Source organism: Arvicanthis niloticus, chromosome 26, assembly GCF_011762505.2.
Source record: "Arvicanthis niloticus isolate mArvNil1 chromosome 26, mArvNil1.pat.X, whole genome shotgun sequence".
In the NCBI taxonomy this organism is placed as follows: Eukaryota; Metazoa; Chordata; class Mammalia; order Rodentia; family Muridae; genus Arvicanthis; species Arvicanthis niloticus.
Window position 1 is genome coordinate 19,474,811 of NC_133434.1, and position 144,179 is coordinate 19,618,989.

Below are 144,179 nucleotides of genomic sequence, written 5' to 3' on the forward strand. Positions count from 1 at the left end.
GTAATATGGGACTGATACTCATACATTCCTAAGGCCATTTAACCCCAACTCTGAGACTGCTGCTCTCCATGAGCTGAGGTGTTCAGTGTGTGAGCTAGCAGTCCGCCTTGCTCTAACAGGTGATGCAACACCTATGGCCCCCCGAAGACTACATTCTAGAGTTGTAGTCCATGTTGTATACATAGCCACATATACACTTCATCCTGGCCCACTGATACCCCTACAATTCAGCCTCAGCTGTGGTTATGTCCATGTCTTTTTAGAGACACCTACAGATTCCTTAAGGATGGGTTAACAGCTGAGATCAGGGCAAGCATAAGCTGTTGTATGCTGTCTCCTACCTAACTGCCATCACTCAAAAATATCCAAGGTATTTACTCTTAGGGGAAACTTTTAAAAAATCCTTAAATATTCCATAAACACCCATTTATCTGGTGACTTCTGAAGACAGAAATATACTCTGCTCATACAAGTTTTACAAAAGCCAAGGTTTTGGTTTTCTGTCTTTAAGTGAGGTCTTTGACTTCTCTGTCTCCTAAATAGGCTTTTCTTGGGGACTTTAGGCCCATGGACTTGAAGGTGACTTTCAGGAGCATAATAAAGACAAAATAAGACAGGTTTTGTAGGTAGCAGAGTCCTGGATATGCCTAGACATTTAGTCTCAGTATATAACAAGATGTGCTGAGTGATAGTGACTTTTTTTCTTGGTACCTATTATATGCCACATGTGTTAATTAGTAAACAATCTTTATGATAGCTCCTTGAGACAGGCAATATTATTCTCAGGTTACAGGTCAAGAAACTGAGGCTTGTAAAAGTAAGTTACTTGTTGAGGGTCACACAGGTGATAAGCAATATAGCAAGCTTTCCAAACTAGGTCTGTCTGGTCCTAACCCTGTACCACACTGTATATTAATGCAAAGGAATCTTGCATGGCACTGGATTTTCCTTCCCCTTTCAATTAAAATAGGTCCACCCTAGACGGAGGTGGGCTGAGTTCATCAAGGCTAACTCTACACTGACGCAAAAGTCATTGCAAATTTGAGTCTCAGAAAGAGATACTTACTGGAGAGAGCTCAGTCAGTAAAGCTCTTGCCATGCTAGAATGAGTACTGAGTTTGGTCCCCAGAACTGGCATGGTGTCATGTGCATATAATCCCAGTCCTAGGAAAGTTGAAACAAGACAGATCCCTGGTGATACCCTGGCTTGTCAGCCTAGTTGAATCAGTAAGTTCTAGGCCAGTGAGAGACTCTACCTCAAGAATAAAACAGAACAAGTAAGGTAGATGACATGTAGGTTGACATGTGTATCTACACACACACACACACACACACACACACACACACATCCATGTGTCCTGTGTCCTTTACAGATGTGCACACACAAGAAAAAAATTAAAAGACATTAATTAACCCTTGAGACCGAGTAGAAATTCTGAATCTAGATGATGTTTATCTTATAATGAGTCCTTGGGGCTGTTCTTCTGATAGGCTGACCAGCCAAGGATAGAGAGCAGTTGGTGAAACACCTTGAGGGATCACAGACGGTCTGTCACATTGAGCGTCTTGTCAGAGACTCATATTCTCACACTCATGGTATGGCCTGAGCCGCTGACACCAGGTCATTCTCCACACTGAAGAGAGAACCGCCCGCCTTGCCTCTGCCTTCCTCTTCTTTATATGCCTCTAGAGACAGCTTGCTGCTCATTCAAGCATTAACGAGCCAGGTAGAGGCAGAAGTCAGAATGCCTCAGTTCTGAAGCAGCTGCAGCTTCATTCCAGCCCACAATTGATTTGCGTGTGTGATGATTTCATTAAAGTCTGCATATACTACCTGAGTGGACTGCAAGTTCCCAAGGGCAGGGACCTAGTCTGATCTGCTCAACAAGTGTTTGCTAGATAATGGTCTACTAGATGTCTCTTGGTCTTGACCCTGAATTGGAGATGTGGTGTATCTGAGATGGGAACCCTTTCTGCTCTGGTGACCCTAGTTTCTATAAAAGGCAAGCAGATGCAGCTGGTTTCTCAGGTGGACCTATCCGCTGTCATTTCAGTAGAAAAATACCCAAAATAAAACCTTGCCAGGAATCGAGTCTCTCGGTTCTTGTCACTCCTCATGTGAGTAGACTTTTGGCAAATTTCTTGTGGAGGACTCTCTGACCTCGAAAACACCATTTTCTTTTTTGGAGAATTGGCCATCAAGAGAGACAGGATCACATGGTCCAAGCCAGTACTCCAATTGAAGGAAGGATAGTTAGGATTGGCCCAGGGACCTTTAGATGGCTGACCTTCAATGCCACATAGAGAAAAAATGAGACTTATAGAGGCAAGAGGAAGGTATGTGGTGAAGCAAAAATGGGCTGTGTTGGAGTCAAAGGTCTTAAATTTGGTCGGTGACACCACTACTGACAGCTGCAGTCCTTGGTAAGTTCACTGAATATCTCTTAAGTATCCCCTTCTTCATTCCTAAAAGAAGGGACAGAGAGTAGACTATATCCTTTGTCTGTTTCAGAAGCTGTAGTGCAGTCCTCCTCCCCCATGATATCATTTATGTCAGAGGCTCTGAGAACCATAATCACAGAACTTCATGAAAATGTAGGTGAAGATTTCAGAGTTTCTGGGAGTTATGATTATGACCTGGAAACACATGGGCTATCACCACCCATTAATTCAGCATTAAACTGGTGTACATATACACAGAAGAGGTCTCTGCAGCAGCTTCCTGTACCCTGCTACTCCACAGTAGATTGGAAAGAGGGTAGACAAATGGCATGTATGGTGCAGTTGGGAAAGGAATCTTGGGCAGTGGGGTTTGTGTGTTAAGGAATTTTGCCACACAGAAAGCTCCTACACCACCGGCCTGTGGCTAGCTTTGCTTGAGGCCGTGGTGTAGGATATCTATAATTCAAGGCTTCCACGAAGAAACACCCTAGGCAGAAGTTTGGTAAGTCAAAGTGAGTCATGCATAAGTGAGTTTTATAGAGAGGAATGCTTGTTGGGATGACCCTGGCTGTTGATTCTCTGATCTCTATGGTTTTCATGAGACAGCATCATGCTTAAACAACCTTGATCTTAGGTTTGGGGTTCTAAGACTTCAGTCACCCTCACACAGCATCAGATCTGGCCCTGGCTACTTACTGCCTCCAGTCTTGTTTCTAGGGGTCCTCTTGCCATGTCCAAATTTGAGGACTTTCTTGGTGACTGTAGCCCTCCTTGAGCTTTTCCCAGTGGGGTCACCAGTGGCTGATGTTGAACACTGCAGGGCTGTTGAGGGATGAACATGATTTGTTAATGGTCTTGTGGAGGAGGGAGAAAACCACTGGTGCTTTCCTCTTGTCTGACTAAACCATTTTCTACCACCATTTTGGGACCTCTTAATAGAGACATCTCAGGTTACTCACCAGGACTTTGCTGTCTCCTCTCTGCCACTCTAGCAGCCTCACAAGCAATATCGTTCTATAATCCAAGTATAGTCCATTTTCTCAGATCTTCTGAGCAGCTTTTGTACAGACATGTTCCCTCCCCTTGCCCCTTTCCCATATCTATTTCTTCTTTGCCTTGAGTATTATCTAGATTGCTAGACTGTACAGATGGTATGTTTATTGTTCTCATTTGGGGTGTCTCCTGGTTCAAGCATTAGTGATAGAAAACACACATTCACATATACCCAGGATCTTTTTTTCAGCTTACATTAGGAGGAAGAGGAGGAGGAGGAGGAGGAGGAGGAGGAGGAGGAGGAGGAGGAGGAGGAGGAGGAGGAGGAGGAGAAAAGAAGAAGAAGAAGAAGAAGAAGAAGAAGAAGAAGAAGAAGAAGAAGAAGAAGAAGAAGAAGAAGAAGAAGAAGAAGAAGAAGAATTATTATAAATGGGTGGGAAAGACTTTCCATAGTATGTCAAGTCTTTCTGGCCAAAGAACAAAGTCTTCCTGTTTGAAAAAACATTGCCATTGTCCATAAATGAAAAGAATAAATTTAAAAACTCTGACTGAGAACTTCACCCTAAGAGCACCTGCAGTAGTGTTTCCATAAAGAATGTGAACAAGCCTGTGGCTTCCCTGAACTCATGTTTCCCAGAAGATCTCAGCCATCTCAGGCCAGCAACATAAACAAGATTCTTCACATTAAAATGTCAGCAACTTTTCAGATTTTGTTTTCAGTAGAAGCTAGGACAAGTTTGTTAGCCCCGGGCTTGAAGTCCTATTGTTTGACTATTTGTTTTGGTTTTGCTACAAGTAAAGAGAGTATTAGCGGTCTTTCTCCTTAATGAGTTCTATTTTCTTTTTGATAATGTTGAACACCAGCAGTGAAAGAAAATATTCCACAGCGGTAATCTGGAGTGATTCCGAAGGTGTCTTAAACGGCAGCATGTCATGTGACCTTCTCATCTAGGTGGTTTTTATCTTTCAAAATAGCCCATATGGCTGAGCTGTGAGGCTGTGAGGCTCTACTAGTCATGAATTGAAGCTTGAGCAGTCTGTTGAGTTGGGATGGAAGGGCTTCTATACATGTGAGGACTCTTGTTCTCTCGTTCCCTGGTGATACAAATGCATGCTTAACTATATATTACATATATTTTAGGACAGAGCTCTTATTTGTAGTCTAGTCTGTTTCTAGGCCTGATGACCCATGGGAAATTTCAAGAGAACAATGGCTGAAGCAAGAGTCTTCTCTCAGAAAACATCTAATAGACATAGGTCCTTTTAAAGCTAAACTGAAAGACAAGTTACAGTTGCCTAGGGCCAGCCACTGGCTTCGTACCTGAAGTACATGTAGCATGTGTGTTGTGGTTTGCATGGGGTTAAAATAGGTACTATGATCTTGCATATTTCCTTAGTGAGATTTATTGTACTTTATTGAGGAACCCAGAGTGTCAGGCTTCTTTAACTCAGTAGAAACCTGTATCTCTCTGGCTGGTGGACAGTAAACATAGATGCCAATGTGCACACAGGGGCTGTGGGATGTGTGACCTGTTGGCTTCAACTTGTTGCACTGTTCACCTTCAGGTGGGTGGCAGCCTCAGGCCTCTTCTTTTTGTGATGTACGGCATTTCTGAGTGTGTGGTTGGGGAACTGAAATGCCCTCTGCTGACTGTTTTAACTCCAGATCGTTCACTGCTCACTTTGGAAAAGGAGAGCTCTCCCTGTAATCAAATGTATGTCTTTTACTATCAACTAAGCTTTTTAAAAATAATTTTGTAATTATATTTATGTACAGAAAACTCAAGTGTATATTTAACCCAGTTTAGTGGCGAGTTCTTTAGGCTTTGCCTTCTCCAGCTTGGCAACTCAAGCCACAGACTTAGGACCCAGGACGTTGCCTCCCCAGTGGCGGCGGATCTTGTCATATCTGTCATTATAATTGGTCCTAATAGCTTCCACCAGCTTAGCCAGAGCATCCTTGTCTTCTGAGTTAACCTGTGTGAAGGCAGCAGTGGTGCATGTCTTCCTGTGGACCAGGCGCCCCAGCCTGGCCTTTCCCTTGATGATGCAGTAGGTTTTTTTCCTTGAATACTATAGGCAACTGATGTCCAATAGTAAAGAAAAGCGGTAGGGTGAACTTCTGTCCAAAGAGATTTCCAGAGGTTCATGTTTAGGTAGAGTGATTTTTCACTGTAATGAATTCTTCATGCCCACAGAAGCTACAAGGGTCTTCAGACCACAAGAGGAATGGTCAGAAAGTTTCAAGCCTTTGCCAGTGTGCTGTCCAGAGCTGCTGTTTGATTAGGGAATTATTAAATTCTCTAGTTATCAGCACTCCAGACTTTCTTCTTTGCCAATAGAGTATTATTTCAAGTTTCTATTTTATTTTCTTCATATGCTATTTTTTAGAATTGCTATCTTAAATTAGCTTAATATCTTGTTTAAAAAGTCACATGATATTTCAGTGCAGTCACTGGACACTTAGACCAGTTCAAGAATTCAGCAGCCCTAAGCCAAGGTAATGTGAGTTTGGACATACTTTTTTCCTTCTTTTAAATTTCCATAGTGCTGGTGCAGGTCATAGTTGAGGTCACGGTGTTTACTGACTCTTGCTTTCCATAGATTAGTGTGAAAGGTCCCAACTTCAAGTTGTCAACTTGAAAATACTCTTGTCTACTGAGCTTCTGAGGGAGATGTCTTGGTGCTTTGGAATCTGATATTTTACCAGCACTCTGAAGAGGCATGATCAAAAGTGTCCCCACTCCTGCCTGCTCAGGTAGCGTTAGTTCCAAGGCTCCTTGTCAGCTGGCTGTGGAGACAGAGCTGTGGAAGTTTCGCAGCCCCACTAGATGAGAACTTTGCTTCATGTGCTCTCTTAGGCCAGGGCACATCTGTTAACTCTGTGGGTTCCAGAGTCGACCAGACATTGAACAGTGATTACCCTGTGTTTATAGCATCTCCCCAAAACCTTCTTGGTTCATAGATTTTAAAACAACAGAGGACAGGGAACCTTTATTTCACAAGATCTGGAAGTGCCAGCAAGTCATGGTGTGTGGTGTGTGTCCAGTTCCAGAGGGTGAGTGGGGCCTGGAAGCCTCTAGGCCCTTCCAGGAACTGAACATGGAAATCAGAAGTGCATGAGCTTCATTTCTGTCTCTGACCTTAGCTGAGATATATGTGTATTGTTCCCCAACTGAATTCAGAGGGTGACCATGGTACTTAGACCTTCTCTCTCCTCTGACTCATGCCTCATTATGTTTCTGAAACTAGAGTATCTCAGGCTAGGCTTTGAGGCAGGAAACCTAAGAGGAGATAGGCAGAGGAAATGTCTGTGAAGAAAGCTGATGTGGTCCTGATGATTCTGAGAAAGGGATGCAAAATGAAGTGGAGACAGAGATGCTCTTATTGTCTCTCATGTCAGTCTATATACATTGTGTCTGTGGACAGCACCAGACATCATTCTTGCACAGATAGACATCATTTTTGCACATATAGACATCAGTCTTGCACACATAGACATCATTCTTGCACATATAGACATCAATCAGTCTTCCACACATAGACATCATGCTTGCACACATAGATGAGTCATGCAAACAGCTCTTGTGCAGGGCTGACACACTCAGAAAGATGATTAGGGGCTAGAAACATGCTACTGAGAAGTTTAAAACATACCTCCTTTTCACAGATAAGGAACCTGAGGTTTAGAGTCATATAAATCTGGGAATTCTCTACTAATAAGCGACAGGTCATATTTGAATTCGGGTATTTCTGGCTTTTATGTCTGTTGTCATTGCTGCTTTGAGCAAAGATAAAGATAGTCTCAGGGCACAGTTACTATGTTGGCTCTTTCTCATATACACTCTTATGCCAATCTAGACTGCTCATTTGTTATATTCATCTTATTGGTGGGGATTTTATTGCTTATGTTCTCTGGAATACTCACAATCCACGTGAGTAGGGGCCACATCCACATGTGTCCAGAAACATTTTGGAAGAATGAGTATGGGAGAGAGATTTCCCTTTATGACAGTGGATACTAACATGAGGATCATCGCCCACTGGGATGCTCTAGAGTGGCTCTAGTGTTAAGTCTGGAATGAAGTATCAGAGTTCTAACCCCAGCCATCTCCAGAAACACTGCAAGTACTTTTATACAGACAGACTCCTTGGCTTAAGTGGATCCTCCAAATCATACTCCATGGGAACAAGACCCTGGGTATCTGTATTTTGCATCAATTTCTAGTTGGTTCTGTGCCATGGTCAGGGAAGAGACCATAGCATATATAGAATCCTAGATTGAGGTGGTAGGTCCTGACTCTCTGTCTACCTCTGGGGCTCATTCACCCTCCACTTGCTGGCCATGCATGGCTTCTTTGCTTTCTGACTTTCAAGATCAGACCATGCTGGTGCTGAGAGCCTAGGAATCCTTCAGGAGGTCTTGAGCAGACTGAGGCACAGTGGTTATCGATATCAGCTGGGTGTTTACTGAACAAAGTTCAGTCAAGGCAAGCCTGTGGATCCGGGTTGAACAGATACCCTGGCTTCCTGGCCTTTGATATAAAGCCTGGGTACCTGGGTTCTTATCAGTGAAGGATAATGGGCTCCTTGTGTGAGTACCAGAGACCATTGCTTCTTGATCTCCTATGACCTAGATCTTGGTCTACCTGCCATGGGCCTTTCCATCTGAGTGGGTAGGTTCTCTGATCTCCCAGACAATGACAAGCCCTATGCCCTGACTTGGATTTAATTGATTTTTTTTTTAATTTCTTGAGAAAAGGGAAAGGAAACATTGTCCCAGCCACCACAAGGTGGATACTCCAGTTGTAGGACACATGAGTCAACGTTGGATATTTGTCTCATGTACTGAAGATAACCAAGGATCTGGCAGCCACGTTTTCTCCCCTCAGTCCATTAACTCTAAAGATCCAGGAGAAGTGAGAAGAAGACAAAAGGAAGGACATTTGAAGGCACTACTCACTTGATTAGTTAATGAACAGCCATGACTAAGCTTATAGAGAGACTAGACACGTCTGCCACTCAAGGGGGTAGAAACAACACAGTATCTTGAAAGTTTTATAATCTAGTTGGAAGCATTTTAAATTCACCTCACCAAGGATCACTAATCATTACCTAGCAGGCTGTAGATTTATTGAATTTGTGGGGCAGAGGGTGTAGCTCAGTGGTAGAACATTTGTTTAGCATGTCTGATGCTCTGGGTTATATCCACAGTACCAACAAAACAAGGAGTCAAGAAAACAAATTACACCAACACTCATCTGATAAGAAACTACAGATTATGAGGCTCAGAGAAATTTGATGACTTCATAGGATGCCATAGCTAGATTGTGACCGAGAGGGAATTAGAATCCAGTTATACCTGACTCCAGAGTTCTCGGGCTGACTGGCATCCTTTACTGCCACTTATGTGAAAGTTAGTCAGATCTAGGTGGGTTGGAGAGGTGGATGTAGGAATTCCATGGCAAGAGTAAAAAAGTTTTCCCAGATCAGAATTCTGACTATGAGGAATATCAACGAAGGAAGAGAGGTGAAACATGAAAGGGCGTGGAGAAGACTGTAACCAGGCCTTCTTGCTAGAGCTAGTTTATATAGCATCAGAAAAATGGGGTTCTGATACCTTTGGGAAGCCCTGTCACTTTTAGGCAAAGGGGAAAGGGCTTAATTATTTGAATATAGTAGGGACCCAGAAAGGTTGGGGACAGAAGGAGTCTTGGGAGAAATACTCTAGGAAGCCTCACAGAGATTCAAGTTCAAGTAAACTTAGAGAATTGAACAGTAGAGAAAGTGGATGTTTTGTGGTTGGGAGTATCTGAGAAGTGCCACAGGTTCAAGTGACATTCTCCCCTTTACAGCCACAGCTCCAGAGCAAGCTCCTGCCCCTCCACGGCCATACCAGGGTGTTCGAGTCAAGGAGCCAGTGAAGGAGCTACTGAGAAGAAAGCGTGGCCATACCAGCGTTGGGGCTGCTGGCCCACCAACTGCGGTGAGGAGCTGCTGTGGGTGGTGTGACTGTAGTGTGTGTGTGTATGTATGTGTGTATGCAGTTGGGCTTGTCAGGGTGGCCAGAATGATAAGGCAATAGTGTCCTTCCCTGACTCATGCACCATCTGTGGGGCATGAAGGCAGCAGATTACATGGAGAAGGTGGACCTGGATGCAATAAACTGATGGTTTGTTGGGTGATCAGGGGAATAGAGGGGCTTCTTGCTTTTATCCATAGGAAATGTCTATTGGGAGGAAAAGTCTTCAGGGAGCCAATGGTATACACTCTAGAGTGAGTTGGGAGGTCATAAAGTTTCTCTAATTGTATAGCCTTCTTGCTAAACCAAAACACAAATCCCTCAAAAATGCAGGTGGTGATGGTTGGGGTGTGGGATGGGAGGTTCTTCCCCCCATGGTTCTCCTATCCTGGGACCCCAAGAGTCCATGAAAGGGCTTGCTGCAGATAGATAAACACCCATTTTGGTCTTCTTGTCCCCATTCTAGGTGGTACTGCCCCACCAGCCCCTGGCCACCTACAGCACAGTGGGTAAGAGCTCTCCTACATAGCCTTGGTGTCTTTGGGGAACCCCCTCAGGGGGAGCCTGCACTTCTGTAATTTCCTTTTTCCTACAGGTCCTTCCTGCCTTGACATGGAGGTTTCTACTTCCACAGTGACAGAGGAGGGAACATTATGTGCTGGCTGGCTTTCTCAACCTGCCCCGGCCACTCTTCAGCCTTTGGCTCCATGGACTCCCTACACGGAATATGTGTCCCATGAAGCCGTCAGCTGTCCCTACTCCGCTGACATGTATGTGCAGCCTGTGTGCCCCAGCTACACAGTGGTGGGACCCTCCTCAGTGTTGACCTATGCTTCTCCACCACTCATCACTAATGTCACGGTATGTCACAAGAAAGTAGAGCTCTAGCCACCAATGCCGTGAGCATCCTCTCAGAAGACTCTTGGTTTTCTTGTCTACTGATTTCCATGGGTACTGGGTTAACTAAGTTCACTGCATCTTTCAGGGTGACTTGTTCCTATTCCTATTGGCTGAAACTATCTATCCTCCACAAAGACACTGTATGCTTGTGTTGTCACATCCTTTACTTCTGTGGGTTGGGAAGATCTGTTGCTTCTACCTCAAACCATCCCAGTTACTCTGGAAGCAGTGGGTCTCAGTGAGTGGAGTTTTTAGCAGATGAAGTATTTGGGGAGATCTGTGTGCTGTCTGGGTTCCTGTCAGTGCAGATAACCTAGGGAATAGTTGTATACTTAGCTATGGGAACTACTATAACACTTCCAGGCTGAGCAAAAGTTGATACTACTCATGAAGAAAACTACTTTTGGGTCAGACCCACCTGTAGGGTATTTTTTAAGTTTCTTGCTGAAACATCAAGTTACCTGTGTTTACCACTCCTTCCCTTTTTCTTAATAGCCCTGTGCTTAGTACTTTGACCTCTCTGAACCCAGAGTCCTCATCTATAAAATGGGGGAGACTAACAAGATGTTTATTATTGGGATTAGATGAGCTGGGACTGTGTTTAGCATAGAGGCAGCACTCCTTAAATGTTAGTTATTAGCCTCATGGCCATAGTATGACAGCAGTGTCAACAAATGACTGCTTTCAAGTGTCAGGTAGGCTAGGAAGCCCTCCTTGACGAGTAGAGAAAAGGAACCACCCATATGCTGGGTGGCTATGTCTCCAGAAGAATGGGAATCCCTGAAGTGCTTGTGGGAAGGATAGGGCAGGAAGCAGTGGTGACCAGTATCACTCTGAGGCTATGGGAAGTACAGCTGGAACCTCCCTAGTGGTCTTAGAACCCACCTTGGTGGTGGAGCTTGCCTTAGATCCCCATGTTCCCTCTATCTTTAAGGTCCAGGGCCACTCCAGTGCCTTTGTTCTCTGCTTCAGAGCACTTTCCTGGCAAAGCCTCCCTTGCTGTGCCCATCTGGATACCCAACAAACTGATTGAGGGTGGATCTTGATGCCAGTGAGTAGGAAGGGGTTAATTGAACACCTTCCCTAGGCAACTCCTTTCCGTAGCAGGTGACCTGGGTGGAGGATACGATGGTCCACAGCCTTCTCACCACTGAAGCTTCAGTTCATTATTTATCCTCTTCTATCATCTGTACCTTACACTTTGAAAGCTTCTGTGTATCAAACAAACTGTATTTATTAGGAAATGATTTGTTTTGTCACTTTGTAAATTAACTCATCAAAGCTGGTTTGAGCTACTGGCTCAGCACTGCTGAGCAGAAGAGATAAGACCTACAATTCTATCCCTTGGCAAGGAACCAGCAGTTGCTGTTGACCTGTTTAGGTAGAGGAGCCAAGAGTGAATGATTTCCATGTGGACCTTTGAAATAATGGAAGTAAGGTTCTCCCAGGTCCTGTGTGCCTTGAGGAGGCCAAGCTGAGGAGCAGGGGCTCACCCTGAAAGAGAAGAAACCATTTGTACAGTGGGATATACAGACCAGCCTGCATGTTGAGAGTCTCCAGCCCCATTGTTCAAATATAGAAACTTCAGAAAGCCTTGCTTCTCAAACTGTAGTCCCCATACCAGCCATGTTAGCATCCTCAGAGGTCTGACTGAGATTGCAGAATCGAACACCTTACTCCAAACCTCTGAAATCAGGATCCATGTTGCGGCAAACTCTCCAGGAGGCTGATGAAAATTCTTTCCCAAATGACTCTAGAAGTTTTCTCTTAAGATGCAGTGACAGCTTGGGAGATGACAGAGGAGAGTGGGGATAGAAAGAGGGGTTTGTATGTCTTTCCTCTGCCCATGCAGAGAACTTCCTCACCAATTGACTTGCTGTGGAAAGATAATAAGAACATAGGTCCTGCCTCGCTGGCTTGAGGTTTGTTCGAGTAGCTAATATTTGAATGTGATCTATGGTCTGTAGAGCACTTGGGAGAATAGTCCCCTGTCTCAGGGAGCAGCTCAGAGACAGGGGGAGGGGTTGAGGAGGGACAGGTACCAGGCAAAAGCAGGAAGAGGCCACAACTGCAGATACAACAGTGCGCCAGCGCCACAGGAATGCTGGGCTTCCTGTACTGGTCGGTACTAGAAGGACAAGAGCTAAGGGAACCGTGTTAACCCACAGGGACCTAAAGATGTCAAAGCTGCTTGGGAATTGTTTTGCTTAGTGTTCCGTTGCTGTGAAGAGACACCATGAGTGTGGCAACTCTTATAAAAGGAACCGTTTAATTGGGGCTGGCTCACAGTGTCAGAGGTTTAACTCGTTATCATCGTGGTGGGAAGTATGGTGGCGTGCAGCTGACATGGCGCTGAAGGAGCTGAGAGTCTCTACATTGTGATGCATAGGCAGCAGAAGGAGACTGTGTTCCGCACTTGAGCACAGGAGACCTCAAAACCTGTTCCAACAGTGACACACTTTCTCTAACAAGGTCATACTTACTCCAGCAAGGCCACACCTCCTAATAGTGCGTACCCTGTGGGCCAAACATTCAAGCATATGAGTCTATGGGTGTTATACCTATTCAAATCTCCACATTCTACTCTCTGGCCTGCATAGGTTTGTAGCCATAATACAATACAAAGTGCATTTAGTATATCTTTGGAAATCCTCATAATCTATCACAGTCTCAACAATTTCTAAAAGTTCAGTTCAAAATGTCTTCTGAGATTCATGCAATCTCTTAACTGTAATCCCCTATAGAAATAAAAGATGAATAAAAAACCCCAGATCACATACTTCCAACATATAATAGCACAGGATATATGCTACCATTGCAAAAGGGAAGACAGGGAAGAAATACTAGGCTAAAGTAAGACTGAAAACCAGCTGGACAAACTCCAAATTCTGCATCTCCATGTCTGACATCAAAGCACTCTCCAGATCTCCAGCGCCTTTCGGCTTTTTTGACTGCAACACACTTCTTTCTCTTGGACTGGTTTCACTCTCTGTTTGCAGCTTTCCTCAGCAGGTTTCTCACAGCTGTGGCATCTCTAACATCTTGAGGTCTCTAAGGCAACCCAGGCTTCACCTTCATAGCTTCACACATGGCCTTTCTAGGCTTCCACGCAGGACATCCCTGCCACACACCTGTCCTTAGCAACTTTCCTTAGTCTTGGATGGAGATTCCATAACCCCCCCCCCCCCTTTTTTTCTTAACTCCAAAGCCAGAATCACAAGGCCAAAGCTGCCAAGTTCTGCTGCTTGCTGGGGTTGGAACATGAGCCCCTTGTTAAACTACATCTTCACCAGCTTTCTGTTTCCAATGATTCTTTACTGACTAACCTTGGCTGTCATGGAAGTCACACTGTAAAACTCAGAGATGTGCACATCTCTGTCTCCTGAGTTCTGGGATTAAAGGCATGTACCACCATCACACCTGGGCCTAAACTGTTCCTTAATTTCTTTTTCACAATGTGGAAGTTTAGCTGGGTGGGATCTTGCCAAGGTCAGCACTCCCTCAATTCCATTTAGTATTTTTAATCTGTTTATTTTCATGAACACAGGACTTAGCTCCATTCCACTTCCTGGTGCTCCCTTTCTCCTTGAACCATACATTTTGTATTTTTTTTTTCTTTCTTAGCTTGATTCTTTTCATCAAAACACTCTTCATGAGAGTGAACCACACAGAGTCTGTACTATACTGTTTTGAGGTTTCCTTTTCCAATGCAGTTAATCTAAACTCTCTTCACTTTAGCCTCAGGCAGACTTCAGACAAGGGCAAAAAGCAGCCACATTCCTCACTAAAATATCACAAGAAGGGTTTCTAAGCAACATGTTAAAATTATTCTCCTCTGTCAGGCTTTCTCCTCTTGTCAGGCTTTCTCTTCTAGGAGACTGAGCAGGAAGTGGTAGAGCCCCATTTAGTGTAACACCAGTAAGGGCAGGTGGGGCCCAATGGGAGGTCATGATGGGGCAAGGATGCAGATGGGCACCCCAGTTCTGCTAACCATTGTTCCTGTGTTTTCCGTCACAGCCAAGAAGCACTGCTACACCCGCGGTGGGGCCCCAGCTGGAGGGCCCAGAGCACCAGGCGCCCCTCACCTACTTCCCGTGGCCTCAGCCCCTTTCCACACTGCCCACCTCCAGTCTGCAGTATCAACCTCCAGCCCCAACTCTGTCTGGGCCCCAGTTTGTCCAGCTCCCCATCTCTATCCCAGAGCCAGTCCTACAGGACATGGATGACCCCAGAAGGGCCATCAGCTCCCTGACCATTGACAAGCTGCTTCTGGAGGAAGAGGAGAGCAACGCCTACGAGCTCAACCACACCCTCTCCGTGGAGGGCTTTTAGGGCTGGCGTTCATCTGACAGCTCTTTCACCCAAAACTGAGATTTAAAAAGAGCTCAATAGAGCCCAGACTTCTGTTTGAAGTAGCTATTTCATAGGTTCTTTTTCTTCCCAAAGCGAAACTGTATTCCTCTTCTCCCTTCTTTCTTCCCTCTGCTTCCTTCCTTCCCCCAACTCCCGTCTCACTTCTTTATTTCTCCTTCCAGTTTTCTTCCTCTGGAGCAGCAAATGATAGTGATATTATGAACAACGCTTTATGCTGAATGTCACCAAGTCTGCAGTTCAGAGTTTTCCCTTAGTGTCACATCATTAGGGAAGCGCCATTCTCTAGCGGGCCTCTGCTTCCTGGTAGCTAGCAATAGCTTTGTAGATCTACTCTGTCTGTGACTACTTACCGGTTCTGCCATTCTGAAGTGCACTCCAGTTTTGTTTTGTGTGCTGTTCTCAGCCTTGGCCAGATGTACTATCTAAGTGGACGTTTCTGGTCTGGTTAGAGGGGGATGGGACAGGACCATCAGGGTGGGTAGGGACAGTCAGTGAGTGATGGGAGACAGGGCTGAGGAGGAGCAGGACACAAAAGTGTGTCTGTATTTAGAGAGGGAGTGAGGAGGGGAAGGCTGAGGAGTGACCTAACAATCAGCTTTAAAAAATATATTATTTTAATTCAGTTTAGCTGTTCTTCTTGACAGCGATTAGGAGGAAAGCTGGATATGGTAAAAAGGATGAAGGACGAGTCTGCCTGTTTCTGCCCCTCTTCAGGCCCTCTAACCTGATGCCAGCACTTAAAATACTTTTGTCAGCATATTGTCATAGCAACAGGAAAAGAAACAGGTGAAGCCTATCATTGAGGAGGCTCGGACTTAGTCCTTCCTCGTGGGCTTTTACTTCCCGTTGTGACTCACCCAGGGCCGTCTTGACGCGTTGCCATGGATTCTTCCGCCCACTCACGGTCTATCTCTAGGGTCCTGGAGTCCTGGTCAGCAGGCCCGCTAGCTTTCATTTTCATTTTTATTGCTTTTTTTTTTTTTCCTGGAGAAGCGTAACATTTGCTGTTGCTGTCTCGGGGTGCTCTGCTCCTGAAGTGATGTGTCCTTGGGAACTGGCCCACTGTTTGCTAATGATGCCATCATTCCATACACACAAGCTTTGGTCTGTAGAATCCGTGTAGGAGTACTAGATGTTCTAGAAAATGACGGCTTCTTTGCTTTCCTACCTCTTTGTTTGCATTTTCAATGAAAACTTAGAGAGAGCTGCCTGTCCTTCCCCACCCCTCTGCTTTGTGTTTGATTCAGACATCTCATTATCTATAAAATCCTGGTATAAAATCCTGGTGTGCTTGTCTTGAATTTGTTATTCCTCTGTAATATTTAGATTAAATGTTAGCTCTGAATGATAGGTTTATACTTCTATTGGTGGTTACCAGGAACAAGAAAGGGAAGCCGAAGACTATTTAATTAAGACCTTGTTGCACTTAAAAAACACTATTTAAGATTTTCCAGCTACTTGGGAGTTTGAGCTGATGCAGGAGGAGTGGCGATCACAGAGGAGCTAATGCTGGGAAAACAAACAAAACAGCAAAGAAAGTAGTGTGAGTGTTTGCTAGGATTGAATTGGTGTCTTTTTCTCTTCTTATCTTGAGACCTCAAGTCTTGGCTGCAGGTGTCCACCCAGATATCCTCCGGGGTTTTTCTACTCATTTGCAACATTTTCAATAAAGATTTGTAGATGACTTTTCTGCGCCCAAGTGTTTTATTTCTTAACTATTAATCCCTCTCATCTCTCAGTAGAGAGTCTTTAGAGGAAGAAGTTTGTAGGAGTTCTGATCTTGCAAACTGATCTGTTGCTCAAGGAGGGAAAAGCTGTCCCCACTGTGTCTGCCAGGCAGTTTTCACAGTGGATTATATATTGGCTGGTGGGTTTGTTCTCCAGGGCTGTGGGGGCCTGGAGGGTGGGAGGAGATCTTGTCGGCCTGCTGTTCTTCCAGTTATCTGTGCTGCGTGAGTAACTCCTCTTGATGCTTGGTGTCTGGGCTTCTGCCACAGGCCTTCTTGTTGAAGCTGTCAGTCAGGACCCTGGACATGTAGCACAAAGAGACCTGAGAAGGCAGTCACGTCCCCCACCCCGACTCCATCCTTCAGCAAGTAACACTTTCTGAGGGATGGCTTTGAAAAAAATTATATTTATTCATTTAATTAGTTTCTGAGTTTGCTTTCTTAGCTGTCCGTCTTTATGGAGTCATTGTTGTAAATCTTCCACGTTATTCTGCTGTATAACTATTTCCATATACCAGAATCACTTGAGCAATTGGCACCATTATTTCTGCACATTTATGCACAACTTAAGTGGGGGGGGGGGAGGCATGGAACAGTAGGGATCTGGTGGGAAGAGAGATGTATTGGTATTTTACAGGATTCTCATCTGAAGCTATGCACCTTATTGTGAAAGGAGCCAGGAGCAGACAAGGGTATGGTCAGACAAGGGTGTGGTTAGACAAAGTGGACCAAGCAGACAAGGGTGTGGTCAGACAAAGTGGACCGTGGAGAGAGAATCACAGTTACAACAGATTGACCCCAATTCTTTTGAATGTCAGGCTATACTGACCTTTAAGTGGAATTTTGAAGTTAAGTTCTCTCTCTCTCTCTCTCTCTCTCTCTCTCTCTCTCTCTCTCTCTCTCTCCTTCCCTCCCTCCCCCTTCCCTCCCCATGTATGTATGTATGCGCAGGTGCTTGTGAAGGCCAAAGGTCAATGTCACGTGTCTTCCTTAATTTCTTTCCACTTTATAATTATGTGACAGATTCTCAGGGAAGCTGGTCTTCACGGAATCAGCCAGAGTAGCTGGCCAGAAAGTTTCAGCAATCCAAGTGTCTCTGCTTCTTCAGTGCTAGGATTATAGGTGCACGAAGCTTGACTTGACTTTTTCCGAGGGTTCTGGAATCTGATCTGGAGTTCTCAGCCTTGCACAGTAAGCGTTGGCTGACAGTCATCTCCTCAGCCTCTATTACCAAACATTAGGTTTTTGACACCAGAAAATATAGCTACCTTTTTAAAAAATTGTTTACTTAATCTGCAAGAACCTCAGAGAATCCCTGTTGAACTGGGGTTAATTTCAGAGGTTTTCTGTCAGCTGTTCCTAAAAGCTGATGTGGATACTTGTTAATTGATTGTTATGGCAGCTTTCTTAGTGGAATAAAGACACAGAATACTGCCCAAATGTTCCAAATGTTTTCTCTGCATGTTTGGAGAGAACCATCCATTAGCTGGTGTCCTTAAACCTGTTTGTCAGTTCTTCAACTCTGGGTACTATGGGAGAGGTTTTATTCATTCATTCAACCCATTAAAATTTATCATAATTTAACCATTTATCATTATATGTACTGATGGTATACATAGTGTTGTTATGAAGTAGGTTTCAACTTCATTTGATTTTGGTACTTTGAATGTATGCTATAACTGAAAATGATGTCATAGGATGATATTTATATTCAAATAAAAACAGTGTACCATTGGCTATGCTAGGAAATTAAGGAAAACCATCACGAAATCCCTTCCTTCAGTTCCATGCAAATGCTTTATTTTGAAATTGATGGGTGAGTTTCCAGTTTTGCTAGTGCCCATTTGTCTTGAAGACTTGAAGACTTTACATCCAAACATCTTTTTTCAGTATGTGTGTACTTGTGTGCAGTGTGTATATGTTTGTGACTGGGAATGGCACAAGTCTTTTGAAACCTCAAAGCTCAGCCCCAGTGACACACCTCCTCCACCATGGCCACACCTCCTAATCCTTCCTAAACAATCCCACCAGTTGAGGGCCAAGTACTCCAATTTATGAGCCTACAGGAGGTGGTGGGGGGAATTCCCATCCAAACTACTGCAGCTTCCTCTTTTATCCCCTTTAAACTTAAAAATAGATGTTCTCCTGGGCTATGGTGGCACATGTCTTTTATCTATACTTGGGAGGCAGAGGCAGGCAGATCTCTGAGTTCGAGGCCAGCCTGGTCTACAGAGTGAGTTCCAGGACAGCCAAGGCTACAAAGAAAAAACCTTGTTTTGTAAAAGCAACACACACACACACACACTTTTCATACAATGTGTTGTGATCACAATTTCCCCTCACTAAGCTCCTTCCAAATTTTCCCCACCTCCTACCCACCCAATTCCACACCCATTCTTTATGTATAAGACCTGCACAGGTCTAAGTTTTTTATTTTTATTTTTTTTTGAATAACAGAAAATTGGTATTCAGTAAACCTCAATAATGAAGCTGTATGCTCTGGGAGACTTTGTATGACTGGTCCCATTTTGTGATTGATGATTGATCTACTTAGATTTTCTATTTATTTCTTTCCACACATTTGAGAGTTTCTTTTAAGTTGTCTAATGTATTTGCATACCCTTTCCTAGATGATGAGCTACCGTGTCAGTGACGGCAGAAATAGGGAGAGTCCGTCTTCTCCAGGGACCATCTCCCCAGGTGTTTATCTAAGACACAGTAGTCAGCTCTAGAGAGCAACACTAAATGGCCTTAGTGTCTCAGAAGACTGTGTGTGTGTGTGTGTGTGTGTGCGTGTGTGTGTGTGTGTGTGTGTGTGTAATAATAATAATTAAAGAAGAGGCCATGAATTCTGAGAAGAAGCGAAGAGGCAGGCATGGAAGGAATTGGAGGGAGGACAGAAAGGGGGAAAATGATAAAAATCCAGAGAATTTAAAATTCTCTAAAAAATATAAATGAGAAGAATGGGGGCACATGGCAATCTGTAATGATAGTTTACATATCATTACAGAACTCTGTGGTGTGAGTTCTATGCCTCCTTGTCCATTTGTGATTTTGAGTTTTCTTTATCCTTTTTCTCTGGTATCAGAGTTTGTTGATTTTGTCTTTCTGAAGCACAAGTCTTTAGTTCGTTCATCTGGGTTTTTTTTTTAAGTTTGTTTAACTTATTTTCACTGTGGCATTTATTATTTCTTTTACACTAGTAATTTGAGGTTTAACTTATTCTTAATTTTCTTGTTGCTCATGATGCAGAGAAGATGATCATTCATCTGAAGACACAAGTGACCTGAGCTTCACTCCCAGGCTAAAGAGAAAGGGTTTCTGGGTAGCTCACAAAGCTCTGGAGACCTTGTTAGGGATAGGAAGTGAGGAATCACTGAGCTCATTCCAGGAGAATACTGTTGTGACGTCACATACACATAAAGAGACTAGCAAATCATCCTCACTGTGCTATGTATGTTGTGCTTTTGCCTGGACTTAGAGGGAAGATGGGTAAGATGATCTATTGTTGGCTGCCTACCCCATGTTTCCATAGCCCTTCTCATGTAAGCCTCAAGAATCTGCTGTTTCTAGATTCATTCCCTGGAGGAGCCTGTCTCTGTTGCTCACCTGGGATTCTAAGTCCTAGGTGGATAAGCTATGCGTCCACCTGGGGCTCACTTCTTTCAGCTGACCCAGGAGCTCCGTTATAAAAATAGCAATTGAGTTTTTATGTTTTACGTTTTCTTTCATTGAAAATGGTTTTTCTTCATGTAATATGCTCTTATTACAGTTTTCCTTCCCCCAACTCTTCTGAGGTCCTCCACACATCTGAATACACACACTTTCTGTCTCTTATTAGAAAACAGACATCTAAATAATAATGGTAAAACAACAAACAAACAGAAGCAAAGGTCATAGAAAAAGCATAAGAAACACATATAGATACAGTGACACACACATTCACACACACAGGAGTCTCGTAAAAACACAAAAGTGGAAGCCGTAGTATTTATGCAAAGGACTCTAAAGCAAAAAACAAAAACAAAAGGCCCTGACAAAACATGAGACAGAGAACCTCCGAAGATGGCACTGAGTTTGTTTGTGTTGGTTCCCTCTTCTATGTAGTCCCCTGAGCCCCAAGGGGAAGTGTTTGATTAAGATATCCTATTTAAGACTGAGTATCCATGGTCTTTCATTCTGCACATTGTCCAGCTGTGAGTCTCTGTATCTGTTCCTATCTACTGTAGTAGAAAGCTTTTCTTATGATGGTTGAGCAAGAGTACAGCAGAATATAGTTAGGAGTCATTTTATGGCCATATTCCTTTAGCATAACAGTAGGATCTGGTTTTCCTCTAGTTCCCTGCCCTATCTGGTCTCAGGTACTTGGCCACCAGATAGTGTTGGGAATGAGTTTTATCTCATGGACTGGGCTTTAAATCCAATCAGATATTGGTTGGTTACTCCCACAAGTTTTGTATATTGCACAGTAAGGTCAGCATTGTGATCACAGGGTTTGTAACTGGGTCTATATTTTGCCTTTGTCCTGTGGTAGCATGCAGAATACCTTTCATTACCATGAACACTAGTCCATAGGTGTGAATGCTGGGGTATGCCATGTGAAATTGTGTTTCTGTCCTTCCTCACCTACTTAAGGCATTCTCTGATTGGATTTAATGAAAAATCTGATGGCTAGTTAGCTGGACAGGAAGTGGAAGGTGGGACTTCCTGAGGAAAAGAAAGAAACTCTGGGAAAAAGGAAGAGGGAGGGCCTGGTCACCAGTAGACATGATGGGAGATGGATGCGATCACAGGCCTGGAAGAAATAGCTAGCCACGTGGTTGGATGGGGCTGGGTAGTCGGGTTAACTTAGATGAGCTAGTTGAGAATCTGCCCAGCTAAGGCACAAGGCTTTGAAACATTAAAAGGTTTCTGTGTGGTTATTTGCGAAAGAGCTGGTTAAGGAATGATTTCCATTATATTAATTCCCTAGTGCTAATATATACAGAACATAATAACCATTTAATTTACATGTAAAGGCTCTAGATGGGCACCAGCTTGGCTTTTTTGTGTTCAACCAGTTGTGTAGGTATCTTCAGCAACAGGGCCTTACCGTCAGTTTGTGGAGAGTGACCAACAACCTTTATGATATAGGGGTTCTCATGATACCCCTTTGGCCAACAATTTGACTGGATGTAACCCATCCCCAGAACTGAAGGTTTCATTTAGTGATGAGAGATGTCTACTTGGGGCTCTGTCTCCCCCATTATTTGGTGATTTCATTTAGAACACCTTTATATATGTTTATATTTAGGAAGATTCTACTGTATTGGGATTTTATAAGACTCTTCAAATTGCCCTTAGTTTTAGCTGCCTCTCTCTGTCCCTTCCTTACCCCTCTTTCTTTCACATCTTCATTTGATCCTCCTGTTTCTGTACCCCAACCATCTATTTCCCCTCCCCAGGCAGATTCCTTCCTTCCTACTGTTCCTTTACTTTAGACCTATCCTCTATCATTATATAAATTGTAACTTGCTTATTGGAGATTTAACATCCGCATACAAGCAAATACACACCATATTTGTCTTTCTGGGGCTGGGTTACTTCACTCAGGATGATTTTTCCTAGCTCTATTCGTTTACCTGTGAATTCCATGATTTCATTTTTTTAACAGATGAGTAATACTCTATTGTGTAAATGTACCACATTTTCTTTATCTATTTGTCCATTGATGGACACTTAGTTTGTTTCTAATTTCTGGCTATTTCAGAATAGCAATGAACATGGTTGAACAAGTGTCGTCTCTAGAGTAGGATGAAGCATCCTTTGGGTATATGCTCAAAAATGGTACAGCTGGACCTTGAGGTAGATCTATTCCCAGTGTCCTGAGGAACTGCCACACTGCTTTCCGTAGAGGCTGTACAAGCTGGCACTCCTACCAGCAATGGATGAATGTTCTCCTTACTCTGTATCCTCTCCAGCATGAACTGTCATTTGTTTTATTGATCTTGGCTATTTAGATCAGTGTAAGATAAAATCTCAAAGTAGTTTTGATTTGCATTTTCCTGATGACTAAGGATGTTGAACATTTACTTAAGCATTTCTCAAGCCATTTGAGTTTCCTCTTTGAAAACTCTCTATTTAGATCCATATGCGTTCTTTAATTAGGTTACTTAGATATTAGCCCTCTCTGTGTAGTTGCTAAAAATATTTCCCCATTTTAGAGCCTGCTGTTTTGTCTGAATGATGGCTCCTTTTGCCTTCAGTTTCACAAAGTTTGATTTATTAATTGTTGTTGTTAGCGCTTGTGTTGTTGGTTTTCTGTTCAGAAAGTGTGAATGAATTCAAGACTGGTTTTTACTTTCTATTCTATTAGATTCAGTGCATCTTGTCTTATGTTGAGGTCTTTGATATAACTGGAGCTGAGTTTTGTGCAGGGTGGTTTTTTTTTTTTTTTTTTTTTTTCTTTTTTTTTCGAGACAGGGTTTCTCTGTGTAGTCCTGGCTGTCCTAGAACTCACTCTGTAGACCAGGCTGGCCTCGAACTCAGAAAGCCTCCTGCCTCTGCCTCCCAAGTGCTGGGATTAAAGGCGTGCACCACCAACACCCGGCTGTGCAGGGTGTTAAGTATGGATCTATTTGGATTCTTCTACAGGCAGCCATTCTAGTTTGAACAATACTATTTGTTGAAGATGCTATCTTTTTTTCCCCCAGTATTTTTGTCTTAGTTTAGGTTTTACTGCTATGAACAGACACTATGACCAAGGCAACTCTTATAAAAACATCATTTAATTGGGGCTGGTTTACAGGTTCAGAGATTCAGTCCATTATCATCAATGTGGGAGTATGACGGTGTCTAGGCAGGGCATGATGAAAGCAGAGCTGAGAGTTCTACATCTTCATCTGAAGGCTGCTAGCAGAATACTAACTTCTAGGCAGCTAGGACTAGGATATTAAAGCCCACTCCCACAGTGAAACACCTACTCCAACAAGGACACGCCTACTCCAAAAAGGCCAAACCTTCTAATAGTGCCACTCCCTGGGCTGAGCATATACAAACCGTAACAGTGTGTTTCTGGCTACTTTATTAAAAATTATGTCCATAGGTGTGTGGACTTATGACTGGGACTTCAATTTAATTCCATTGACCAAAATGTTTTGGGGCCAATATCATGGTACTTCTATTACTATGATACTACTACTGCTACTACTGCTACAACTACTAAATAGTAGTACTGTAATGCAGTTTGAGATTCGGGTGGTGGTACCTCTAGAATCTTCTTTTACTGGTCAGGACTGTTTGAGCTATTTTGGATTTTTTATGCTTCTACACTAAGCTGAAAATTGTTCTTTCAATTTCTGTGAAGTATTATGTTGGAATTCTGCTGGGGATTGCATTGAATCTGTAGATTGCTTTTGGTAGGTGTATTAGTCAGAGTTCTCTAGAGTTACAGAACGCATGGAATGTCTCTATATATTAAGGGAATTTATTGTAATGACTTTCAGTCTGTAATCTGACTAACCCAACAATGGGAAGCTGTGAATGGGAAATCCAAGAATCTAGTAGTTCAACTTGTACTAACTGCAAGGCTAGTTGTTTCGGCTGGTGTTCTGTATAAGCTGGAATCCTGAAGTAGGTTCCAACAGATGTGCTTGCAAGTAAGTCCAAGCAGGGAAGAAGAGTGAGTCTTCCTTCTTCCAATGTCCTTATGTAAGCCTCCAGCAGATGTGGCTCAGATTAAAAGTGTGTACTGCTATACCTGGATCTGGAACTTACTTTGTCCTAGGCTGACCTTCAACCCAGAGATCTGCTTGCCTCAGTCTCCTGGGATTAAAGGCATGTACTACCTTACCCAGGCCTAAGCTTTTCATGGCCACTATTTCTCAAGATCTCCATGTCAAGATCCGGGCCAGAAACCTCTGTCTTCCAGCTTCAAGATCTGAATCACAGGTGTGCCTTCCATTTCTGGATTGTAGTTCATTCCAGATGGAGACAAGCTGACAACCAGGAATAGCCATCACAGAAGGATAGCCATTTTCACTATACCAATACATCTTCTGATATCTTATTTAATTTCTTTCTTCAAAGACTTGAAGTTTTTGCTGTACAAGTCTTTCACTTGATTGGTTAGAGCAACCCCAAGATATTCTACATTATTTGATTTGAGGCTATTGTGAAAGGTGCAGTTTCCCTGATGCCTTTCTCAGCCTTTCATTGGTATATAGGAAGGGTGCTGATTTTTGTGAATTAGCAATTGGGTTTTTATTTGTCTAAATCTTATCTCCTACTCTTAAATGTTCTGTGCCTATCAGAAAGGGGATTTAGCCAGGGAACTGAATAGTAGTTTTTGTTTATTTTCTGTTTTCTCATTCAGATGCTGAGTTTTATGATGCCTAGACATGAACTTGTGATTTTATTAAACATTCCCATTTTTGTTACCTTATTTTTTCCTAACAAAACTGTACGGTCCCTTTGGTTGTCACTGAACTCAACCTTTCAATTTTTACTTCAATTACTTGATGTTTTAAAATAACTTCCCACCCCTGGAAGGCCTTTGACATAGCCTTGCTCCGTGATGATTTATCTCCAATGTCCAGTTCAAAGACCATCTTCCCAAAAAAATCTTCAACCATTTGGCCAGTCAGAGTAAATGACCTGAAAAAGGCCCTTGGAAGTGGTCACTCTGTTTCTAGAGAGCCCTAAGAATGAACTATGTAGAATTCACTGACCCCTTCAGAACATAGGGTAGACATTGGTTCCTAAACCCTGCAGGGCAGGGACAACCAGCTAATCTCTCAACTCCCCCTGTATGTCAGCTTTTGTTTTGTAGATGGATAGAAAAAAAATAAATAGTTCGGCAGTCTCCAACTTGCCTCGATTGGTAGTTTCTGAAGAATCTGGAAACAAATAATTTGCATACTGTGGACCTACCTCCTGGAAGGCACAGTTCCTGAGATCCCAATGCAAACCAACTCCAGCTGAGGTACATCCTGGGAATATTTTAAGAGAATACCTTTTTCTATCTTCCACAAAGGCCCCCAAAGTCCTTACAGTTCTATCTGCCATGAATCTCATCTTGGAGGTGACTCTTATTTTTTCTTAGCAGATGGGATTAGGGATACAGTCAGGAGTTGAGTGATCTATAAAAGGCTAAGTTTTCAGTCTCACTTCATCTATTGCTTCTTTTGAGGTTTCTGACAGCATAAATATACAAAGTCATCTTCCGTGATTCCAGAAAGCATCTTATTATTTAAGATAAGGGGTCCACTTAAGTCACAGGATAGCACGCACCCAAAGGACACACGAGAGACCGTCTTGCTGTAAAGCACATGAGGTGGTTTATTAAATCAGAGCTCTGGGCCAGCCCATATCCCCATATCTCACATAGGGGATAGAGGGACTGACCTCGTGGCTCAGGGGCATAGCGCTTATATATGGGCGGGGTAGGGAAAAATCGAACTTTCGCGCGGGTGCACAGGATTGGTTGTTTTACCTTTTTTGAACACTAGTAGGCCGTACCATGGGGCAGGGTGTAGTTCTTCCCTTGGCCAGTCAGTTTCTGGGATGTTCTTAACAGGCCTTTGTACTGTAACTCCCCCCTCCTCTGTAACTAATTAGATGGACCCAAACCTGCTGGCAGGTAGTTTTCTGCCCAAGGTCTAAGGCGAAAAATTTACACATATTTCATAAGATGGCCTTTATAATTTTTCACTCTACATAAACATTCAACAGATATGAACTATTTCACCCTGATGCATCCTCAAAACCCTATCTCTGGTGGCTAACTGGCCATGACCATGAGCTACATGGTCATAGAGATAGCAAGTCAAACCTTGTTTTATACCATTTGGTGGACACGATATTTTTTTCTCTTTTATCTACAATAAAAGCCTTCCCTTTAACCATACCATGAAGTGGTCACCTCACCAGTTCCTGTAACATACCCTATTCACAAACATCTGATGTCAAAACCCATGCATAACATCCTTATGGTCAACTCTCACCATCTATAAAACATATCCTGAAGGGATTACCTTAAAAATGGATTAGATGATACATGCAAAACATGGAGTCTGGGCACCAATGTCTTTCACAACTAGTGGCTGTAATGACAATGATGAAAACAGAACAACAACAACACACCAAAACACTAAAACCATGTTCCTTGAGTGAGTTATCTGTGGAGCATGTGGAATCTGATGAGTAAGCAGAAGATCGTCTATAATGGTCTTGGTATATGTGGTTCCTTCCTAAGCTCTGGCACTCTCTCAGGGGTGTCTGTATGTCTGTCCATATGAAATCTCCATGACCTCATATCTGTTAGCTGTTGCAGTGTGGAGAGGAAAGCTGTTGAGCCAGAGGTCCTACCAGAAGAATCTTAGAGACCATCCAGACAGAAGGCTTAGTGGGGTGCATTTGTGTCTCTGATTGTTTTTCCTCTCTACAGAAACCTTGTGTTTTGTACAGTCTAATATCTACAATAGCCACATGGTAATTTTGAATGAGTGAGTTTATTAAATATAAAGTAAGCCAAGGTAAAAAAAAAAAAGATAAATAGGTAGAGAGATAAGTAGATAGATAGATAGATAGATAGATAGGTACATAGATTAAGTGCTGCTCTAAAGATCCAGCAGAAATTGACAGATGAAGCTGTAGACTGACAGTCAGCTAGAGTTCTTGATAGAGAGAAGGGTCCTTGGCAAAGCAGTTTTCCCCTGAGTGAGAATTCCAACTAAAAGAATAGCTAATCACAGAAAGCTAAGCACAGACTTGGAGGGTTACAAACCCGCAGCAAATACTAACTGGGGAAACTCTGTGAAGACAGCCGGGTGGAGTTCCCAGCTAAGAGTCTCTAAGAGAGCAGGTGTCCCCTTGGATGAGGAGGCTTCCAAATAAAGCACAAATAGCCTCTTGGATGAGGCTTCCAAATAAAGCACAAATAGCAGCAGACAGAACTTACATCACCAAATTGGGTGCTCACAATATGAGACAGAAACTGACTAGAGAAGTTGAAAAGGTTGTCTGAGGTTTCTAATTAAGCCTTTTCTCCTTATGGATGACTTCCATGACTGAACTTCTGACCTCTCTTTCTCTACACAGGCATTGTTATAGCAGGGGAGAAATAGTGTTGCCCTCTGTCGGAAGTGGTTTACCCTCTAGCTGTTCTCAAGGGCACAGTGTCTTTATTCTTGTGGTAATTTGTTATTCTCCTCCCTGTCAGAGTTAGCAGTAGGCAGCCCATCCCAAGACAAGGGTCCTTAGAGAACACTGTGACGCAAGCATACTTGGGTCTGAAATGGGGAAGGAACCAACCTCACTTCTATCTAAATCCAGCTTCTCACTGAACTCAATCAGTCCATGAAAACTTATCAGTCATGGTGGTTTGAATGACAATGGCTCCTATAAGTCCCAGGAGGGACACTACTAGGAGATCTGATCTTGTTGGAGAATCCTCTCCCAGCATCCTCAACCAACATTTCATTGTAAATCATGGGACTCTACAATTCTTTCCCTCATCCATGACTGATTATTGACAGAACAGTCTTCTACAGGCCCAGTCGCAGTAACTGCGACCATTGTGAATTCATGATTGCAATGCCTATGTTGTGCCCAGAGGATGACACATCTCAGCCCCTCTCCTTGTCTTCCAGCTTTTACATTCCTCTCATAGTCTTCTCTGCATTGTTCCCTGCGCCTCAGAGGGTGTGGTAAGGATGCCTTATTTAGGGCTGAACTCTCTTCTGTCACTTATCATGGCATCTTGGGCAACTATGAATCTCTACATTCACTGCAAATAGAGACTTCTCTAACTAAGGCTGAGAGTAGCTTTTGTTTATGGGTAGAAGAAGACATTAAGATGGCAATTCAATTCTTTTCAGTTTAGCAAAACAGCAGTAAGAAGTTTCATGTTGGGCCTTTGACCTGTCCAGACATAGATTATTAACTGGTTTACAGTACAGGCATGGATTCTATCCTGTGGAACAGTTCTTAGTCCAACCAGAGTATTTGGTTGTCCCCATAACAGCTGTACAAGTGTTGCTCAGGTGGACACATCTTGCCTAGCCTGCTGGTTTCATAGTTCATAAGGTTCACAGCTAGCTAAGACCATTGATGCTTCTTGACCCCCTAGAAACCTTCATAGTCCCTCCCAGCACTTTAAAGAATTGGGGTAAAAGTCTACAGATCAGTTACAACTTGTTTTCTCAGAGATGTGAGATGTCTTCAGCTATAGGGTCATATTCTCTTGTTTGGGTGTGTAATGAGGAAGACTGATTAGACTGTATTGTTTTAGGGACCTTCCTGACCACAATTCTTATAGAAGGCATCCCATATCTGGCATACCTGGCACTGGGAGTTTTGTTTAGTGACCCATTGCTTCTAAGAGTAGCATTATTTAATCATACAGACTATGCCACTTCAATATCTCTCTTACATACTTTAACTGGGTTATAAGATAGTAAATTTCCATATGACTTTTCACACAACCTTCATTTTGGTTAACCCACATTCCTTTGTCTCTTCAGTCCCCTGCCTCCTATTTAATCTTTTTACCCCCAATATTATCCGTGTCTGGTTACCTAGGACAGTAGTCATCCCTTCCTCATCTTCAGGGAGAAGATAACATTTTAAACTTGTTTCTTTGGTGGAAATGAAGATGGACTGGAATCTTGAATAAGGACCTACTGTGTTTCCTGGAAGAAAACATGAAGAGGTTGGAGTCAAGGATGACACAGAAGAACCTGTAAGGCATGTTGCTTTTTGGTGTTGAAACATCACTTTAGGCTGATTCTTTCCTTGAGGACTCTTGGTTGTCCTTGCACTAGTGGTGCACCTCTGGTCCAGGAGGCATGTAATATTTGGAAGATTCAGACACCAAGGAGCCTTCCCAAACCCTCTTCCCAACCTACAAGTTAACCTGCTGGTAAGAGTTAATGAGTAATGAATTGGGTTCTACAGGTGATACTATCTTTTCACCATATACCTCAGATGTTTGAAGGAGACTTGTTTGGGCACCTAAAATTTTATAAAGCTGATTTTGTTGAGTGTGGATTTAGATCTTAAAGGGACCCAAAGGATGCTTATCTATGACAGCATCGATGGTTGTCATATAGGGATAAATTTTACTTATGTAGCTCTTTGGGGACTGGGTTTTCCATTGACTCTAGATGATTCCTGAAGAGCTATTGTCAATATTTAATCAGGATACACAGGATTCCACTCTCAAAGCCACACTTAGGACTTGAGTTTGCAGGCTCTTGTTGGGAGCCAAGGAAAGTCCCTGGCAAGAGCCTTAAGGGCAAGTTACATCTCTGTTTTTCTCAGAGTCAGTTATGGGGTTTCAGATGAATGTGTTGGGCTATACAGTATTCCAGGTCCCTGTATCTTTAATAGAATGTTGGAAATTTATATCTGTGCTTGGATAAGAGGGAGAATAGCTGGAAAGTTTAGTCCTTACTTTCCAACTTGACCTTTCTAGTCCTTCTTATTGTTCCCATTGTTCTGTCTACCTACTCTACCCAGCTAGTGCTCCGAGTCAAGCAAGTGAAGGCCTCACAGAAATTTGCCCCTGTCTTCCTCCAAATGATTCTTTCTAGGGATCTGCTCTCCCTGGGAGTGGATCTCCTGATTTCAGAGCTAAGAAGATTCTGCTAAACTAGGGCAGAACTAGATGGTCTGCACTGAAACCTGGCTTTCTGATGCATGTGTCCTCGGATCTCAAAATCCAAGTATATAGCCCTATTTCCTACCTAAATTGCCTGGCAAATATCCTCTGATTGTCCATATCTTCTCTCATGGTATGAATGTATGAGCATGGGTATGTCAGTGTATGTGTGAGGTGTGTGTGTGTGTGTGTGTGTGTGTGTGTGTGTGTGTAGACACATTGTGCATTTGTTTTGTGGTATGAGGATAATCTCTCATTATCCCTCTAGTAGAACTCTTGGAGCTGTGATGATACTCCACGATCCCCAACAGCTTTCTGCCATGCTGGATCTCAAAGCACACTTCCTTGAGGGACTTAAGGAATCAGTGATGCCAATAGTTATTGATCTATGTGTTCTGAGCAAAGGGTTTAGGGCTTTATCCATCATTTCGTATTTTCAGGAGTTTTATTATTTGAGTAACTTAATTTGATGGTTGAAGGTCAAGAGACATACATAAGCCCTACAACAATCATTTAAGGTCAGAAGCCATTCAGTGACCAGGTTGGGATGAGAACCAAGAGTGACCTGAGTCTGCACTGCTTCCTCGGCTACCGTGTGCTACCACTTTTCAAGTGGAAAGAACTAAAAGAACATCATTTAAAAATATTTTGGATTATTTTTATTATTTATTATTTTTATGTATGTGAGTCTTCGGTCTACATGTACCACTGTGCACCAATACATGCAGTGCCCATGGGAACAAAAAGGGGTTTCAGATCCCCTGGAACTGAAATGACAGACAGTTGTGAGCTCCAATGTGGATGCTGGGAATCTGACCTGGGTCCTCTGGGAAAACAGCCAGTGCTCTTAACCACTGACGTCTCTCCATCTCCAACGACTTTATTTTATATTCACTACAACCACAAAAGGAATGCATAAATACACAATTCTTTTAAAAAGATGGTACTCAGAAAAGGCTGCAATGCCCCTGAGGAACAATCCCTATTTCCTGCTGCTTTTCCCCACCCTGTGAGTAACTGAGTTTGTTGGTTTGTATCTAATTTCTTTCCCTCCACTTTAACACACACATACCTATGTGCCTCACATAGCCTCTCCTGCTGTTCTGTGATAAATGGAACCACACATGTGGATGCTATTTTGACATTACTTTCCTGTCACAATCCATCCTGACCCTCTTCTCATGCCTCTACGCTGTCTCTTTCATTGCTTTATGTTACAGCCCCACATTTCACACCAGGAATGTGCTCTGGTTCCCTGTTTCTGGTCAATCCATGTTGTAATCCATGATCATTATGCTTCAGTGAAGATCCTTGGACAAAGTTCCTTGTGTACTCAGATGAACATTTTTGAAGGAAAGCGGAATTGCTGTGTGATAGAACACGCAAATGAAAAAATTTAATAGACACTGACAATGCTTCTCCAAACTGGTTTTAAAAGCTGATAACACTTAAAGGATTGTTATACCATGTTTGAGGGAAATCAGGGTCTCTCGATAGAGGTAAGTGAGCTTCCTGTCCTGGAGGTGGCCATACTGAAGTCTGAGCTTCTGCTTAGCTCAGTGAGAGGCGATTAATTAAGCTCCTGCTTTCTGCTCCCCAGAGTCACTTCTTGAGTGTGATACAGGTCCTGAGACCACCTTCTCCCAAGACTTCTTGGGATCTACAAGCTTCAGGAAGGAGGCAGAGCAGCCAGACAGCAGCCAGTCCTGAGCTTGGGGGCTAGGGCTTAGCAGCCCTGACAGAGCCAAGTCAGGCTCCTTTCCCGAAGCCTGGGTAGAAGAAACCAGCCTGAGCCAAGAACCAGACCACAGGCACAGTCTTCAGGGAAAGCACCCACAATCACAGAGGTGGAGTCCTGTACATTTCAGCTGCATCTCCCAGGAACGAGTCTGGACTGGCTTCCATGTTATTTTTTTTTTTTCCTTTTTGGCTTTCAAGTTATAATAGAGGAATTTCAGAATTAATAAAACCCTCTAGCAAGTATGCAAATGGTTTTAATTTGAGGTGTAACAGACAGGTGGAATTAATACTCTAAAGTGAGCACTTTCTTCCTTTACAACTAAGAGCTCAAAATCGAGGTTATTATTTTTTTTCCTATAGAAATGGAGCCTTTTGCATCTGGTGGTCATTGTTGGCTGTTGGAGAAGGAAGTATTCAAGGAGAAAATCTTAATAAGAAACTTTTGTTTGTTTTGCTTTTGAATCTCACACCAGTTCCTGTGTGTGTCTGTTAGGAATGAACTAGGCTGTGGCTCAGAGGGGAGTTGGGTCAGTCCTAGGCAATAGAAGAAGACAGCCCCAGCCCTGTCCCCCCAGAGCTTATTTTGGTGTTTCCTTGTCTATTTATTTTCTTCTGTTCTGAGGGCACACTCTGTTCTGCCAGGGGAATGGGCCCTGACCACGTAACTGGCATGAAGATATTGAATGGTTAAAATAAAGAGTTTCAGAGTTGGACAGTTGTAGGTTTAGAGCCTGGTTTACTTTCCTCATATGCTGTACCTTTGAGTACTTCATTTAACTACGTAAGACTCAATTACCTGCAGAGTAAACATAAGCAGAGCCTGTTCCATTTTGTCCGGATATAAAACACAATGATGTAGCACACTACCATTTAAGACTCTACTGAAGAATGTTGAACAGCGTTGCTACTACACTGGGGAGTTCCAACCCACCAAGACAGGGGGTTCATATTAGAGTCCACACGCTGTGTCTGTGGAGGGGGGAAGTTATATGGAGCTAAGTGAAAGCCCAACCACGGTTGTTAGCTCAGTGAATTCTAGAAGTAAGTAGAACTATCTTTGATTGGAAAGTGATACTTTAAATAGAACCAAGCTGAGTCTTCAAGAAAATGCTAACTGGGTGAGGCAGGGGATCAGGAAAATGGAAACTCTTGGAAGAAAGAGTACTGTCTTTTAGTTTATCCAGGACAGGACCCTCAATTCTTCACATCCCTAGGAGGTGGACAATTTTGTTTTCATTTCATCCAGAGAAGGGTGCCAAGGTTCAGAAGCTTGAAGCAAGTCACTCAAGATCACACAGGTAAAGATGGTTAGGGTTCGCATTTGAAACTCTACCATCGAGGGCAGGGCTGAGCCGACCTTGAAAGAAGGGTGAGCTTTGAGAGGTAACAGGGATGTGCTTCGGAGTCTGCTGTTTCCTTTTTTCCATTAATTTATTTATTCACTTCACATCCTGACTGCAACCTTCCACTCTTCCCAGTGCCTCCCTCATGCAGCCCTTCCTCTATCCTCCTTCTCCTTGTCCTCTGAGAAGGGGGAGCCCTCCTCTCTATACCAACCCATTCTGGTACATTAAGTCACTGCAAGACTAGGCACATCCTTTCCCACTGAGACCAAACAAGGCAGCCCAGTTAGGAGAGCAGGAAACAGGCAGGCAACGGAGTTAGGGACAGTCCTTGCTTCAGTTGTTGGGGAACCTGCATGAAGACCAAGCTGCATGTCTGCTACATGTATGTGTGTGTTGGGGTGTGTGTGTGTGCTATGTCCAGTCTATGTATGCTCTTTGGTTGGTGGTTTAGTCTGTGGGAGCACTCAAGGGTTCAGGCTAGTTGAGTCTGTTGTTCTTTCTGTAGGGAACCTACCTATCCCCTCTGGGCCCCTCAACCTTTCCCCTAACTGACACCCTGAGCTCCCTAATGTTTGGCTGTGGGTCTCTGCATCTATTTGTTCAGCTGCTTGGTGGAGCCTCTCCGAGGACAGTTATGCTAGGCTCCTGTCTGCAACATACCGGAGTATTATTAATAGCATCAGGGATTGGTTCTTGCTTATGGGATAAGTATCAAGTTGGGCCAGCCATTGGTTGGCCATTCTCTCAGCCTCTGCTCTATCTTTCTTTCTGCACTTCTTGTAGACAGGAGGAATTTTGGTTCAAAGGTTTTGTGGGTGGATTGGTGTCCTTAACCCTCTATTTCAAGTCCTACTTGGCTACAGGAGGTGGCCACTTCAGGCTTCATATACCTCACTGCTAGGAGTCTCAGCTACAATTACCCATAGATTCTCTGGAGCCTCCCCCCATCCCAGGTCTCTGGCACATTCTAGAGATGTTTCCTCATGAGCCTCCTATTTTCATTCACTCTCCTGCCCTTTCTCCACAGCTCTCCCCACACCTGATCCTCTTTCCCGTTTCCCTTCCCATCCCCTCTCCTACACAGTTCCCTCCACCAACCTCAGATGACTCAAGATCCTTCCTTGGCCCTTCTTATTACTTAGCTTCTTTGGGTTTACGAATTATAGCATGGGTATCCTCTGCTTTATAGTGAATATCCACTTATAAGTGAGTACATTTGGGGGGGAGGGTTGGGTTATCTCATTCAGAATGCTATTTTCTAGTTCCACCCATTTGCCTGCAATTTTAAAATTTAATTTTGTCTTTATTTTTAGTAGCTGAGTAGTATACCATTGTGTAAAGAAACCACATTTTCTTTATCCATTTTTTGGTTGAGGGGCATCTGTTTGGTTTTTTTTCCAGTTTCTGGCTATTACAAATAAAGCTATTATGAACATAGTTGAACAAATGTCCTTGTGGTATGATAGAACGTTTTTGAGGGGTATATGCCCAGGATTGGTATAGCTGAGTCTTGAGGTAGAACTATATTTTGAGGTACAACCAATTTTCTGAGAAAGCACCAAATTAATATCCAAAGTAGTGGTTGTACAGATTTGCTATCCCACCGGCAATGGAGGCATGTTCGCCCCGCTCCACATCTGTGCCAGCATGTGCTGTTGCTTGAGGTTTTTTTTTTTTTTTTTTTTATCTTAGCCATTCTAATGGGTATAAGGTGGAATCTCAGAGTTGTTTTGATTTGTATTTCAGCAACAAGAAACCAAATAAGCCAATTTAAAAGTGGGATGCAGAGGTAAACAGAGAATTCTCAACAGAGGAATCTCTAATGTCCAAGAAACACTTAAAGAAATGTTCAACATCCTTAGTCATCGGGGCACCAGGAATTTGCCTTCTTATCAGGCTGGGCTCATTCCAGAGCGAAGTGGCCACCTGGGGCTCTCCATCAGGGAGGGTGAGCATTTGCATTGCTGTCTACCCAGGACATTTCGCATGTTTGAGAGCCTTACCTGGTTCAAAGTGGGTTGGTGTGTGATGTGCTACTGAGGACTGAGGGCATCCTGGGCCAAGTACTAGTTTTGTAGAAGAATAATTAGGTTTGAATCCTATCCTGGCATTGCTTAAGCCCATCACTTTGGCCAGGTCAACTTACTTCTTTAGGTTGCCATTTTTCTTTATTGTAAAACGAAAATGGTTAAAAGAAAAACTCTTCGTTTCACCTTGAATATTAGCTGTTAACAAAAGCCTGAGCTGTGTTAATGGGAGCTTGATAAAAAATCCTTAAATACTTTTAAAAGTTAGGGGTTATAGCTTCATGGAAGGGCAATCGCTTAGCATGTACAAAGCCCTCATATATATATATATTGCTTATATATATATATAAGCATTACTATACTTAATGGCAGTAACTGTTTATAGTAGTTTGAATAAGAATAGCCCCTATAGACTCAAGTATGTGGACACTGGTTCCTGCTTAATGGTGCTGTTTGGGGCAATTTAGGAGGTACAGCCTCATTAGGGGAAAGATTTGGTTCAAATCTATCACATGCTTGGGAACCATGTATCAGAACCATGTCTCATGGTGGTAGTCATGGGCCTGTTTCTCACATATTGTGTTCAGGGGGCTCATAGAATAGCCAAACTATAGCTGTCAATCATAGTAGCTTGTTGTCTATATGAACTTCACTCCTCATGCTTCTTATGTGGGAAGAGCTGAGTTCCTTCATGTTTCTTTCTCTGTTACAGCTCAAGAGGCTGGTCTTCTAGGCTAGAAGGACTGGCCCTCCTTACCTTCTCTTTCTCTGGGCATTTGTAGTATCCCTAAGATGTTGGTGATGTTATATATATTATGAAGAGGAACTTGCTCAAGACCACTCATCTGAGTCTAAGAATGAAGTGTCTTCCCAGGATCAAGCTAGGTCCTATTGGGGGTCCTTTGGAAGATGCCTGGACCAGATATCTGGCTTGAGACAGACACTGAACTTTTCTTCTGGGTCATCAGTGACTGTGCTTTCCACAACTTAAATTTGTGGGCTCTGCTGATACCCAGCTGGATATTTGCATAGTGTATCTCTGAGAACAATCTCAGGTCCAAACTTCACATTTTATGAGAAGTTGGCTGGTTGCATGAGGCACTGCTGGCTGATTGCCAAGGATCTGATTGGGCAGATAGGCTATTTTAAGATATAAAAATTCTCTAGGCAGCTATTGTCAAAATAGCTTTAAGATGGACTGCCATGTGTTTTCATGGAGACCTTTTAGGAGAGGAGGGTCTGACTCTATTCAGAGTCACTAGAGAAGCATAAGGCTTTAATTTTCATAATTTCTACCTTGAATCCATTGTATTCTCAAACAGTGGCTGACAGGCCTCAGTTCTGAAGCCCACCTCTAGAAATAACTCAGAGTTGTAGGGTGGGGCATGGTGGTGGGAGGTATTGGTTAATCTGGGCTGTTTTCTGAGATGCTGAAATCTGGGTGATCGCTGAGAGGCGGCAGACCTGTGGATCAAATAGGAGCTATTTTCTATTGGAAAATGAGAGGGAATTTCACAGAAGACAGAACCACTATACGTTTGCTGTATATAGCTCTAGCAGGCTTTCTTTACTTGGTCTTGTCTTGAGTAGCAGGAACAGACGGCTGGCTACTGCCTGCTATTAGTCCCAATGAGGAAGACATGGAGGGTTAGGGACTCCATAGTCATGTGCACTGGACCAGGAACCCCATCTGATGGATTGTGAAGTTGAGATATTTGTTGGACCTTGCTTAGCTCTAAACTTGAAAGATGGATGCATGGCTTAGGTCTAGCGATGCTTTGATTGACAGCTTAGGGGGCGGGGTCTCAAATTCACAAATAAGAGCTGATGCATTCCTCACTTCAGTCCCCTTGTAGGATTCTGCTACTTCTCCAGCTTCATGGACTGTCCGTAGAAGGAAGAAGAGACAAAAGTTCTATGTGGGTGTGTTTGGTCTACTCTAACATAACACCCCAAGCTGGGCAATTTGTACAAAATAGAAATGTATTAATTTCTCAAGATCGAGAAGTTTAAGATCAAAGAAGTGGTGGGCTGCTGTGTCCCAAGGTGGCTCTGTGACCCTGAGTCCCTGGACATGGCAGAAAACAGAAGGACATGCAGAAGGATGTCTTCCAAGGCCATTTTCAGAGAACCCAATCCCATCACTTCATGGCCTCATCGCCTCTTAAAGGCCTTAACATCTTTATGTCACATTGGCAACAACTAGATGTTTGAAGAGATACAGCTAAGCTACAGCATACTCAATTCTGCCATTTCCACAGACACACTGCCGATGCCTATCTCTGGAGAGTCTTTTCCTGTTTCCTGGGCAGTAGGGATCATTCATTAGCATTGTCCTGGGTTTTCCCCTTTTAGTTATTTTCATTGATGTATTCATGATCCTTACCCCTGGCTTCCTGATTTCTCTCTTTCTCATGCACCAATGTTTCCATTTTCTTTTTATCTATTGACTTGGGTCCTTACCCCTAAGAGTCTTGTGTCCTTAACAGTGCTTTGAGCCTCCTGAACCATGTCTGAGCTCACTTCAGCCCAACACCTGTGGTGACTTTCCTGAAACACTTGTCAGCCAGGTTTGACCTTTCTGGACGCTATTGAAAAGATGAGGCAAGCTCACTCCCCTGCCCATGAACCATTCTGAGATCTGCTCTGAGCTGGTTGTTGCTTGGACAGTTCAGGGAGCTCATGAGAGCCTTGTCTCTCAGGATCAGCTGGTTTCTGTTCTTAGCCCCATGATGTCAACCACAGTTGCTTGTTTTGGCTGCACAGGTTTTTTTTTGTTTGTTTGTTTTTTTTTTTTTTTCCTCAGAGAAAAGAAATGGTTTAGGGTACCAAGTAGACTAGTCTCGGATTTCCCTTTCTCAGTATTTCTTTATTCCTTTGGTGACAACAAGAATCTGTAGTAGCTGGAAAAACTAAATTCATCACAGAGCTCTGAGCTGCTGACTGAGCCTCTCTGAAGAGCAACAGAAGATCGGAGGGTGGCACAATTCTGCAACCCTAGTACCAGGAGGTTAAAACAGAAGGATCTGCTGGCCTGGACTTCACAGTAAGATCCTGTTACAAAGCAAGAAAAGCAAATAAAACCAAACAACAAAACAGGCAAAGCATTAATTCTCTAACAGTGTCCCTGAGACACTAAAGTTGAAATCTTGATTTTTTTCATTACTATATATTATGGTCATAATGCAGAGTTGTAAGAGAGTAGAAAAAAATCTTCATGGAAACTTCCATTTGAAACCTTAAGGTTGTATAGTTTTGCCTTTGCGGTGTGGCTTCACACCAGGTATAGTGTCTATAGAGTGACCATTCTCTGGAGACTATAGGAGGCAATGAAGTGCCCTCCTTATGCTCACCTATGTACAAGCCAATGGAGGCTTAGGCAGGCTAGTTTACTCAAGTATATATCTTGAGAGGATTCAAACCTGAGAGTAACTTGTGTGTTTTTGTTTTCTGACCCTTAATTTGTTTTCTACCTCCAAAAGGAAGCCGTAGTCCTGAAGTTTTAGGATGCTTTCAGGAGTCAGAGACTGGATGAAGGCATTCCAACTTCAAGTGAACTCAAAGATGAAAAACAAGCCTCATTTTCCCCATTAGGGCTGTGTTAGATTAGGTTAGACATTCGGAAGCATATCATTTTCTTCTGGGTCCTGTGACTGTAATGTGAGTTGTGAAGCCACATGGATGAGCATGTTTGCTGAGAAACAGCATCAGGACCAATCAGCAGCTTGTGGGATGCAGGGCTACTAAGTTAGAATCTCTACCTGAACAAGATCCCAAATGGAGCCCTGTGCACATGGACACATGAGAGGACTCCATGTCTGAGGATAGAACCTACACATTTGGGTTTTTTTTCAAAGAAGAAATAACTGAAAGGAAAGAGAACTCATTCAGAGTTAACTACTTCTCTACAGGAGTGTAACTTGTCTGTATTAAAACAAATCATCTACTCATGAAGTGACTGATGACAATTCCCACAAATATTTTTTATCTTATTTGATGTTCACAACAAACCCAGGAGGTAAATACTATTCTTTATCTTCATCTCTCACAAAGGAGAGAATGGCATAGACATTAAACAAATTCTTCAAGGTTGATACTACAAGGGAAAAAAACCATTTTTTTGAACAGAAAAACTTCTCTGAAACCAAATCCTTGGGCACACTTAGTTGTCGTGCCTGTGGAACACCACCCAATTTCAAGCCAATGCTGAGCAACTTTCCAAATTACTCCACATGATAAGGGCAACAAAGTATGTAGATATCTGTTTGCACACTAGAGAGGAAAGCAAGATAATGACTTCTTATTAAATACTTAGACTTGATAGCTCTCTGCTTCTGTTCTAATTTTTCCATATTTCAGTGTTTTATCTTTTCTGACTTGGTAGAATTTCACACTGGAATTCGAGCACAAACCTCTAAGAGGGGTGAAATGAGTCCTGACCACCTTTCCACCTGCGGAGAAGCCAGCACAGAATTTTGTATGTGGTAGCAACACAATAAATGTCCTCTGAAGATAAAACAGCCTGGAAACGTCAAGCCCTTTCCAGGAATGCCCCTTTCAATTTTTCCTCAGGATTTTCAGGCTGATAGGTCAGGGGCTGGTGAGATGACTCATTTGCTAAAGATTTGCTTTGTTAGCAGAAGGACCTGAGTTCAATCCTCAGAACCCATGTTAAAAACAAACAGAGAGACAGACAGACAGACAAACAAAACAAACAATAAAAACTAGGCATATAGAGAACACTTGTAATTTCAATAATGAGGAGGCAGAGACAGGTAGATTACCATGGTTTACCAGCTTAGGATACTTACTGAGTTCCAGGCCGATGAGAGACCTTGTCTTAAAAATCAAATAAGCACAAAGGAGGACAGAACATGAGGAATGGTACCTGAAGTTGTGCTCTGGCTCACACACACACACACACACACACACACACACACACACACACACACACACAAGCACTCCACACATATACACACACCAGCACACACACATACACACCACACATATACATACATACCCCCCCCACACACACACACATCAAAGGCTTCATTTGAATTAGGACTCTACAGGTCCCTCACAGAGTCTATGATACTGTCTTACCAGTTTTCTTGGGCTCTTTGTTTTTACACCACAGTTTACTACAGAGATTTCCACTTCAGCATTTGGCGGTCAGACTGAATGATTCTTATTCTGCTGAAGTCCTGAGCAGGGTAAAGAATGGGCCAGTTGTTTGTGTTACTGCTGGAGAATTCCATTCCTGAAAAGCTACCTTTCTTAGGGGAGGAAAGGCTAGACTATGGTGTGCAACAGGTTCACGTTGGCATTGTGGTCATGTAATTTGTTGACTTGGGCCTTTTATTCTCTCTGAATCTGGTTTCTCATCTGGAAATGGGATAACAACGCCTGCCTTATTGCTTGCGTTCTGGTTGCTTTCTGCTGCTGTGATAAAGACCATGACGAAAAGGGACTTGGGGAGGAAAGGGTTTACTTCACTTTGCAGACTGCAGTCTATCAAGTCAGAGCAGAAAAGCAAGGCAGGAACCTGAAGGCAGGAAGTGAAGCAGAGATCACAGAGAGACACTTCTCCCTAGCTTGCTGGTCATGGCTTGCTCAGTTTGCTTTCTTATATAACCCAGGACCACCTGCTCAGGGAAGGCAGTGTATTACAGGGCCCTTCCACATCCATCACTTGCCTATCTGATGAAGGCATTTTTCTCAGTTGAAGTCTCTTCTTCCCAGATGACCAGAGCTTGTGTCAAGTTGACCAAAAAAACTAAACAGCACAGCTAGATATAGGGAACAAATAAGATGGAGGCTGGTTGCAGTCTAACAGGATCTGACACAGCAGACAAAACAGCTGGGGGGTTGCAGAGCACATCAGCAGAGGTGAATGGCAGAAGTAATGAAGACTTTTCTTAGACTTCATGCCATTGACAATACTCTTATCCATCCAAATAAAGAAAGTTTTGTGCTTCAACATCTTGGAGAATTTGGGAAAAATTTGGGTGTTTGGGGATGTGGAAAGGAGTTGGATTTCTGGAATGATACCAGATGTGCTCACCTCATGATCAGTATAATAAGCAACCAAGTAACCAACCAAACCAAACCAAAACATCTCCCCCAGCAAGGATTACATAGGTGTTCCCAGGGTAAAGCCCATGTTTTAAATGTTGAGCTTTCAATGTATTGGTCTGTGTGCTTTCAGTTTCTAAATTATGACCCATAAAGGTTAGGGCGCTCGCCCCATGTCACAAAGTAAATGATTAGAGTCAAACTCAAGTTGACCTGGCACTAGAGTCTGAGTCTGGACTATATTGCCTTATGTGGAAGTAGAGCTAGCTTTGGGACGCCGAAGTCCCTGCTCTCTTTTACTTGGACCAAGAAGGGCAGAAATGAATCCTCCGTGGTCTTCAGTGGGGGTGAGAGCAGATGCTGTAGTGCAGGCATTTATGGCTGTTACATTACCAGGCTCACTTAGTCTTCCACACATGGCTTCCTCCAGTTAATCATTGAGCTCCTGTCCCTCAGCCAAGACCCTGGGGGTAGCAACAATCGCTGCCCATCAAGCAAGATGGTGGTCCTCCCTTGTTCCTTCTGGAGGGGAAATGAAGGTTTGGAGAATAGCATCCAAATCCACAGAAGCCTTAAGTCTTCTGTTTACCTTTTTATGGATGCAGGAACACGGTAGCCTTTGAGCTTAGCCGCCAAGGAATGCTTAAAACTCTCCCGAAAGAAGTTTTTAAAAAGCCGTCTTGAGATTCTATCTGTCTGTGCCTAGTTCTGGCTAGTAAATTCGGTGGCACAAGGGACAAAGTGCTCCTAAGAGTCTGGCTCCTTACACTGACATTGGAAACTGGCATGTGAGCCAAAATCGGGTTCTGAGAGCAGAATGGGAAGAGAACCTGATGAGCTGGGAGCTCAGAGTTCCAATCTGCCACAGCCATTTCCTGTGGGGACCCCTTCTCTGCATCCCATCTATTGCAGCTCTCCCAAACCCAGACTTCGGTGCAGTTCAGAGAAATGTCTTGGCTGCATTTTTAGATTTCAGTCGAAGGCTGGTATGCAAAAGGATAGACCAAGACAGGTTTGGGAGGGAGCCATCCTACCCTTCCTTGGGTTATTTCCCATGTACTGTCTCATGGTGTAAGGAGCAGGAAGCTAGTGGACATGTAAGAAACTCATGTGGCTTACTCAGTGCAAGAGAGTGCTGACTCTGGGTGCCTCAAAGTCAGTGAGCTCTCTTAGTTGCCTGGACAAAGGCAGTCTCTTAGCTGCCTGGACAAAGGCTGTAAGTGGGAACAGAAGGAGTGTTCTTGGGAAAGCCAGGTGGGAGGTCACACTGACAAGCCTTCCTGTATTCCCAGTCTCTGGAAGTTTCTTTGGAACATAGAGCAAGCAGAAGAATGTCTACGGCACTTCAGACCCACAGTCCCTCTCCTATAACAATAGCACAGGAAGATCGTGCTTACTATTTGCTAAGGCCCATGTGTTTCATGACTCTTTAAGTCTGTCATAAGGGTGGGGATGCAGCTCAGCTGCCACAGTGACTGTCCAGGATACACAGAGCTCTGGCTTCACTTGTTACAACTGCACTCCCAGCTCCTAGTAGATGGAGGCAAGAAGATCAGAAGTTCAAAATTGTCTTTGGCTACAAAGAGAGACTGAAGTCAGTCCATGATGTACAACACACTGTTGTACCCCCAATAAAGTAAAAAAAAATGAGGTTAAAATGATGTTAAAAGTTTTGTTTGTTCCAGAGACTGACGCAAACTGGGCACACACTCCTTGAGCACATCTCCTTGTGCCTCCTCACCAGGGACTCAGCTTTTTATTGACCTATAACCCACAGAGGATTAGAGGTGAGTTTGTGTACAGGAACTTAGGTAGCCATCTGCCTTCACTGGTGAAAAGTGCTTGTCCTCTTGGGATAAGTCATTCTACCTCTTGACTCAATTTCTTCATCTGTGAAATAAGGCCAGGCTTGACTGAACTTCAAGTCCTCTGCCCCGTGAATTAAAATCTTCAGATAACTTTAAAATAGAAACAAAAACTAGTGGCATCTTATTCAGCCATGAAAAAAAAAATGAAATTCAGGAAAGTAAGTAGAACTAGAAAATATTTTAAATAAGGAAATCCAGGCTCAGAAGGACACATAAAGTATGTCCTCTCATTCGTAGTCCTAAGTCTCTGTGAAATGTTGGTTAGATTTCCAAGTGGGACTAAATACAGAGAGAGCCTGGAAGGCTAGAAAGAGGTTCACACGATTAGAGCTGGGTAAGATGGTAGAACAAAGTGTGTGTGTGTGTATGTGTGTGTGCGTGCGTGCGTGCGTGCGTGCGTGTGTGTGTGTGTGTGTGTGTGTGTGTGTGTGTGTCTGTGTCTGTGTCTGTGTTAGGGTCTGGGGTGGGGTGGGTCCAGGAGGCTAAAGTGTGCAACTGGGAAAATGGTTCAGGGACCTCAAAAGAGAGAAATCAGAGGCACTATTACCAAAGAGGACATGTAACAATCTGTTACTTGTAATCTAATTTAAAAATTAGAATTTGAATTGGGAATGAATAAAAATAGCAATTCTGCTTGCACATAAAAATTGGTGAGGGTGGAACAGTGTCTATAGTCCATTACATAGCTTCCTGAATTTGCTCTTGTCTTATGGTTCCATGAGATGACATGGGTCCCCAAGGCTTTTTAAAACCTCATAATTATAAAGCAAAGACTTAAAAAGGATTCCTAGTCATCACAGGATCCTACTCCAGAGTTTATACTAGATTATTTTAGGTTTCTGATTTGTTTTAATTTCTAACACTCTCTCTCTCTCTCTCTCTCTCTCTCTCTCTCTCTCTCTCTCTCTCTCTGTGTGTGTGTGTGTGTGTGTGTGAGAGAGAGAGAGAGAGAGAGAGAGAGAGAGAGAGAGAGAGAGAGAGAGTGATTCAGTGTTGTTCCTCAGGCACTGTCCACCTTGCTTGAGACAGAATTTCTAAGTATGTTCCTAGTCCTAAATATATCATCAACCAAACTGAAACAAAGCCCTTCTTGAACGTCCATGTTCAATATACAGGGACAGGATAGTTTTGAGTTTATTTATTTATTTTTTTCCCGGTGAAAACCTTCTTGAGTGACACAAACTCCAACTTCTTGCATGGTGACCACCTTCCTCTTCTATGCAGGCTTGGAGCTATTGTTTCTTAATTGATATTCTTGACCATGACTTTAACCTTCGCCACCTCTCACTGGCCATGGGTCCCTTCCTGTGGGCCCTCTATCCCAAGTCTCTGAAATCAGACATTCTTGAAACTCCACATGAGTTTCAAGAAGAGAGGGTGAGTGAGAGAGCGTTCTGTTCTCTAGTATTGACTTTATTCTCTGTTTTTTTTCTCTATCCAAAAGCAACCCCTTTACTGAAAAAAAAAATAGAGTTAACCCATAAGATATGAGAGAGGAAGGGTTCAAACATAACGTACCAATATAGGCCTGAGTTCCTGATCCAAAAGAAGAAGGTGCCTGAATTATACCTCTCACAGGGAGCCTACTTAAAGAAGACCCTAATTCCCCACAGAGATCCTTCTGGAGAGTCCTTGCACAGAATCAGTCCTTTGTACAATCAGTGAAATCCCTTAATGTAATCCATAGGGGAAATGATACTGCTTGCTTTCAAATTAACCCCTCCCCAGATTCACATCTCCCCTCATTAGGGTGATGCTAGGACTCTGATAACCCTAGCAAAACTCTTCACAAAGTACTCCTCAGCCAAACGTACACAAGGGAGAGAGGACGATCTCACTAGGAAAGCCCTGGGGAAGCTGTGTGACTCCATGGCTAATCTCCAGGTTAAGGGGCAGATAGGTGTCCCCTCCTTGCCATTAATTATTCAGGTGACAGTCATTGGAAACACACGGACACACACTCAGACACACACACATACACACACAATACACACACAGGAGAGAGAGAGAGAGAGAGAGAGAGAGAGAGAGAGAGAGAGAGAGAGAGAGAGAGAGACTATAACTTCTTATTTCTCAAGGCCCTGAAGGATGTTCTTTGCCTATATTAAGCAAGAAAAAAAACTTTGCTGTCTGGCCTAGAGAGCACAGATTCCTGTTTGCAATGAATCTGATGCTTCATTTTCATGCAAAACTGTATTCAAAATTGTTCATATTTTTAGTCCCTACATATTGCCAAAGTCTTATGGAAGCATAAGTACAGAGGTCAATACTCTGCCTTTAAACAACATGGGTCTTAAATGGTGTCCTCTGGCCACATTAAAATCTATCTCCAAGGCTTTAAGATACTTCAAGACACGGATCAAGTTCTATTCACGAGGAGGTCACCTCCTTACTGTTATATGCAAGAGAATGGATGGCAGGGTGAGGTCACTTTCCAGAGCAGTGTTGCGAGTGTTTCATATGAGGGGTTAATTGTGTAGGCTCAAGAATTTGGCAGTGATGATGAGACCGTGTTTATATTGATTTGGGTTATTCAGAATGCATTTGCTTTGACAGTTTCCTAATGTGTTTTAAACATTAATCTGTTTAGATTCATGAGTTAGTAATAAAAATGTACATGTCAATAGGCAGCTTTTCCCCGTCACTCAGTTGTCCTTGTATATTTACAGAGGGCTGCCAAGTGTTTGCCTGCAGGCTTAGACTAGCCACTAAGATGTCTTTAGGTCATTGTGTGAGGTAAGAGTTTACAAACATTTATTTATTGTTTATACATTTATTTATATTTATTTATACATTTATTATTCTATTGTTTCATCTTACCTCTCTTGGGTTTAAGAGTTGACCCATAATTTTAGTTTCCAGAAGACTTGAAAGTAAATGTGTGCCTATCCAAACTGAACTTCTCACAGATTTTAAAACCTGAGTCTCTTTAATCTTCCCCTTTGCACTCTGAAAGCACCCACTTAGTATTGGGTTCATATTGGTTAATATTCTCAGATAGTTCCAGAATAACAGATTTATCCATTCATTTAAATTTCTAACTATAACTTTATTACGTCTGTGCCATATGAGGAGCCAACAAGATACAGCTATAACTTTCTTGTGAAAGGTGATTCTACAAAGATTGTTTTGCTAGGTATGGAGCATGTGCTGAAGAAGCTTTGGGAGTTTGGACCATGTCCTCGGGTCTCCTGCGTATAAGAACTCTTATTAGAAGTATTGTGACATGGGACAAAGTTTTCATCTCCTTAACTCCAGTTTCATCATTTATAAAAATGAGACAATAGGAATCTGACGCTTGTGTGGCTGTGTGCAGATTGTGGGATGAGCTAGGAAGCACAGGTCCACAGAAAGAAGACAGAGCAAGTAAGTGATTTGCATTATGTGAATCAGCCCTTCCATTAAAAGGCCAGACATTGACTATGCAGTGTAGACAAAGGGCTAGGATAAATGTATATACTTGCAGGACATGTAGACACCTGGTCACAACCCACACTTACCCTGTCATGCTTTCTCACACTGAGGCATAGACATGTTGTCATGTGTCCAGGCACATGTTGCTGATGGGGTCTGCCAGTAGTTCTCACCTTGCTAATGCTGTTCATCATGTGGTGGTGACCCCCAACCATAAAACTATTCCATTGCTACTTCATAACAGTGATTTTTCTACTTTTATGAATCATAATATAAATATTTGATATACAAGATATCTCATCTTTGGCTCCTAAAAGGGGTCATGACCCACAGGTTGAGAACCACTGGTCTAGGCTGTCCTGTGTTGCTGGCTGTGCACCATTCCAGGGCTTCCCTGTGAGCTATGGCAGATGTGTGGGCAGAGTCCATCATCCACTTAGTAATATGGTACTTGACCTATTGGTCTGTCTTCAAATCTAAAACTTCTTAAATAGTATTTTAAAGCAAAGTGATTGTCTGTGAATATCTATTTGTAGCCCACCCACACACAGACGTGCATACACGTGAGCATGTGTGCATGCCTCCGAGAAAGAGAGAGAGAGAGAGAGAGAGAGAGAGAGAGAGAGAGAGAGAGAGAGAGAGAGAGAGAGAGATCAAGAAAATAAGTGTGCCAGAAAAACCCTTTGTTAATACTGGAAGGAAATTGATTCAGAACATACAAAACTGATGGAGAAAGAGGAGGATAATGGAGGAGGAAGAAGAGGAAGGGGTAGAGAAGAAGCAGAAACAGGAGGAGATATCTGCACCAACCACTGGATAATGTTTGTTCCTCTGCTTTCTCTTGGGGACAGCTGCTGGAGCCATACTCCATGGAGAGTATAGAGTGGCTTTGGACTGCAAAAAAAAAAAAAAAGTATTTGTTGACTTCAGGCCAGCATCAATTTAATTTCAAGTCATTAAATGTTCAATTTTATTGGTACCTCAGGAAGGCGGCAATTGTTCCAGTTCCATGGCACAGACATTCTTTGAGGCAGGCTAGAACTTGTCTTGTTTGCCCAAACCTGAGCTAAGTCCTCAGGGAAAGGAGAGACGGTGTCATTCTGAAAGCACCCATCTCTTCTCATAAGAAGAGGGCCACCAAGGACCAGTGAGTCAGCTTCTCCTTTTAGGCCCTCCTGCTACTCTGGGACGTTAGCAGTTTTTATGCTTCACACCCTTGTGTCTTTTGAACAGTTTGATCCTTCCAGAGAGGCCTGATACAGCTGACAACAGACCTTTGTGTGGGTTAAATGACTCCATACTGCACTGAACAGTATTTCACAAAAGATGGCTCAAACTTCCTGCCACATGAGGGTGAGGAACAGAGTTTGGGGTTCCTTTAAACTCAGGTTTGGGTGCTTACTGTCTGGGAGCTAACTTTTCCGAGCTCTAGACTCCTCATGTATTCTCAATGCTGTTATGAAGAGTCAATGGGACAGTGCTTGAGAAATCTGCATACAGTATACCACACAGGAAGGGATCCAAGAATTGTAGCTGTGGCACCAATATTGCACCATGTATTGAAAGATGGGACATGGGAAATGTCACCCAGATTTCACTTCTATGGGCTCCAGATGCCCTGAGCAAACAAGATTAATGGGTGCAATTTGACTTTGAACAAGTTTCTTCTCATGACTTTAAAAGACAGCTGTGTTCCTCTCTAGACCAATGGGAGGACTCAAACGCTGAAAGTCAGTTGTAAACAGTGCAGATAGTCTTATAAATCCCTGTGTAAGCACGTGTAAGACATATGTAGGATCTAAGGCAGAAGTTCAGGAAAAGAAGATAAACACGAATCTGAAACCAGCATTGGGTCTACTCTCCAGCAGATGTCAAGGGAGTGAAGTTCAGCATTTGTGGAGAAAGTTTATAGAGCAGTCTTTGGAAATGCAAAAGAGTTGTCTCAAAGGTGACACTGCTGTAGGTAAAGTGTGTGCTTTTGGTCACATTAACATTCCACTGACGGATGTTGGATATGAGACGTGAGTCATCGCATTTTTGTCTGATGCTGCTCCAAAATGCACATCCTTGGTTAACCAGAGCAGGATTTTCTGTTCTCAGCATCTCAACAATTCCTACCCCTCTATTCTGTGGGATCCAGGACTTTCATCATATTAGAATGATTTTAAATGCACAAATAAGTTATGATGAAACATTCAAGTATAGTTAGTTATTTCCTGGTTAGTTGACAATATTGAAATCAAACAATACTACTACTGGAAATGGAACAAAAATATCCCAACATGTATTATACAAAGTTATTTATTAGTTTACAAAAGAGTTTGTTCGTTATACTGTGAAGGAAGGCACTGGAAAAATCCATACAAAAAATTTTTTAACAGTGAGTGTATGAAATGAAAATGCCACAAGACCAGGTTTGAGGGCATTGTGTCCATTTCTAAGCTAGCTGCTATCAGGTGATTGAAAATGGTGAAATGTAAACCATATGTGGGGTAGTGTGTGAATGGGTTCAATGTTTTAAAGTGTCATCTAGATGCAGTAGAGAAAGAGATACACCCACGACACATTCCAGTGTGGCTTCTACTAACTATAGCAGGAATCACAGCTTGTTTCCCGCTTATAGAAATCACCAGTGGTGGCTGCCGAAGGGACAAAGTCCACACAGTCCATGCCGGAGTAGGAGAAGAACTCTGTGCTTCTGAGGGCATCCAAATGCTCTGCCTCACAGGATGTGTAGTAGCAGACGGAGGAGGGGGTGGCTGGGGAGGAGTGATTGTACTGGGGGTGAGAGGGCCAATGCTGGCAGAAGTAGCCTTCTTCTGGGAGGCTGGAGTGTAGGGAATCCAGAGAAGGAGGAGAGGTGTAGTTTTCTGGAGTGCAAGAAGGCAGCTGAGTTGGCGAGTAACTGCAGCCAAAGGAACCAGAGAGACTGAAGGAATCCGAAGGCGATCCTGGAATCTAGAGAAACGAAAACCGGGAAACACAAAGCTTGGTAACTTAGACAGGATTAAAGGAGCTAAAGGAACGAAGCAGTGTGGATTTACTTGTGCAAAGTGAGAAAATTACGGCTAAGAACGAGCCTCAAACCCTTAACCTAAGTCTTTGGAAGTAATCTCATTTGCAGACTGTGATTTCATGACACCGCATCCTGTATTTCTTTTTCTCCTTCCCAACAATAAATTGCCTTGCTCCACTGCTTTCCTTTGTTAAAACCTTGCAGGATGTTTTAAATCTCACTGGTGTCTCAGGTCACCTGCACGTCAGATCCTGCTGCATGCCACAGTATAAGCTGCAGGTGGCACCTTGGGCGTTTCTTCACACCCTTGACATGAGGAGCCAGGTAAACACACAGAGGGAGAACCAGAGTCTTCATGGGCCCAGCATCTAGAACACCCGAGAATGAGAAACTGCCCCCTTCTGTTGCCAATGTATTCCCCTGCTGTCACATCTTAAGCACCTTTACAGTGGCCAACCTTGGAAGCTGAGCAGAAGCTGTGTTTCCCCATCAAAATATGCATGCACATTCTGTAGAGTTAGTTACTTTCCTATCTTCTCTAAATTCAGTTATCTTTATATAGACTTTATGAAGACATTAAAAACAACAACAATCTTACTCGTTTTAAAGAGAACGTATTTTTGAACATTTGAGATCCATCAAGAATAGAAAATTCCAAATTCTTTCAAAGATTAGGACTATTTTGTCTCGTTTTGAGAGAAGGTCTCGTAGCCTAGGTAGCCTAGGCAGTACATCAACTCCATATTTAGCTGAGGCTGACCTTGTCCATGCCTCCCAAATGCTGGGATTAAGGTGTGTACCACAGGGCTTCTGTTTTATTAACCATCTGAGGGTTAAGTATGTTCTTTTGCCTATGGCAGCCCAAACCAGCCAGTTAGGAGAGCCAGTTCAGCAGTTCAGCCAGGCCCCATGAGAATGTTGGTGTCACATGTAAGTAGCCTCAATCCATTTCAAGGACTTAAAAATCTAAGGGCTATTGTTGAAACTATTGATTTCCAGATAAACAGATATCTTAACATTTTTTTTTTTAAAGAGTAGCACCAGGAGACCTTTTTATTGCCAGACATCCATTTACATGGGAAATGATAATATGTGTATTCAAAGGTTTATGCCCTTCACAGTGCCCACACACTGAACTTTCAAATGCTTCCCTGACTATTTCCTGGTTGATAACATTTGTATGCTTTCTCACGAGATGATGCAAACACATCTACAAAGCATCTCTACCCGACAGTAAGCAAGTATCAGGCTCCAGGAAGGATGCGGGCGAGTTACCAGGCTCTGGTTATGGCAGAAAGGGGCCTCTTGACAGCTCTCTGGGAGATAGTGGGGAGCAATTTGTGCAGAGTTGAGCAAAGGCTCCGGGAGTGTGTCTGTCTGAAGGTAGGACTCAAAGATCTGGTCGAGGCAGCTAGGACTTTCTTCACAAGAGACACAGGTGGAAAATTCTCGGGCTTGAAAATAACTGGGTGCGGAAGACGTTGGTTCAGGCTCTAAATACAGTCCTAGAAGAGAAAGAGAAATGATTTTTGAGTAAAAATTGCAAAATAGGCTTGAATAGAGTTTTCTTCTATTTATTATATCTAGGGGGAAATGGAGGTTGGGAAACTCCTTGTAAGTAAACACTTTTTGGAATTTGGACCGTGTTAGTTGTCTCAGGTTAATCCAAGTCCCAGAGAACTTAACTTAATCTGATCGGTAATGTGATAGATGACTCTCAATACAGTTATGGTGAAATAAGAGAATGCATGTGGCCCAGCCAGTATCTCAATGCCACATTCAAGGAAGAGCATAAGCCTCTGCCTTCGGGGACATAAAAACATTAATGACTAAACTCTCAGCTGCAGCTCAAGGAAACTTCTCTGATGAATTTGTTGGGGGCTTTGGGAAACCTTCTGGTACTATGCTCTTGTTGCCTTCCTAAACTTTTCATGTAGAGACTTAAATTGTTGAGAAGAGAAGAGGGTTTTGAGACATGATGTAAGCAGGGATGCACAGGCTAACATTGGAAGCTTAGAATGTAGCACATGAATTAAGAGCTCAGCACAAAGAGCAGAAGTGTCTTATCTGTGGACACGTTAAGATGAGAGTACAACGGGAAAAATACGATGGAGAACAAATGAGGATAATCTGAGAAAAGCATCACTCCCTTTCCGGTTAATATGAATATTCCCAGTGGGTGATAATCAGCCTTAAAGGTTCAAAGGGGGTAGGTTTAGAGGGAGCCCATTAAAGGTCTCAGGTTCCTTTCAAGTTAAATTAAAGTGACATTTGGTGGGAACTGCTATAAACACAGGCTTCCTTCTAGCTGCTGAGTGGCAGAGGAAGGACTGTTTATGTAATAGAGTTATTTGTTTGGGGCTGGGGAAACTTACACTTGTTTGAACAGCTTTTTGGGGAGAGAGTAGAGAGTGGGAAGGAAGCCCCTGTTGGCTACAAGCTAAGTGAACAAGAGCAAAGGCGCTGTCCTGAATGGTCTGATTACAACCCATCCTACACCAAGAAAAGACAACAAGATTCTAAAGCAAACCCTGGTTTTATGGTGAAGTTGAGTTGCTTGGAGACCAGCAACAACTGGGATAAATGTAAAGGACAGAGTCTGGTTACAGAATGGACAGTTCAGAATGAAGACAAAACTTTGTCTTTCTTTCCTTTCTGGGCTTGCATCTGGAGTCACTTTCTGATTGGTTGGATTCCAATTAAATGGTGGTGCCTCTCTTAACCCCTGAATCAGGCTCTGAAGGGCTTCTGAGATGAACTTTTGAAAGGGTTTGAGGAAAGCTGGCTGTACTGACCTGCAGGCGATGGCATGGTGGTGTCGGGAGGATGGAGACTGCTGCTTTCTGACAGCTGTCAAGGCAAGAAGAGGAACTTGAAGCAAAGGGAAGGGTTGCACTTCCCCAGTGGGGAAGCTGGGCAGGGGATTGATGGGGACAGCTGCTTCAGCTCTGCGGTAAGCCTTCTTCTAAGAACACTGGACTTTAAACACAGCCAGCATTATGTTTGAGATTTGCTTTTTTGTTTGCTAACTTAGGCATTGTTTTTTTTCCTAATCAGATTCCTTGATAAAATGTTAAGTTATTAATTTTGATAAAGGCAAATGTAAGTCTTTTTTTTTTTTGTTACAGAAATAGGACAATTCAAGAAAAGTCAGCAAGCAGCCTTTCTATTAAGAAATTTATTTTATAATGAGTGAGAGTGTTAACATTTACTTAACCCAACTATGGCTATAGTCACTACATTTTCTTCAAGTTTGTATGTACTACTGGTTTCTTTGTCCTAGGAATTAATTTCCCCTAAAGAAATAAGTAATGATTAGACATTGTTTCTAGATTTCTTAAATCTGAGAAGCTAAAATATTCACATTTATGACTTTAAAATATAAGAAAAATTAAGATAAAATATTCACATTTATGACTTTTAAAATATAAGAAAAATTCTTGAAGTATTTGGTGATTCAGAGCCTATAAACATTTTGAGTTCATAGCCAGAAAAATTCAGTTCTTTCCAAATTTCAAAAAAATTTCTATTTTCTATATAATTTGCATTTAAAATGACAGCATCTAAATACTGAAAATTCATGAGACCGAACCTCTCAAACATGTAAAGTTAAGCACCTTGCCATTTCCAGTTGAAAGGACAATTATGCTGACCGAGTCATTCAGGATTTTTTCTTCTTCTTTCAGATTTCAGGTGGTGGTTTTAAAGTTTAAAGGGACCATGGCTGTTGCTCTGGGCTAGGAAGGGGAGCTCACCACACCTCTCTGGGGTTGCAGGGGTAGACTCACTCCTGTTCTCTGAGCCACTTCGAGCACCCAGCCAGCCACTGCTCAAACAGGAGGTGTGTTAATTTTGAAAACGATCCATGCTGTAATGTCACGAACCAGGAAGCTGGAGGCCTTTACAGCTCTTTATGCAAATATTTGGCTGTAGCAGCTTGAGCTGAAGGACTTGGAAGGAGGGCTATTTTTTTTTTTAATCAGCTTCATTGTAGAGCTTGCTTTTAACCCCCTGCTTCCCCCATTGGCCTGTTTGCTTGCTTCTCTGTTATCCTGTTATCTCCCAGAGGTATGTTTACAATGTCCTATTTGATATTATCTTTCTGGCCTGTGGTTCACTTTCTGCCTTGCTCTCAGAATACAAAGAATGGCGCCTCTCTTATTTCAAACAGCACACACATCCACAATCGACAACATATAAGAACACATTAAGCCTATTAAAACAAAACAAAGGAAACCGAGAGTGGTTAAAAAGAAGAAAGGTAAATTTTATCTTTAGATAAGCACCAACTCAAGTTTCTCTTTACCCCAAGGGCAAAGAAGAGAAGTGGTGTGTGTGTGTGTGTGTGTGTGTGTGTGTGTGTGTGTGTATGAACTGATAAGGCTGAAATAAAAATTTAAAATTAACTGTACCAGTCTGACACGTATACTTTCTGCTACAACTTGAGAACTGGATATCTGCCTCAGTCTATAACTACCATTGATGATTGGTTTCTTAAAGTTTCAAACAGTTATTATTCTGACTTCATAGCAAATTAAGGCAGATTTATTCTTGCTTTACAGTAATATTTGGCACAATTAATTCTCTCTTGGATTACTGTTTCCCAGAGATGTCTTTTAACATTGGACCAAGTTGGATATAGTCTCTGTTAAACTAGAAAGGTCTGCATGGAGCAGGCATACATTATTCTCCCTGGGATGCTATCTGCCCTCCTGACTGGGTACACTGTAGCAGCATCCCAGAATCTCAAAATCCTGTTTGTTCTCAGAAAGAGAATTTACATCTGGGGCTCCTACTGAGACTCTGTGCATGACTCCTGCAAGCTGGAAGGAGTGGGACGGACGAGAGCATTCTAGGAAGCGTAGAGCATGTTCCAGCAAGCAGAGTATGCTCTTGACAAACATTGGTTTTGAAGGCCTGCCTCATTCTCAAAGGGAACTCAGAAAATGCTAAATCAGACTCCTCTCAGGAACAGAGCCTTGGTCAAGTACTGAGGTGACATCCTTCCTCTTGCCCTGTACTCTGCTATGAGCCAAGGGTGGTCACACCAACTGTTAAGAACCCAATAGCCACAGGATTGCTGTGCCTAAACAGGCTGCTCTGGGTATGGCTGAAGCCGAGTTCTGTCAAGTACCAAAGCTCCTGGTTCTAGTTTTATTAATGGTATAGCTACGAACCATTGAGGTTATTAAGCGCCTGTTTAGTATGGTTGGCTCTGCGGAAAGACGAATTTAGAAAGCCAATACTGAAAAACAAGATGATCTTGTTTCTACCTTTAGCCTGTTACTAACTTCAAGACTTTGGATCTTCCCTGTCATGGAGGAATACATATTTCTGATCTATTTATGTCATCTGATCATTACCATCAAATGAAATAACAAATATACAAAGGTGCTTTGAACAAAGAATCACTTCTTTTTTTTTTTTTGCTATTGCCTGAAATTCTGCAAATGGGACAACTAATTTCTCTAGTTGTATGTGTCAAATCAGAGCAAATATACTTGCACTTTAAATTCTGAGAGAAAGGTGTAATACACATTAGTGTAAACTGCCTATCGGTCCTTGGTTGGAAATTATTTTAGTGATTTGTTGAGCACTCACTTGTGGAGAACACCCCTAAGTTCTTATTTAACCTTTATACAACCCTACTAGCGTTCAACTGAGAGATTACGGGAACAGACAAAAAAGATTCTAGTAAGTCAATGTGGTGGTGGACATGTGCCACATTACTGAGAACTAAGCCCCAGGCCCTCTGGCTCAGAAACCTATGTCACCATCCCTCCATAGTTTCTCCCTTCCATTGCTTGAGGTGCCAACATGGGACACGAACAGGATCACATGCAGACGAGACCAGTGACAACATAGATGACTGGAATTCTGTCTGATCCTCCCTCCACTCCCGCACCTACCCACAAGCAATCACTGTCATGTGCAGAAGGCTCTTCTAATTGAACTTGTCTTTCTTGGTGGACAAGCACGCCTAGTTTACATGGCTCTGCAGCTGCCCTAAGCACTCAGGCAACACATGTGAGGTGTCAGGTGCCTTATGACCACCCAGATCAGTTCTGTAATAGTTCTGCGTATTCCAGAGACAGAGGCCTTTTCTTCTAGGGACTTCCAGTGACTGGTGATTTTTCATTAACATGACCTCAGAGCCTAAATCACAGAAAAACTAGGTGGGTTTCTGGGAGAGATTTTTTTCAATGAGTTTGTTGGGGGCTCTATCTATATACTCTCTCTTAACACTGTAAAAACATACTCAACCTGTTGGCTGCCTCTCTCCCTTGCAGGGGACCAAGAAGCTTTCCCCACTCAGCTATGAGAGAGAAGTCTCCCACAGCCCTGAGCCCCACCATGTCCCACATGTTTCTGTGGCTGCCTGTGGTGACCTGGGATGAGCTTGGGGACACATGTAAGAATCTCTGAGCAGGGCTGTGCTTGTGGGTGGCCTCCGCATCTTCCCCTACACAGGGCTGAAAGAGGCCTGTGATGGACTGGGAGGGATGGAGAAGGTGGTGCTTACGGTTGCCCCTGAGGCCGCCTGGTGCGCCCTTCTTTGCTGCAGAAGCTCTCTCACAGTCATCTTCACACGGACACCTTGATACACCTTAGGTTTTTCTGGGGAGAGGCAACAAGGTCAGTGGTCAATTCCAAAGCCTGGGTCAAAGGGATGCAGTGACGGTCCCTCTGGTAAGGCTAGGATACCCAAAGCCAAGTTTCTACATTTGCAGAACACACAAAGAGAATGAAAACAAAACAAAACAAAACAAAACAAAACAAAACAAAACAAAACAAGACACCCACAATTCTCAAACGTGAAAAAGTGAACACAGGCAGGTGCTTCAGGGTTCTAGGGGGTGCAGTTTCTGTGGGCATCTATGAAGTTATTCACCCCTAGTTGGGCCCCATCCTCAGGACAGTACAAGCTGTTCTGCTCTGGAATGTGGAAGAAGGTCAAATAAGCCTGCTATTTTGGCTACGGGAGTAAAATCTGGGGTTCCGGCTCGGCTTGTGGATCCGGGGGTGCTCTCCGTTTCACAGGTGACCTCACCGACCTCATCATAATGTTTATATTGGGAACAACCCTCTCCCCCGCCCCCACACTGTAGTCCTCTATCAGTCCAGGCATGGCTTCTGGGGAAGTACAACCTTTAATTGTGGTGCCCTTGGTCTGGAAGCCAGCCCTGAGACAAGCTTCAGGGGTCTGGGCAGTTTGTCCTGGTCCTGTGAGGGACTTACTGCACTGACCTCGGAAAAGGGGCCAACTTCGGGAAATATTCTCCTGCCGTTTCTTTCCCTTTATCAAAAATGTCTTTTCTTCCTCACCTCCTTTCTCCCTCCACTGACTCTGTCGTTCTTTTCTTCTTTTCCCACCCCCTCCCTTTCCGGTGCAGGCATTTGGAGAACTGGGCTGTGGAGCGTTCTCCTGCAAGAACTGCAGCTCTTGAGTAAGAGCATCCCGAGGCTCCCTAGGACCGCGCAGTCGCCTGGAGGCAGCCCTCCGGAAGGGGCCGCCCCTGAGCCGGCAGAGCTGGGCCGGGAGACCTGGGAGAGCCCAAGTGACCGGCAAGCTAGGCGGGGGTCGGCTGGGAGGGACCGGTGACAGCCTGGGGGTCCCCGGCAGAGCGCAGTGAGTAGGTCTGGCTGGTTGTTAGGCCAGGCTAGACCGGACAGACGCACTTTCCGAGTAGGATTTGACCTAGAAGCCCAGTGTGACTCCCACCCCAACCTTGACCCTGGAGAGAGCACCTATTAGTCTCACGGGGAGGGGCGGAGCACAGTGGCCCCTGGCTTAGGCGTTTGGCGACAGTGCCACGCCACCAGCGCCTCGCCTGGTTAGTGTAGAAACCGTGGCTGGACAGCAGGGAGACCCCTCACCCACGAGCCAGATTCTGAGAACTAGGATCCCCCAGGAAAGTTAGTGCGCTATTCTTCCCGGTCCTGGGCATCGGTTGTCTTGCTGCAGTGCCAGGACGTGCCTACTCCGCCCCAGTCTCCTTCCCTCCCATCCCCACTGGCTGGGTCGGCTCTGGGATCTGCAGGTAGCGCTGGCGCGCCTCGGGGTCCACGCGGAGCCAGCCCCAGCCCAGCTCCCTTCTGGGTGCGTCCTGCTCCAGCCCAAGGCTCACCGTGAGCCTCTAGCTCCCCCGCGCCGCCGCTTCTGGGCTCACAAGGTCGGCGCCTCCAGATTCCCAGGGCACCAAGGTGGAAAAGTGAAAGGGTAGGCAGGGGCGTGGGGGGACGCGATTGCCCGGAGCGGCGTTGTGGGTCTCTGGGCCTCTGCTCTGGGGAGCAGGCACCCAGAGGGAGCCGCCACTGCGGGCTCGCGTCCTCTCTGGATCCATGCCCGGCCCTGACTATCATTCCCTGACTTTGTGCCTCTCTGTTATACGCAGGAAAAGCAGAGGAAATACACTCGGATCCAAGTGTCCCTGGCCCTCATGACCCGACCCCTGGAGAAGCATCTGAGTTACCCGACATCCTGGTCAGCAGGAGCTGGGCCGGAGACTGGATGCTGCAGCTTCAGAGACTCAGCACCTAGGAAGGCTCCTGTGCAGGGAGAAATGCAGAGATGCGACATTTTTAAAGTTTCACAAAACACGAGGCAGCACCCAGGTCCCTGGATCAGGAGACACACAGAATTAATGTTTTATACCTTCGGGTATAGGTTTGAGTTTTTTCCCCCTCATGCCAAGTATTTAAAACCTCTAGAAACCCATGATTTGACAATCAATGATTGCGCGATACTTTCAATTTGAATATTCAAAGGCTTAACAAAATGGACTATCTTCTGCAGAAATCCTGCACACAGGCACCCCTCAGAGAGTCCAGAGAAACAGAGAGCAAGATTCCCTTGGGTCCTAACCTTTGCTTTTCTCCTATTTTAAACATTTTGTCCACCTGCCCACAGACAGAGCAGGTGTCCTCAGATATGCTCCATGTTACTGCCTCAAAGGCTGCTCAGAGGCCCCCACTGACCTAGGCTGCTCCCCGTGGACCACCTGAGCCAGGTTGGACAACCACAGTGATTCTCACTCGTCCAGTCTCCATTCTAAGGGGGAAACTTCAGGTTTTGGAGAGTGAATATGGCAGACAGAGGGCGTGGCACAGCAAAAAGCCACTTTAGGCCCAGGCTGCAGGCCGGAGGCCGAAGCTTTGTGCTTTGTATTGCTCTGGTCCTCCCTGGCCACAAGGCTTGCCTGTCTGCATCCTCCCTCCTGCTAGGCCACAGACACTGGGGTTCCAGCAAGCCTTCCTGGTACATCAGCGCTCACTTTCTTCGAAGCTGTGGACCGTCACAGCTGCCCCTGACCATCTGAGGTTCCTTTAGGCCAGGATTCCACTGCTGCCTTGTGGCAATTCTATTCCTGTATTTGGTTGTTTGTAATTCCTCGAATCCTAGCTTGCTTTTTTTTTCCTCCTCATAGAACTCCTGCTTTTTTAAGAGGAAGGGTATGTGGTGTTTTTGTTTTGTTTGTTTGTTTGTTTTTTGAAGGCTCTGAGGATCGAGGTAGGAATTTGGAGTCAAGCTGTCTTCTTGGACTCCTCACAAACAACTTGGGCCTGTGCTGATGTGTATTTCTGAAGCACTGCCTGAGTTGCTCTCTGTCCTGTGATTTGAAGGATGAAGAGACTGAAGTGATGTGGAATGTGAGGTCAAGACGTCACAGTCACAGGGAGACAGAAGGGTCCCTTTTGCAAATAACTAGGACATTTCCAGGAATGCAGAAAAGCGAAGGTTTAGGCCTGTATTCTTTAATCCCCGAGTTGTCTGAAGTGCAAAAAAACCAACCCCCCCCCAAAACAACCAAAAACCCAACTCTCCCCAAACCAAAGCAAAACAAACAAAAACCAAAAAAGCAAGCTTTAGACTCAAAAGCCTTTAGAAAAAAATATCTGAAAATGTAAAAATGTGTTAGATACAGTGTATCTAACAAACAGCCCAGCTAAAGGGTGTCTGGGGATGATGAAAGCATGCGGAGTAGGCCTGTCTGCCAGGCAGGTGGAGCCACATATCTGGGACAGGGTCAGGGCTGGGGACACTTGAGGTAGCATCCAGCGGTGGAGAGTAGGGTTGTATTTGGTCTGAGTGTTTATCAGCCACTGGAGCCTATTTCTGCAAAGCCAGGTCTGCGGACTAGACCAGAAACAGGACCATGAGATCTGAGAGAAGCCCTCTCCCTGGCACCTCATCCTCCCTCTCTCTAGTCAACATTTTTTCCTTGCTGCCTTTCTCCTTTCTGTCTTGCTTTTAAGATCTCATGGTTGTTCTTTGGTTGTTTTGTTTAAACACACCCCCTCCCTCATTTTCTGTTCCTTGTTTTTCTCCCTGTTGACACTTTTCTTCATTTCTTGTCTCTTTTTTTCTCTGAGTCTATAGGTGACTCTCTTTCCCCTCCTCTGCAGTGCTGTTTCAGTCTTTCACACTAAATATTTCTCTTCAGCTCTCCTTTCACACAGAAATGAGCAGAGATGTCCTGAGTTCCCAGTTTTCCCTTGACATTATCTAGGACATTGATGCTAGTGACTGGGTTTTCTAGAGAGAACACAGACAGGAAGACATAGGCTCTTTAGAAGCCTGGTGTCTACAGAGATAACAAAAAACAAAGAAATTGCCATTCTTTTCTCCTGGAAGTCTTTGTCTGAGCCATAGCTTACATCCTGAGGATGGTGCATTTATGTGCTGATGCAGTTCCTGAGGTTTAGAGTCTGATGATGTTGTTGACAAATACCTTCAGAAAGCTATTTCCACAGGCCCATTTTGAGAATCTTCCCTGTGCTATCCTTCAGGTCAGGTCAACATCCAGGAGTTCTGGATTCTTGTTCTTGTAACTGAAAAGCCTCAGCACAGACCTCTCAGAGCCAAAACCATGCTTGCTTCAGGAGGTAGGAGACAATGCTTTCTCAGTAGATCCCCTTGCCCCCCTCTCTGTCTCTGTCTGTCTGTCTGTCTCTGTGTAGCGTGCATGTATGCATGTGTGTGTGTGCATTCGTGTGTGCGTGCATGTGTGTGTCTGTGTGATGATAGCTAGAGCAACCAGCCATTTTTGCCTTGAGATTCCAAATGCCTGTACAACTCAGTACCCTGCTTGATTGCTTGCTCGCTCACTTGCTCATCCATCCATCCATCCATCCAGCCAGCCATTCATCCAGCCATCCAGCCATCTATCCATCCATCCATCTCAGTGTTGAGATATAGTTCAGAGCATGCTGGGTAAGCAGTCTACAACAAAATTACATCCCTAGCTCAGAAGATTGTTTAAAGTTCTCCTTTATTGTTCTTGGGTACCAGGCCTGTTTTGCATAGTAAATGACAGAACTGGTGTTCAGACTTTTGTGTCACCCCAAAGTCATTGCTGTGTTATTAGTGTGTTCAAGGGGCTTAAGACTGCAGCGTACTGATGACAGAATATTCCAGAAACATGGAGTCCTAAAGAAGCAACTGGCTAGCAGTGAGGATAAGTTGGTCATTATGCTAACTGTAGTTTGTAGTTGTCCAACCAGAACCCTCTTCTGGGAGCTTATTGCTTCTAGGATACCTCCCTGGAGGCCCAATAATCCCTCTGAGGTTGTAAAAAAAAAAAAAACGGGGGGTGGGTGGGGAGGAGTTGGGTCTGTTCTTCTGCCACAAGCTCCTTCACTTATAAGGCTACCTTGATGTTGGGTATGGGAGCCGATACTGAAATGCTGAGAGGGATATTGAAATGAGAGGGAGTGGCATCTTGACCAGTGGCTTTTTAGCTTGTAGCTCCATCATTGGCTCATAGAAAAGTCTATGTGGAGGAGATAGGTGTCACTATTTGTGAAGCAGATTTTGTCTTTAAATGAGCCACAATCCACTGAGATGTACACTGTTCCTTGAGCACCAGGTATATACCAGGCACAGTAATAAGCACCAGAAGGTCAAAGATAAGTAAGCCTTGGTTTCTGCCAGTAATGGCTCCGTTCTCCCATGTGCTCATCACTGCTTTCCTATTGTAGGCTCATTTGCATATTCATTCATTCATTCATTCACTCATTCATACATTTATTCAACTACCATATGTTAATTGCTCTGACTGGCCCAGTACTTGCTTTCTACCCAAGCCTTCTCCCCTCAAAGCCCCTGTCCGTGGTTTTTCCCATCCTTCCTAAATCAGCTTTTCAGATCTCTGCTTTTCCATGCCACAAACTTAGAATTTCTTCAGTTTGTCACTGGCCGTCATGCAGTCAGCAGCGCCTGGAGTGAGTGGAATGGGCATTGTTAATGTGTAAAGTTGAACGTTTTTAATTGAAAAAAAGTATCGATGTTCTTTTTCATGCAAATGACACTGCGCAGCCTTGTGCTTCCCCTCCCAAACAGGTTGTATTAAACGTAGACATGTGCTTATTGAAAGACCTTCAGTATAAGGAAAAGGTGTAGTTATTGCTTCTAAATTTGACTATAGCCCTAAATTTTCTTTAGTAATGCAAAATTCTTTTGTCACCTCAATGTTGGGACACTGTTACTGAATGTTGTGGGAAATATCAAGTTCCAAAATGTTGAATACATAGAAGAAACAAGCATTTATGGGTCCTCGGGAAGCAGTTCGGTCCATGTGAAAATGGCCAAGAAGATTATAAATGGAGGTTATGTAATAATGTATACATAGTCAGTTTTCCCCCATAGTATATATTCTTCGGAATTTAGACTTCCCTTTTAAAAAGGTTATGATGAGCAAACCTTTGATCATTTATTATTTATACAAGAAAAGTACCACACCATACTACTTGGAAAGTTGCTGTTTTACTTAAAACATTTTTATTGCACCGTACCGCTAACATAAAAGTGTATAGAAAATACTGTCATGCAAAGCTGTGACTATTTCACCAAGGTTGAGAAACAAAATGGCTGAGTGATTGCCCATTTGTATTACAGTGTCTAAGCACTGGAACTTCTGGATCCTTCCACTTAAGACATTTGATTGGGGGAAAAGTCTATTATTTTTCTTACTGTAGAAGAGCTGATATCTTGATATTATTTGTTAGGTCTATAGTTTTTCCTTTTGGAATATGAAAGTTTCCCCCTGTTCTTTCTTGTAATCTACTGATTATGTAATCTACATTTTGCAAACCTATATGTGGTATTGGTCTGAAGTTATTGTTAAAAGCTATTTACGTATCACATATCTAATAAAGCATGATGCCAATGTTTGAAAATAACTCTGGAAAAATTTTATTATTACTTAGATTGACCCTGGAAGATTATAGTTTTTGATTTATTGTGTTTGAAATAATCACACCAGAGATATTAAGCCCCAAATAACTAATTTGTATGTCTTCTTAGAAATATATCAAAGGACACATGGTTAGTAAGAGATACACCAGTATTTTTTTGTGCTACTTCAGAAGTTCATCAATTTGTATTCTTAAAGATATTTTAAAGTACTTAATCAGCCGTCTTAAGAATGTGCCATCAAATTTTCAATTTTTATCCATGGTCAACTTGTTTTAGGGGGCTAATAGCCACAGAGTCAGGGGCTAAATAGCCGCTCACTTTTGTGGTACTTTCAATTCAATATAAGGAAGGTTTACTGAGCATCTACAACATGCTGGCCCCGAGCCAGGTGAGTCATTCATGAGTCCCCCATGCCCTCAAATCTTTAACTACATAGTCTATAAACTCTTTGTTATATAAACTCTTATGATATATATAATCTCTTTGTCTATAGCAGTGGTTCTCAACCTTAATAATTCAACCCTTTAATACAGTTCCTCATGTTGTTCCTCAATCATAAAATTATTTTCCTAACTACTTTGTAACTGTGTTTTTGCTACTGTTGCGACTAGTGATGTAAATATGCGACATGCAGGGTACCTTATGGGTGACACCAGGGGGTCCTGACCCACACGTTGAGGTTGAGAACCATTGATTTAGCCCATAGGTGGTTGATCTTTCTAGAGTCAATGATCTGTGAATATGTTGTATAATGCAAACAGTGTATCAATGGCTTGAATAGAGAAGGTACTTTAGACAGAACCCAGCTATTGACTTTAAAGTTAATTTTGGCGAGTCACTTGGGATTCCTTATTATTTTGGTACTTTAAACATAAGTGGCTTTCTTCCTGATTATATGTTTAAATTTACATATTGAAAAAGTAGATCTTCAGATACTCTTTTGTGTGTACGCCTCTCTCTATGGAAGCACCTAACTTACTGCGGAGGTTAGCAGCTCGGTCCTCTTTGTGGACTTAGTCTTGAGGCACTTTATTAGTGTCCTGCCATTGTTTTATTTACTCAGCCGTGGAAAGTGGAAAGTCATAATGATCATTTAAAAGTACTTATTAAACAAACAAAGTAAAGATGTGGTTTCCTTCTCTCATTCTTCAGGGTTCTAATTACACCATAAGAGAATTACAAGCACTTCAACAGTATACTGTGTGTGGCCAGTGATTCACCAGGTGATTGTCTACAAGGCTGGCTTTGCACGGGAAAACTTTACATTTCACTTAATGATTTTTATTGCATGAGTTTATTTATTTGTGCATGGGATGTGTGCATACGAGGTTCATGCATGTCATGGTATACTTGTGGAAGTCACGTCTCTGCTTCCTACCACACGAGACCTGAGGATAAGGCCTGGGACAGCAGGCTTCACCTGCTAAGCCTTACTGCTGGTCCTTAAGTTTCACCTTTGACTTCTGGTGTTTTCTTAAGTAGGTTGAACTTGACATCGCTATTTTCACCCAACTTAAACCGTAAACATGCCCTGAGTCTTGGCAAGACCTCAAAGAGATGGCATTCTGAGCCGAGGCTCACAGTTTACTTTGGTTCTTCCGTGGGAGGGTATGAGTCAGAAGGCATCAGGGTTGGGGGTGGGGGTGGGGTGAGGGGGGAAGAAGGGGGAGAGGAGAGAGAGGAATGCGTTTTTTCCGTGCTCTGGTATTGTGCAACCACAGGTGTGGCTGATATCCCCATGCTGCATAGGAAGTGGTGTAGGGAGACGTGGTTAATTTCCCTGACAGAACTTTGTAGTTTGTTTCCATTTTTAAAATAAGACATTTCTAGAACAATAAAGAGGACCAAATTAGAATATATGAAAGTGACACACATTGTCAAGGTAAACACAGTCCTTAAAATCATCCACCACTTGGAATTCATCACCTCACTCTTACTCCCGACATCCCCCTCTCCTGTGGGCATGACAGCTGTAATGGGCAATCGATGGAGAATGGTCTGTGTGTATCTTCCTTGTTATAGGTTAACCTGTGGACACTGTGAACCAAGTTAGCCAGTTTAAGAAGAGTGGAGACACCTTGGTGTGCTCTGTTTCTCTCTACAGTCTGGCAGACAGGCTCTATTTATTTGTGAACCAATGTCTCTTCAGAGTATTACAAGATAAATGAACAAAGTGGGCCAAGATGACAAATACTGAACATAATAGCCAAACGAATGTTAGAATTACAATGGACAGAAACTACAGTAGTCACTACTTAGTGACTTTCCTGGTGGGTACTACACAACTATTGTTATTAAAACATTTATACAACCAATCTAGAAAACTGACTCTCATGAAGATCCCTAATCTACAGAGGGCCCTGGTTTCCTTCTTCCACTGCAGGGGCCTGATGCTCAGATCTGAGGAACAGCTGTGTCACAGAAGGGTTTTCTAGAGCTCCTGGGAACCAGAATGGAGATCTTAAGTGACAGAAGAGTCCAGAAAGAACAGCCCTCCTCTGCTGCTGTGGGTGATGCCAGCTTTCCTGGGTGAACACACACTAAGCAGAATAAAGCTTAGGCTGGCCTGTCCTTCTAGTGTCTACTCAGTGTAATATCAGGATTGCTGGGCTATGAGCTGTTTTTTCTAATGTTTTGAAGAATCTCTGCTAGCTGCCAGCACTCAATTAATCTAAGTGTTCATCAGTGGATAAACAGATAAATCTCTCTCTCTCTCTCTCTCTCTCTCTCTCTCTCTCTCTCTCTCTCTTTCTCTCTCTCTCTCTCTTTCTCTCTCTGTCTTGCTCTGCTCAGTCTTCACTCCCGTAATTTATGACAATATAGAGGAACTTCAGGGGCACACATTAAATGAAATAAACCAGGAGCCCAAAGATAGGTGTTTCATGATCTCATTTGTAGACATTGTATAGATATATAGAAGTCTATACATTGTATAGACCCTTTTAGAAATGATTAACAGAGACTAAGGTGGGGAAAGGCAGAGAGCTAGGAAAGAAGTTGGTCATTGGGTACAAACCTACAGTTGGGATAAGCAAGCTTTGGCATATGACTTCACATTCAAGTGACTGCCATTAATAATAACAGTTAATATTTCAAAAAACCTAGAAGAGATGATTTCCCCTTATTTTTATTGTGATCATTGAAGAAAGGGTTTTAATGTTTTACTACTAAGACAGGATAAATGTTTTGAAGCCATGGGTATGTCATTGCCATGATTAGATCACTGTATAATGTTTACATACTGTATTAGTTTTCTGTCAACCTGACACAGACTAGAGTCATCTGGAAGAGGGCACCTCAGCTGGGAAAATGACCTCATCAGATTGGTCTGTGGGCAAGTCCATGGGGCAAGGATTGATGTGTGAGGGCACAGTCTAATGTGGGTAGTGCCACCCCTGGCAGGAGGTTCTGAGTCTAATGTGGGTAGTGCCACCCCTGACAGGAGGTTCTGAGTCTAATGTGGGTAGTGCCACCCCTGACAGGAGGTTCTGAGTCTAATGTGGGTAGTGCCACCCCTGACAGGAGGTTCTGAGTTGTGAAAACAAAACCAAAAAGCCGAGGGAGCCATGGGGAACAGACCACAGAGCAGTGTTTCTCAATGGGTCTCTTGCCTCCAGGTTTCTGCCTGACTTTCTTCATGATGGGCTAAGCTGGAGCTTGTAAGGCCCTGCCTTCCAAGCTGCTTTTGGGCCATGATGTTTATCACAGCAGCAGAAAGCAAATTAGAACATGCATATTTAAGGATCACATTGTATCCCCACAGATTTGTATAATCATTTATGTGCATACATACATATATATGTACACACACATTCATACACACATACATACATGCATACACACACATTCATACATACACACGCATACACACATTCATACATACACACATACACACATGCATACATACACATACATACACACACACATACATACATACATGCATACACATTCATACATACATACACACATACACACATGCATACATACACATACATACACACACACATTCATACATACACACACATACATTCATACATACACACACATACACACATGCATACATACACATACACACATACATACATACACACACATACATACACACATACATACACACATACATACACACATACATACATACACACACATACATACACACATACATACACACATACATACATACACACACATACATACACACACACATTCATACATACACACATAATACATACATACATAAGTGTGCATATCTAGAGCTACCTAAAATTAGCTGTTGAAAGAAAGGAAGTCACCAGTGAGACATGGCCACATGGCAGCCACCGAAGTTCCTTTTCCTGTGCTCCTACATGGGTACTCTCCAGGGGGGAGCTCTGAGCACAAGGAAGAGGGAGGCTTTCAACTCTTAATTTCAGAAGCTAGGGGTGGTTTGTTGAGATAGAAAACCTCACCAGAAGATGAGAGAAGGAGATGTCCACTATTTGCATCTAAGTATGAATTACTACCCGGATTTGAATTTGTACACTCTACCTTCCTAGCTGAGGTAAACAATAAGACATCAGCAGAGGACATTTTGAGGACTTTCTTGAAGAATTTGGCCAAACTGGAACTTTAGAGACCTTGGTAGAAAACAGGAGTCGTGGCTTCTAGGAGACAGGAGGAACCAGAAGGGTCTGAAAGGTATGAGAAGGAAGTAAAGAAAGAGTTGTGATAGGAAATTGTGAGTGTCCCCTATGCGCCTTGGTTTCTGCATCTACAGTGTCAAGGTGTGTGCAGGTCATTTACGGTGGGTGTGGCCTGCAGGTAACCACACTACCCAGTGGACATTACTCAGATCAGCAAGGAACCCATACTGCCCAGAATTATTAGAAGCAGTTTCCTGTTTCTGATGTCAGTTTCTATTTTTTTTATATGTAGTAAGTGCTATACAGCTCTTCCCAATAAGCCACAGTGGTCTTCTTGCGTAGCTGGAAAATATTGAATATGATTGTTGGTGACTCTTGCCTGGCAATATGCACTTTCTCAACGTCCCTTTGCCTCTTGGTGTCCTGTTTGCTGCCTGCAACAAGCTAGTCCTACATTTTCTTTTAAATATATGAATTGTTTCTCTTTAATCATTGAATGCCCATTGTATTCAGACACTTTGGCAACTGTAATGTATTCCATTAGTCAGATACTGCCTAGTTTAACTGAAGCCACCATTGATCAACCTTCTGGGGGGGGGGGGGATTCTGAAATAACATTTGGACATCCGGGATAAAATTTTACCTTTACAAAGCCAATCTCCTGACCTCATACTATTTTATTGACAATATAACACTTGTACAGGTGCCATATTTTTTTTTTAAACTGGGCCTTTACAAGTCCCTGTAATAAGGGAAATGTGTATAATAGTACACACTCTAAAGTCACATGCTATATAAAATGAGTTTTGTTTTACATGCTCCAAACTGCATATACCATTTCCTCTTTCTTTTGCTAAATACACATAGTTCATAACTAATAAAAATTAGACAGGAAATCATTGTTTTATGATCTGCATAAAGTTTTTTAATGCATTACAAGAAAAATAACCAGTGCTAAAAATGATGCTTTAAAGGTAACAGAAAATTTAGAATAGAATAGGTTACCAAAGCTCTAAGGTGACCTCCTTGTAAAGGTTGTCTCATTAAGGTGTGATCCACACATATTTGATTGACATTGTAGTGTTTTGTAGGGGTCTCGCAGTGGATGAGAACGGGGATGAGTGTCATTGTCAACTAGCACTGACAGAATTGTGGCTTAAACTGAAAATCCAGTTCTGAATGAGCTAACACACCTAGAAGAATCTGTGGACACAGGGTCCAACTTCTATAAGGATGCAGAAGTCCTCTGGCCTGCTTCTCAGTAAGCTCTCCGGCATTCATAAGAGCTCCAGGCCATACTGCCATCTTCTTTTGTCCAAGGTGAAGGATCATGAAGGGAAGAGACATCTGACCCTTCCTCCGGGGAGAGGGGCCCCACCTTGGGTGGGAGGTCATTTGACACTGTCATGAAAGAACTGAAGGGGTATGGAGGTGGGGTGGGGTACCCTGGTGTGTGGTGCAGATCTTCCAATGCATGCAGCGAGTAGGACTGAGTCCCAGCAAGGGACGCCCCCCAGCCCATGTTCCTGTGCTGGGTGCTGTTTCCTGACTCCAGTTGGGAGAGGCAACTGGTACTGGGTGGCAAGGTCTGCAGGGCATCGGTGGGCATAGGGTCCGGCTGGCTGAGCCCATCTGGTACCGTCTGTTCCCAGGAGTCTCTCTAAGGAAAATGGCAAAAGCATAGGAATTATTCTTTAGTCGATACTCTGAGGATACAGAGCTGCCACTGGACCGAGACATTTGGAGAAACTTTGCATGCTTTTGCTGCTGCAGAAGCATGCCTTGCAGGCAGCTTTTCCCGCCAGGAAAATCTGGGTTAATTTCTACTTGAGGATGTTAGTCTGGGCCCTACATTCCTCTTTACAGAAGCAGCAGAAGGCAGCATTTGTTTCTGGTTTGGGTGAGTAGAAGCCCTCCAATGACATAGGCTCTAGAATGACCTGACATTGGGGCTCCCTATGGGCTCATCGGTACTTTTCTTGGGGTGGACTTTTCTTGAGTTCACTCACTGTACCACCTACCACCCTCCCGACACTGAGCTCTTCGTCTGTGAAATGGGGCACAGATTTCTTGAGTTGCTGCAAGCAGTACAAAACAAAAGTCCATGAAAGTCCTTGCCACAGAATAAGGTTAATTCCTGGTCCCACCCTTTTGGTCTAAAATTCCACCTTCAGCCGTTCATTCTATTGTGGCAGAAGGCTTTACAGTTTTCTATAAAAGGACTATTAGAAGCTTTTAGATCTTTCTGAACTTATTTCTTTGGAGGGATTAAGAGAGAACAAGGTGGGAGGGCATGCTGTGAGGAAGCCAGAGCCAAGGGACTGGTGGGGAAGTGAAGATTCCTCTTACATTGGGTGAATCTCTTTGGGGAGCTCTTTAATCCTATCTAGATGTGACTTCAACCTTGGCCCCTTAGGGCTCAGAGACCTGAAGAAGTCTTGCATTAACAGCGTGGGGGAACATTTAGCAAACAGAACAGTAACAAAATGAATGTAAAGTCTATCTTACAGGCCCCTGCTCCAAAACCCTAGACTGTTGATGTCTTGGTTTTGATGGGATCTTTGAGCTGGTCTTCCTCAGAAGTGTCCCAGCAAAGCCGGCCTGACCCAGCACCTCCAGGTGTGAGCAGAGCAGCCTCAGGAATCCCCAGGTGAGTGAGTCATCTGGCTTCGGCTTGGTTACCGTGCATGAGTGCTGGGCCAAAGGAGCTGGGAGCCCCTCCCCCTCCCCCTGCACATGAAATAGCCATACTCACAAAGACGAAATGAGTTGGGTCACTGGGGAATGGAGGTGGCAAGAGCGGTGGCAGCGTCGAGGTGCTGAACAGGGAACTCGGTGTGGGGGTCAGCGCTGGTGGGCGGTAGTCTCCGTAGGGTTCTGCCAGGTAGGACTCCAGCAGACCCGTGTGGCTCTGCCCAGCTGAGGACTCACAGGCAAAGGGCTTGGTCACGCTGGGGGTGTAGAGGTCATTTGAGAACTGTTTGCTGCTATGGAAGTCAGAATCAGACAGGAAAGATCTCCTGACACCATAGTAACCTGACATCACTGGTGATCCTGTAGCCAAATGAAAGAGAAATGAGCAAAAATTTCAAGTAGGAAGCTCAGAGCATTGTGGTTCTGCATTGGTGCCGTATGAAGAGATGGCACCCACACGTGCCCAACACCATTGTTAACAAAGAAACCACGAGTCTTGAATGGCATGCAGTATTCCTCTATTCAAGTTCACTCTGGTTTTAGAGATGACTTCATGTTAGTTGTACAATAACTTCACCCAGATAACAATTTATCATGCATCTTTTAGGTCCAGATACTTCTAGGAGGGGGCACAGAGAGATAAGTTAGAGAATCTCTTGGTATTGTATCCTAGTCAGCATTAACTGTCAACTTGACATAGCCTAGACCCAATTGCAAATAGAATCTCAAACGAGTGTCTTTATCAGGTTGGTCTGTGGGTATGGAGGTTAGAGACTGCCTTTATTATTAAGTGATGTTGGGTGTGCCCACTGTGGGAAGCACTATTCCCTGGGCAGGTATCCCTGGGCTGTTTAAGAAAGTTAGCTAAGTGTAAGCTGTGAGCGAGTCAGCAACTAACATTCATGTAAGCTTTCTGCTTCAAGTTGCCGCCCTGCCTTCCCTCAATGATGGACAATAATCTGAAAGCTGAAACAACCCCTTTCCTCCTTAAAGGGGGCTTTGGTCATGATATTTGTTGCAACAACAGAATCAAACTGGAATATTTGGAATTTACACCTTTTGATGGAACTATAAACATCTTTTCACAGCTTCTGAGCTACATCCCATAATATACAGGACTGTATCCCATAATATACAAGACTGCATCCTGTATATACAGGACTACATTCATAACATACAGCCTGGAGGCTGCTTCTAGGATTTTTACATCGGATGATATCTCTCTGGGTAAGATAATACACACCTCACTTCAAGCCAGGGACAGGTGTATTGTCTTGTGATTTTTCTGCACATAGATCTTCGCCATCATGTCTCACACCTAGCCTGAATCAGGAGATGGCTTGCCCTGAGCCAATATGATTGCAAAGAAGCCAGTTTTTGAGGAAAAAAACAACAAAAAAAACCCTCTGACACGTTTTGCTTTGATGGTTCTAATGTTATTTGCTGCCCCCTTGTGGTCAGACTGGATTCCTTCGCTCACCTCTACAGGCTTCTGACCCGCAGTTGTCTGTGGCAGTAATGGATGGTTGTTGAGAAGTCGTTTGGGGCACAGGCTCCAGGTCCGTGTAATTTATCATTTTATATATCTCATCTTAGACCTTTATAACTTGCATTTGCAGATCTTAAATTGCCTTCTCAGATCCTCACAACTCACTTAAGCTTTCATATCCTCAGACCTTTATACACCTTAAATTTCTTCCCTAAAGTGCTGAGGTGTGGAGAAGATGCCCCCTCTCCTTCCCTTCCTCCAACAACAGCGAGTCCCATTGAGTTTGGTCCTTACCCACCCCACCCAGAAGAGAAACCAAGTTCCTCAGGACCCTTCCCCTGGGTGACTTGTTCACAATGAGAACCTGAGGATCTTTCACCTAATGTAGTATTTTATATTTTGCTTTTCACTCTGTGCCCTGGTACTGCTATCTTCCCAGGGTTCTAAGATCCCTGTGCTGGTAGAGCCCTGTGCTGGTAGATCGGGTCTCATGCACCGTTTGGTCTGGAAACCCAGGAGTGGAATGCTGCACTCACATGCCATTCAAACGTATTCATTTGGGGAGACGCGCGTTCCCCGCCACGGCCTTTAGCTCATTATACTTTCATTTTTCATCCACCAATTTCCAATCGGCCTGTGAGTGAGTCAGCTTCAAGTTCCTGCCCTGACTTCCCTCACTGATGGATTCTGTGGTGACCGTTTTAATTATTAACACACTTTCCTGGGAGAGAAATCTGGGTAAATAAAAATTCATGTCATGAAGCTACATCCCACCGATTGGTGAGGGTGGTGAACAGGTAGATGATGCTTCCAGAGTGGTGCATTTACATTTCTAATTTCAAAATAAAAACCAACCATGAAGAAAAGCCCTCTGCTTTCCCAAGTGTATCCATTTCTCTATAAAAAGAGGAGGAAAATTCTAGAAGTTGGGAGAATCTGCAGGAACTCCTTTTAGTAAAAAAAAGCAGATGCAATCAAATTTGAATGGAAGTAAACAGGAGGGGAAAACACAACAGAGAGAGACATTTACATCAGCTAACTGGGATGCTTCGGAATGTCTCTTCCCATGCAACTTGCAAAGTGTTAAATCACTTTGGAGTTTTAGCTTTGGAAAGGGTAGTATGTGGTGGGGTTGGAGGTGTGTGTGTACAAGGATGCTTATTACTGTTAAGAACACCGTTTCCCATCCTCACAGGACTGTAGAATCAAGACACACCAAAGTGACACAAATACAATACACGGGACACACGTGTGACATCCAGGGGGTACTTAATAAATGAGGCCCTAACCCCTCATGATCCCTCCCCTTTTATCTACAGAGGGCACATCATCTCTTACAGTGATCCTCAGCCTTCCCAATGCTGTGGCACTTTAATACAGTTCCTCATGTTGTGGTGACCCCCAACATAAAATTATTATCCTTGCTACTTCATAATTGTAGTTTTTGCTAGTTGTTTGAATTGTAAGTATCTGATATGCAAAATATCTGACATTGTGAGCCACAGGTTGAGAACTGCAAGTGGTATTCAGTCACGATGTGAGAACTTTAGATGTTTCAACACTATGCCAGGAGCCTGATTACTATTGCCTTTGCCCAGAAGCTTCTTTCAGGCAGGAGATCAAAAAGACCCTCCTTTCAAGACCTAATCAACCAAGTTCAGGATGATTCAGTAAGATCTGCCTTCACTGATCATTTTTTTCCCCTTAAAGAAGCAAAACTGAGAACGTGATATGTTAACAAAACGTTGGAAGCTCTTGGCTGGAGACAGGACATGGTGATAGAGAGTAGTTACACAGCATGTGCACAGCCCTGGGCTCTGTGCTTCCCCACACTGGAAAACAAAGCACACATGCTCACTTGTTACTTAAAAGGGAGTAAATTGCTTGTTGAGTTAAAGGTCTCACCTGGCATCTGGATGAATGGAGGCTGAGAGGAGCTGACACTGCCCTGGAAGGCAAACAGAATGCAGGTGTTTTCATCTTTAGTTACAAGCTGGAATTTACATTTTAAAATCAGAAATATATTTTCAAACTATCCTTCTTTCCTCCCTCTTTCCTTCTGTTCCTCCCTTCCTTTCGTTTTTGGGAGTGAATGTATGCGTGTATGTTTGTGTGTATTTATGTGTTTGTACATATGTACACATTTGTATATGTGTGTATTTATATGGCTGTGTACGTGTTTATATGTGTTTGTGCATATATATGTGTATTTGTATATGTGTGTATGTTTGTGCATATATGTGTATTTGCATATGTGTGTATATGTGTCTGTACATATGTGTGTATTTGTATATGTGTGTGTATGTGTGTATATATGTGTCTGTACATCTGTGTGTGCGTTGTGGGAGGCTGCACATGCGGAGGTCAGAGGACATCTTGCAGGAGTCAGGTATGTTCTCTATATGTATCTCCAGGTATGTTGAGCTTAGCTCACCTGGCATGGAGGTGAGTCTCTCTCTACCTACTGAGCTCCAACACTGAAGTCTTATCTTAATTCCTAGTAACTGCGACTAGAACCATATTTAGACATAGGATCGTTCAAGGTGTAACTACTTCAATTAAGATGTGGTCATATTGAATTAGGATGTGCCCACACTCCCAGATGACTGATGTCCCTGTAAGAAGAGAAGAGGACTGGGAGAGATGGCTCAGTGGTTAAGTAGGCTGCTCTTCCTGAGCAAGTTCAATTCCCAGCTCTCACAGGGTGGTTCCCAACCATTTGTAACTCCAGTCCCTAGGGATCTGATGCCCTCTTCTGGCCTCTGTGGGTACTGCATGCAGGCAAAAATCTATATAAAACAAAACATAAAATGATTTTTTAAGAAGAGAAAACTCAGTGATACAGACATGGTGGTCATATAGAGACAAGAAAAACATAAATAGTTTAACCCCATGATTGGGAGTCCAGGAATCCTAGTGACCACCAGAAGAAAGGAGGAAAGGAAGGAATTCTGTGAGCTCTGAGGGACCAGGGCCTGCTCACATCTCCAGAACCAGTATTTCTACTGGTTTAAGCTATTTCCTTTGTACTTGTCTGTGCCCATAGCCACTGTGAGAGACAATGATATGGAAAGGTAAGGAATCTATGATTGGGGAGATGGCTGATGTGGGTGTTGGGGACGCACCCAGGAGGAGGTGATGTTCAGACATCAGAATGAAGGGTATCTAGATGTGCAGAGTCTTAGAACATTGCAAATGGGGGCAGGCAAGTCAGCTGTGGCAGCACGAGGGTGTAGGTCTGGGTTTCCGGAAGCCATGTAAAAACCTGGGTAGGCAACATGTGCCTGTAACCCTCGCCTTAGGGTTGGGCACTACAGACAAGTGTATCCCTGAAGCTTACTGGCCAGCCATTTTAGCTGAATTCATGAGCTTCAGGGTTAGTGGGAGAGTAATTGAGGAAAGACATTCAACAGTGATCTTTACATGCACACAGACACATGTGCACAGATCACACATGTACACAACAGCACACACAGAGTCGCACATAAAATACAAGAAATGAATATTACAAAAGCAAATGCTAGCTCCAAAATGGCCCCCAATAAAGTCTGTGGTGAAAATACCTTCCAAGCAGGTCAAGCATCTTTAAGGCCAAACTCTTAGCCGAAACTCTCCAGGTCTGCAGACTCCAAGAGCTGGAGAGGTTTCACAGACTCTCATGCAATCACCCTGCATGTTTCCAGTGCCATTCAGAGAACTCCATGCTCTGGTCTCTCTCTCTCTCTCTCTCTCTCTCTCTCTCTCTCTCTCTCTCTCTCTCTCTCTCTCTCCTCTCCTCTCTTTCTCGTCCTGGAGCTGAGTCCTTAAACTCAGCTGCAAGGGGTCTTTGCTAATCATCTCCTTCTCTCATTCAGAATAGGCTTAACTCTTATTCCACATAGAGGTTTTTGAATATTTGAAGATAATCGATTATTTTATAAATGTGTTGTTTATATGTGGGCGCACATGTGTATATGTTTGTGTGTGTGTGTGTGTGTGTGTGTGTGTGTGTTTAAAGATCAGAGGAGGTCAATCTTGCCCATCTTGATTTCTGAGATGAGACATCATTGGGAGCCATGGGGATGAGTGAGGCCAGTTGGCCAGCAAGCCCTGGGCATATTCTTGTTTCTGTCTTCCTGGCTCTGGATTTCAAGTGTGCGCCATGATTCCCAGCTTTGTATGTTGGTGCCAGGTTCTAAACTCAGGTCCTCATGTTTGTGAGCATTTTACTGACTGAGCCATTTTTTTCAAGAGCACCCCTACCAACTTCCCTCCTAGTCACATTATCGGCTACAATAGAGACTGCAGTCTGGGGCTTAGTCCTTTGTTCCACACTTTTAGGAACTGGGAATCTGAGGTCATGGCTTCATTCTTGTTTGGGTCTCTTTCTGGTTTGCAGTCTTCTCATTGGGATGTCAAGTGACACACAAAGATCATATATCTAATATATTAATTACCCCTGAGTCTCCACCTCTGAATACAACCACACTGGAGTCTAGGCTTCATCCTGGAAATCTTGAGGTCTCAATCATTCTGTCCATAGCTCTGACTTCGAATTCTGCCTTCCAGGTAAGACATCATCATGCAACCACTCAGTGGCAGCATTGTATTTAAGAATGAATATCAGAGAACCAACATGTCTGTTTGAATCCCAGATCTGCCCCCTTATTGTGAACTTTGGTTAGAACATAGCCATGAAGTGCTTAAAATAGCACCTGGCATAAATAGCTAGCAGGTGCTACGTGGCTCATGTTGCAGCAGTCCCCTCTTATCACCGAGACATACATACACTATGTTATTCCTACTTACACACGTTGATCAGGTTTAGCTTATAAATCAGGCACAGTAAGAGGTAGTTAGTAATATAAAACAAAATTAATATAATTTTCTGTAATAAAATCGCCCATATCACTTCTTCTTTGGAGTAATTATTAGTGGAACAAGGATCTCAATCTTAAGCATTGAGATCTTATGAGAGTTGGCCTGGTGACTGAGAAGTCTGTCTCTTTTTGCTGTGTTGGGTGTTTTACAAAAGTAAAGCCCATCTCATCTCAGGGTGGGACCTGGTGGAACAGCAGAGGTTTTATCAGCTCTTCAGAGTGGCTACAATATAAGACATGAATTATCCACTGACGGGAGTCTCCCCAGAATACTTCAAAACTGCTGTTGGCAATGAGCAACTCAAACTGTGAATCCATGGGGTGCAATTTTGGTTTTGAGACAAGGTTTCACTATATTGTCCAAGCTGGTCTTGAACTCAGGCCTGTGCTGCTTCATCCCTCCTGCTGGGAGTACAGATGAGTACTGATACCCCTGGCTAAGTTAAGTGGCAGGCACGAACCCTTAGATACATTGGGAGAGGTGCAGAGCAAGGCCCCTAACATCTGTTTGACCAAATCATAGATGACCTGGATCTGGCACAAGTTCCCAAGTGGCCAGGGCCCTTCTGAATGCCTGCCAGGGCCTCTTCTAGAAGGATTCTATTGCAGACCTCTGATACCTTCTGACTTTGGTCTCGGCCTCCTGGTCAGTGAGATTGAATGGTGGTGGGGTTGGTAGCTGATCAGATGCTTCTCTGGTTGGGTCTGATGTTGCCTCCCCTTCCCCATTTGTCCTCTGATTTACTGCTCTGGCCAAGCCAGGGCCAGGATGAAGTTATGAATCAAAGCTCAGTTGGATGGCTGGGTCTTTCTGACATTTGTAAGTCCCAGAGCATCATGGGCTTCTCTCCTCAGTACCAGCTCAAATGCCTCTGTACCATGCTGGGCTGCAGGCAGGCTGCTGTTCACTGTGGCTGATGAAGACCCTTCTGGCTTCTACAGTTCTTCTCTAAAGGTCCCCAACCTTCCTCTCCGCCACCACCAATCCTGAAGCTACCACTCTTTTCTTTTCCTCCCTCTGAATAGCCTTAACTATTAGCATGGAAATACCTGCGCTGTTCCTGCCCAGACCCAATTTTGATATGAGAGGCTCTGCAGTTATGACTCAAGCTAATTTTATTTATAATTTGACAAAAGAAGCCTCGTGCGTTTGTTCCTTCTATATAATTTCATCTTGTCTGCACTGTGGGAATTATACACTATTTTCATTTTTTATGGTCACCCATAAAACATTACCATGCAGACTTAACAAGACCTGCAAACAATACCTAAAACCTACAGAAAGACAAGAACCCAAGGACATTAATTCTCACTACTGTTTTGCGCTGGTCAGTTTTATTCTTTAAGTCAAGCAGCTACAATGTAGTTAATATATTACAATATATTATAATAATAATATAATACATTACAATATGTTAAGCAAATTTCTACTGTATTTACTTCTACGCTGACCTTTTATCTGGTTAGTATTTGTCCAGACTTTCTATATTAGTTCCAGCTTCCAAAAGCAACTTTCTATAAAATTCCTTAAATGTGTGTGCATTTTAAAAGTAATTCACTTTGGGTTTTATTTATCTAAAAAAAAAAAATAATTTCTTTTGACCTTGTTCTTGGAAGATCCTATTTCTGATCTTACAATCAGAACTTCTTCGAGTTTAATTTCTTAGCACTTTGAAACACAAGCCCACTGTCTTTGGCTTCCATAATTCCAGTCAGAAGTCTGCTATTACTCTTAAAGTGATTCTGTGCAACGAGCTTGTTTTTCTTTTCTTGTTGCTTTTAAAATTTATTTTTTCTGCCTTCCAGGATCTTCATTGTCAAGCTTACATTGTCAAGAAGTAAACCACGTTCCTCTTCCTTCTGCTTGGTCCAGGATGCGCTTTGTGTCTTTGTTTTTCTGGGGTTCCGTGCCTTTCATCGGTTACAACCACGCTGAACGATTGCCTCTTTAAGCTTTGCCCTCGTCCATCCTCTGAGTACTTAGATACGCCTTGGACCTTTTGTTCTTGTCCTATATATTATACAACCTTCTCGTTTTCCCACCATCCACGATTCTGTGTTTCTTTATATCTTTTAGAGTTTGGTATAGATTTCTTCAGATCTTATTGATTTACTAATTGTTTAATTGTAATTTGCTGCATAACTCACATATCAAGTTTAAAATTATTTATTTATACACATGAGTGTGTACATATGTGTATATGTGGGTGGAGGTTGATGTTGGGTATCTTCTTCAGTTACTCTCCACCTTAGTTTTTGAAACAAGGTCTCTAATTGGATCTGGAGCTCACTAACTTGGCTAAACTGTAGAACCAGCAAGTCCTGGGATCCTCCTGTCTTTGTCTTCTCCCACTCCTTGCTCTGAAGTTATACACATGAGCTGTGGTGTCTGTGGTTTGTTGTTGTTGTCATTGGTTTTTTTTTTTTTTTTGTGATGTGAAGTATCTGATGTCAGGTTTTCATGGCAAGCATTTTACTGATCGAGCCATCTCCCCAGATCCACGTTGACTTCTGTTTTTTTTTTTAATTAACATTTTATATTTTTGTTTTTATAAATCCTATTTCAAAGTTTGCTCTGTGATTTTTGTCTTAAAACATCCTGAAGGCAAGTATCATTTTTCTCATTGTATTGACTACAAAGCTGAGGCACTGAAGGAACATGCAAGTTTCTTTCTAGGGTGTGTTACTGTGGCAGGAGTGAGACTCAGTGAGGACCTCTATTTCAGGGCCCAATTCCTCACCACCACACCAAGCTGCCTTTCAAGAATTTTAATTTGAAAATAGAAATAGAAACACACCACTATTTAAAAAAATTCAACTTAAAGGAGAGTTAGGAATATTCAGAGAAATAATATAATCATGTACAAGCCCACAGTTATATGGAATTGGATACTTCTGAGATGAGATGAGATGAGATGAGATGAGATGAGAGAGAGTAATATTTTTCTTGATTTTTCCATTGACATTTCACTTAATGGGGGCCAGATTTAGATCTAGTCAGGTATCATTTACATGTACTGAAATTCTTAGATCTTAAGAATGCAATTTGTTGTGTTTTAACAAATTTCAATGAATCCTTATAACAGTACTAAAACCATGTTATAGACCACTTTTATTAAATTGGTGTGTGTCCCCTTTCTGGCCAGGAACTATTCAGATATTAAACTATTCAATATTAAATCCAATGCCAACACACACCTCTTCAATTCACCTCATAGAACAAAGAAGAGAGAGCCGTGTGGGACTGGGAGGATTTCACTAGCCAGATTTAACGATTAGACCTTACTTTTCTCCAGCCCACTCTTAGATTTCATAGGTTAGGAGAGAGTGGCCTGGGCCACACACACTTCCTTCCCCATTTGAAGGGGCCACTCACCCCCTTTATTCTTTGTTCAATACATTGTATTCACGCAGTTACTTTTTATCCTATCAATAACACCGGATTTAATATTTCAGAGTCCCCAGCTTCTGACCGTGTACGATGGTATATAATTTTTATTTTGCATACTGCAAACAACAGGATCCTGCAATACCAGGTAGCCAAATTTAGAGGTTTATATTTGAATGAAATTTGCCGATCTGCAACTTCCTGTAGCTAGCAGAGCAGCCTCACAGCTGCCCCAGAAGCCCCTCCATGAAAATGAGTTAATTGGAACTAATAGGTCTCCAAGGTAGTAAAGTGATAAGATTAGGAGTTTCCTTTGAATACATTTATTGCCATTTTTATGACCCTATAATATTTTTAGGTGCCAACATCGTTGAAGGAACACATTGGGATATATGAAGAAAGATCTCTCTCAGTGGCTTAATGTTTCTTTGGAGCTGTTAAATCCATTAAAAATAATTACAAAGTTTCTAAAGCATTTCTTTAAACTTAAAGATATTGATAGTGCTACTTCAGTAGTAATAACTATAGCCATTTGTGAGTAGGTGGCACCTCCAAGGGATTTGCAACACTTTACACATTTTTTTTTTTTTTTAGGATTATTCTAGCCATGCCAGGAGGCAGGTCAACCTAGTGATATTATATTGAACTAGCTAACATCATATTTTTATCTGAATTTAGATCCATCTTGGGGACATGATTTTCCACTAATGTTGTAATACATGTAAAGGTATGCTGATGCCAACACACATTACCTTTATTTTTTATTTTATTTTATTTATTTACTTATTTATTTTGGTTTTTTGAGACAGGGTTTCTCTGTGTAGCCCTGGCTGTCCTGGAACTCATTTTGTAGACCAGGCTGGTCTCAAACTCAGAAATCCACCTGCCTCTGCCTCCCAAGTGCTGGGATTAAAGGCGTGTGCCACCACTGCCCGGCCACACATTACCTTTAAATGGATACCCCTGTCAGGTGGGCATACTTCCTTCCCACAGGAAATAAAAAACAAGCATCACGAATTGAGTGCACTAATGTGATAAGCATGTTGCAGAATCAGGGGAAATTGGATGTATGTCATGCTTTATATGGTGCCTACACTACCTCAAACATCTTCTAATAAACCTGACTTCTTTTGCAAACTTTGAAACATATTTCACTTACAGACTGTGTATCTGAACTATCCAACTAATGACACTCTCTGACGACTAGAAATTAGGATTACAAGCATTTATAAGGTGCCAATTACTTCACACACTGCCACCTTAGAAAGTGGATATTGTCTCAGGCTTACTAAAGGAGATACCGTGCATAGGAGCAGCTATGTGCCCACAATCAACCAGGCAGTAAGAGAACCAAGCATGAGACTCCAGCCTCACAAGCATCCCTCTTTGGTAAGTTATCAAGGACATCGTATCAAGCAAGTTCTGTGTCCCGGCTCCTCAACAGAATCACGGAATTCACTGGCTGCCCTTGATATGAAAAACAATCACAGGGCTTTGCAGGTGCCAGAAGAAAAATTGCTCAGATTAGGACCCACTTGTGAAGATGAACCACCTGTGAGAAGAAAACACGGGTACAGTTTCTTAGAAGCTCCTCCCCCCAGGAAGTGGCATCAACTGATCTACTCCTGATTTTAGGGTAGCGGGTTATGGTTTGAGTTGAATGATAAAATATGGCCAAAGAGATCTGGGAGCTTCAGGACTTAGGCCTCAAGGGGATTTGAAGGTTGTTTTGTTCACTACCGTTTACTTCCTTATGAAGAAGGGAGTCTGTCTTCCAGAAGGACAAGAGACTGCATGAAGTGAAAGTGGGGTGATCCTGCCAACAGCCGGCAGCACCAGGTACCAGAGAGACAAGGGAGAGTGCTTCCAGCCATGCACTTCACCTGAGTCCCCAGCTAAATGCAACTGCATGAGTCATCCCTGGGAGACAGCAAATGAAGCTTCAGATGACACTGAAAACTGTAAGAAATGATCAATGTTTTATACTACTAAGGCCAAGTGGTTTATCAGGAAGCAGTAAGTAGCAGATACATAGCCAGGAAAATGTAGCTCAGGAGATACAATGGCTTGTTCCTACTTTCTACAGATGGGAGATTAGAAGTCAGGTTAGTGTACTCAGATTTTGAATGTGAAGGCCAAGAAGGGGCAAGGAAGCTCCCTGTGCAAGGAATCTTATGAACTGAACCCAGAGGAAGAAAAGCTTGGCCTCTCTGCAAGGAACAGAAGGCAACCTGCTCGCTAGCAGCAGGCACTACCTTTTGTTGCTTCCATACAAATATATTGTGTGCCTGTTGTGCTCTAGGACTGGTAATTCCAGACACACAAAGACGACATGGGTTTTGTAGTCAGCATATTGATTCATAGGGACAATAGTTATACAAATGTGAGTGTGATTAGAACAGTATTTAGAATAAGAGTTGAGCTGATGGAACCAGCGCTTCTTGTAGTTACTTCCTGTTAGGCATTATGAATGTGTCACTCACTCAGTGACAACTTTTATAGATGTGTTTGTGTTCTCTTCAAACTGTGTGCTAAGTGTTCTCACCAGACGATTACCACTAATTTTTCAGATGATGTTATAAAGTATTCTCTGGTCTATAGGTTGACCTGTTCGAGGTCACATGACACAGCCTGGGTTCTAATCCAGATCTGTTTAACCACAACTTGGTGTAGATCGAGAAGTGAGGACACAGATGAGAGTTGGGGTAACTGACTGTCTTGAGAGAATGGAATTTGATATGCCATCATATAGATCTGAATCTAGTCTGAAAAGATAAAGGGAAATTACCAAGCAAGTTGGAGGAGGATGTGTCACTGTGGAGAAAACCAAGGCCTGGATGTTTGCAACAGTGTGTCTGAGGTGTGGGAATGCAAACAGAAAGTGTAAAGACAGAATGATGGGGAGGAACTGGAGGAAGACACAGGAGCTGTTGTGCTGTGCTAAGGGCTTGGACTTTGTCCACCAGTGAGCAATGAATCTTCAGAGTCTCAGGGCGGTAGCCATGGTGAAAGCGCTGTTTTAAGACATGTACTCTGATGGTGAAGCCATGGCTCTGGAGTTGGTGGTAAACAAGTGTGCAGCTGCTGGAGTCCAGTGCAAACCTGATGCTGAGGGTCTGGCAGAGTGTCAGGAGACTGGCAGGTGACATTTCTGTCTGTGTCTGTTTGTCATCCTTTTAGAAGCTGTATGAGGACAGCTGATTCATGCCTCTAGGTGCTGAGAGCTGTCCTGGCCACCTGTCCTGGTCACCATACAGTTGCCAGGGTCCTTTCTCTTTTGTTCACCATTAACTACCTTCATACTTGTGTGTAGAGGGACTGCCACATCTCCCAGTTCCACACTACAAAATCAAAAGGCCCATAAGTTCTTCCGTGAGTTCCGTAAGTTCGTCTAATTTAATGGTGCACTGTGCAGGTCAATCATAATATTCAATTGAGGAAGGAATGGTGAAACATCCTTATGAGCACTTACCTTATATTTACAAAGCCTCAGTCTGTGTGTCTTTGAAATGTCTTCACCCTTGGTAACCTAGGCAACCGTAGGGCCTACATCATTGATGTAGAAGGAATGATTGATTAAAGCTTTCAAAAGCACAGAGGAGGACTGACAGCAAAAGCCATGTTAAAATTCTGGGGAAAGGAGCTTATTATAGAAACACAGATTTTCTTTGTATCGCCTGTGTAACTACATAGGATACATTTGGAAGTCAATTAACCTGTTGCAACAACCTAGAGTCTACCCAGAGGTTGCAACAAACATCTGTAAGAATGTATGTGAAACGGAGGTAGTGTGGGACACTGTGGGGAGACTTCCACAGATTTCTACTGTATAGTTTTTACACTTTCTACTTGTGTATTCTCTTTGGCAATTGCACAATAGGTTGTTTTTTTTAATTAAGGCAACTAATTAATATTAAATTAAAGTTAATATTTAAATAGATGTCATCTTTATATCTTTATGGTTAATTTCTTGTTTGACAAAAAAATATGATCCCAAATGTCTTCAATTTCTGAGCCATGAGCTATTTTATGTCCCTTGGAAAGCTCACACGATTACAGAATTCCAACTTTATTGACGGTTTCTTAAAATTTTATTTTAACAACTCTGCTGCTTGGCACAAAATTATGTCCGGGCTGTTTCTGTGAGAAAGTGATTGCTGTTGCCTTAGTTACAAAATGAACCATATTTTTATAGCCCTGGCTCTTGGTGTGCCTTTGAAATGCTGTTTGTATTTATGCAGCTAAGTTAGAGCAACGGGAGCCACTGGGAAGCATTTTGGCCAGTGAAGAGACTGCAGAACTGCAACCCCACCAGATGGACCAGCCATGGTTGTTTTGCTGTAAAACCTGATTATTATTGCAAGCTGCATGAAAGAATTCTCCAGCAGGAATGATTTTAAATTTCATGACATTTGAAAAGAAAATTCCACAGAACTAATAGAACAGCTGAGAAAATAAGTTCCCTATGAACGGCTTGCTGTTATTATTATTTAAAATTTTTTTTCTGCAATTGTGCAGGAGCAGGTGGCTGGGTGGGGATCACGGAAAACTCTGGAAGTGTGGTTCAGTTCTCCAAACAGGGCAGGACAGTGGGCTAATTAAAAGTCAGACAATAGGCGGCCTGGAAAGCCTTAGAAAATAAAGCATCCATTCAAATGGAAAGCAACTGTAGAATCTGTATCCCTAAATTCAAACAACACCATTTTGCTTTTACAAGGCATTGAGTGCTCAGAAAATGTTGGGTTTTTTTTGTTTGTTTGTTTGTTTTTTTGTGGGTTTTTTTTTTTTTTTTTTTTTTTTTTTTTTTTTTTTTTTTTTTTTTTTTTTTGCTTCTAGGCTCATGAAGGGACTTCCTTAGTGATGCTAAGAGCACCATTCCAAACAGCATGCCTTGGGAACAAGGAAAAGGTGGAGGGAAGATACTCTTCCTTAGATGTGGGTTCCCTCTATTAAGAACCTGAAAACTAATGGGGACTAAGAAATGGATTTTTCTGTGGGAAATGTAGAAAAAATAGTAAGGTAAAATGAAGTAAATGTATTAAAAATTTAAGTTTTCTCAATAGCTTTAGTAACAAAATAAACATAAGGTATTTCTCAAATTGTAAGAAGAAAATTATAGGGGAAAAAAAAAAAAAAAAAAAAAAAACCCTGCAAAATCCCCAAACAGTAGCAAAGTATTAAACACACATTAGCCATGTGATGATAGTTCATTGTGCCTTAGGCAAACAAGTTAATCTTACTGAAGCCAAAGCTATCATAGGATCCAACTATGAGGTGAGCAGCCAGTTTAATGGTTAATTTTAGGAAATCTGAGCAGCTCATGGGTGTATGCTGTCAGAGCGCGTCACTGACTGTTGTGCATTCATGCCTTCGGAGCTTGGGACACTTGGTCTGAATCTTTACAACCCCTGGTTTCAAACGGCATTTTGTACATTGCTATGTTCTTAGTTTGGAGCTGTGAATTCATGTGATCAACTCCACACTTCTAAAACGTGGAGAATCAGCTTCTGAACTTCGCTTCGCACTGCTCCTTCAGCCTTCACTGCTAGTCAGTGTAATCACTAAAGTGAGACTGCAAACCTTAGCAGCTGTGTGTGTGTGTGTGTGTGTGTTTATCTATGTGTGTGCATTTTGATTAATCTTAGAGTTTTATATTAGGAAAGGGTTCCATTTGTCTTTTGCCGTAGGGTTCCAGAGAATGAGAGCATTGGTGGTCTTCATCCTCCAGTCTCTTCCATCTTTCCATGAGAAAGTACAGTGTAAGGATGCTGGCTTCTTCTTTCTCTACTTCTATATTTGCTAATGCTGACTTTTTGGCACGGCCAATAGTGGCTGGCACACTCTTCAGGATCCAATGTGATTACACACACAAGATCCACACAAGTCTCCCAACATCCTAGACTGGAGGAGGGAGGAGCGCACAGGGTCCTATCTCTTCCCTGAGGACATCTTAACTAATGTATACAATTGATAGTTGGTAGGTGAGAAGATACGTTTTCTTTGTAATCTAACCTTTGAAAAGTCATCTAAGTGCCTGTAAGCCACCCCTCCCCTATACACCTGTAAGAAACACTAATGAGACTCATTGGGTCATCCAAAATGCAAAAGACATGAAAGAAGAAGGGGGACTAATTGGAAAGAGGAAGGAAAGAAGTGGGAGGAGAAGAGAGACAAGAGAAGAGAATAGGGTGGATATGATCAAAACATATACATGTATAAAAATGTTGGAATAAACTCACATACAATAAATTAATATATACTAGTCAAACATCAAAATACAAGTAATGTTCTTTCATGTGTGTAACCATGAGAGAAGAAGGTGTGTAGCCATGGGAGTAAGATAACATCAAGGGATGGGTCTCTAGGGGCAGTATGTCCAGTAATCTTTCCTCAAGAGAGAATTGATCCTGGGAATGAAGTTCATGTTTCTTTGTCTGCTTGAGAAAGTAGGAGCCATATTCACCCCTAAAATCAGAGTGGCAGCCATAAGAGGCTACAGGGGATAAGCATGTAGAAGAGAAAATAAGAGAGACATGGGTTGTGTGGCCCCTAGGGATTTTTAAGAGAAAGGAAGCTTATGGATTTTTAAAAGAATGGAAGGGAAGCTTCTTCAATGTCCATGTGCGACGTGAGAGGATGCTGGATCAGAAGGTCTTACACACTGCGTGGGATTGTAGAGAGACCCATGACATCTGGTGCTCTAGGGGAGCTAGGGATGATGAGTGTGCACTGTTTGTTGGCAGCAGATTCTGAAATTGAACTAGAGAAAATTGTTAAAAAGACATGAGAACTTCTGAGGGTCTAGTTTCTTTTAAAATATGTTGGAATCATAGGAGTCTTGGTCTTGGTGGGGCATTCCCTGGATAGTCTACATACCTGTTGCTATGATAGGTATGAAAATCACATGTGAATGGTGGTAGGGGCACAAGACATAACTGGAACCTATCATTATATATGGAGTCTGAAGCTTGGTATGAAGACCTGAAAATTAGTGGTGACTCTAAGCCTTGCCCCACCTTGGTATGAATATATACATTAAAGAAGGCAGTATGGTTGAGGGTGTGGCTCAATTGGTTGAATTCTAGTTTATTCTAGTCTAGCATGTTAAAAACAAAACAAAACAAAACAAAACAAAAAACCAAACTCTCCTAGGTTTGATGCCAGAACTACAAAATCCAAACAAGGGGGTGCACATCTGTAATTACAGAACTCTGGAGGTGGAGGCAGGGATAGCAGAACTTCAGTCATTTTCAACTACATAGTGAATTTGAGACTAGCCTGAGCTAGAGATCCAGTCTTAAAAACATATGCACAGTAGCAACACATCAATCAGATGAAAGGAAACCTCTGGAGTCCCATAAATCTGGTCCAAGTGTAAGTTCTGTAGCTGCCTACCCGATTCTTCATTCTCCCACATGACTTCCTTTGGAGGCTGCTGAGCTCTTGTTGGTAACTGAATAGATCTTAAAATACAGAGACAGGGACATTTGTAAAGTCTCTGTTTTATAGCTCAGCAGTAAACAACAGCTGTTATGATCAGTGTTTGAGACAGGGTCTCATGTAGCTTTCAATTCATGATACAGCTGAAGACAACCTTGAACTCCTGATTCTCCTGCCTCCATCTCTCCAGTGTTGGGATAAACAGATATGTGCCAACTATTATCATCATCATCATCATCATCATCATCATCATCATCATCATTATTATTATTATTTTATTGAGAGAAAGGATAAAAGTCAACACAATTGTACCACCCATGCCAGTCCTTGTCCAGATATTAAACTTAGTGTCAGGCTGTTTGTCAGTCGTGTGATTATTTCTTTACTTTGTGTGATTTTTCTATTTTTCCCTATTTCTTGCAAATCCAGTTTAATTTGAGGAAAGAGGATTTACTTTTTGCTTAAGGTAGGCCTTGGAGGTTAGGAATTGGAGCTTGGTGTGTGTGTGTGTGTGTGTGTGTGTGTGTGTGTGTGTGTGTGTGTGTGTTATGGGGCTTGGGTGGAACATGTTTTGAGGTCCGGGGAAATCTGTTGAATTAGGAAGAAAAACAACTCTGCCAAGCGGGGACAGAAGGATACCTGAGTTGTGGTGGACACTGACCCCCGCCCCTGTGTACCTTTCACAGGACACTCTTATATTGAGGAGCAGTAGCTTCAGGAAGTCCTGTCAGGTCAGGAAGCTGCTAACACATTCTGGTTTTTATCTTTTCCCTGCCACCTGAAGCAAAGCTTTTCATGAAATACAGTTTATGATGAATAAGTCAAATCCTTATCTGAGAGTAGCGAAAGTTTGGGTTATTTAATATTGTAGAGTGAGGCAATTGGGATATCTCAGCTGTAGCTGTTAGATTAGACTTTCAACGGTCTTGACCCACAGGAAGGAAGAGGGCGACAGACACTGGCTCAGTGTCTGTCCAATTAAGCTTGCTGCTTCTAAGAGAGGAGTGCCCTGAGCTACCCACCGGTGGCTGGAGATGAGGTGATACACATAACGGGATGCTACTCAGCTACACAAAGAAGGACAGCTGTAACAGTGGCAGCTCAGATGGACCTGGCACCATCATGTTAAACAAAACAGCCTAGGAAGTCAAGTACTATTTGTTCTCCATGACATCTGCAGCCTTTCCAGAGTCGTCTCCTAGCGTGCTTACCAGAAGCTGGGAGGGGTCAGCGGAGGCATGTGTGGTGAGAAGGGAGGGAGAAAGCATGACTAAAAGATAGAAGAGTGCATCTGAGTGAAACAGGAAAACTGAGAGTCTCTGCGCAGTAGAATCAAGCTCTGGCTGGTAACTGACTGTGTATCCTCTACAGCTAAATGAGGAAGTGGCCAGTGCTAGAAGGGTTGGCTATGCCAGACACACTGTTGATTATATATTGCACATGTATATTGAATATCATACTGCATTGCAAGTATATATAATTATCCAATTAAATAAATTAAAAATAATCCCAAGCAACAAAATAAACTTCATTTTATGAAAAAGACCCTCACATCTGCCACTTTTCTATTTCATTCACTCAGAATAAGTAATTTTTCTAACCTACAGTGTTAGTGGTTTGACATGTTTCCATTATATTAGCAATGGTAGTTATGAGGGTGTGAGGAGCTGACTCCCCGACCTGCTCTCAGAACATCTCATAATCTACTGTGTGTTCAGGTGAGGTTGGCACGTACTTCCTCTGGTGCTTATCAAGTGGTGCCATGTGTCAGCTGTTATAAAATCCATAAAAGCCATTGCATGTTGAGCACTGGGGGTGTCACATGATGTACCAGGTGCTCTGCAGACATAACATAATTTCACTCCTGTTACTGTCTATCGTAGGTATTGCTGTCCCCATGTCTATGGAACGAAACTGAGACTCAGAAAGCAGGACTATCTCCATGGATGGCGTCTGAGCCTGAGTCCATAATTCTGAAAGACAAATTCCTTCCCGGCCGTTTTGCTACACTGCCATTCATTCAGAAGGAACAGGCAGAAAGTAGCAAGATGTTAGCCAACTGGAGGAGATTTAGGACAGCAGTCATAGTATAGTGTAATAAATGTTAAAGGAGAAAATGCCAGCTCAGGGATCCAAGGGAATGTCCGAGAAAGTGTCTCAGGCAGAGTTAGACAGGAGTTTAGAAGGGCTGTCCTTTCACCCTCTCCCTCACCCCTGCACTCTGCAGGTAAAATGGTTCACCTATGTCATGTGGCAGACTGACAAGTGGACCTCTCCTTCCCCTTGACCTTTGTCCCCTCTATGTATCCTGTTGGATCACCTGAGTTGTCTTCCTTCAAACTCTAGCTGAAGGCACACACTCCTCCAGGGAGTGCTCTCCACCGACCCTGTCCATGCATGGCTCCGTTTGAACCCACACAATGTTCACTGAGGCGCTCGGAATAAAGCCATTTTGCTATTTTAATTTTCTTCTTCAAAGACAGTTTCTTCCCCCACAACAGAACTGTGTAATCTCCATGGCAAGGAATTTCTCATATGGCCTTGAATTCTCATTTGCACAGAGCTTTATATACACTAAGTACTTAATAGAAACTGCATTTATTATTTACCTATGGTATGCTGAGCCCTTGGAAAATATTAAATGTGACCTTTATGGTGACCTTGGTGCCGTTTAAGGAAAGATTAGGCAACATTAGCAAAGTGTTTGTAGATGGTAGGGTTGGCTTGTGGACTGAGGTATTGCGGTGAGCAGCCATGCTTCCTCGCCATGCTTTTTCCTGTGGAAGATGAACTTCAAATGGTTCCTGGGTGACAGTGATCTTCAACATGAGCTCAAGGATGCTACAAAGGCAGGATAAGCTACTTCTCAGAGACTCGGATTCAGATGGATTTCTTTATTCATCTATGGTGTGGTGTATGTGTGCACACACATGTACACGTGGTGTGCTTATCGGTACATGCACGTGTGGAGGCCAGAGATTGATTTCAGGCCTCTCTCCCTCTCTCTGTCTCTCTCTCTCTATGTGGCACGTGTGTTTGTATACATGTTTGCCGGTGTGTGGGCACACCTGTGTTGGAGAGAATACACCTGCATGTGGAGGTCTGAGGTTGATGGTGGGAACCATCTTTTGTGTTTCTACCTTACTCACCGAGGCAGGGTATGTTAATCAAACCCAACACCCAGGGCTCAAAACCACGGCTAGTCCTTATAGTCAGCTTGCTCTAGGGACCTTATACTTTGGCCTCTGAGTCTTGAATTAATGGGTAGCAGTTACATCTACCTGGCAGTTATGAGTTCAGAGCACAGGAACTCTGGTTGTTATGTCTGTGCAGCAAGCTCTTTATCACTGAGCCATCTCCGCAGCCCCTCAACTTTATTGTTGTTGTTGTTGTTGTTGTTAATTTGAGATAGTCTCTTTCCAAACTGGCTGTCCGGTGAGCCTCAGCAATCTGCATGTTCTCTCCTCCCCGCTGGCCCCAGCCTTGAGGTTATGACTGGACACTACCACTCCCAGATTGTACTTGGGTGGATGGGATACAAACTGAAGTCCACATGCATACGCAGAAAGCACTTTGCCCACTGAGCCATCTCCCTAGCCTCCAGAGACCTGTTTTAAATGCTGAATAGTGAGATGAGAACATGTGAAAATTAATAACCAAAATAAAGAGGCTGAAGGAAGAGGCTGCACTTTTTAAGGTTTCAGTCTTAAAAATGAAATCCTGAGCTGTAGTTCAAAGGTGGGAATATGTAGAACTGATCAAAAGGTCCGATGCCTGATACAGGGAGGTAGTTCATAAAGCTGTACAGCTGGGCACTTTTGTAATAGAAATACATTGTAATAGCTCTTGTCACACAAGAGTAAGTGTGTAGAATGACATGTGTGTGTGTGCGCGCGCGCGCGCGTGCGTGCGAGTGTGTGTATATCCATCTGTGTATATATGTTAAGATGTTTCACTATGGTAACCAGTTTACTGGCTACATGTTATCTCATAGCATCGTGTTGTAAATCTCAAATACATAAAATATAATCTACTTAGAAATGAATACTGGGCTTGGGGAGATGGCTTAATTGGTAAAGTACTTGTCCTGAAACCAGAAAGCCTTGAATCTAATCCTGCAGCCCTCATGTAAAAATCTAGGCATGGTGGTGGGAGTTTGGAATCCCACAGTTGTAAATACCCACGACACCCTGTGCAGTCAGCTTTGCACAATTGGTGAGTTCTGACCTAGTAAGGAACAGTCTCACAGAGCTCTTAAGTCACATTTGAGGTTGCCCTATAGTCTCTGCACATGTGTGTATGCACACATGCATGCATGCCCCCCACATGTGAATTCACACATATATGTATAAGATAATGTGCACACATAGAGACAAACAAATACAAATAAAACCAGATGCTGAAATGAGAGAAGTCTTAGGAGGGGGTTCAACTCTAATTGGTGACAAAGACATCAAGACTGAGAAAGGAGAATGCAATTAACTTATGGAGCCACAGTCAGGGCAGAAGAGAAGTCTCGGGGCAGTGGAAGAAACTTTTGAGATAACATAATATACAGTTCCCCACTATGTATCTCCCCTCCTACTATTTCACAGGAAATACAAATGCAAATCACAGATCTGGATGTCACAGGTTTATATTCTGTGGGAAGGGGAGTGTGCATGTGATTGGCAGAGCAAATCGACACCTGGGCAGGGCACTAAACAAACCTCCCATTGTAGAACTGTCGCAAAGGTAGTCCCCCAAACCGAGCCAGCCAGTGGACACCTGTCCTGTAGTTAGTGTTTCTCATACCTCTCTCATCAAAGAGCAAACATTTTCAACGACTCCAGACCATAAAGAGTGCTTTTCGGTGCCCATTTACCTGCTGTTCAGAGTTTCCTCCATGTTTGACCCACTGCCAGGCCTGCTTCCTCTACTCACAACGTTTTCACCCGAAAAATGATTAGGACAAATCATTAACCAAGATACAGCCGTATTCCGAATGCCCTCCCCAGAGATGTAAGCAGCAGGTTGAGGTAGAAGGACTTAGGACTGGGCAGAGAGAGAACAGAGGTATAATAACTAATATTTGAGAAACAAACACTCGGAGTTGGCATGGGAGGATCTCACCATGTGAAAGTAACTTTTGTTTTACACTTATTTTCTGCATACTTCAAAACAGCATAATCCAAATATTTCCTCCATGGAATAGTTCTTGGCATTTCCTTCAGTTAAAGGCTTTCCAAACTGGAGCCAGATATTTCTGTTTATTTTTCCTTGTGTTTATGTAAAATATTAACCCAGGCCTTCACATCTGCTTGGCTATTGTTATTGACTACAGTATTTCTGTGGGCATGCCCAGAAGGAGATCACCATATCCACCAATCCGCAGGCACGATTAACTCCCGGAGCCTGGTTCCAGGCCCTTTTTGGTCTCCCACACAGTACAAGGGACTCCTCTACTCTCCCACACTATTGAAATTCCAAACAGCGTTTCATTCTCCCCTCGTGCCAGCTGCTGTGCATTCAGTGACTCTAGATGAATCTTTATGATTGCGTAAGAAAAACTTGATTAGTGAGCTAAATAGTCTGTGAATTGTTGACTGGATTTCAAAACAGAACAGAAAAATTGTGGCAATTAGGCTTCTTGCTTTTCTTTTTTATTCTGTAGATAACAGGGTTTATTGAATTTTTGTGATGCAATTCTTAAAATGTTAAATGATTCGCTTTTATGAGTTCAACTGAAATAGTTTAGTTGCAAGAAAAATTCATCACTCAGAAATCTAATTATATAGTTTTGGTACCAGGTGTTGGCAAGTGGTAAGTGGTATCTATCTATCTATCTATCTATCTATCTATCTATCTATCTATCTATCTATCTATCTATCTATCTACCTACCTATCTCTTTACCCTGGCAGAAATTCAGGGAAATAGTGAAGACAAATTAGAGAAAACAAGACCAAACCTGAAAAAAAATATATAAAGAAAAATTCACAATTTAAAAATACACAGAGATGAACCATTCGCCAAGCCACAGCATATGGCAGGTAAAATAATTGAAGTGATTTGGTCAAAATCTTGCTTATTTACAAGATTTTTATTTTTATGATATTTTATAAAGTTTTACTGCAAAATAAAGAAGATGAAAGTTATTCTTGAGGAAATGCTTTTGTAAAGCTAGAAAAGCTCAGCCCGGGTCACCCTGGAGAGTGGTCAGAAGGAGCCAGAAAGCCACCCTGGGCATCTAACAACTGCTTCTGGAAGCATATTGGTCAATGGGACCTAATTTTTCATAATATATGCACTAGTTTCCTAGGACGACTTGTAACCTATCACTGCTAATCAGTATCTAAACTCATCTGAATGTGCTCTCCTGGTTCTGAAAGCCAGACACCCCAAGTCTACCTAGAGGCTGTCCCTGCTATTGGGGCTCAACTAGGAATTTATCCTCTGCTTCTTCCAGTCTTTGCAGCTTCTGGGGCTTCCTTGATGGTTGCCTTGTTGCTGCGGCCTTGCTGAAGGGCTTGTTTATCTTTCCTCCTGTATCTTCTCTGTATTTTCCCTTCAAAGCTATCCTTACCTCTGACTGCATTAAATGCCCACCCAGGTAAATTCCTCTCAAGTTCTTTAACCCATGTATCGGTCAACAGGTCCCAGAGGATTGGTGTGGGATCTTTGGGAGCTCAGTATTTGGTTGGGGAGATTAGTCATTGGCCTTTAGCCATATTGTCATCTGGAAATGTTTTGCCTCAAGGCCATCTGAGAGTGAAGACTCACTATGTCCTTATGGGTCTGTATGAAGTGGAGCAGGTCATATCGGCACCGCTTTTGAAATAGAATGAGAGCCTGCAAGTGAGGGTCTGTGGGCAGCAGGGTGCTCCATGGTTCCTGCTCATTGAGTTACCCTTACAGCAGGGATAGAAACAGGCCTTAAAAGTGAGTGCTGACTGATGGAAATATCTCTTTAGACAGATTTCTCAGTATTCTGAAGTAGTAAATGGATAGTAAAATCAATTCATCGAAATGCTTAAAGTCCAAATAAACTCACACTGGATGTTACACACTTAATCACTGAAGCTTAAACACCACCAAAGTGAGAAAGAAGATTCTAGTACTGAGATGATACAGTGAGAGCATGGAGGTATAAGGTCCCATGTACCACCTAGGATGGCCCTGTCAATACCACAGATGAAGGCAACATATTTTTCTGTTGCTAGTTTTCTATCTAATATTTATTCTCTCTCATACACTCCCCCTCCCCCTCCCCCTCCCCTTCCCCCTCCCCCTCCTTTCCCCCTCCCCCTTCCTTCCCCTTCTCTTTTTTTCATGTATCAAAAGTTACTGCGTTTTATTGTATTCGGAGCTTTCTTTTTAAATACAGAATTAAGACTCAGGAAATCTAATTTAAAAAATAGGAGTTACATGTCTGTGTCTGCGTGAGGACATGCCATGTGCATGAGGATGTATGTATAGACCAAGAGAGAGTGACAGGTGCCCTGGAGCTGGAGTTACAGGGAGTTGTGAGCCACCTGATCTGGGTGCTGGGAAACTAACTCTGGTCCTCCAAGCTATTTCTTCAGTATACCTAATTCTCTGTCTTGTTTTTCAACACATCTTTATCCTGTTTTCAACATAATCATCTGTAAAATATAAATGCAAATCTCAGATAATATGCCCATAAAATGAGATAACACACACAAAAACCACCTCACTCTATCTTCCCATAAATTTTATGGCTATTTTCATATTGCATATGTATACGGTCTGGTCATAAGCATTCAGTTTAGTGTTTGGCTATGTGAATGTATACTTTTTATGTGTAGGTATCTTTCTTCTTACCAGATTATTTGGTATTTAGCAGACTGTATATGTGCTCTGCATATCTGGTTCCAAGTCTCTCAGTAATTAATAGACCAACACCCATGGCTTAGTTAAATAAGAGATAAGAAGCCATGAAGCTATGTGAGGTTAGGGCACTTATTCCTCATGTAAATCACAATGTGCAAGAGAATTGTTATTCAAGGAACAAGTGTTGAAACTATCATCTCCTACTCCACCTCCATAAGCGGGGTGAGCCCAAGAATCTGTATTCTAAGATGAAGTTGAATCACATGCTTTCAATGAGTGCAGCTTTTAGACTTCATCAGAGATGTTTCTTTGTACAGTGGATGGTGGTTACCATAGAAATTAAAAACTGGCCAAAGTGCAGAGAGTATGTGTGTGGAGTATTTAGACACAAATGGGACACCTATAAGGTGCCTGTCTCTCAAAGGCTCAGGGAGCATTGCAGTAGACAGGGTGGAGAGACTGTGAGAGCCACAGGTTAAGGAGGACTATAGCAGAACCATATCCTTTGGGCATGGCGGGATTGCTACATTCAGTGGTTGTGTTTGCCTGCACAGATCTGGATCAGCTAGATTCACATCCCAGCATGGAAGGGAGAGGGGTTCACAAGCCCTACCTCTAAGAGGGGAGCTGTGGACAGTATATGGGTTCTTGGGAAGGGAGAGTCAGTTTTTTTAAGAGTGTGGCCCTGATAGATTGACCATGCTCCTGTGGTCATTGCCACACAATAGTTGAGGTGGCACAAATTGGACTCAATGGGTTATAGAAAAAAATAGGATGTAAAGTTGGGGGGTGGATGGTAGATTTGGAAAGAGTTTGGGGGGGAAGGAATTAAGGGTAAATAGGACCAGAATATATTGTATGAAAGTCTCAAAGATTTAGTAAAATATTGATATTTAATTACTGTAACTGACTAGTTGTACTTATATTATTTTATTATATAATAGTATGATAATAATAAGATATTGTTATATTGTTTTATTATTTTATCCTTTAAAAAAGTAAAACTTAAAAACTAGAGAGAAAAAAGAGAAAAATCTATGACTTGATATTTATAGGTCCTGGGCATGAAGCCCTTTTATTTTTAAAATCATACATGAGTTCACCATTTGGATATAGTCTGCCTTGTCGTCTTTCTCTACAGTGCACCTTTTTACAGAAGCCCGATGCTCTGTCTTATTTGTATGTATGTATTTATGATACCAAGAAGTGTGAATTCTGTCCTCACTTACACGGACAGCACAGACACAAGGTCCGTTTCCCTACCTTAGTGTGCTTATGTGTGCCTCTTGTCTACCTAATTGCATGTTTCCATGGGACTTTTTTTTTTTTAATCGGGCTTTAAGATTCAGTTGTTCTCTTGTCTGAAGTTGTGGCTAAGCATCCCTGCCATTTGTACACTGCAGTTGCTCATTTTGAGTAGATTTGGAAACACCCCCACCCCCACTCTCTCTGATTTTCCTCTCAGTCTGGTGATGACATTTATAACACACCCTCCAGATGCTTCTGAGCAGGCACTCGGAGAAATACTTGAATCGGGATCAGGCAAGGAGCCCAGCTGTTCGGATTTCTCTGTGTAAGCTAAGCTCTGATTGTCGGAGTAGAAGGGAAGAGGCGGTTTGACTAGGGTGCAGAGGGATGTGCATTAAAAGGTGGTCTTGGATACAGAAGCTGATTCTGAAGGTGATCACTTATGTTAGGAGTTTGCCATTGGAGCTGTGTTGAAGGCGGTGGCAAACATGTCAGCAGGTATTCTGGAGGAAGTACTTCCCTGTGTGCCCAGGACTAGATGCTGGATGTGGCTGCTCTATTTTTTCCTGGTCACCTACATGCCCAGCATTCAGGCTATTATATTAATAGAATACATGGCATTAACTTTTTGTATTAGCTCTAGTCACTTTGTGAGACACGAGCACAACTTATTAGGCAGTGAGCAGAGCTACAAGTACAGACGTGACTGACAGACATCGATGACGCTCCAAACCTATTGGGATTTATCATGAATCACATCTATCAGATGGAGAATATAACAGAATATAACCTATACAAAATCAATTTCTCCTTAAGCTCTGAGCCTTTCTCTACTGACAACTGGGGGATGGGGAAAAGTCCAGACACATCTTGTTTCTACTGTCACTAACTGAAGTACTCAGCAATTAGATCACAGAGCTCTGGAGACACTGCCAGTTTCTAACGAACATGCCTTGAGGTGACACGAGTCAGATATTTTTATGTTATAAGGAACCCTGAAGGTCATTTTGGGTGCCTCAGTTTTTGATGGATCCAGAGACCTTCTCAGGAGGTTATGTACACAGATGGTCTTTGGCAGGCCAAAGTTCCCTCTCTATGCATGGTCTTTCCATCACACCAGGAACCTTAGTAAGGAAGAGGGCTAGCATTTGTAGACTGTTATTTGCATGGTATGAAGGAGCAAACACATTCTATTTCCAGGATATATATATATATGTGTGTGTAATTTCCAGGAGATATATATATATATATATATATATATATATATATATATATGTAATTTTTTTCAAAAGTAAAACAAACAAACCAACAAATAAAAAATCCATTGTAAAGTGGGATGAGCCAGACAATGGGGAGAGTGTAGAGAATTAAAAATTCAAGTAAAAACCTTGATGCTTGTAGCCAAGTCCCCAGAGACTATCATGTGTGTGTCCTTAACAGGGAAAGATTGTCCATCCAGGGAGGAAATTTAAACAAAACAAAACCCAAAATATTCCTGACATATGTTCTAGATAAAGATACGTCTCTAGAGAAAAATCACAATCAGGGGTTGAGATAGTGATGTGTAGGTAAAGGAGGAGAGGAGAGAGCTTGCTTTGGCAGAGGCTTCACCCTTCTGGGCTTCAAATGGAATTAATGAGGACTTACATTGAGTCTGGAGTTACTTGTCTGCCTGGATCGCTTTTCTGCCAGGAGATCTTTGACCGTGTGCTTCACTCTCACACCCTGGTACACTCGTTTGCTGTAATCTCCTGGGACTTAAGCAAAGGGAAAAGTCACAATTAGGGATAGATGGAGTCACCAGGTCAAAGGCTAAAGAGCATGGTCCTGTTTTCTCATTAGAATGAGAGAGATTTTGAATTTGAAGTGGATTCGAAGGAGTCCTAGTTCCTGCTGCTTTATGAAAGTTCATAGAAACTCCATGGAGATGGAAGAGACTCCTCTCTATCTCTTTTGCACAGTGGCTCTTCAAAGTGACCTCTCTGATTTGCACCTCTGTTTTGTCAAGAATCACTCCAAGAAGATTTACTCTTTACACTTTGGTCACATGAACTCAGGAAAAGGATCAAATAAACTCAGAATAATACCTCATACTGCACAGGAAGAAGTTAGACATGAATGACCCAGGTTGCTGTGAGACTGTATTCCTACACTGGCGTATCAGAATGGGACATGTGGCAGAGGGTCAACTGGGTTGTTTGAGGAAAGTCATGTGTTCTGTTTACTACACTAAATGCATTTTGTCTTTGAAAATCTGGTGATTAGACACGAGGAATTACTGCTAAAACCCAGGTCAATGATGGCTCAATTAGTAAACTGCTTGCTGTGTAAGCACATGACCTGAGTTTGGACAACCAACACTATACAAGAAGCCGGGCGCAGAGGCATGTGCCCGTGATTCCAGCAATGGGGAAGCAGAGACAGGAAGATCCTCTGGGCTTGCTGGTCTAGCTGAATCATTGAGCTTTAAAAAATAGTGTGGAGAATGATGAAGAAAGATATCCCATGATGACCTCTGTCCTCCACCCACACATACATGCATCCCCCAACTCAAATACACACTCAAAACAAAACCAGACCAAGGATAAAGAAGAGTTATTGGTTTAGTTAACATAGTTTTGAGTACTTACTACGTGCAGTTGCTGAAGATACTATAGTGCTAGTCAAGTTGCATTTAACAAGATCCATTTTTTAAATGAGCAAACTGAGCTAAGTTGTTTGCCAGTCTCAACTAATAGCAATATAGATGTAATTTAGACTCAGATCAGTTTGTAGCCAAACAACACGGGAAAAGATTTCATCAAGAAGAAATAACAGATAGATGGATTTATAGAGGAGCATCTTCCCCAGGTTCTGAAGTTAATCAGCATTGTCTGAAGCAGTTGTGAGCTTTGTGGATCAGGATGGTCAAGTAATTCCTGAAGAATCTTCTCCTTGGACCACCCTGACAGTGTTCAAGTACCGAGTTAGTGGTTGAGCTAGACACAGTTTAAAATATTTTCAAGCTTGAAATTGCTGTGGTAGGTTGGATGGCTGTGATCCACTTTAACTGAAGTGCTGCTGCCTTACAAGCAAATACAGCTGGGACAGAGTGAGTGTCTCTGCATATGACAGAACATACCCATGTACACATATCTGAGGCACATGGCCAAACTCTAATCTGCTTGAATTTGTAAACAGTCTAGGGTGTGTCTGATATACAAATCAATTTGTATTACAGAAAGGATGGAGAGAGAGAGAGAGAGAGAGAGAGAGAAAGAGAGAGAGAGAGAGAGCATGGTCATAGGCAAGGCAAGGTAATGGGTAGAGGGGGTTGCTGGTTAAGCATCAGAAGTTGCATAGTCACACATTAGTCACTGCTGTGGAAAAATGAAAATCCTTCAGCTCCATTTTCTTTATGTGTGAAATGATCATAATTTCTTCTCAGCTGTCTTCAGAGATTTATAAGAAAAAAATAACCAATACATCTAAAAATAGTTTCATAAAGATACCCGTATGCAGATAGAGTGGGGAAAGAAATATGGTTTCACAAGAATGAGTCAGCTAACTCAAAGTCACACTCAACATAGTTTCAACAAAGTAAGATTATTTCAACGATCCTTTTCGTTATAATTTTGATAAGATTTGGCCTACATATTTTTTATTAAAAAGGACTAAAGTACTTCTTTTAAATCATTATCTAGTATAAAACATGAGATTTGATCTAGAATAACTTGTGTCTTATTTGTTTACTTTTTGAAAAAGCTTTAGGCTATATTTATTAGTTATTTCTCCAAAAATTTCTATGTGTCAATAGAAGCTAAGAGAGCATACTATCTAGTGGGAAAGGAAATACCTTAAAATAATTATAGAGGAAATGTGCCAGGTACAACAATAGAAGCCTGTCTAGACTATTTAGAGAAGCACAGGCTGTATCATTTCTTTGTAGGGACAGGGATGGTGGGAGCTGGGAAAGGCAGGATGAGATCTGAGTGTAGGCTTAAAGAAGGAGATCAGGGGAGAGAGATTGTAAGGTGGAACCTTCCAAATGTGGAGAACAGGGTAGGCAAAGGTCTGGGAGCAAGAACTGAATGAGGTAGAGAGGAAGTGGCCAGAAGGGAAAATGAATAGCATTCAACCATGATGTTTTCCGTGCACGGAAGGAGGTAGGATTTCATCCTGTCGGCAATGGGCCATTGAAGGCTCTTCAGCAAGGGCAGGTATGCTTCGATTTGCATTTTAGATGGACTCTTCTGGCAACAGCATAGAGGGTGGATTTGACAACCACAAAGCCACAGGGAGGTCAGTTTGGAGAACTCTAGAGTAATTGAGACAAGAGATCATTGGGCACATAGGAGTGCCAGGAGCAGATGTGAAAATTATTTAGAAGTAAGAGAGTTTGGAGGGGAAGATTGGAAGGAAATTTCCATATTTCCACCATTACTCTGGGATGTAAGGCTTAGAGCCATCATGCTATGGATGACAAACCAGGAAAGAGGAAGTAACCCCTAGAGGGAATGTTTGACAGGGTCACATGATGAAACTCATAGGTAATCGTGATCTGCATACTGGGATAAATAGGTCAGGATACTGTAAAGGGTTGAGATAATTATATTGAAAACCCTGTGATACTGGTGTGTGTGTGCACATGTGTGTGTGTGTGCATAATTAGTGGTATGGATTCATAATACATACTACTAGCTTTCATAAAGACCATATTCCCCTCACTCCCTCCCCTTCTTTCCACCCGTCACCTTGCTAGTCCCTTTCCTCCAGTCTTGTTGCTATTTTTACATCATATAAATTCCTGTACCTACATAAAACCTAGGATGCATAAATGAGAGAAATATACAACATGTATCTTTCTGAGCCCAACTTGCTTTCCTTAATACAGCAATCTCCATGTGCATGCATTTTGCAGCAGACAACAATTTAATTTTTCTTCATGTCTGAATAAAACTCTAGTGTGTGTCATTATATCCTGGTGCACAGACCTGGACTAGAAGATTAATAACAGAAGCCAAGTTGCATTCACAGCTTGAGAGGTTTCAGGGGAAGAAGAGAGAACTTTATGAAGAAGACAGGGAAGAGCAGTGGGAGAAGAACCAGTAAGAGATGGGGGACGAAGGCATCAGGACCTTAGGGGCAGACATTTCAAGAAAGAAAGACATAGCATCTACTGTCAGATGCGGTAGATTAATGATGACAGAAGAGCATCCCTGCCTCAGCATCCCTGGCTCTCAGTTTAGTGGTAGATGTAAACCTTAGCAAAGAGATTCTGGAAATGAGGGCTACTTAGAATTCAAGCGATGTTAAGAGAGGGATGGAGGCGAGGGGTTAGGAGTAATTGTCCTTGAAGTTGGAAGGTAAAGAATGGTAGAGGTTGGAAGATCATCACAGAGAAGTTCATCACTGAGGGGAGGCTGCTTGGGTTTCCCTATCTCTGTATGTGCTTAGGGGCAGTAAAGAACTAAGGGTATTTGAATAAGAAGAAAAGAGTCAAGTTTTTTGAAAGACAGGGAAGCTTTCTGGTAAATAGGAGAGAGAAGGCAGTTTCTGGTTTTGGACTTGAGCAGGTTGAGGTATCTGCTGGAGACGCGCCCAGAGATGGCAACACCATCCTCACAGACCTTCACTTACAAAGTTCTACAGCCGCCCTTAACTCTCCTTTCTCTGGACTCCCATAAACTCTACTTTAGATATACATGGGGATACTGCCTATGGAACAGTCTAGGATCTCTTGACTCTATACGATCCTCTCATACAATTATTCCAGTAGCCTGGTAACTCAGTGGTTCTCAACCTGTGGGTTGTGACCCCCTTAGGGGGTTTGAAAGACCCTTTTACAGAGGTCACTTAAAACTACAAATATTTACATTATGATCTATAACAGCAACAAAATTACAGTTAAGAGGTAGCAATGAAAATAAATGGTCAGGGGTCACCACAACATGAGGAACTATATTCAAGGGTTGCAGCATTAGGAAGGTTGAGAAGTACTGTTCTACTGGGTTTCCTGCTTCCGTATTTCATTCCTGCTCTGGTCTATCCTCCAGTAGTCAGGGCTGTGGCGTGTTGTAGGGTGCGGGTGGAGGTGGTCCTTTAAAAAAAAATCCAGTTATATCGCTGCTGTGCTCAGAGTCCTACAGCACATCCTCATTTCATCCATCTCAGATGACCTTGTTACCGGGCTCCTCTGATCTCAATTTTTAAGACTCTCCCTCTCTGCACTCGAGTGTGGCTCTGAAATGGATCAAGAGCGCTTTCACCTGAGGATATTGCTACCTCTGAGCTGGAAAGTTCCTTTTTCCTTTACCCTTTGCCTCATGGCCAACTGTCCTATCTTCCTCTGTTCTTTATCACGTGACCGACTGCCCTGTCTTCCACTGACCTTTGCCCCATGGCTGACTGCTCTGTCTTCCTCAGAGTCCTTTGTGTAAGGCCATCTCAATGAAAGCATTTTAAATGTTGCACCGTGCCCTTAAGACATTCCGAATTCTTCTTCTGTACTTTTGTTTCTGTTTAAGATTCACCATTTTTCAAAGTCCCACCATTTAGAAGCTTGTTGTTTGTTTTCTGCTCCTTGAAAAGCCCATGAGGGTAAAGGTCTCACTAGTACACAAATGCCTGTGACTGGCACATCCTGGGCTCCTAGGTAAATATCTGTTCAAAAATCCTTTTCATTGATACTGTTAATACACTAATGAAAGTGCTGAAATAACCAAATAAATTTCTATAGGAATTTATATTACTTGTCTGGTGAGATGGCTCAGTGAATAAAGATGTTTACCACCAACCCTGACAACCCAATTCAACCTTCCAGGTCCCTTATGGTAGGAGAGAAATGATTCCTACAAGTTGACCTCTGATCTTCATATGAATGCAGCACTGTCATGCCCCCTCAAACCCCCATGCCTACAAATACTTAGATGTAATTGAAAATTAAAAATACATAAAAATATATAATGTCATGCATTGTTTAGTGATGGCAACATGCTGTGGAAACGAGTTGTTAGGCAAGCTCATCCTCCTGTAAACAACATAGAGTATACTTAAGCAAATTAAGGTGGCTCTGATGTCACTAGTTGACATAAATTAGGTGACATAAGGCTATTGGACAACTGTCCTTTATGCATTTGGAAATTGACGGAAACACTGTGCACTGCACATTTGATAAAAAAGATGAAGGAGCCACTAAAATATTCAATGGGGAAAATGACCTTTGTCATAGTTTTGGAAGATTTAAAAAATATTTGAAAGATTAATCTGAGAGCGAGTCCTAGAACAGGTTTATGATGAAAATACGGGGGGGGGGGGGAGGTATCATGAAGCAACAGGAATGACAAAGGACAGATATAAGAGGCCTTCCAAAGTGACATGCACGTGTTCATGCACATGTGCACATGCATATATGTACACACAAACACACACAAACAAATAGCGAACTATGGAGATTTGGATAGGGAAAGAACATTTTGAATTTGTTGACTCTGAGGTTGTGGAGATGTAATCAAATAAAAGTGAATGTGTCCTGTAGATAAAACAAGAATTTCGATCTGGGTTAGCACTGTGTATCTTTAACACTATTATAATTAGAGCCATGAAAATAATGCTCTCCATAGAAAGATTTGCAATAAGAGGAAAGACGGTATTTAATCACTGGTGCTTAGAGCAAGAAAGGTCCACAGAAGGATCACCGTGGGAAAGGTGCAGAAGCACAGAACAGTAGTGATGGATCAGGATGGAAGCAACAGGGGGTGGAAGAAAGAGGGAACCTAGAGAAGAAAGGATAACCAGCGATGTCAAGTGCCTGGTACCTAGTAGGTGCTCAATAAATGGTTATTGTACACACACACACACACACACACACACACACACACACACACACACACATTCCTGCAAGTTTTGAGATACCTAGATCTCTCTCATCTACCTATATAGATGATATAGATATAGATATAGATATATAGATATAGATATAGATATCGATGTAGCACTTCAGAGAAATTGGAGGAGACAAACGAGAAAAGTCAGTGGGATTGCTAAAGTTCTTAGAATTTGAGCAAGAGTCATTTCACAGAACATAGAAGTGAAGCCCTCAGTTTTGAGTGTCATGGGAACAAGCATGGCGAGGAAACGAGAGGAGCCAGATGAACAAGCTTTGCAGCCTCAGCGTGGAAGCGTGAACATCTACTTTGACAGCAGTATACATGAGTGCATTAAAATTTCAGCAAATCAGTGGAGCTTAGCATAAATTCTTTAAATCCTACCTGGGATAGCTTTATTTCTTTGAAAGAATCTCTATTCCTTGTTTTGGACAGAGTGATATTCAGGGTCATAAATGTTCCCACTCATTCGACCCTCTCTGTGCGCTGTGTCTATATAAAGAATCTACACCTGCATCAGCACCGAGAGCTGGAGAGTTTTTATTCAAATACTCTAGATACAAACTTACATTCAGATCAGTTGTTGGGAAACAAAGATGAGTGTTTCCAGATGTTTCCAGAGAAAGAGAGAGAGAGAGAGAGAGAGAGAGAGAGAGAGAGAGAGAGAGAGAAGAACGAGAACAAGCAAATTCATCAGAGGGAATTAATTTAGCGTTTAGAATTGGGAAAGAAGTTGGCACTGCAGGGTTGTGACTATGTATCTTCCCCCAAATGTTTCTGTCACATTGTCACCTAGTCCCCTTTTCTTTGGAGAATTTGACTTAATGGTGCTGTTGTTTACATTTGTTTTTGAAAATTACTATTTCCGTCAAACCAAACTCATATATTTTAAGATTAACTTGATACTTACAATATTGGTGACCCTCCCCCAAAAGCATGTTCAGTTATGCTAAGTGTACATATGATGTCTGAAACATGTCCTTATTTTAGTATTTTAATGGCTTTTTTGAGATATATTTTCTTGCTTTTGAATTCTTTGGAGAGGCTAAGGAGGTGCTGGTGACATGAAGTAGGGACATAAAATGACCCGGTGAGAGAAACAACAAACCAGATCTCCCCTGCAACTTCAGCAAAGAAGTTGGATTCTGAGTTCTGTAACTGGACAACAGCACAATGAAGTCAGTGGGCAACGGCTCGTTCCTCACAACACTGTAGACAGTTCTCCCGTCACTCAGAACTGTCAAAGTAAGAATACCGAATGGGTTGTTCTGACTCAGAGAGAGGTACTGAGGTCCCAGACAGCACAACAACAATATAGTGTGCTCGGTCATTGTCTGGGTTAACTGTCCCTCCTTCTTATACCTTTTCCTCCTCCGGCCCCCTGGCTCTGTCTGCCTCACTGAGGGGAAGGCAGATACTCTCTCAGAACCACCAATGGTGCTTGCTGAACTTTTATTAGAAGCTTACTGTGTGTGCCTCTGCTTCTGATCTATTGCCAGGAGACCACCAGAGGTGAAAAGTCTCCAAGGTCATAGAGTTCAGAAAGGCTTGCATAATTAATCAGAAAACGATGCCAACGGCTCATGACATGACAGCTTAAAGTAAAGATGGGACATTTCAAGCAAGAACAGTCAAATTACTGGATGTGTTAGGATTGTGTGGAAGTCATTTCATCATACCATAACAACTCAGTCTCTCTCATCTCCTACCTCTTGCCTGTTAGCCCTTCCAGGGGCCCCCGAGCCCTTCTGACCCAGAGATCCATCCACTTCTTAGGTTGTAGGAGCAGACTTAAAAGAGACAGTTATTGTTCAAAGTACTTTATAAAGAATTTCGAAAGTATTTCTTCTGTCATTTATTAACACTTTCTAAGGTAATGCTGACATCTCAATTTGTCTAGGAGAAACCTATCTGTACTCTGCAATCATGGAAAGCCTCTTTCTTATCATACATTACCAGAACAGCTGTTGTCATTAGCCCAAAGAGTTTAAAGTCAGATGCCAAAAGATGTTTCAAGCTCTGTACACATGCGGATTTTTCTTTCCTTTCTTTATAATTGATGGCTTCCAAGAAAGTGCTACATTTAACACAAAGTTCCACTGTTTGGGAAAAGGCTGTGTTAATATTCAGGTCATCACTTTATGAGAACCATTTGACGAGATTTCTTGCTCAGAATGAATACCCACTTATAGCCAATGCATCAAAATCAAATCTACAAGCAACACATGTGACGAGAGTTATGAGAACATGAACAGTTGGCTTCTGTCTTTGTTCTCAAAGCCAGATAGTGCTATTGCGTTTTTATGTTTGATGACGTTAAGACTGTAGTCAGAACTAAGAATTAGTATTTCTGAAGATTGTTTTTAATTGTAACAATCAACTCACCACTGTCCATCCTGGGCGGTGCCACAGTGCCAGGCCTCTGACAAATGTCCTTAGTGAGGGGTCTTGATCTCTTGGATAGCTCAGTCTAGTCCTGGTGGGAAGCCTTCTGCACACTGAGTGATGCTTCTGAAGTCACTTGCTTCAGATTTGATTAAATGCAAATCCTCTGGTGTATGTTTCTCTCCAATTTGCATCCCCAATGCAGATTATATATAAAGGTACTTTTCTCCCTCTCTAAGGATTTTTATTCAGTAACAATGAGTTTCCATTAGGAAACAACTCTCTTAAATGTTTGCTATGGAAACAAGATGGCTATTATTTGCTTCATGAATGGCAGTGGTGTTTTCCCATCTCTTAAGTTAGGCTTCGGCTTTAAAAAGTAGCATGTTGTATGAAAAATTCCATATTGCCTGGTTGCTACTGAATTTGTATTACTTAGACTGTATTACTTAGATTATTAAAAGCTGGGCACTTTTCAAACGTAGTTAAAATTTTAGGAAGTTCTTTTCATTTGCAAACAGAAATAAAATCTCATATCATTTTAATACATGTAGATCACTTTTTAATTTATAAACAAATGTGTGTGCTACTGCAGAGATTCGTACATCAAATATTTGTAAGCTGCCTACAAAGTCTCTACAAAGTAGCTCTGAAGCTAATGAAGTTCAAAGTAGTACATGGAGAGCCACATCTAACCACACATTTTCACTGAAAATCTTTTTGGTGCATTGTGCTAGGAGTTCCTTTGGAGAAATATGTAAAGAAAATAGAATGTAGGTAGTTCGGCATTTCTCACTTATCTTTAACTACCCACAGTTGCTGCTTAATCTAGTTTTGATTTTTGTCTCCTACTCTAAACAAGGTTAGAACTAGACATCTCAAATGCTTCCCTAGCCATTCTAGATTTGTACAAGTGATGTTTCATAGATGCACACAGGCATCGTCCTGTGCTTCTCAAGGACTTGAGAGAGATTAAAGGAATCTAGAACAACGGTTTGTACTAGAGCAGTGGTTCCCAACCTTCCTAGAGCTGTGACCCTTTAATGCATTCCTCATGTTGTGGTGACCCCCAACCGTAAAATTATTTTCATTGCCACTTTGTAACTATACTTTTGCTACTGTTCCGAATCATATTGTAAATATTTGCTATGCAGGAAGGATATCTATGATGTGACCCCCGTAAAAGGGTCATTTGACCCCAAACGGGCTGTGACCCACAGGCTGAGAACCACTGCGATAGATACTTTGTAAGAGACTTAGGAGGTTCTGAGAGCATACGATCTGTTCCACTGCATGGACGGTCTGTTCCACTGCATGCAGATGAAAAGAACTTCCGGCATTTTCTGATGTACAAATTTGTATACTCTTAAGTCAGTGCTCCTTTTTCTCATGGAATGGACCATTTGTGGTTTCTGAATGTCTCGGAGAAAACCAAAAAGGGCAAAACTTGTCTCAATTTCTCTGTTTCATGACTGCAAAGACCCTTGTGACTTGTAGTCTTCCCCAAGTAGGGCAGTGCGCCCTCCACCCAGCCTTGAGCAGGCCTGAAAGACCTTGTTTACCACAATAGACCTAATAATAGGACCTAGGTGAAATTACCCATCTTGGCTGTACATACAACCTGCTACAGGAACTTAGATGAATAGATTGCCTGCCCAGCTTGCCTTGAGACATCTCCAGCTGTGACAAAGGATGGGTTCTCCCACCCATCTCTGGCTGAAACAAGAATGGTTTGGTGTTCCAATTTAAAGGCTTTCCCTTTAAATTGGAAGAGCTGAATATTAAACTTCAAGCCTTGATCAGAAAACTTTGTCTTGGCTTCATGTTTATCTTGCCTCTCTGACCCCCTTTTTCATTTCCAGCCCCCCTTTCAGGTGAACCCAGTTCATCCGTGGCTGCAGGTGGCTACAGGGGAAGTCTAGCAATCATACAGACTCATCTATGTACTCTCCCAGTCAGTAACTCATAGTCTTATTCTTATGAACTTGTTAAATGGAATACCCACTATCTCTATAGTAAACTCCTGCAAGCTTGTAAAGTCCATAAAACAGCAGACTATTAAAAGAGCCTGGATTAATTGAAAAATTCCAATCAGAATACAATAATCTTAACACAGTTATGAGTTCCTACTGGTGACAGAATGAAGACCAACCTGTTTGGCTGGCTGTCAAGGCTATCTGTGATCTGAATCCATCCTTCCTTCCTACCTGTCTGTCATCATTTCCTCCAAACATCACAATTTCTCATATGGATCTTGGACCACTTTGCCTAGAATCACTTGTCTATGCCAGACTTCCCTAGGTGGTCATGCCAGGTAATTTACACTGTAAAGAGTCCCTCCCTTGTGTTCTTAAATCTCAAGGGATGATGGCTTCTACAGTAGGTGTCACTCAAATCACTCAAATGTTTGTTTGTTTTATTTATTTTTGAGAGGTCTATTGTATCCTAGACTGTATCCATGGCCATGAACCTGCTATGAAGATGAAGGAGGAGACCTTAAACTTCTGGTGTTCTTACTTTTGTCTCCCCAGGGTTGGGATTACAGGTGTGTGCCACAGCTGGCTTGAGGCAATGCTGAAGTCATACCCAGGGCTTTGTTCGTGGTTGGCAAGCACCCTACCAACTGACAAATCTTCAGCCCTGCTCCATGTTGCTCAGAGGAGCTATAGCCTTTTGCATCCTCTGTCTTTGTTTATAGTAGTCTCAAACCAAAGCACTCTTCCCTCACCTTGTGCCCAAGAAAATTCTACAGAGCTTTGAATATTCAGTCACAAATATACTTTTTCTCTCACGGTTTACTTCCTTATATGCCAAGATGATTTTATTGACATGACAGCTGTAGAAACTCTGTCCTTTCTTGTGTGTGGTTCATGATACACCCACCCTCTTCCTTCTCTCCTTCTCCCTTTCCCCTTTTCTCATTTCATCTCCACAGCTCCATAACACAGATAACCAAAAATCAATTAAAAATAAGATGTCTAATGAACCTGAGGTATTTCTGGTTTCATACTCTGCAGTGCCCATGAGGGCTGCCTGGAACACTTCAGTTCACATTTCAGATTATTATATGTTATTAAATAAGGTGGAGTTTCTTTTGCTGTAGATACAAAGTTTCTGTTCTTAAACATAGCCTGACCAACATATTCAGGGAGCTCCTCATTCATCCAGGCTGTCCTTTTTGGACTATGCCCAGAGCTGTCTTCATATATTTCTAGATGTGTAGCATCGATGGGTGTATGTGTGTGTGTATGACAAGTGCATGTGGGTACTCGTGGAGATCAGAAGCAGGTGCCAAATCCCTGTGAAGTTTGTGAACACCTGATATGGGTGCTGGGAACAGAACATGGCTGTTCTAGAAGAAAGAATGCTTTCTTCACCTCTGAGTCATCTCTCTAACCTCGGCATGATTCTTCTTCTTTTTCTAATTAATTAATTTTTGAAGAGGAAAGAGTTTATTTCATCTTATATCTTACAGTACATTAGGACAGAAAATCAAACATGAACTTGGAGGCAGGCACTGAAGAAGAGGTCATGAAGGAATAGAATTACTATCTTGTGTGGACTGATTTCTTACTCCAACTGTTCAGGGATGGCACTTGTAATAGTAAATCATCAGTCAAAAAAATACTCAATGATCTTTGGCCTACTAGATGACTGGTGGAGACATTTTTTCAACTGAAGTTTCTGTTTTCAGTTTGACTCCTATTAGATTATATTTGATTAAAAAACAAAGAAAGAAAGAAGAAAAGGAAGAAGAAAGAAAGAAAGTGGCACGATACTTCTAATGACAATTTTTATCCTAAAATTTTTTAAAAACATGTTTTAAAACATGTTTTGAAAACTTACAATATATTTAGACACCTTATACAGTACTTACAAAGACGTAACTAGGGTGACCCTGTCTGTCCAGGTTTCTTGGGACAGTCCCCATTTATATTTATCACTACATGTCACCTGGTGTTCTTCTTTCACTCTCAAGAGTCTCAGTTTGGAGAGTCATGTGGTCAGCTCTCCGTGGTAGCTATGCATGGATGCAGGCAGGGACAACGACAGTTACATCTTAACTGCTAGTTAGATAACAGCTATTGTGGCATGACCTCTATCTTGGGAATGTAGAAATATGAACTCATGTATAGCTTAGAGTTCATGAAATAAGAAAATCTTCATAAGATTTATCAGTCCAAATGTTGATGCCCCCAACTCATTTCTCTAATAAGAAAAACAAAGTCATTTCCATAGGTCACTTACTGCTTGTTGGGCTTGCCTACAAAATAGCCCTTGTGTGTGGAAGCCGGGGTGACATTGCTGGTTCTATTTTGGGAAGTTCTGGAAAGATTAGGAGTTTGGGTCTTTCTAAAGGATATAAGTCACTGCAGGGTAGATCCATGGGGATATCTTGACCCTATTCTCTGTCTCTCTTCATCTCCTTCTCAACCACCATAATAAATGCTCTGCTCTATCATTCTCACCTCTAAGACCATGGGCTGCAACAAGCTCTTCCTTCCTTAAGTATTTTTGTCATATATTTGGTTATGGCGATGCAAAGGTTACTACACTTGAGTGTGTGCAAGCAAACAGCAAGATCCACATCATTATGGGCTGATTATGATAATGATTACATCATTATGACTGCTTAATGGAGAACGTAATACTAAACGAGGGGCCAGAATGCAGTGTGGGCCGCATCACTTGGAGGTCGCCTTTGTCTCTAGGTACTTAAGCTTCAGGACAGTGATTATCATCTAAAAATTTGTGGTTTTGATAAACATCAAAATCTCTCCTGTCCTAAATGGTCAGTGTCCTGGTTTCATAAGCATTTATTTTAGCTGACATTGCACATGACATTCCGTCATTTTGGGAAAGTCAAGGCAGCGGGCACTTGAAGCAGCTTGTCACATCACATCCACAGTCAAGAGCAGAGAGATGGATGTGTGCTCACTCAGTTCCCAGTAGCTTTCTCTATTCTTATGCATCCCAGGGCCCCCAATCAGGAAGGGTGCTGCCCACTTTCAGGCTGGATCATCCCACACCAGGGAAAGGATTCAAGGTAACTCTTCATAGATGACTGGCCAAGTTGACCTAGACAACCCTTCACCAAGACTCTTTCCAGGTGACTGATTCTAGGTTGTGCCAAGTTCACAGCCAACCAACATGTTCAGAAGCAATACCTTTCTTTCCATTCTTTCTTCATTTCCTCTTCTCTCTCCTCTTAGTTCTCCTTCTTTTGGCCTGCCTTTCTTTTCTCTCCCCTTCCCCTTCTTCTAGAACCTTCTCTTCCATTTTCCAATCATTAGTATGGCTGTCAACTTGACTACATCTGGAGTTAACTAAAACCTAAATGGTGTCCCTCATCACACTCTAGCCTGCTTTCTTTTTCCTTTGTTTTCTATTATCAATGTTTCTATTCAGTCCACCTTAATTGTCCTATAGCTCTGATGTTCACTCCCCAAAAGGAACCCCAAATGACTCCTGAGGCCCCTAAGTGAAGACTAGGTCTCAACCTGGCATCCAAGTCCTTCCTGGTAACACAGTGATGTCAGACTTTGCCTGGTGGCCTGTATTGTCCCCCATTTGCTTCCTACACTTACCTTTGTCTCCACCTCCACTCCTGGCTCACGCCACTTGACAGCATCTTCTTGTCCCTCCCAAGTGTCTGTCCTTTCAGTTAGGTCTCATATAGCAAGTGCCCCCTGCTGTCCTGGATCCAGGGTGATCCTTCACATTTAATCTACAGAGCTTTCTAGTGTACCTAATTTTCTTGGTGGAACTGTACCCATTTGCTCTCTTGGGCTTCCCACCAGATCATGAGTTCCAAGGATGAGCATACATGTTGCCAGTGGGATGCAGGAGGTGTTCAAATGTTTAATGTGAGAAGATTTCTCTAAATAAAAATGAAGAAAAATTCTCTAAAGGGTTGTGCTCAGAAACAAGCAAGCAGCTTACTACCTTTCTGAATTGTAACTAGAGAGACACTCTTAGACCCTGTAATCCAGGGCTTCTTTGTTACAGCTCCATCATCTGTCCAGAAAGCACAAATAGGGGTATGATTCTTTTAGCACAGACAGAGTAGAGCTCAGTTGTTCCTCCTTCTCTGGGACTCCAGTCAGCTGTGTATAGCAAGTAAGTGAAGACCTAGGTTTGTCCCTATGAGCCCAAGTAAGTTTAGGGAAGATTTTCTTTTCTTTTCTTTAACTTTTTATTGATTATTTTGTATGAATTTCATACTATGCACCCGGTTCTACTCATTTCCCCATTCCTTCCTATCTGCCCTTTGCCCTTGCAATCCCCATCCCCCCAAATAAGAGAGAATAAAAACATCTTGTCATGGAAGCTGTAGTATGTCCCAATATGTCACACAGTACACCCCTTTGTCCGCACATCTTTACTTGCAGATGTTCGGTGCAATGAGTCGGTGCATTGTTCTGTTTCCAGGCTTCTGGTTTCTGCTAAACTATCAATACTGGATTCTCACCCAGACTCCTCTTAGATACTCTGTTGTTGCCTGTGTCATGGAGATCCTGCAGATTTAGATCGGCTGGACAGCTGAGGGATTTTCAGTGGTCTGAGCTGTTTGTTATTGGGAAAGAAAGAAAATCACACACACACACACACACACACACACACACACACACACACACACACTCTCACACATACTCACACTCAAAGAGAGGAGGAAGGAAAAAGGGGAGAGAGGGACAGAGAGGGAGAAAGAGGGAGAGGGAGAGAGAGGAGGGAGGGATAGAGACAGACAGGAGACAGGCAGGGAAAGAAGTGAAGAAAGTGAAGCAAGAGACAGAGTGGGAGGGAGAGAGATAAATGGAGAGAGAGAGAGAAAGAGAAAGAGAGAGAGAGAGAGAGAGAGAGAGAGAGAGAGAGAGAGAGAGAGAGTTTGTTAACTGTGGTAGAGATCTGACCCATAATTAAGGGAGTCCTAACATGACTGACCAGTAAGACTATATGACCCCTGGTGAAACTAGGCTTTCAGTTCAGCTTAGCTAACTGTGGAAGAGGCCGTGTCCTAGTCAAGGCAAGAGTGACCTTGAAAGATAAATGCAAATATGAGAAAAAGAAACAATGGGACAGGCAGAGTGTCTGCAATCAGGATGAATACGAACAGGAAGGAAAGAAAGAAAATTGTCACGTTGCCACAGATTGGCCTGGAAGGGAAGAATTATGACTTTCTCTGCTGTTGTCTGAAAGCTAGACTTTCCAGGGAAGGCCTGGGATGTAACAAAGCCCCGGGCAAGACGGAACCGTCTGAAGGCTCACTCATGGAGACTATGGAGCATCCCATCAGTGGCTTTGTTTTCTGGTCTTGAAAAGTAGGACAGAGCCAGGCTAAACCACCCAAGATTGGCTTTACCATTTAACCACTTCATCTGCATCGGACACTAAGTCAGGAACATTACTTAGAGTTCTAGAAACTGTATTGTATACCTGTCTTCAGTTCCCTCAGACCATATCCTCCAGCTACCCTTTACTAAAACTCGCCATTCATGTGGTTTTGGTTCCTGCTCGGGAAGATGTTTCCCCTGAGTTACCTCTGGATGTACTTCCAGTTTTAGCCACGAGGGGACGCCTCAACTCTATACGTAGCTCACCGCAGGACTTGTATGGCAGCTGTGCTAACAGTAAGACCTTTTCTGGTAACTGCAGAGACGCGGAGGGTGTGGACTCTTTTCATCCTTTAAATTCTAGAAACCAACCTGAGTGATCCTTCGTGAGTGGCTGTCGGAAAGGAGGCGATTTCCAACCGTTCACTGCAAAGTACCCTGCCCCCTTTCTCTACTGTAGGAAGGGAGAAGACTGGAGACCAGATGGGGCTGTTGAACTGCGAAAACATGGCTATCGTTTATGAGCATGCTCCAAGTTACAGATTAGATGGAACCAAGCAAACTCCAGCTGCAGAGAGGCTCTGGCTTATCACGGGGACTCTCACAAGATAATATCTAGCCTTTTCTCCAAAAAGGAGTCTGGTATAATGCGCCTTCTTGCCTTCTGGTCAGGGATAGCCCTGCATTTGATGAACAATCTAGTATGGGAATGGCAGCCTGTTCTTTGGGTTTGAACTTCTTCCGGCTGATCTGTGGGAGGCAGAAGCTCTGCAAGATACCGCCCAAGGCTGGCTGCTCCAGGTTCCCCCCTCTTCCTCTGGTAACCATTGTGCATCCAACTGGCAGGTTTTTTCTTTTACACACACACACACACACACACACACACACACACACGCACGCACGCACGCACGCACGCACGCACGCACGCACTCACGCTTGACTCCTGCTTTGCTAGAAATACAACCCTTGAAATCACTTCATTTGAAAGTATTCATATAGTGTTTCCTCTGGCCAGGTACTGTGTTTGTAGGTTTTGTATGTGGTGAGATACTGTTGAGGAATGCATCTGCATTTACAGCCATCTATAAGGAGGGCCCACTTCCTGTATATGAGAAATTCATCAGTTCTTGGAATTACTGTGGGAGATGCACAAGTGAGCAGAGAGGTATAGAGTACTGAATATAGGAGTCATGTGTTGTGTATCACATCATAAAATGGCATTCCTATCACCCCAGGGGTCCCTTTGGAACCTACATTGGGGCTAACCTGTACTTTCCTTAGAACAGCTCTCTTCCGTTTACAGATTTGTACTTTCGGGATCGCAGCCTGTCCTTCATCTAGTGGCTTGCTGACTGATTGTTGGAGCAAAGTAGTGGCTGGAGAACGAAGGGGAACAGAGTCTTTCCTCCTGTCACAGGAATTCTGAATGCGCCCCTCCCCTCATGGGTCAGAGGATGGTTCTGAAGTCTTGGGTGTCTGTTCTTGCTGCTACGTGGCTGTTAGTTTTCTTATCTGGGGAAAAGGCTCCATTCTTCCTTCATGACATACAAGGGTACTGGGCTATTCAGATAAAAAATGAGGCCAGGGGTGTTGGCCCACACCTTTAATCCCAGCACTCAGGTGGCAGAAGCAGTCAGAGCTCTGTGTGATTGAGAACAACTGGTCTACAGAGAGGGTTCCAGCCAGAGCTACATAGTAATACCCTGTCCAAAAGCATATACATGTACATCTACGTATACACATATGCATATACATCACACACACACACACACACACACACACACACACACACACACACACACACACACGGAGAGAGTAAGTTCTGTGCCACATAAAAGAAAACCAGGCTGTTTCTCATTTATTTCTAATGAACAGTGGTGGAAACAGTTTGCCCATTTTGTTTATTTTTAAAGCTTTTGCATTTTTCTGTTGAAGCTTGCTAAAGAATGTTGTTTGGTGACTCCTCTCCTAATGTCCCACCATGGATGACAGGGGCCATGGTTGAAAATGATGGATAACAGCTGCCTCTCATGATAGAAAGAGCTGCCTGGCCTTGAAGGCCCCTGGGGCTCCTCACCCAGGCTTATAAGGAAGCAGCAGATGCTCCATCCTCTTCCTCTGCTTGCATCACTTCTTCAAGCCTAGGCAAGAAAACTAGAGAGGTTGGGACTGTGTGTTCACCTAAAACCTACTGTGTCAGAACCCAGAGCCAATGTGGTGGAGTTTAAGGGGGAGACTGGAGGGAAGGACATGGTCCAGTTAGCTCCTCCCACATGGATGAGATTAGCATTCTTATTAGATTGCTTGAGCTCCGGAGAACTGAAGGGTGCCCATGCCCTGTGTCTGTCAGTCTTCTGTCTGGCATGTAAGTGCACAGTGTTTACTTCTGCCACACGAGGCAGTAAGAAGTTCCTCAGCAGACACTGGTGCTTGAACTTGGATTTATCCAGCATTCAGGACAACATGGAATCAACTTCTATTCTTAATAAGTTTCCCAGAGTAAGGCATTTTGGTATAGCAATGCACAAATGTGAAGCTGGGGGTAAAAACTGGGAAAACTGGGAGTGAAAGCCACGCATGTGGCATTTCTGTTATGTCTTGTCTGTTCTCTGAGTATGAGGGAAGCCATATGAGGGGAAGCTCCCAGAAAATACAGACCACACCTCGGCCCCTGGTTGGATGGATGGCTTACCCATCTACTCTTCACTTACTTGAGCAGGAAAGGGCATTTGGAAGATGGCAGGGCTAGAAGAAGGTGTGGCCAAGACAAGGATACAAGTGACTCTTGTGTCCTCTTGCCCAAATGCTTACTTTCCTTGCTTGGTCATTTGTCACCAACAGTGACCTTAACCCCACACAACTACAACTCCCCCTTCTGTTGTCCCTAAGATGACATCAGTTTAATCTAACAAACAGAACTCTCTTGTTTGGCCATGATGGTTGTTTTGTGTGTTATTCTCTGCATTGTACCCTGTGCGAACATTCTCAGACTGAGTAACAATTGGTTTTAAACCATTTTCTTTCAAAGAACACAACATCATGGGTGAATACAGTTACCTTTAAAAAAATTATTGGAAAACACAGCTCAAAATGTTAACCAGTGTGTTTTCTGGGGTTAATGTGTCTTTTTATCTCTGTAGTTTTGCAGTACCCTGGGCCATCTTCTCTTGCCCAGTTCATACTAAAAGAGACATAGACTCGGGAACTTCTGGCTTCACGAGGAGGCGGTGACCAATGTTGAGTTTTCCGTCCAGGTATGCCTGGAGTTAGGGGACAGGGAGGAGGGGTGGAGCAACAGTAGAACGTTGAGCGTGAGGAAATGAGCCCCAGCCATGTCGAGGATTACAAACGGAGGTGGAGGATGGTCCTCGACATCGAACCCTCCGTCCATTGTCCATGCAAAGCCTGCTCTTCACAGTCCTGGCAAGTCTCGGAAACTTTTGGTATGGTATGCACAAGAAAGGAATACCACAGAAAACCAAAGTCCCTGGCCAAGGTAGAACTGTTCAGAACTGCTCAAGGTCATGACATTCCCCTATGTCACGATGTTCGTCACCCCATGGATCTGTAGGTTGGCCTCTGCTCTGAATCATTTTGGGGCAGCCATGGCAGCTTTGCTTGTGTCAGTCGATGATTTAGCTGGAAGCCTGATGGTCCAACTTGTGGCCCCAAATGTTGTGATCCAACCTGAATTCATGCTCGATTGCTTTTGTTGAATTGGCTAGTTACAGTAAATACGGTGTGTTTACAGATACATTCTCAAGTAGTCAAGTCATTGGCATTTCTTAAATTAATTTTAGGGTAAGAATTATATTTCTGCACTAATGTACATTACAGAAATGTGGAAGATATTTGTCTTTCATTTGAGGTCTTTGTAATGTAGCTGGAGAGTCATCTACAGAATTAGTAGGCTTGGACTTAGCTCTGACTTATGACTGGGCCAGTTTCACAACAGTTCCTGTTCCTTGGATCTATGCTTATTCTATAAACACAGAGCATTAAAATCCAAGGTCCAATCGAGGCAATAAATGTTATTTTTAAAATGAGGCACAAGAAAAGAAGTGTAGAAGAATTTAAAAGTTAATGGTTAAGAGTGGTATCAGATTCAGGTATTACCCACCCAAAGAATGTGGGGCTAATGTATGGAAGTTAAATTTTAATTAAATATTTTATTTATTTATGTTTATTATGAATTAAATGTTTATGTTTATTGAGAGAGAGAGAGAGAGAGAGAGAGAGAGAGAGTGTGTGTGTGTGTGTGTGTGCACATGCACATACACCATAACACACGTGTAAAGGCTGAGAGTACAACTTTGGAGAGTCAGTCCTTGCCTTCCAGCATGTGGGTGTAGGGGATCAAATGAATTAGGTTGACACAAAGTATCTTTGTCTAATGAATGATCTTATTGGCCTGTCTATCTGTCTGTCTATATGTCTATCTGTCTTTCCTTCCCTCTCTCCCTCCCTCCTCCATTCCCTGCCATCATCATCTCCTCTTCCTCCTCCTCGTCCTTCTCCTCCTTTCTTACTTTCTACTACTTTCTGTCTTGTTGCACAAGAACAGTCCAGCAGGGCTGTCAGGTGATCTCTAAAAATTTCTTCTGTGTGTTCTTTACAGTAGGGAAGGCAACAGTAGCTGTGATGAGTCCGTGTCGTGTGTGTCAGTGGGAGCAGCCTGCGAGCCCTGAGAATCAGGACTGCTAAGGTTCAGGTTCGAAGGGAGATGGAGGATAATACCTACTTCCGGGGAGCTGGGGTGGGAAGAGTTCTGCAGGCAGCTACTGAAAGACCCCAGAAATCTTAAACAGTGAATTTTTGAATCTTAAACAGTGAATCCCTAGAGAGCCTGAAGCCAGTGAGCAGAAACCTGCACTGTGGATCAACAGCTTCTCATTCAGTAGACTCAATATCTGTGCTTCGGCTTCAGCCTACATGGTCCCAAAGGAGTAGTGACTATGGAGAGAGTTTGCAATATGGTGGAGAAAGAGCTCACTTTCTCCTGCAGCCTTGGGAGGCTTCAGTGAGGGTGGGGGAGAACTAGGTGGGGGAGGACTGAGGGTGGGGAGGACTGAGAGTGGGGGAGGACTGAGAGTGGGGGAGGACTGAGGGTGGGGAGGACTAAGAGTGGGGGAGGACTGAGAGTGGGGGAGGACTGAGGGTGGGGAGGACTAAGAGTGGGGGAGGACTGAGAGTGGGGAAGGACTGAGGGTGGGGGAGGACTGAGAGTGGGGGAGGACTGAGGGTGGGGAGCACTAAGAGTGGGGGAGGATTGAGAGTGGGGGAGGACTGAGGATGGGGAGGACTGAGGATGCACACACAGCTTTAGTCCTCAGAATGTTTGGAGTATCCTTGGCATCTGTGAAGGAGGCCTTTACTTTCCTCACTGTTTGGTTTCCTCATTTGTGAGATAGGAATGCTAAAAGCTAGCATACCATTTTGGTTCTTTGTTTTAGTTTTTTTTAGTAAAACCTTTGAAACATTTTAATAATTATTATTTTTAATTTGTTTTTGAGAATGTTATGCATGAGTGAATTGCATTTTCATTTTAGACATTTTTTTAAAGTATAGATATAGATTACATAGTATAGCAATCCCAAATATCCCTAACTAGTTTCCTTGTTTTAACATCTGATATTAGTGTACTGTATTTTTTTACAATGATAAATTTACTATATGACTGACTGGAGTACACAAGTTCTGATTTTTATTTTATAGCCTTGATGTTCCCTTTCTAGTCCAGGGCCTTGGGTCTGAGACACCGTGTCACCTCCAGCAGCCACAGCTCCTTGTGTTTTGCTCGGCCATGATAGACAAGACTCTTCTTGGCTGTGGCTCTCCTCAGACATCCTCCTTTACAAGGCTCCTGTCAATCTTGAGGAGAGCTGCCGAGGGTTTTGTAGAGTATCTCTCAATTTGTTTTTATCTGATACTTTTCTCAGGATGAGTCTGGAGCATTTAGGGGATGAAAGAATAGGAGGGGGACAGACCACACAGATCCAGGACCAGTTTGCATGACTACATACAGTCATCTCCTCTTGAAGGCATTGTTTAGCCTTGTTTCCTTCTGAAGAGTCCCATGTACTCTTCAGAAGTGGCTGTGTATAGCCACCCTTAAAAAGCAGAGTCGCACCCTCCTTCTTAAGGGTGGAATAGCATCATAAATTATTTGGACTTCTGCAATGGAAACTTGTCTCCTCTCTGACATGTATTTATTTAATCAGTATTGACTTTATTTACTGGACAGTTAGCAAATACTTTGTGCTAATAATTCCAAACTCTCTTACTATGTTACTCAAAGTGTAAAAGCTTTGGTCACCAAGGTTTTTCTACCCATTGATTCTGTGTCTCTAACAGACAATCTCCTCTGTGTGTGTGTGTGTGTATGTGTCTACATGTGTATGTGTGCACATGTGTACATTTATACATGTATACCTGTATGTGTGTATGTACATGTGTACATGTGTACATGTATATGTATAAGTGTGTACATGTGTATGTGTGTGTACAGGTATACATATATATGTGTACATGTGCGTGTATGCATGTCTGTGTGTGTACATAACACACCATTTTATTTGTTGATGCCTTCCTTGTCAGAGTACGAAGTGTGCTTGTTGCTCCTGGGCTCTCTCAGCTGTATCTCTGTGCGGGAGCATTTGTGACTGTATTAAGCTAATCATGAGCTCAGACCCATCTCTCTAATTTGTGAGCATATGCACAATTCTCATCTCCTTCATAGTTACTCACCTGTAAACTCCAACACACAGTGAGAACAATAGTTTCTGTATCTATCATCTGCTTACTTAATTGTTCATTTTGTGCATACATATATAGTGGTTTCAAACTTGCCAACCCATAATTCTATGGGAAACATCTCTGTCAATCAAAATGCTGTAGCATCCTTTTACATTAGTTTCACATAGGCCATGGCTTGCTTTCTGTAGCTGTTTTCAGTAAGGTTGCTTCATACTTGCTGTTAGAATGTTTTGTTATATAGTATGAATTCTCTTGATGTCCTGAATGACTTTGTAAAAATCTGCATACATTATGGTTGTTTTTATGCTATGAAGTTCTCTGGAGTTTTATAAAAGCATAACATCGTGTGTTTATAATTTTATTATCAGAATATTTATACTTCCCTAAAATCTTCCCCTGTACTCTACCTGTTCAGCCTGCAAACATTCCCATAACTCTTTGGCAACTAGTAGCATATATATATATATATATATTATATATATGTATATATATATATATATACACTTTATTATTTATTTTTTTTTTGGTGGGTGCAGCGAGCATTTATTGATGGTATTTCAGAGAGTAGGGAGGGCTCCCTAGGCCCCTCCTGTTGTTGTGGGGTCTGGGAAGGAGATGCTCAGTGTGGGGGACAGGGACTCCTCAGCAAGGGCCTCTCTCTTGCTCTCAGTGTCCTTGCTGGGGTGGGCGGTCCAGGGTTTCTTACTCCTTGGAGGCCATGTAGGCCATGAGGTCCACAACCCTGTTGCTGTAGCTGTATTCATTGTCATACCAGGAAATAAGCTTTACAAAGTGGTCATTGAGAGCAATGCCAGCCCCAGCATCAAAGGTGGAAGAGTGGGAGTTGCTGTTGAAGTCACAGGAGACAACCTGGTCCTCAGTGTAGCCCAGGATGCCCTTCAGTGGGCCCTCAGATGCCTGCTTCACCACCTTCTTGATATCATCATACTTGGCAGGTTTCTCTAGGCGGCATGTCAGATCCACAACGGACACATTGGGGGTAGGAACACGGAAGGCCATGCCAGTGAGCTTCCCATTCAGCTCTGGGATGACCTTGCCCACAGCCTTGGCAGCACCAGTGGATGCAGGGATGATGTTCTGGGCAGCCCCACGGCCATCACGCCACAGCTTTCCAGAGGGGCCATCCACAGTCTTCTGAGTGGCAGTGATGGCATGGACTGTGGTCATGAGCCCTTCCACGATGCCAAAGTTGTCATGGATGACCTTGGCCAGGGGGGCTAAGCAGTTGGTGGTGCAGGATGCATTGCTGACGATCTTGAGTGACTTGTCGTATTTCTCATGATTCACACCCATCACGAACATGGGGGCATCAGCAGAAGGGGCGGAGATGATGACCCTTTTGGCCCCACCCTTCAGGTGGGCCCCGGCCTTCTCCATGGTGGTGAAGACACCAGTGGACTCCACGACGTACTCAGCACCAGCATCACCCCATTTGATGTTAGCGGGATCTCGCTCCTGGAAGATGGTGATTGGCTGCCCGTTGATGACAAGCTTCCCATTCTCAGCCTTGACTGTGCCATTGAACTTGCCGTGGGTGGAGTCATACTGGAACATGTAGACCATGTAGTTGAGGTCAATGAAGGGATCGTTGATGGCAACAATCTCCACTTTGCAACTTGCAGAGCAGAAGGCAGCCCTGGTAACTAGGCGCCCAATACGGCCAAATCCGTTCACACCGACCTTCACCATTTTGTCTACGGGACGAGGCTGGCACTGCACAAGAAGATGCGGCGGTCTCCGGAACAGGGAGGAGCAGAGAGCCTATATATACACTTTAAATTTTACTTTTAATTATGTGTATGTGTCTGTGTGGGAATTTGTACACACACTAAAAGGAGGCACTGGATTCTTTGTAGCTGGAGTTATGAATGGTTATGCACCACCCAACATGGGTACTTGGAAATGAATGAGAAATGTATGTATGCATGTTTGTGTGTGTACATAATGCACCATTTTATTTGTTGATGTCCTCCTTGTCAGAGTACCAAGTGTGCTTGTTGCTCCTGGCCTCTCTCAGGTGTATCTCTCTGCATGAGCATTTGTGACTGTATTAAGCATATGTATGTATGTATGTATGTATATACATGTGTGTCTGTGTGTGTGTGTGTGTGTGTGTGTGTGTGTGTGTGCGCGTGTGTATGGAGGACTTTTCAGACTGGCTCCCTTGCTGGGAGCATGCATTCATGAGCTGTTCATGTCATTTTGTTTTTGACATCACAGTTCTTTTTGTTGTGGGATTAGATTCTATTCTATGGAATTTTCAGTTTATTTATTCAACCATTAAAAGATATCTTGATTTCTTCTCGGTCTTTTTGGGAATTATAAATAGGACAGTTATAAACATTTGTGTTGTGGTTTTTATGTGAATATATTTTGAACCCACTTAGATAAACATAGAGGATTGTATAAGACTCTATTTGGTATTTTCACAAACCCAAACTATCTTCCACCATGGCATTCCTACCAACATTGAAATAAGAGCTATTTCACATCCTTGCCAGCAACTTGTTAGTTCCTGTGTAATATTTTAGCCATTCCTGTATATGGTGTTTGCAAATAATGATGAGTAATATCTCATATGCTATATATATATATATATATATATATATATATATATATATATATATTCTTCTATAATGTATCTGTTAAAAATCTTGTCCATTTAAGTTAGAATATATTCTTATTACTGAATATAGAAGTTCTTCAACTATTTTGAACACAACTTCTTTAGCATATGTGTATTTTAAAAAGATCTTCACCCGGTGTATGGTCATTCTTTAATTTCCCAACAGTATTATTTTCACTAGAAGAAGTTTTTACTTTCACTAAATTCCAACTTATTTATTTTTCCATGAATTTTACTTTTGATGTATCTAAAAACCCATGATCAAATCCAAGATTATCAGATTTTTAGCTTATTTTTCTTTCTAGACTATCTAAAGATTTGTATTTTAAATTTAGTTCTATGAACTAATTTGAGTTAATTTATTTTTATATTTTGTTAAATTATTTTATTTATTTAAATTATAAATGTTGCCCCTCCAAGTCCCCCTTCAGAGTTCTTCACCCCTCCCCTTTGGCTCTAAGAGGGTATTTCCCCTTTTTGGGGGCATTATGTCTCTACAGTGAGACCAGACAAGACAGTCCTCTGCTACATATGTGCTGGGGGGCCACAGACTAGCCCATGCATGCTCTTTGGTTGATGGCCTAGTCTCTGTGAGTTCCCTGGGTCCTGGTTAGTTGACACTGTTGTTCTTCCTATGGAGTTGCCATTCCCTTTAGCTCCTTCAGTCCTACCTCTAACTCTTTCATATGGGTCCCTTACCTCAGTCCAATGGTTAACTGTAAGTATCTGCATCTGTCTCAGTCAGCTGCTGGTAGAGACTTTCATAGGACAGCCATGCTAAGCTCCTATTTGCAAGCACAACATAGCATCAGTAATAGTGTCAGGGCTTTGGTGCCCACCCATGGGATGAATCTCATGTTGGGCCAGTCACTGGTTGGCCTTTTCTTCAGTGTCTGCTCCACTTTTATCCTTTTATTTCTTTTAGACAGGAACAATTCTGGATCAAAAATTTTGAAGGCAGGTAGGTTGCCCCATCCCTCCCCTGGGGGACCCTGTCTATCTACTAGTGGTGGTCTCTTCAGGTTCCCTCTCCCCACTGTTGGGCATTTTGGCTAAGGTCATCCTGATTGAGTCCTGGGAGCCTCTCACATCCCAGGTCCCTGGAACTTTCTGAAGTTCTCCTGCCCACCCCCTACCCCTCCATGTGTGTATTTCCATTCATTCTCCTGGTCCTTTGGGCTTCTCTCCAAGAATCTATGTACCTATTCCATTCTTTCTCCTTACCTACCTACCTACCTACCTACCTACCAAACGCCCTCTACCTCCCTAACTACCTATCTACCTACTATTTACCTGACTCTATCCACATAATTATTTGAGTACTATCTGTGGAAGAGACAACCTTTTCCTCATCAAATTATCTCTCCTTCCATTTCTAAGAGGAGTTGACTGTATCTATGTGAGTCTCATTTTAAACTCCCTCTGTTCTGTTGTCATCTGTTCTGATCCAGGTTTTTGTTCCTTCAACAGTAATTGTTGACTTTGTTATTGTGAGCTTCTTTCTGGGTTAAACACAGGCTACTTCTATCCTTAGTGTAGACTATACAAGTCTAAGGTACTTATTGACTGATATCTTGGCCTGGATGCTCACTCTCTGAGATGAGATTTTATTCTGTTCTTTCACTGTATGTGAATAGAAAGTTCAGAATCCTGCTGAGTTTCTGTGTATGTCTGGGCAAAGCTTCATTCACAGAGTCATTTCCAAGGATACTGAGAATCAGAAATAAGGTTGAATTTTAACAAAATCCCACACAGCACATTTTTAAAGATATTCACTACATGTAATTATGTTGAAACTCACAGAACAGAACTTTTTTGTTATTTCTGGGTCTGACTGTGTCTCTTCAAATATTAAGACTATCAAACAAACAAGCCCTTGAAATTTGACGTAATATATAACAGATGAATTACAGGGCACTGTATTCCAGTACTAAATATAGGAGAGAACTACTTTGTGTTTCTTTTCCTTGGTATTATAGTGATAAAACCTAGACAAAGAAAAGTAGTTATAAATACCATTATTTTCTAACATACTATAAACTTTATCTTGCTTAATAATATTACAATCTATCAATTAGCAGCCATTTCCCAGTGTTTGTAGCTTTTCCAAACTGTGGGTCTCACACTACATCAATTACACTTTGCATTGTAGGGTGCAGTCATAATTTAAGGAATTTCCTCTCTTATCTAATTTTATGTCTGGGACAAATTATGATGTGCACTCTCCCAACAATTTCCCCAAGGTTCATGGATGCTCTCAGTAGGCATGTGTACAAACCCTAGTTTCATACATAGCTTCCTTTGTTCGGAGGGGCAGAAATGTCATTAGGGATTACCTGAGCCAGAGGGATGACTCAACAGGCAGTGGTACTTACTGCTCATCCTGATGATCTAGGTTCAATCCCCAGGTCCCACTTGTGAGAAAGGGAGGATGGGCTTTGTGGTCCTCTGATCTACATATTCATGCCATATAATCCAAATAAATAAAATGCAATAGAATAATTTACCAAAATTATCCAAATATCTTAGAAAATAGTATTTGCACTGTCTGATTATTTTTTGTGGTTTCCATTTAGAAAAAGAATGGAGTTTTTGAATTCGCTTGCCTTGTCCTTTAAGTACAGAAATACATGTATCTTGCTAGGTGAGGGTGTTGATTTAGCATAGCTCAGGGTTGGCTAAATTTTTTTCTCCAAGTTATTCAAACATTGAATTAAACAACACTCATCTCAATCCCTGAATTCTGCCAATGTATCATCAAAAACGATCAGAGATAATGAGTTGAGTTTTGATAAAACTGTAGCTGTAAAATCCTCCAGGATTTATCCTCTTGGAAATTATTTGCTGATGGCTGACTAAGGAAGTAAAATGTCTCCTGAAAACATTCTCTCAGTCTAGAAGCTAAGTGGGATTACATAAATGTCAGTAGAAAACTTATAAAACACAGTCATGGATTTATTGTTGATATTTACTTTTTCTGTCAGTGTGTCTGTTAGAAGTCCTTTTATAAAATTTCTCAAATATTAGAATTTGACCTAAGAACTTTTCCAGACCAGGAATTCCTGGTGTCTGTTTTCTTCTGATATTTCAGAAGAGGAATCAAGTTAAGGGTAGATCCCATAAGGGTTCATATGCATCCTCTGAAGTCAATGCACCAATTCCTGGAGTAATTTCACCTCTGACTTACAGACCCAGCCCACACATCCTCTAACAACTGGATTACTTCAGAGCATTGCAGACCAGGAAGACACTTAGAGAGCTTAAAATGAACTCAGGTGCTCAGGTTTACAAAGTTCCCCCTAGAGGAGACCCCAGCTTGTCAGTCACAATGTATTCAATCAATGTCTTAATTTCAAATAATTTAATTTCCTAGGCCAAGATGGGTCAGCAATAGCAAATTCAAAATGGAGAATAGCGAAGCCCTCTGGAGGCTGAGAGCCTAGAATAAAAGAAGACAGGAGCTTGAGAGCTACACAATTGCAAGCCTCCATCCAGCGGTGACAACTCGATGGTCTGCCTTTGGGTTCACATTGCCATAGCTGTGTGTGCCCGGATTGTGAAACATGGATGGGATCACTCAAGAGCCTAGTGGAAACGTAGAGATGTCATCAAAGATGTGTGTCTGCATGAATGTTGCTTAGGCTCGGTGGGATTGCTGAAATGAACGTGGAAAAGGAAGGTGTTTCCAACGCACATCCCATAACTGTGTAGCATCCCAGAGTGTGTGGAGAGCTACCACGGCTCTCACAAAGACCAAGGCAGATGGGATGCCTGGGAATTATAAGAAGAGAATTAGATTAATCTATCTGAGCTTGCCCTCGGGTCAATAGCGAGACTTTAATCATCCTGCCTTCAGAAAGGAGGGCAAACACCCAAATGTATAACAACTTTCCAGAGACTGTTTCAATCCAAGTAGTTGAAAGTAGGAAAAGTCTTGGCACTTAAAGGCGTAAAATTATTTGAAACACTTCATTTCACAATGATGTTGAATAAATACAGCGTTACTCTCCCTAAGTGAGGCCAGGTGTGGAAACAAATTGCTTTTTTTCCCATTGAACCCTTTAGAGGTTTGTATGTGAAGATTATTTCCATATAATACACAGTGCAGAGGGTGTTCGGCTGCTATTTGGTACTTGTGGTCAGTACTAAATGCTTGAGAAATGTACCTTATAGATGTACCTTACACATCAATTTCATGCAAATTTTAATCTTCGGTGTCTAATTCCAATAAAAGTAATTGAGTAGCAGCCAGGCATCTTTAATATTTTTCTACATAGACAATATTTATATTGCTTGGGGATATTTGGAATTCTAAAGTTATTCCAGGTTTCCACTCTTGTTGCCAAGAATTAGTTGAACATATTTTTCTTTAAAAAAATTACCTGTTATTGAAGGTTTACCTTTGCTTTGTTTCAAGTTCCTACTCTCCTTTTAAAAATGTTTTAGTTTCATGCTAGGCATGATGGCACGTGCCTTTAATTCCAGAACTCAGAAGGCAGAGATAGGCAGATCTTTATGAGTTTAAGGACAGCTTGGTCTATCTAGTATGTTCCAGGACAGTCACAGATTTGAACAGAAACCCTGTCTCAAAAATTAGGTTTATTTTATGTATATGAATGTTTGCACACATGTAAGTGTGTGCACCATATGTGTGGATGATGTCTATAGAGCCAGAAAGGAGTGTTAGATTCCCTGGGAACTGGAGATACTGATAGTTGTGAGTGGCCATGTGCTTGCTGGGAACCAAACCCAGCTCACCTGGAAGAGCAGCCAGTGCTCGTAAGCACTGAGCCATCACTCCAGAGCCCACTCTCTTTTTAAAATAATAAATAAAATACAATAGATACAAATGCCTACTTGTTTTTTTGTTTTGTTTTTCCAGACAGGGTTTCTCTGTGTAGCCCTGGCTGTCCTGGAACTCACTCTGTAGACCAGGCTGGCCCCGAACTCAGAAATGCGCTTGCCTCTGCCTCCCAAGTGCTGGGATTAAAGGCGTGCGCCACCACCACCCGGCCAAATGTCTGCTTGTATAACAGTACCACCTTTCTTGTAGCCCTTATCCAACTTCTTGTTTATTCCTGTTTGTATATGAACTCTACTTCTGTGTGCTGCTATACTGATACATCACAATCAATCTCCATTTATCTCTTGATAGACATTTATATGTTTTTATTTGTATAAACTGTACTGAAATTAACTTTGAAATATTTCTTAGGTCTGTTGGCATATGTTTAGAAGTAGCATTTCTAGGTGTGTTTATCTTAACTAGCTGTCATACAAAATTGCCTCACAATGGTTGTAGAAAGGACCAATTTTATTACTGCAGAGTAACTCACATCTTATATAAAGTTTGTGTCACTAGGCTCATGATATTGAAAAACTTGCCAATCTGGTAAGTATTGAAATGGACAGGCTTTGTGCTAATGTGAATTTGATAGATTGCTAGTCACACTGAACATCTCTTTGTAACTTTATCGCCTTCAAATGGTTGTTGAACCCTAGCTAATGATAATAAGTTGGGAGTGTCTAACATGTCTGCAACTGTGAGCTGAATTCCTAATACCAAACAAAGTATATGATGACCACACATTGAGAGGCTGTCTGTGGTGACGAGAGGCAGAGGCCACAGAATTCTGAGGGTCAAGAGTATGTGCAAGCTGGCTTTGAATTACCAGTGGGAACTGCGAAATCCTTCCAGAAGTACACTGGACTGAGAGGGGGCATGGAACACAAAAGTGTTCATAGAGAGAGCCGGGTTAACAAGGCTTGGGGGAATAAAAAGGAATAGTTGCAAATTGGGAGAAACAAATTTCTGGGGAGCAATGTAGACACAGAGCATGTCGAAAGTAGAGCTTAAAAACTCTGAAAGCTAGCACAGGAGGGTGGAAACCAACTATGAGGAAGCTCACCCTCAAAGGCCTGCTGGCTGCAATGGAGAGAAATTAGGCAGGCTTGCCAGTCTTAATGAGAGTTACCACTTCCTAATGCATCCAGTCCTCTGTGGGGTCCAGCTGTCTGTAGCCCTAGAACCTGGAGCCAAGATTACTTGGCTATTTGCAGTGAGAGGTTAGCAAGTCAAGTACAGAATTTGGAAGTAAAATTCACCCAGATGCTTCTCTAAAATCTAGCCTTAAATATCTCTTTCTAAACTGTCTCTGTGAGGTACTGTTGTTTGTTTTGTTTATGATTTTTTTTTGCTTAATCTTTATAAAAAAATACCTGACTGGAAAATATTTTTATTATTTAAGTATAGCTTTGTGTTGGTGCTACCTTCTATACAATTGATTCTGAGTGAACTGTGGGTTGTTTGCTTTCACGAATTGCACAAAACATTTATTTTAGGCACATTTACCTACAGTCAAACTGACACACTTGAGTAATATTTATTTGTCTTGATACTTATAAAATCAACTTTATATTTTTTACTAAAATTCATGGTAGTGAATAAAAACACATTTCTTTTGTTGTATAGCTTCAAATATGTAACAGCAAAGCAATTGCAGCTTTAAAAAATGTCAGAATCATAAGTTTTCTAATTCAGCATAGTACTTAAAATTTTGAGGGATTATTGAAGCCTTGTCAGGTTTCTCAAGAGACAGAGATGAGTTCCGATAAAGGAAATAAGGCTGGAACATCTATGTCTCAGTGCCCCATCAGTCCACAATGACTCTATCTTTGTGAGTAGAATTAACACCCTTGTGAACACGGAAAGGCTTGTGGGAGCCTTCCATCCTTCTGCCATGTGGATATGCATTCACACCTCCAAGGAGTGCACAGCAAGAGATTCTATCTTTGAAACAGGTAGCAAGCCCTCCACCAGATACCAGTTCTGTTGGTGCTGTCCCAGTGGACATCCCAGCTTGTGAACTAAATTTAGGTTGTTATGGATTACCTGGCACATGGTACATTGTTACAGAAATCTAAAGAGAACAAGACAACCCACAGATCCACCAGACCTGAAATTCCATGTTAGAACTTAGCTTGATACTGTGAAGACAAGTGAGCTCAGCAATGTGGAACATTCAGTCCTAAATGAGATGTCTCCATCAAATCCATCCTCCCGGGGCTCAAGGGACCCCACAGAAGAGAAGGCTGAAAGACTGTAAAAGCCAGAGGGGATGGAACCAAGGAATCATGACCGCCTAAACACAGCAGGGCCAATGCACATGTGAACTCACAGAGACTGTGGCAGAGTGCACACGACTTGCACAGGTCTGAGTCTGCACAAGTCTGGGCCTGATAGGGTCTCAGCACTGAGAGGGGAAGTAGATACAGCTTCCTATCCATAGCTCAGAAGCTATCTCTAATTGCTAACTGCCTGCAAATGAAAAATTAGTTTTCTCCAATGGAGTCTCACTGGGTATACAAACTACTCTTTAAGAGTAGCCCCCATACCCAGCAGTATATGGCCAACATGTACTGAACTTAATGGAAATTTTGAGGTACTTTGTCTCAGAGTGCTTTGTCAGGTTTTTTTTTTTTTTTTTTAACTTATATGTCTTTTTAAAAAAATATGTTGTGATTTTCAGTTTTGTGTTTTTATAGGATTTCTGTGTATGTAAACATGGATGTCTCTGCATCTACATATGTTTCTTGTATATTTTATTTGGCTCTTTTTCTTGTTTGTTTGTTTTGTTCTATTCTGTTTTTTAAAATCTTAGGATTTTTAGATGCTTGCTTGTTTTCTGCCAAGAGAGAGAATGAATGGGTGTGGATTTGGATGTGAGGGAAAGGTGGGGAGGGTCTGAGGGGCGTTAGAGGAAAGAAACCATAATCAGAATGTATTTACAAAAAATATCTATCTTCAAAAATAGAAAAAATAAAATTAAAAACATCAAAAATAAAATACCAATACTAATAAACCAATACTTGTCAGTAGAGAAATTGTTGGGGTCTGTCACATGGCTTGGCTGTGTCATGTTTAGCTCCTTGAGTTTTGAGAGACACAGTTCAGCCTCAACTATACCTGGATATCTGTTTTAACAATTTCTTCTATGGATTCCACTACATTTTATTCAGGGTTTAAGTTTTGAGCAGTTATCCTATTTTATTCTTTGTTGTTTTCTGAGAACCTGAAAGCTTCATTCAGTGACATTGACCTGATGAATCAGTGCTTGTGAGTCCTTAACCTACTGTGTGAGTCATTGTCTTCACAGATGGTTTTCACCCTCCCTTCTGAGCTAAAATGCAGAGGTCCTGTGTATGATTTCCATTCTGGCTAAGACAGTCTTGGTAATATAATTATTCACTGAGCGTATCATTCAGCTGTATAGGCGTTCACTAAACACACACACACACACATATATGTATATATGTATATATATATGTATATATATATGTATATATATATATACATATATATATACATATATATATATATACATATGTATAGTTTGTCTTTGGTATACCAGGGACACAAAGATTAATGATGATTAAGCCATGCCTTGAATACTTTGAGTACTTCATGGTTTAGAGAGAGATGTGAACATATCCATGGCTTGCTGTAGCACACTCACATAATTGCTGTTATAAAGATGGGAAGACAGGCCATGCAAAGGAGATAGGAATCTACTCTGCTTATTGGAGAGCATGTTTTGAGTTAAGCCTTCGGAGACTGTAAAGGACTATAAAGGAGTTGACAAATACATAGAAATGAATTTCTCCAACTATCCAGGACCTGCTTACCAATTCAATATGGTAGGACAGTGCTCAAGAGGCAGAGCTGACAGAAAACCAGAGTGATAATTTAGGGGTTACACTAGTTGGTATTGCTATTTACAGATCAGCTCCAAACCTTAGGCGCTTAAAAACAGCTGGTGATTTCATGGCTTCTGTGAGTGGGAACATAGGGGATGTCCCTGATGGATGATTCTGGCTCAGGACCTTGCATAAGGTTCTATTGAGATGTCAGTCTGGCCTGAAGTTGCCTGCACATGTGACACGGCCAGCTATTTTGCTTCCATGGACTCTCACTCACGTGTCTGAACAGCTTAGCTCAGGCTTGTGTCTGGAAAAACACATTTCTCATGTCTGCACCGCTCTGGAGAGCCGTTTGGGAATCTTCATGATACAGTACCTACCTTCCCCTGCAGTGAATGATTGGAGGAGATAATACAGTACGTCTTTTATAGTTTGTCTCTGGTGTCCCATACTTCCACTTTACAATATCCCATTTGGTACACGGGTCAGCCTTATTAACACAATACAATGTGAAGATCAGAGTCATTTGAGTTCATTGTGGAAACTGACTACCTACTTCAGGGGCATATTGCCAAGTACCCTGTGTACCTAAGTAGATTTGATTAAACAAAATTCTGGGGAAAACAGAGTCTCTTATTTAAAATAACACCTATGAGAGCAATAGCACATGTTGTAGAGAATTCAGAATAAAAAAAGAAATCCATGGTCTGGTAATGCAGAGAGGACTGCTATGGAGACTTTTAGCTTATTTGCTTGATGTTTTCTCCTGCTGATAAGAATGAATATATATATATATATATATATATATATATATATATATATATATATATGTGTGTGTGTGTGTGTGTGTGTGTGTGTGTGTGTGTATAATACATATATGTATGTATGTATATATATATATATCAATTTCTAGCATAATGAAATCCACTTTTATATAATTACAAAAGTAACAGAGAGATTTTCAAAGCAGAAGCTGAACTGGAATATCTAGAAACATGTGACAGAACAGTGAAGAATTAGAAAGATGTTGGACAACAGAGTTAGAGAGACTTTGTATCTGGGACTCAGAAAATCAGATGTCTAACCAGATGTTCAGTGTAGAAAACATATCCAGGATTTGGTAAAATTTCTAGTGACTTGGATGCCTGTGGAGTAGTGACAGGTCTGTGTTTGGAATGTGTTGGAGATGCCTGCTGGACATGCAGACACTGCTGCTGTCCAATAGTTAGGAAAGACATCAGTACAAAGGAAGAAATGTAAGATGAAGGAGAAAGAAAGTAAATAATAGGAGTGAGGTGCTGGAGTGGATATGGGGGAGGGGCTTTAGGACTCCTAATGAAGAATTCACTTTGGAGAGGGAAGGGAAACAATGTCTGACTCTGAGCATCTACAAGTACCCCTTAAATACCCATAGGAGGTAATCCTGGGATTCCTTCCCTGATATGCAAATACCCAAATACTTAAGTCTCTGATAAAATAAGGTGTATGCCTGCATAGAACCTGTGCATACCTTCCTGCATATTTTGAATTATCTCTAGATTATACATGTAAAACATACATGCTATATAAATTGCTGTTAAAATATGCTGTCTGTGGAATATTGACAAGAACAAGAAGTCTGTACCATCCAGTTACACACCCTCTTCCCTTATTCTTCCTGAGAACTTGTTATCTAGGATTCGTTGATTCCGTAGGTTTCAAAGCTGCAGATGCAGAGGGCTTGCTGAACTAGGGACTGAGTACTTGCTATCTCATTTAACTCTCTCATTACAGTGGAAAGTGCTGGTGGCTTCCTCTAAGTGGTATGAGACACAGGTTCAGTGTGGCCAAATGACTATTCTAGGATGACCCAGCTAGTAAATATTATAATAGACCTGGGATTCAGACCCAGCTCTGATTACTGACAGTTTGAAGGCACAGCATCTTTCTTGCCCCTCTGCCCCACATCTGGCCAAACAGACACAGCAGTCTGGTGCTCTTCTTTGGTACTGGTAGGAGGTTCTAACTTCACAGCTAAGCCTTCACTCCAGAACAACCCTAATTGCAGTAAAGACCACACCACCTGTCTTCTTTGCCTGTGGATCATGTCAGATTTGGTCTATCCTGATCTACTGAGAAAGCCTCACTAAGTGAGTAATAAGGTTTTCAAACACTTCTGGTGCACGTGACCTGATTCCAGTCTCCCCTTTAAAACTAAATTGTAGATGGATGTGCAGGACCCATCCTGCTCTTCAGGGATGTGTGTAGTTGATCCTGTGGGCAGGATGGCTGAGAGGTTCACACCACCGGGTCTTTTCTTCTCTTCCTGCAACACACACACAGCGTTTCTCCCTCTGACAAAGGCTCTTTCTCTTGAGGGGGAAAGCTGGCACGCTGATGGATTGGTTAGGGAAGGTTATAAAGGAAGCTTCAAAGCTGTTGGAAATAAAGAGCAAGGGTGGTAGCAGCATGGAGGGCCTTGCGTACTTGGGGAAAAGACAAAGAAGGTGGCCAGAGAGAAACGAGAAGACTTGAGGGCAGTGCTCTGGTTGCCTACACATTTGCAGTGGTGCTGGTTTGCATAAATGAGCAGTGGGCTAAAGCCTGGAGAAATAGTATGCATATATTTTTAGTATATCCATTGACCCTGGGAAACTCACCTGGAGGGTCAAGGCCTCAAGGTTCCTGTCACTGAAAGGTATCTGGTAATGAGGGCTTAGTGGGGAAATTGAGAGGGGACAGTTGTTGAGTATCTTAAAAATGGGGCTATGCCTTTTTGTAGGAAGAACAATCTGGTTAAGGTAAAGAGGCTGAAATGTTACTGAAGAAGCACCCAAATCAACTCTTCTGAAACAGCTACACACATGGTGAGGGGAGTCAACGGAACATCAGTGCTTAGAATACGGAGCAGAGACTTAAGTCCTTGGCAATGGCCAGGAGGGGATGGTGAAATAGAAGTGTCAAAGCAGTCATAAGAACATGGACCTGGTGTTGCAGGATGTTACCATCCAAAGAAAGAAAAGTGCTTACCTCATCTATGCTTCTCCAGGGATCTCAAGTGGTGGCAGCAAATTTACAAACGGCAACGAACTGTGTAGACTGCAGTTCTCTGTGCTGGCTACATGTGCGGGCCATGTGTGGTTAAGGGAGACAGGCTGCAGAGGGCAGACTATGGCATGCTGCTGTCCCCCTGACCCCTTGCCCCAGATCATGTCAAACTGTTAGGCTGCACAGGCTGAATCCTAAGCAGTCAGGACCACTGCTGGGTTTTGTTGAACAGGCTGTTGGGAGGAAAGACAGTGCTGGCCTCTACCTTCAAAGTTTGCTATCCACGTGGGTAGACAAAACTATTGTACCTAAGGTGAGAGACTTACTGTGTAAACCATCTATACAGGGTTTAGTTTTAGAAGAGAGATAGCATCAGGTAATTCCCAAAGGGGAAACGTTATGGACACACCTGGAAGATATGGTGTACAAAAAGGGCAGGAGCTCACCAGACCATGGTGTTTCAGAAAGCCGTAGGGAGAAAGGTCTCCAGCACACAGAGTCTCTCTTCTCTAGACCCAGCCTTGCTGACTCTGGATTCCAGGCCACTGCAGAAGGTTGTTTATGTCTACTGAGATAGGAGATACAAGCTAGAACTAAGAGGTTTGAAGGAAGTCCTCAGTGTTTGCTACCGGGCAGCACTTCTCCCGAGGCTTGGCAGGCCATGGGTAGTCTTGTCTTCCTTGCTCTGTGATGCTGATGGTTGAAGTTGCTCCTGATATTGCCAGCAGCTGGTGTTCTACCTGCTTGGTTCCCTTAACCCCAACTCTGCTTTGCCATTAGTCTCTTCATGAATGCCACAGATACACTGAATATGGCATCTGCTACCATAATGTATATGTGTATATGTGTATGTGTGTATGTATATATAATAATTACATGCTTCACATTGATGTGAATAGGTTTGTACATCTGCATTAATATCTATATATTGTGTTCTTCATTCTGTAGGTCTCTCTTACCAGCTTATCAGCTTTTATGCTCAGCATTTTTTTCAACATCTCTGAGGGACTTCTGCACAGAATGCCACTTAGTTGATTCCTTTGCCATCACACATAGTCACAGAGAGAATCTCCTAGAATCCTACCTCCTTTGTACTGTTGCTTCTACAGACCCATTAGGGATCTATACTTACTCTCACACTTGGCCTCTTAGAATGAAAAATGAACCTTAACAAAGTCTCAGGATAGAACACAGAGGGCTAAGGTGTAACCATGGTGACATTGGCACAGTGATGGCGATGAGATCTATAACTGTCTGTTATCACAAAGGTGTATCAGGTAGAAATATGATGTTCTTTATTAAATCCCTGGGAAATAAAGACTTGGTCCTAAGTTTGTCCATGGATACAAATCAACTTGCAGTCTCTGTAGCCCTGTGAACACTCGGACCTCTAATTCAGTGAGCTTTCTGGGCACCTCATTATTTCTAGGATAGTTGCTTTCAAGATGCCTGCAAAGCTCTAGAGCCTCACTGATTCTTCTTCTATGTCCCTTTCCTTACTTTGATTTTTTTCCATTTATTTTATTCTGAGCTTGATCCTTCATGAGCTTCTGACAGACTCTTTAAATCACAATTTCTTCTCTCTCTTACAGCTTCTGTAAATATTTTCCCATAATTTTCAGCAGAGTCACACTCAGGAGCAGTATCAACCAGGATGACTGTACCCAGATGCTCCGGCATCTCATTAGAGCTGACTTTTTTGTTGCTGGAATAATGGAATATAAATGAGCAGATCTAAAGTTCAATCGCATTGCCATGTCTTGGGCCTAAGCCTGGTTTGCTTCTCTTAAATTACATCAGACAACAGGGTGGGTGGGAATTGTGTTGACTTACAACAGAGTATGAAGTACCCGGCATACAGTTAGTGACCTTCTCTGGGCTTCAGTTTCCCCACAATAACATACCTTAAAGAACAGTATATATTCCCATTAAAGCAAATTGCATACATGTAAAATAGGCCTATATTCTTTAGTTCACAATTTTATATTCACTGTGGCAAAGTCAGTCAATTATGATAATATACTCTGCTTAAATAAATACACAAATTTGAATTGGAAGAGATAAGGTGAAAGTGGGCAATGGACTCAGAGAAACCTTGTAGCTAACTAATTAAGCCTAGCAGTGACAGAACTGAGGTCAGTGCTCCCTATCTGAATCCCAGCGTGCAGAGAAGTTTAATAGCCATTGGGCTAGCTGACTACCAAGCCCCGTCTGTCTCAAATGAATGTGTTATCTGTGCCTGGCAAATCTGCAAGTTAAAACTGCACTCTTGGGCCCCTCTCAGACCTACCTCATAAGAGTCTATATTCTTGCAAGATCCTCCAGTGGCTCATGTGCCCATTAAGGGTTGGGAGGCAGTAATTTAGGATGTCAAGGTGTCAACTTGGCTACATGGTGGAATCATATAGTGTTTCTTGTGTTTGGGGTTTCATTGTTCTGAGGCCCCTTCCAGCTCTCCAATTCTAGAATTTTAGTATCTAATCCATAAAGGAGAAATCACACTTTAATAGAAAAGTGAATTGTATCATTTAGCCACGTCCTTTGATCCCCTAGAGGTTGAGGAGTAAACAGGTGGTCAATGAATGCATTGCATGAGGAATGTGTGAATCATCTCTATAACACTGTGGTCAAAATCCCAGGACTCCAGAACCTATTAAGCTGCAGAGACGGGGGAAAGTACAAGGTTCTTTTGCTTTCCAACATTTTGTTTTATGTAAAGTCACATATGAGGAACAGTGACTCCCCCCCCCCCCCCCCCGCTGTCTGGGAACTCACTCTGTAGACCAGGTTGGCTTTGAACTCAGTGATCCACTGACCTCTGTCTCCTGAGTGTTGAAAGCAAAGGCGTGTGCTACTAACTGTTCATACTTTTGCTTTCTACATGCTGTGTTTTAAAATCCTCTGGCTTTTATAAGTTCAATGAAAGTAAATAAAATTGATAACTAATTACAACTGGTTGGAAAAAGGACTGTGGGGTGTGGAGGGGGTAAGATGCACTGGTTACTGTCTATGGACAGCCTCCCATTCCATGGTGAAGGCCTTTGATATTGGGAGAAGCAACATCTCAGTCCTGATGCTTTTACTGCAGTCATTGGCTGTCGTCACTCAAAGTCCTTGGTGCAGCCTTCCCCTAAGTGGGATGACTCTGTGCTTTGTGAATGCCTGCTTTCCTAGATGAGGGACTCTGGGACAGTTTCTACTCATGCCCCATTTTCACTTGAGACGCGTCACCTGACTCCAGGGCCATAGGTATAGATGACAGGAACCACAGATGAAACATTTACTGATAAATAACCCACAATGGAGTTTGTTTTAAGACAATTCTTTTTTTAATTTTTAATTAAGTATTTTATTTATTCACATTCCAAATGTTGCTCTCCCTCCAAGAGTTTATCACCTTTGCCTCTGAGAGGGTGCTCCCTCCCTTCACCCCCAACCCCAGGTATCCCCTTGCTTGGGGCATCAAGTCTCTATGGAGACTCTCTACAGAGACTCTAGAGTCTCTATAATTCTTTGATATTCTTTGAAAATATATATATATTCTTTGATATACATATTTAATCATATATGTGTATATGTATATAATTTTATCACTTATAAAGATGAAATTGGGTTTTCAGAGATGGCACAGTAGGTAAGAACACTTACTGCTCTTTCAGTTCAATGCAGTTCCCAGATCAGGCAGCTCATACCTGCCTGTAACTCCATTTCTGGGGGATTCATCACTCTGTGGTCTCCAACTGCATTTGCACAATGTGATACACACAAACTCACGTATCTATCTAAATCTAAATCTAAAGCAAATCTATGAAGCCAACAGCAAATTTAAATTTGCACGCTAATGAGATTGATGTAGTCATTTCTACATAAATTAAATCTTGGCTGAATTTTTGAACTTGTGGGATGTATGTAGATCATTTTAAATGCTTCTTTAGAGTTGATTGACATTCTGACTTATGCCAACAATACTGTGTCACATAAATACATGGTTTAAAAAAAGGACAGAAGTATCTTTAGGGCCATTTGAGAAAGACTTAGAAAGTGGAAACTCTATCTTAATCTCAAGTCTACACTGAACATTTTTAAAAATGTAAGTGAATTCAGAAACTCAAATAGTAACTTTTAAAAGTCAAACTTTCTAACAATTCAAATATATGCTAACTCGATAGCCCCACATTGAGGAGCAATGATGGGAAGATATTAGAAGCCTTTTGTTTTCTCTAATGAAGCCTCTGTCTTTGTATGAGAGCTGAATGTATTGTAGGCACAGTAAGAGTGCTGTAATTCACACCACATGGTAGCCTTAGATCTGAGCGGCTTCATGAAGTGTTCCTCATCATTGTGTGGCCTGATGTAAGGCACAGGTATTGGTTTTAGAATGGAGGCTGTGGTGACGTTGAGTGAGGTAACATGGGTAAGCCCCGCTGGAAATACCTCAGGCTTTCCAGATGCCTGGTTCTGGAATCACCTTTGGATAATACATGTTTCAGAGCATTTTGTTGATGCCAGTGTCATTGTGGCTCTCACATTCAGTCATGTGACCCATATGCAGTGGTGACACACTTTCAGGTGACGAGGCTGGATCACAGTGAGACTCACATTTCTCATTGCTAGCTAGTATTGTTCTCTTCTGATAAAAGCTATCTTGTCAATCAGGGATGTGTTTGTACTTCTCAGGCAGTCTTTTGGATGGGGGAAATTCTTAATCATTTTGATTTCATGATTTCTGGTATCGACTAGAGTTATATATGAATACATATATACATGTATATACACATATATCTATATATAGATGTAGCCTATGAATGTGGTGATATTTAAAGGTTTCCCCCTCTCCAAGTTCTTTCCATTTTTAGGTGATGTATATAAAAACTGAATAGGAATTGTGATGACTGATGAAAGTAGCTATTTTTACCCAAGCTGAAAATCTATTTTCAGTAGAATTATTATTAGAAAAAAATGGACGTTTCTCTCTGGACCCCACTCTAGGAATCTGTTCCTGCTGTTGGCTGATGTCTTTGGAGGAGGCATATAAGGCTCTATTTAAACAAAAAAAACTGAGGGCATTCAGGTTCAAGGCCAGTTGGTAGTAGATGTTTTCAATCTTGGGTGTTTTTTTTTTTTTTTTTTTTTTTTTTTTTTTTTTTTTTTTTTGTACCAATCATCAAATGGGTAAATAAAATGTAGTGTCCTGGCTATAGAAAGGAAGCTACCCCATCTGGTAGAATGATAAAGTAGTAATTTGCATTTATTTTCAGACTATCTTTAGTATGATGTTCCAAACTCACTGTGCTCAGTCAAGAAGAGGTTCAAGTGCAATTTGGTTATTGAATTACAAGCTGGCCATGAGCTTGAATCAGTCACACCTTGTATATTATATAGTATTAGTAAAAATCTTAAAGGCTGGTGATATACCTCAGTGGTTGAATATCTGCTTAGCATGCATAATACAATGTTCTGAGTTTGACACACCCCCCCCCCAGCATCAAACACACAAAAGGCTTTTTTTTTTTAATTAAAAATATGGCTGAAGAAGGGCTGGAGGGCTGCCCGAGGGCTTGGGTTTGGTGCTCGGCACCACAAACTGACCTGCTGGTGCATGCCTGTTTTCTCTGTACACAACTCTGTGGAGGCAAGAGTATCAGAAGTGCATGCATGTATAAATAATGTGGCAAGCCTGGGCTACAGGGGTCATTACCAACAAACAAACAATCAGATAAACTAGTGCCAGTCTTTGGGGTGCCTGACACGTCGTTGTCACTCATGGCTCATTTCTAAACCTCCATGATTAGCGCCGACCCCTGTGTGACCTTGACTGTCATTGTCCTTGTCACTGCTGACCTGAAGATAGACAAACAAAAAGCACAGCAAACAAGAGAGAAATGCTAACTACCCCAGTTGTTCGCTACACATTATATACATACATGTAAAATGATCAGTATGCTTAGAAATACATACAATTCAAATAATAATTAAAGTAAATTATACCTTTAAAAATCTCCCAACATCTATTATATGTAAGAGCAAATAGAGCAAGATAGATAATGATGACTTGGTGGCACCCTGGAATGTGTCAATACGAATTTTGCAAGTGTTAAAGCTTTAATCATCGGACTACTAGTCCAGCACCTGTCCTGCCCGGTGTTTCCCTTTAAAACTGTACTTAATATCCAAATGCTATGCATTTCCTTTCTCTGTGTAGATGCGGTGGTTCAGGGCTGTGTTTTATTTGCTCCAAAGGAGCCCGATATCAGAAGGAAAACATAGATCCTCCCACCCTTTGGATCTCCTTTCTCTGCGGGATGAGCGGGTTATAAAGCTTGCCCAGGAAGCCTTGAGGCACTTCAAGGGTAGAAACAGCTGGATCTGTTTGTCTATCAAAGGAAAATGTAACCAAAACATATGGGGGGGATGCAGTTTTCAAGATGATTCTGAATCATGGGGATGATTCTGAATCAAAATGACTCCTAGTCTTCAGTTTAAACTTCTGCAAATTCCTGTTGGTGGGGAGACTTGAATAATATAGTCACTGATCTAAACCATCTGTCTTCAAAGAAACTCAGCTTGTCTGAAGAGACTAAGTTATGGTCTACTAGGAAGGTTCCAACTGTACCTGAAGCCAGGTCTGTGGCTAGATACAAATAGATCTTTAAGCTTTGGGAAATCTCCTAAGACACTTGATTTTTGGAAAAGTATATAAAGCAAACACACTATATATTAGAAAGAATAGCAATTATTTATTGAGTGTTTATTATGCACAAGGAACAACACAAAGAGATTTAAGATGGTCTTTGTTTATATCCATTATTTAAGCCATATCTCTTATCAGAAATGTAAGACAATAATTGTGAGTCTTACCTCTCTTTGTCCACTTGTTTGAATACCATCCTTAGCTCCTCAAGGCTATGTGCTCAGGACTGTCCTCGGGGTACTTAGATGGGTGACAGATGTACCTTTGCCTTCGGACACATCCCACATGTTTCTCCTGGGGCTCAGTTTTCTTGATTGGGTGTATGTACATGTTTATACAGGTTACATAGCTTTGCCTGGATAATAGTAGCTTGGTGGTTGGCTAACAGAAACAGTTCTGTTACCGATCTATCTGAACCACAATCCACTCTAGCAAAATCTCATTTGGGGGGATCTTAAGATAGCCTCAGCAGGTAAAGGTACTAGCTGCCAATCTGATGACATGGGACCTACTCTATGGAAGAAGTACATGTATGTGTGCAGCTATAAAAAGAGACATTGACAACCTCCCTGTTTCGTAGTGGGCTCCCGCTCTGATCCTCATTTTTTTTTCTGTGTTTCATTTTTGCCCCTCTGCTCCAATATACTTAAGAACACGAATGAGCTCGGGACTAGAGCACTGGATTCAAATCCTGACTCCATCACACAGTGCTGTGAATGTAGGCAATTGTTTTAGCCTGTATACTTCCACATGTTTTTCTTTGTAGAATGGGACTTAATGATAGTGTAAGCCTATTTCTTAATTTCATAAATACTAAAAGAATGTTGTAAAACCCTTACAACTATGCACAGTAAACGAGAACTCAAAAACTCTTTGTGTTGAGATGATTGGCCATATACTTTAATTCCTTTTATTTATTTATTTTCACAAAATTAGGAAATAGATACACCACTTATCTTCAGAATGAAAACTGTTCTGCTTGTTGGCAAGCCCCTGACTCAGCAGCCACGGGATGCAATGCAAGGTTTTCTGATTTTCTGGAACTATCCACCAGCCCCCAGAGTCATCACTGCTTACTGTGGCCTTATACCCCGAGCCCCCTCCATAGATTCCCATATTGCAGGTTATCTCTACTACACACACACACACACACACACACCACCACCACCACCATCCTGAAGCTCCTCCTTCTGCCTGAAAAAGGCTTTACCTGTTTCTAGGAGGAATAAGTAAACATTTTAGAAGTCCTCATTCAAACCACACACGCTGATTCCATTCACAATTTTGATATTTGTGGCTTCCTTTATACTGTTTCCTCTCCCTGGATGCTTGTCTTTGCATCTACCCATGTATTTACAGGACTTATCTATCACTAGTGGATACTAAGTGGTTAGCACTTTCCTATGCATTATCTCAGTCAGTGTGAGAAGTTATCAACTGCAAACTACATGTCCAGAATTGTGCCACCCCATTATATGTGTGATATTATTTAACTCTTGAAGTGCTTCCTTGATAGGACATTTCCTTTTTTATCCCCACAGTGCCTCATCATTTTCAAGTTTGCATTTGAAAATTCACCTACTCATTAAATTTGATTAGAGAACCCAAATCAACACATCACTTCTGTGGTCATTTGTGGAAACAGAGAGCGGTAAAAATTTGACTCAGCCCAGTGCTCCTGCCCCTGTTGAGGTCAGAGGAGGTGATGTGCTGCCTCATGGTATAACTTTTGCTGTAAATGGGTACTCTGTTCACACTCCATTTAATGATATTTTTTTCTTTTACAAAAGCTTTTTTTCCTAGTAATTTTGTTGTTCAAAATGCCCCCAGGTATTGTGGTGAATCGCCATTTTGTGTCCTTACTAAGCACAAGAAGGCTGTTATATACCTTATGGAAAACCTCATGTGTTAGATCAGCAGTTCTTAACCCCCTTTGGGGGTTGAACAACCCTTCACGGGGGTTGTATATAAGATATGTATATTATAATTCATAACACTAGTAAAATTACAGTTATGAAATAGCAACAAGAATAATTTTTGGTTAGGGCTCACCACAACATGAAGAACTAGCTATACTAAATGATCACGGCATTAGGAAGGTTGAGAACCACTGTGCTAGATAATCTTGTTGAGCTACGACTTACAGTGCTGTTAGCCACTGGCTCCATGTTAATGAACCAATATTATAGGACATGCAGAGAAAAGAAGGGGAAACTGGACGATATGGGCATGATGCCACTTCCCAAAGTACTAACGTACGTACTGTCTCTGGATATGATAAAGCTATGCAGGAGATAGAAAAGCAGCTGGATTTGTGAATTCAGCATAGTGGACACAATGGATGTGAGGCTGAAAGCCAAGACAATTTATAGTCTTGCTCTCCAGGGTCAGGAGAATGTGAAGCTCTCCTTGGCTAGCA

The 144,179-nt window shown here is 42.4% G+C and overlaps 4 protein-coding genes and 1 pseudogene across 10 annotated transcripts in view; 2 read left to right on the top strand and 3 right to left on the bottom strand.

Moving 5' to 3' along the window:
* The window catches only part of Pou2af1 (POU class 2 homeobox associating factor 1), a 26,224-nt gene extending 9,820 nt beyond the window's left edge, over positions 1-16,404 (top strand). The window contains exons 2-5 of the mRNA XM_076925174.1: positions 9,291-9,421; positions 9,924-9,966; positions 10,053-10,318; positions 14,375-16,404. Of these exons, the coding sequence (XP_076781289.1) occupies positions 9,291-9,421; positions 9,924-9,966; positions 10,053-10,318; positions 14,375-14,689 (755 nt within the window). The 3' untranslated portion in view covers positions 14,690-16,404. The remainder of the gene's footprint in view (positions 1-9,290; positions 9,422-9,923; positions 9,967-10,052; positions 10,319-14,374) is intronic.
* Positions 16,405-48,853: 32,449 nt separating this feature from the next.
* On the bottom strand, positions 48,854-57,045 carry Pou2af3 (POU class 2 homeobox associating factor 3). 4 transcript variants are annotated; one of them, XM_076925178.1, is made up of 5 exons: positions 56,913-57,045; positions 56,110-56,204; positions 52,382-52,436; positions 50,862-51,091; positions 48,854-49,528 (listed from the first exon to the last, which is right to left on the bottom strand). In XM_076925178.1, exons 2-5 carry the CDS (start codon positions 56,167-56,169, stop codon positions 49,154-49,156), a joined length of 720 nt encoding a protein of 239 aa, XP_076781293.1. In that variant the 5' UTR covers positions 56,170-56,204; positions 56,913-57,045; the 3' UTR covers positions 48,854-49,153. The 4 variants fall into 4 exon arrangements, with proteins under 4 accessions (XP_076781293.1, XP_076781292.1, XP_076781291.1 ...); XM_076925177.1 differs by lacking the exons at positions 56,110-56,204; positions 56,913-57,045 and adding an exon at positions 53,375-53,449; XM_076925176.1 differs by lacking the exons at positions 56,110-56,204; positions 56,913-57,045 and adding an exon at positions 53,347-53,432.
* On the top strand, positions 52,401-60,918 carry LOC143439194 (uncharacterized). 3 transcript variants are annotated; one of them, XR_013107560.1, is made up of 4 exons: positions 52,401-52,539; positions 55,877-55,998; positions 56,981-57,807; positions 57,983-60,918. XR_013107560.1 is itself a non-coding variant. In XM_076925179.1 (4 exons), the coding sequence occupies exons 1-3, from the start codon at positions 52,514-52,516 to the stop codon at positions 57,187-57,189; spliced, it is 357 nt and encodes a 118-aa protein (XP_076781294.1). In that variant the 5' UTR covers positions 52,401-52,513; the 3' UTR covers positions 57,190-57,216; positions 57,983-60,918. The 3 variants fall into 3 exon arrangements, 2 of the variants coding, with proteins under 2 accessions (XP_076781294.1, XP_076781295.1); XM_076925179.1 differs by having other exon boundaries at positions 56,981-57,216; XM_076925180.1 differs by having other exon boundaries at positions 56,981-57,034.
* A 7,393-nt stretch (positions 60,919-68,311) lies between these two features.
* On the bottom strand, positions 68,312-106,723 carry Pou2af2 (POU class 2 homeobox associating factor 2). Of its 2 annotated transcripts, XM_076925181.1 has the most exons (5): positions 106,606-106,723; positions 98,003-98,112; positions 73,495-73,537; positions 70,162-70,460; positions 68,312-69,066 (listed from the first exon to the last, which is right to left on the bottom strand). In XM_076925181.1, the coding sequence occupies exons 1-5, from the start codon at positions 106,613-106,615 to the stop codon at positions 68,665-68,667; spliced, it is 864 nt and encodes a 287-aa protein (XP_076781296.1). In that variant the 5' UTR covers positions 106,616-106,723; the 3' UTR covers positions 68,312-68,664. The 2 variants fall into 2 exon arrangements, with proteins under 2 accessions (XP_076781296.1, XP_076781297.1); XM_076925182.1 differs by lacking the exons at positions 98,003-98,112; positions 106,606-106,723 and adding an exon at positions 92,141-92,233.
* Positions 106,724-121,231: 14,508 nt separating this feature from the next.
* On the bottom strand, positions 121,232-122,453 carry LOC143439197 (glyceraldehyde-3-phosphate dehydrogenase pseudogene; annotated as a pseudogene).
* Between the last annotated feature and the right edge of the window lie 21,726 nt (positions 122,454-144,179).

Bases quoted from the DNA above. Each gene is read 5' to 3' on its own strand.
- LOC143439194 (XM_076925179.1), top strand. From the start codon at position 52,514: ATGGGGACAGCTGCTTCAGCTCTGCG. The intron at 52,540-55,876 runs GTAAGCCTTCTT...TCTCCCTTGCAG, and splicing joins ACAGCTGCTTCAGCTCTGCG to GGGACCAAGAAGCTTTCCCC. The intron at 55,999-56,980 runs GTAAGAATCTCT...TTTCCGGTGCAG, and splicing joins GGATGAGCTTGGGGACACAT to GCATTTGGAGAACTGGGCTG.
- Pou2af3 (XM_076925178.1), bottom strand. From the start codon at position 56,169: ATGACTGTGAGAGAGCTTCTGCAGCAAAGAAGGGCGCACCAGGCGGCC. The intron at 52,437-56,109 runs GTAAGCACCACC...TTGCCTTGACAG, and splicing joins AGGCGGCCTCAGGGGCAACC to CTGTCAGAAAGCAGCAGTCT. The intron at 51,092-52,381 runs GTCAGTACAGCC...TTTCTCTTCTAG, and splicing joins CACCATGCCATCGCCTGCAG to GACTGTATTTAGAGCCTGAA.
- Pou2af2 (XM_076925181.1), bottom strand. The intron at 70,461-73,494 runs GTGAGACCTTTA...ATTTGGCTACAG, and splicing joins TCCATTCATCCAGATGCCAG to GATCACCAGTGATGTCAGGT. The intron at 69,067-70,161 runs GTGAGTATGGCT...CATTTTCCTTAG, and splicing joins ACCCAACTCATTTCGTCTTT to AGAGACTCCTGGGAACAGAC.